Genomic DNA, 144,179 nt, shown 5'->3' on the forward strand with positions numbered 1-144,179 from the left:
CTCTCTCTCTCTCTCTCTCTCTCTCTCTCTCTCTCTCTCTCTCTCTCTCTCTCTCTCTCTCTCTCTCTCTCTCTCTCTCTCTCTCTCTCTCTCTCAAGCTCTCTCTCGCAATCTATTGGAGGGGTATACTCTCTCTCTCCCTCTCTCTTGGAGCCTTTCGGGGTCTCCTTATGCTCTCTTGTGCCTCCCCATGCCTCATATTTATAATGAATTAGAGAGGAGGGGATAAGTTTGAGAACAAGAGTGGAGGGGCTCTTAGAAGACTCAGTGATCTGATGCTCAGATCATAAATCCGATGGCTGCATTGGCTCCAAAAGGAGGATAAAATCCCAAGACACTTAGTTAGAAAGCTCTTAGTTCACTCCTTCTTCTTTTCTGTGTTCGAAGTGCTGTCTACTGCCTGTAGACTGCGATTGCGGCACATGCGATTTCGCAAATCAGTTTTCTTTATTTTTATTTTTATAAATTCTCCAAAACTAACTAAAATATCACTTGTCTTTTCTTTTAAATGACTTTTAGTTCTATCTTTTTAGGATAATATCTAAAATATAATAGTTTTTTTTCCCCCAAGAATCTAATATTTTTGAACCATTCAAACTATACACCTTAATACTAGTGATTACTATGGCTCATAAGTCCCGTTCACATTGTACTTTTCGTGAAGGGTGGCTACGGTCCTTATCAATTCGAGAAAAATGTCAGATTTATGACTCTCGATTTTTTTAAAATATATTTTTAATTGAATGAAAATTATTAGCTATTAATGCTATTCAGTTTTTACCTTAGTTAGTCTTTAGTTAGTAATCTTACTAACTTATTAATTGACTAACTAACTTTCGAACTAACCAACTAACTTTTATTGCATGGGAATATTACACGGGTTTTTTGGTTGTTCACTGCCTTAGCAGGAGTGTGGCTTCCTGGAGCTGGGGTGGCCAGTGATGGTCATGGTGGGACTACGCTTCTAGAATCTCTCTTCTTGGGCACCCATGTCCAGATGTTGCCTTCGTAGTATCCTTGGGCTCGCAACAGATCTTTGGGGATCCGTTGTGGCTTGATTGTGCGCCTACATCGATAGTGTCGAGTTGGTCTCTTAGATTTCGAATGATAGTTGTTAGCCTTGCAAGGCTGTGATTGCTAGCTATGAGTAGGTCATTTTTGGTGCTTTGGCACCCATTTAAGTGTGGGATCTGTGGCTTTGGGGATGGCCTTAGTTGGTGGTGGTTTTGTAGTCTAGGTGGGTTGTGATGACTCACGACCCCTCTCCCTAGGCTGGGTCCTAGATAGCTCTATCGATGGCATGGTAGGCTTGGGTGGAGCCTTGTTGCCCTTGCTGAAAGCTATCACGATTCGAATGTTGCCAATGGCAAGGTGAATATGTTACAGATCATAATCTATGTTGCATTGTGCATGCTTCTTGAAAGTGCATCCTAACAATGACTCTTGACATGCAGCCTTTGTATTTGGCAATACATAGAAGATGACTCTAGGCTCTCCGACTTGATAGAGTCTACGATCTTGCATTTTTCCAAAAGTGTGTAGGGTTGGCCTCCATGAGGAGTGAACTTAGCATTAATGGGTTGCAACTGTGGTTCGCCAATTTGGGTCCAATGGTCATGGGTTAAGACATTAAAATCAACTCCTTCATCGATCAATGTGTTGATGATGCATGTGTGCTTTGCAGTGACCGTCATCATGCTTAGGTAAGCTAGCACTACTGCTTCCTCATCCTCATTGTCCATCTCAGTGATAGTGGCTACTCGTACGTGGATAAGGGGTGCTGGCATTGGGGGCTCATGCAAGGGGTGCGTGGGAGGAAATACCTCTCTATACGGCTGCAATTGAAGAAGCCTATGCTCTCACCCTCTAGGGTTTCAAGTTCTACATTTCCAATTCAGCTTATGGTAGCCCCCGGAACTTCAATTTTTGCTTATGTCCTTTAACTGAGTATAGTAGTACTAAGTCACCCTCCTGTTTGAAGTTGTGCTACTTGACATGCTTGTCAAACCAACTCTTACGTCTTGCCTTCTCGCATATTAACACATGGGTGGCTAGAAGCCGGTGGGTTTTCGATAAGCGTTCGAGTTCAATCAAGCATTCTATCCATGCCTCCTTACAATCCCATCATTCTTGAAGGGCTATCCTGAGGCTTGGTATATGAAGAATTCCAAAGGTAGAATCGAGTCAGTACCATATGTCAATTGAAAGGGTGTGTTCTACAACTATCTTGTAGGCCGTGCGGTAGGCCCAAAAGGCCGCCATCAGCTTGTTATCCCAATCACTGCGTGAAGCAGAGATGACTTTGGTCAGGACGTTGACTAAGATTTTATTTGTGGATTTGTCCTAACCACTTGCCTAGGGGTAATAAGGTGTGGATTTTCGAAGGATGACTGGGAAGGAGGACAGGAGGTGATCTATCACTTCGTTGATGAAGTGTGTGCCTTGGTCGCTAACTAGTTCGATGGAACAACTAAATCATGAGATCACTTGCTCCCATAGGAACTTAGCAATGGTCCGAGCATCATTCTTTCTCATAGCTCGTGCTTCTACCCATTTTGTCATATAATCGGTAGCCACAATTATGTATTTGGCTTGTGAATATTGTGCCATATGACTAATGGGTCCGATGAAGTCCATCCCCTATTTCTCGAAGGGTTGTCATGCAATAATTGTGGTTAGCTCCATGTGATCCTTACGAATCAAAAATTTAGTCCTTTAGCACTCATCACAGTGCTTCACAAATCGTGCCACATCTCGAAAGAGGGTGGGCCACCACAGCTGGGACTACAACACCTTGTGAGCTATCACGTCTTCACTAAAATGTCGTCCTACAATTCCATCGTGTGCCTCTGTCAACACGTCATGCATCTGTGCAGTAACCCGTCTTGCCCCAACCTATAAAGTTGGCTAGCTAACTATCAATTGATAGGGTTGGATTTTCATGATGAGTCGCCTGAGTCAAGCCTTTTCTATCGGTCGTTCCAGTAGTCCATGTTCAAGCACTTAAACTATGTCATCTACCCAATATGGCGTCATGTCAGCTCTAAATAAATCTTTTTTGTTGGATAAGTGAAACAGATGGGCATCTAGTAGTTTGTCCATAATGCCTTGTCCAACCGCTTCTGCCATGGGGATGCAAGACAAATGGTCAATCATGTAATGTTTCTTCCCTTTACACACCATCATGGAGAAGTCATACTCCAAAAGCTGAAGAAGCCATCTAGCAATGCATTCTGTAGCGCTTGGTTTGCTAACCAAATATAACAAGGCTTGATGGTCAACAAAGAAAGTAAAAGGCGTAGCCAGAAGATAATGTTAAAATTTATTTACGACAAACACCATGGCCAAGCTCTCTCTCTCCGTTGTCGAGTAACTCATTTCAATCGTCTTAGTGAATTGTTTGCTAGCAAAGCTCACTTGATAGTCCAGGTTGTGTTCACCAAGTTGGCACAACATAGCTCCTACGATGAATTTCCAAGTCGAAGAATGGCGTTGCCACAGATTTCTTGAAGATCAAGGTCATTGTCTTTGAATATTGTACACATCAATCGTTGGAAAGTGGCTGGCACATTAGTCAATCCAAAAGGCATCAGTATGTAGGCAAAGACTCCCTATTAATGGCGAATGCAGTTTTATACCTATCATTAGGATGTACTTGCCATTGATTATATCCAGAGAAGCCGTCTAAAAAATTGTAGGCCTCTTTGCCAACTACTCTCTCGAGCATGTGCTTAGTGTATGGCAGTGGGTAGTTATCTCTAATTGTAGCTGCGTTTACCTTCTTGTAATTGACACACGCTCTAATCTTTCCATTCTTCTTTAATACAATGACTATGGGAAAAACCTAATCTATGTGTTCAATTTTGTAGATGAATCCTGCTCTCATTAGCTAGTCGATTTCTTCCTTGATAGCGTGGGTGTGCTTTGGATTCATGGGATATGGTCGTTGCTTGATTGGTGTTGCATCAGGTGTCATGGGTATGTTGTGAGTCACCACACTCAGGTCTACCTCTTTGAGCTCTTCTAGGGACCAAGCAAAGACGTCTACATGCTCTCGCAAGAGAGTAATGAGACTTGCTTGATCTTGCTCAGCCAAGTCATCGACTATAAAGACAGGTCATGGGGTCCTCTCCTCTCTAGTTAAATTGACTTCCTTGACCTTAGTGGGTCCCTCAATTGGTTCGCTTACTTTCCCTTTTCGTTTGGCTCCCAACAAGATCACCACCTATCTCCCTTTTTGAACTTTGTGAATCGTTTTGGCAAGTCTTGTGGTTTTCGATGTTCTTCTGTGCATGTTTCTTTGCTCAGCGTTCATCGTTCCTCCCTTAACTATCAATGTCGTAGGTGAATGGGTAGGTCCCCTTTAGTACATCTAGTCTTGGGAAACCAAGATATTTCAGGGTCATTATCTGAGCTGACTTATGATTCAGAATCGAACCCTCCGTCTTTGCTAGAAGAGAGGCTCTCTCTTGGTGGTCGTAGCTCAGAAAGTGAGTCCGTTCATAGTAGTGGTGCGTCACTCAGTTGGGCTAGGCCTGCCTGCTCATAGTCGATCGCACCCGTGTGCTCCAACCAAGTTCATCATCGCAGTCCTTGTGTTTGACTCATTTCTCTACTCTAAGTGCACTCTACTTGCATGGCCTGGGGTCTACTCATATTTGTTTGATTATACATCCCCCATGTTGTACTCTAGGGTATCGATTTCCCTTTCGCTCTCATTACTGAAGGAACAATAGTCCTCATATTCGTCGTCAGAGTTGTCTTTGTCCAGTTGCTCATTATTTTCCAGGTTCTAACATATCTCTTCTTGATGATCAAGGATTAAAGCCCAATTGTATCTCAAGTTTAAATCATGCACTCTTGACCATCGCCACATTCAGGCTCGTCCAAGAGGTCTTGGGGTGGCTTAAGATTTATTGCTGGATTGCCAGTCAACTTGTTGGTCAAGTATCCTAGGATCTCCAAGAGCTCTCATCTATTGTTGGGGATTTGGAATGCAGCAGGGTTGGGCCTTCCATGTAGGCTCCCAGTCATCATGCAGACTGGCACTGAAAGTGTGTTCTTGAGCTTGCCAACTGCCCTGATGGCTTGTTCGTACTCCTCAGTGTCTGAGAACGGTAGGTCGATGGTAGCAAGAACATGTATCCAATCTCACTCCTCCTCACAGGGCACGGAATATACTTGGTAAGGGCCCCATAGGATCCCCTAGTCTACTGTCTGTTGCCCTTCAGCATGGTGGAGATGGCATCTATGTCAACTGACATAGTCTTCCAAGTGTCCATCACTACTCTTACAGCCTCTGTTTGATTGCCTAAGAAGATAAGACCATTGCCCCAGTCTTCTGCGACTCTCGCATTGCGCATCCAAGATCGGCCTAGCAAGATGTTGTAGTCCACTCCCTTCATGACTATGAAGTCAACCAATAATTGGATTTCTGCAATCTTCACTAGCCAATTTTTCAACACTCCGAACGGTTTCACCTTCATTCTATTAGCCAACGTGATGTTGAACCTAGCGGTCTCAACTAGTGGGTTACCCCAGGTCCTGGAGTACTTCATGGCTTAGCACACTCACTCCTACCCCTGTGTCTACAATCCCCTTTCTTGTGACATCCCCCAGAGCTAGGACTAGTAGGATTGCATGCATTTCCGTGCCTTTCCAAAAAGTTTTGACATGCAAGGATTTAGGCACGGAGTGTAGTGTCAAACTCGATATTTGAGTTTTCACGTCATGCTCAAGAAGTCTATTATAATTGGCTCGTTTGGTTCTTCGACCCACTATTTCAACTCTAGCCATAGCATTGGATGATGCTTAAGTAGGCCGCCCAAGCTTAGAGTTATAGGGGTGGTCACCAATGTATTGAGGAGATTGCTAGTCACTTGCCTCTCTCCTAAGTCTGCGGTTCTTGGCCAATGGCTTTGCCTATTTTACTGGCTCAAAGCATTTAGCCTTTGTCTAGGTGTCTCTAGTTGTCATCGCCTCCCTTGATTTTGGTCGTGATAGAGAGATTGGCACACTTATGCTTGAGAGAACATTGATCTTGTCTTCTAGTATGGGCTTAGCATCTTTTAGGTGCTCCTAGGCCTCCTTCACCCATTCTTTCACCTTCTCGATGGCTTCGAGTTAGCGCTTTGAGTTGGGGTACTCCCTGACCTTAGCACTTTCCTTTTCAGCTGTCCGTGGAGCCGACGTTTCTTCCTCTACGTCAAGGACTTTCCTCCCCACAGATAGTGTTGTGGCACTTTCGGTTTTGAGGGTGACCTTAGCGTCTGGTCTTTTCTTCCTTCATCTCCAACTCTTCTTTCCAATTGAGGTTGCATCAAGGTTGCTAGGCCTTGGCAATGATATGCCAACCTGCTTCGTCTACGCATGGGTCATGACATGCAACGAGATTGGCGTGGCCTCCCCATCAAGTGTCTCAATACTGAACAACCCCAATGGAACCGATGGCTCATTTGCTGAACTAGAGGATGGCCCTTTCCTAGGAAAATTGACAAAGAGATGAGTGAGTGATTCCACACTTAGCGCATCTTAGGTCTGCCTTATCACTATTTTCTTGCTCCCCCTCGCGGCAGTGCAAAGAAATGTGTCCTGGGTGACCACAAGTCCATCACACAATTGTTGGCTCTTAGGTTGGTGCTCCTAGGCCTCTACCTCTCCCCTACCTAATGCCATTATATGCATTGGTCGGTAGTCCATAAGGATTGCATTCCCTTCCTCATCATATAACACGTATGGGTTTACTTAAGGCTCGTCATTGCTAGGCTCGTCCACATACTGGATTGGAGCATCACTTGGTGGGTGGGTCACATAGGGTCCAAATGGTCTAGGGATACCTATAGGATTTATTTCCATCCTAGGGATGGGTAGCCTAGCATCATTAGGTGCCAAGAGAGCCAGTGGGGCTCCCCTTCCAATGAAGTTTGGTGGCATGTTCTCAAGGTAGGGTTTACCATAAGGTTGCGGGTATGGGAGTCTCTGAGATAGTCTACAACACATAGTGTCATGGCCGAACCTACCACAATTAGCGCAAGGTCATGACCTAGGGTCCTAACACTCGGCTGGCAAGTGGTTTCACCACAATGCATGCATTGGACATGTGGGCGCATTGGTCATCTTTTCATCTCCTATAGTTTGGTTATGTCCATCCTAATCTTTCCTAGCTCTGGTCCCGATTCAGTACCCTTCCCTTTGTCCTGTGTGCGCTTGGACTTGCTCTCTCACTCGGCATTGAGGCCTTCTTGGAACTCTTGGTATTAGACTCAACCTTTGGAGTTTCTTTCTTTGAGTTGGTCATCCACTCTAATAGCTTCCTCAAAGACCCTTGCCAATGCATCTCGCTGCAAGCTCGAGTTGCCAACCAAGGCTTTGTAGTGCTCTTCACTTTGTGTTCCGCTGATGAATATCGTGGATATCGCTCTTTTGGTTGGTCTCTTGCCCATTGGGATTCTCTTGAAGAGTCTCCTCACATGGGCCATGTAATCTCGAATATCCTCTCTCTCTCTCTGCTTGACGTTCATGAGTCTCACTAGCAGGTTGTCAAAGTACCCAGGTTCAAAAAATCTCTTGATGAAGAGATTTTTCAAGCTATTGAAATCGGCAAGCTTTGCGGCATCCAAACTTGTATACCAAGTCCAGCCTTTGTCACCTGAGCACAGTCTGAAAGCTTGGGAGCATTGAGCAGGATCGGTAAGGCCATTAGCCTCGCAGACCTGCTCAAACTATTCCACAAAGTTGTATGGGTCATTGGTACTTGCCCAGCTGCTTCGCCACCATAGGGATTTTCGATTGGCTCTTAGAGCCTTGGTTAACCCCTAAACTTGCTAGCAATAATGTTGCTAACGCTTCCACGATTTGCTTTTCTACCATGTTATCTAGCAATCGCTTTGTCAGAAGCTCGCCTAGTGTGAGGTCTCCCTCTAGTGCTCTCTCGCCATCCGGTCGATTTCTGCTTGCTAGGGCTAACACTCTTTGGATCTCTTGCATTTCCAAACTCTAGTGTAAGCTCCTAGTTTGTTCATCCTAGTTGTATGCAGCTAGGCCTTGTAGAGCCTTGCGAGCCAACTTCCTCTCTTCCTTGAGGTTTGCTATGACATCCTCTATAGGTCTACCGCAGTATTCTAGCCAGGTTTGATTATCGTATTTGTGCACTAACTATTGGTTGGAAAGCCTCTAGAAAATTGCCTAGGTATGTCTGATTGGAATATGTCTGTCCGATTGGACAGGTCGCTTGGTCCGATTCTGTGGTCCGATTGTGGCAATCAGACGAGTCAAGTGTCCGATTGGATGGGAGAGTGTGTCTAATTTGAAGTTGGTCCGATTCCTTCTCGTCCGATTCTCGGAATCAGATGAAAGTGGTCAGTGTAATTATAGCAATCGGATGAGTCAAGCATCCAATCAGACAGAATGGGCTTGTTTGAGTCTAATTCTGGAAATCAGACTAGTCAGTGGATCCGATTCTAGGAATCAGACACTATGGTGAGCGTCTGATCCTGTCGGACGAAGCACGCGTCGATCACATTTTTGCCAAAAATCTTCTGTTACACGTTGCTAGCAGCTACCAAGACTTCCAAGAATCAAGGAGGAGTGTAGGCCAAAAGCATTCTATACCTGAATCTCACGGAAATCTCCGACCTACTCCGATCAATTGGACATAGTCCTATGCCCTGCAATCAATCTCTCTCTCTCTCTCTCTCTCTCTCTCTCTCTCTCTCTCTCTCATCAGAGCATATCAGAGCAGGGATTCATAGAGATTCCGAGATATATGCAGATCTATATGCCACATCGATTGAGAGTTCTTATTGGACAGCTCAGGGTATCATCACATCAGCTTATGATTGAGAGTGGCAGAGCCAATGGCATCCCACGGGAGGAGAGGATATGCCCCCTTTGCAGATCAGAGGTGGAGAGTGAGGAGCATTTTGTTCTCAGATACCCGGCATACTCAGAGTTGAGATCTAGATACACATTGAGCAGCTCACTTCAGGGATGTATGACTGATATGGATCAGAGATCATTTGGCCGTTTTCTGGGAGAGGCATAGCACATCAGAGAGCAAAGCACACAGCGGGTCCCAGTCAGAGGGGGGCCCACCCAGACGACTATTACACAGTTCTTTCAGACAGACAGAGTGAGAGCTACTGTACCAGCCTCCAACCAGACCTCGGGGCTCACACTACAGCAAGCTAAGGACCAGCGTACCTGACGCCGCACGAGGATCCGTGGGTTTCGGACCCCACAGCCACACCGATAGGAGATCCGGAGGATTCTTGATCTACATCGACAGTAGACTGAGATCCGACGACACTCGACACATTGGATCTCAGATCTCCAATTTGCTCTTTCTCCACCGCCGATGTACCACATCCTGCATTCAGGAGGGATCACCTGCTATTAGCGACTTCGACGACTGCTACTACATCCCAGGATAGTATATCTCCCTGCATCTGTTACATATACACATCGCACCACTTTATCACAGCCGACAGTTGTTCCCCTATCACAACCGACATTTGTTCCCCTTTTGTAGCCATTATCTGGAGTACTAGAGCTACATATGCACATACACATACACGACACTTATCACACTCACAGCATCGTATTTTCAGTTTCCAGTTTTTAGCTTTTCATTCAGCACTTTTATTTTGGATAGCTGGACCTCATCAGTTGTATCACAGTTTGTCTCATAGGCCAGTTTTGGTCTTTAGAAGACGTTAATATAACTTTCTTTCTTTCTTTCTTTCTCTCTCTCTCTCTCTCTCTCAAAACCAGGAGTGCAAATGAGGTTTTCCCTAGTCACCCAGGACCTTAAACCCTAGCTGGTCAGCACCTCAACCCTCCCAATCACTCCACTTGTGACTCCGAGACATATGAGCCCTCTCTTTTCCCATTTGGCATGTTATTGCCCTGTGCACGACTGTTTTACAGTAGTAAACTATAAGCTTTCCACTCTAATTTATCCTTCCTATCCTACTCTAAATGTGACGAAAATCAAAAGCAAGATATTGAATTGAATTCTCCTACTCAACCAATCATCAAAAACCAAAAATAATTACTTATAGCATGGATTAAAACCCAAAACCTCCTATCTACCTCAAACTCTGATGTTCGAGGATGAAACCCTTACTTCGATGCTGGATTTGAAGCGTGCAAGCGCTTAAGCTTGAATCTGTTGGTCCCAACAAACAGAACCAAAATGTAAAGGCGAGCCGACCGCCAAGACCCACGGACCGCTTATTGTTCAAGCATTTCAAGCAAGCACTAATGGCTACCTCTCATATAGCCAACATGCTATCCCTCTCTATGAGTGTAGTGAGCTTACCTTGATGCCCGATCAAGTTGCTTCCTCCCTCAAGCACTCCGGTAGCTCCACGATTCATGATGTAAGCTCAAGCATCCTCAAGCCTCTTCCTCCAAGCTCCATCCTCACGCAAGACGAGAGAAGAGAAAAGAAGAAAAAGAAGAGAGGAGATGGTGGAGAGCTTCACCTCTAAGATCCTTCACTCTCACACACTTACTCCCTCACTCACTCACACTCCCTCCCTCAAGCACTCACAAGCAAACAAGAGAAGAGAAGAAGAGAAGAAGAAGAAGAGTCCATTTTAAAGAAAAGTCCACTTTGCCACACACCAAATAATGAGCTCTCATTCACTTTTTGAACTTTATATACAAAACCCTAAATCCCTTTTGGGCGGTCATCCCCTTATCCCTTTATGGCCTAGGCTATTTTTCCCATTGTCCTCATATCTTCCTAGCTTCCTTCCTATCGCCCATCTACCTTTACAATTTGCACAGATGAGAGCTCGGCGCTCTTAAAATAAATCATGGTGCGCCTTGCACTCTTTTACAAAAGTATTAACTTGTGCTTTTTCTTGTGCGCCTCTCTCCTTGATTTAGGACTTTTTCACACGTGTTTTTTGATTTTTTCTTGACACGCCTTTGTCTTCCATTCCACTTTTGCCTTGGCCTTGTCTTTTGCTTTAGATTTTCTGGATTTTCCACTTTTCCACCTTGTTCGTCTGAGGGTTAATAGTTCGATATACCTAGGGAGCTTATCTTGCCTATGGTTAGATATACCTAGGGAGCTTGTCTCGCCTATGGTTAAACTATCCCTTAGACCTGTCTCGTAGGGAGCTTGTCTCGAGACCTATCACCCTGAACCATTTGCATGATTCTTTTTCACACTCCATCTCAGTGCCATCACAATCAATGGTGGTGAGCAAGGCACGAAAGACCATGGAAAGTACATCGTACTCTTCAAACACTACAAGTAGCCACGAACTACCAAAAGCTAAGGCGTCAATGAGCTCAATTATGCTATATCATGTTGTCAAAATCACAAATGATGTCTCAAGAAGCCTTCAAGTGTACTTCTCCTCAACATCAACAATGTTTTCCACCCCATTGAACCCTCACTTCATCCACACATTGCTATGAGGAACCAAACCAACAGTACTATGTAATATCTAAGTATACACGTGCACTCACATATATATGCACTATAATCTATACACAGTTTGAGTCCTCAAGTGTAGGACAATACTCTTGGCTTGCTTAGAGTTTGACCTATCTCCCAAACTAATCAAACTACGTCTTGTGCACGATAAGAAGACTAGCACTAACCCCTAGGGAGAGACCATATGAGAGGTTTTTCAATTCCAAGTATTGAAGACTCGACCGAAAATACCGTCAGCTCTTCATCAACACTCAACTCTGAACTCTTGCCCTTTATCATCATGCAAGCCCACCAAAGAATCGTCACGCACAGAATCCCCAAAAACCAACACATGTGCCAGCCATGAGTGTAACTCCCAACAAAGAATAACCCTATCACACCAACTACAACAACCCTATCACTAGCCAATCATCACACCAACAAAGTACCACCAACGACCTTCATCCGCACCACCACTAGAACTCTTCCTCCATGGCAAACCACAACAGTGTCTTCCACCCACATCTTTGATGCATGCCAAAGCCCGCTACCTCCGACGAACAAAGAGTACCATGGGATTGGCACTCGTCTAGGAGGGGGGTAATGTTAACCCTCAGATGAACAAGGTGAAAAATCCAAAAAATCTAAAGCAGAAGACAAGGCCAGGACAAAAGTAAAATAGAAGACAAAGGTTCACCAAGAAAAATCTGGAAACACAAGAAGTGCAAAAAGTCTTAAATTAAGGAGAGAGGTGCATAAGAAAAAGCACAAGTCAATACTTTTGTAAAAGAGCACAAGGCGCACCATTATTTATTTTGTAAAAGAGCGTCGAGCTCTCACCCATGCAAATTGTAAAGGTAGATGGGCAGTAGGAAGGAAGCTAGGAAGATAGGAGGACAATGGAAAAAGGGCCTAGGCCACGGCCGGCCATGTAAAAAGGGGATAAGGGGACTATCGCCCAAAAGAGATGTGCAACTTTATTGTTGCAAATCTTCCAAGTATTAAGATGTGTGGCTGTCACCATTGATTGAGGGGAGTGGTGTACTAAAGGGAGAGAGAATGGGGAGGGAGCCACCTAACACCCTATCTCTTTTGACTCCCACCCTGTTCGTAAGGGGAGGAAGAGAAAGGAGATTCAAAGGGTGGAGGGTGGCCAAGTAATGCATTTAGTTACCTAATAATAATTAATATTGCAATATTCCTTGGTTGGTTGTGATGCTTTTAATTATTAGCTTCATCTCTAATCACTACATAGCACACAATGCACTAGTGTATTGTACCATCGTATACCATACATGCACTAGTGCACAAAACCGTGCACTGGCACCTTATACTGCACTATACATTGGATCACACTTGGAAGTCTTGATGGCTCACCTTTCTTAAGAATTTGTCATCAAACAACATCCAAGTTGAGCAACAATTAAAGCTCAAGTGGTTTACCACTATACAAGTGGTCTTTGTCCCTCTACTTTGGATTCTAGTTCTTGTATCTCTCTAGGCTTTTTGGTTAAAATTAGTATGAAAAGATGACATTATGCCATATGCTTAACTATGCCTTTTGAGATGAGCTACAAGAGTTTGTCAATAATTTGTAGGTGATGGGTATAGATACGTTCTTGTTCTTCACATGTCACTAATACTATTTGGGAGATTCTTGAGGCACTTAAACATAGCCAAATTTACTTTTTAAGCCATCTATTTTTCCATTTTTATATGAGATATCTTAATCAATTTAGGATTCAAGCCAAATAGGAGTGATGGTAGAGAAAAGCACATATCATGGACTTTTTGAGTGGATACAATGGTTGTGCTTTTTGAGTTGGGTTACACTTCTAAGTTTGATGAAGTGAGGCTTATTCCTTGGTTGAGTGGCTAGGTGTGATCTCAATTGTTGATGGCTGTGATTATTTGGATTCCACTCTTGATTTGGAAGTAGCATCCATAGGTTCAATAAATTTTTGGTATCAATAGTCAATAACAACTATTGTCTTGGGTTTGCAATTACTTTGGAAGTAGTACTTTGATAGATAGCTTCAATAGTACAGTCACTAGCTATCTAAGACCACTATTAATAAGCTTTGAGTAGTTCAATTGGCTTCCCTTTAGGATCCAATTTGTCAGATTGAGCAACAACACTGGATTCAACTTTTAACTTCTAAAATGGTTTGTCTTTTTTGATACTATCAATTTCTCTAGCTAAGTGGTAATGACCATGGGTGAATGCACTACAATGTTGGTCATGGTGTATTTCTCCTATAGTCAGCCATACTCATTTTGGTCATTGATTTCTTTGGTTTGATCTTTTTTATCTCCACAATGGGCTTTGCCAGTGGTATTAGGCCATGTTTAGGCTTTTTCTTCTTGCACTTCGATTTAGAAGCTTCTATAAAGGTTTGAGTTCAGATTGGCTCTAGCATTAGAGGTATTAGCTTGGATGATCTAGGTAGCCAAATCCATTAATTTCTAGTGTAGTGTCCTTGATTATGTGACAATGCTTTGGAGACCCATCACTGCATCAAACTAACCTTCAATCACTCCCTACAACCCAAGCCTCTTGGGCTTTAGGATTTCTTACACGAGACCATTTGGTCTTTCTCAATGCTAGGATTTGGCATCATCATGGCTTCACTAATGGCCTTATGCTCCCACTTAGTGCCCACCTTTTTCTTGTTAAGTTAGACTTGGCTAAGTGGCTTTTTTTTCTCCATTTGGGCCACTAAAAGAATAAATAGTTAAGTGACAATGATGGGCACATGCAACTTGCAATGTATAGGTGTGCAGGTACAGTGTACAAGTAAAAGTAGGCGGCTAGGCACAAGCAACCTACATTTAACCCCCAACAACCGTCCACCTAAAGGTGAATATGCCTGAGTACAGAGAAAATAAGAAAAAAGTGATAAAGTGTACATAGAAGTACAATAGGATGAGAAATAGATGTCATCTCATCCTATGTCCATCATCTTCCTAAGGAATGCATAACGTTCCATTGGGAGACTTTTAGTGAGCACATCTACAGGATTCATATCGATAGGGATCTTTACAAGCTCAATGGACTTGGCCTCTATCACCTCTCTAACGAAGTGATACGCACCTCAATGTGCTTTGTCTTTACATTGAAGATCAAATGACTCAATGGCACTCACCAAATCCGAATGTAATGTAGAAGTCATAGTTATACCAAGATCTACAACCTAACAACTTAACCATAGGGTCTCCTTGTAAGCCTCAGTGGTGGCTGCAATGTACTCAACTTCAAGTCGCAATGTACTTAGCCTTAGTATTAGTAGTCAAAGGCCATGCATTTCTACACCCTAGATATCCAAGAGATAGCACCTCCAACAAAGGTAAAGACATACCAAAAGGTAGATTTCCTACTGTCTTCAAGTCCTAAATAATATGAGCAATGTAGCCCATGACTCCTATATCCTGGGGCTACCATAGCAAATACACATATCTATAGTACCTTTAAGATATCACATGATATTCTTCACGGCATCCCAATGTCACCTACTAGGTATAGCCATATAAGGTGCCATAACTCCCACTGCAAATGCTATCTCCGTTGAGTGGTTATCATGACATATATCAAACTATCCACTATAGATGCATATGGAATCTTGGCCATCTCGGCTCTCTCATCATTTGACTGGGGACAAGTTGCATGACTAACCTATTAGATATGCTCAATGCCTCACCCTTGTAAGGTACCACCAATGATCCATGGTGCTCTAAGTTGTAAGGCCCCCATTATGAGGACAAACCATGTGTGAGCATGGGGATTCGGTCTTGACTTGTATGTCAGATGAGGTTTATGTGATCGGATGGCAAAAAGGTGACCTTTGTGGATCTAGCCTTTGGGTTAGATAGAGTAGTTATGCTAGTAGCAACTCGAGGCACAATGTATAGAGTTGTGGGATGTGGGAGTTATCAAGGACCCCCAACGGTAAAGGGAATATTCCTTGGCCGAATAGGGAAGGCTCATAATATGGTTAGACAAGCCGACTAGACTACCTTCCTAAGCTATAAAAGAAAGACCCCTCCAAAGCCATCATCAATCTATCTTTCACCCAGTTAGAGTTCTTCTAGCTACCCTTAAGCTCTTCGCCTATCATCTATCTAGATCACCATCTAAGCTTCACAGTGGAAGTGCACGGGTAGACAAAGCCATATTTGTATTAGTTCCTTTGAAATTAAAGTAGTTTATGTTCTTCTCATATTTGTTGTGTGTTCTCTACTCCTTGCTCAGATTCTATATGTTGTGTTGTGTAATTTCTACATGGTATCAAAGCCCAAGGGACTTTGAGGAGTGAAGAGTATGCGAGAGAAAAGGGCTTCAATAGGAAAGAGAAGAAATGTCATTTGCTACATTAGGTAGTAGAGATGTTGTTGCATCATGTGGTGGTGGTGGTGTACCAAGAATTCAAACATTGAGGATTCATCCACCAAACACTAAGGATTCATCCACCAACCATCGGCAAAGGCAAGTTAGATTGCACAAACTACACTTTGTAGAAGTTTAAAATTACAACTATCCTTGATTCTTATGAGCTTTTGGAGTGGTATTGGGGACTAACCCAAAACCACAACCCACCCCTGAACCATTAAATTCGAATGTTATGATTCCTCCAAATGCAGATATTTTGCGAGCTTGGAAATAAAGAAACTTAGTTACAAGCTATTCAATGTTTTGACCCTGACTCAACACATAGCCAAGGCATCAGAGGCTTGGAATGTACTGAGAAGTCAATACAAAACATGAAATTAAACAAGGATTTAGAACTCGGAGAATCAACTAGTAGTAGAGAGTTTTGTAGAAAGAGAGACAGATGAAACATTCATCACTGGCATCAAGAATCTGTGTGACTAGATGGCTCATTCTGGGATACAACAAACTAGTGGAGGAGCTAGCTTGGAGGTGTCTTTGGATTTGTCCACCAAAGTTTCATGGATTGGTAACTATCCAAAACACTTAGGTGAGACCCCAAGCTTTAACATTTGAGGAATTTTGTACACTACTAATGGAGGAGGAGTTATGGCTTAAAGTCCGAGAAGGTAGCAATAGTGGAGGTGTTGCATTCTCTGCCAATGCAAAAGACAAAGGTGGTTCCTCTACCAATGGTAACAAGAAGAAGAAGAAGGGTAGAATAAGTTTCAAGGAGAGTGCTTCTACTATAAGAAGAAAGGACATGCAATTGCAGATTATTGTGTCAAGGAGGTAGATGAAAAGAATGGCACTATGAAGACTAAAGAGAAGGAGACAGCCAATTCGGTTGAAGCAAAGTCAAAGTTATTTATGGTGACCATTGAGGAAGTGTATTCCTCAGTGTAAGAAATATCTACCACTCACTCATGGGTATTGGATAGTGGCACCTCCCATCACATGACCGATAAGAAAGGTCTATATAATTCTATGAAGCCTCTATAAGAATCCATCACTGTGATAGTTTGGAATCATACAAAATGCCCTTGTTGAGGGCATAGATACCATTTCCTTTGTTATTGCAAATAGTGAACTCAAAAATCTTTCAAATGTGTTGTGCATTTCAAAGAGTAAGAGAAATCTGCTATCAATTGCTTCTATAACTGAGCTTGGCCACATGAGAGGTGAGATTCATTAAGACAAGTGCAAAAATCATCGTCAGTGCTGCCAAAGTCATTAGCAAAGGAGAAAGAAGGAACAACCTATATGAGCTAAGTGCTCTTACAGCCACCATTGGTATGGGGGCAAGTAAACTTTGGCATGAAAGATTTGGTCACATTAGTTTTGCAGTGTTAAAGGAGGTACCAAAGCAAGGTATGATTGCTCACCTACCTACAGTTAACTGAAATGAAGGAACTATGTGAAGCTTGTATGATGGGCAAGCAACAGAGAAAGGTATTTCCATAAGAAAGCAAGAACAAAGCAAAGGCTCCTCTAGAGTTGGTGCATGTTATCTTGTTCGGTAAAATACCTACACAAGCCTTGGAAGGATATTCTTATTTTATGTTGATCGTTGATGACTACAGTCGGAAGATATAGGTGTACTTTCCTTCTTGATGAGGCTCAAGCTTTGGTAAGTTTAAAAAATGGCTACATCTTATTGAGAATGAAAAAGGGCAAAGTGTAAAGAAGTTTAGAACAAGTGGTGCTGGTGAGTTTAACTCAAAAGAGTTTGAAGACTTTTACCAGCGCAAAGGGATTAAGCATCAATTGAAAACACCTCATACACCTCAACAAAATGGCATTGTTGAGAATAGCAAAATTGCACCATTATGGAAATGGTAAGGTAAATGCTTAAGGGCAAGGGATTGCTAACCAGTTTTGGGTAGAAGCTATTTACACTGCACTACATTCACAATTGGAGTTAGACAAAGACTCTTAAGGGCAAAACTCCTCATGAGGCCTATTCTAGTAAGCAACCATTTATCTCACACTTTAGAACTTTTGGATGTGAATATTATGCACATTTTTAAAAGGATAAGAGAAACAAGTTAAATCCAAAAGTTACAAAATGTATCTTCTTGGGTTATAGTGATGAGCAAAGGCTTACAAAGTGACCAAGAGGCAAAGAAGATCATAGCGAGCTATGATGTGGTGTTCAAGGAGCAGCCACTTACAATGGAGGAGGAAAATATAAGTTCTTCCACTTTTTCATCCAACAAAGAAGTAGTCCACTATGAACCCATCCCAAGATCTATCCCTACCCTCAAGGAGGAGGAAGCATCATCTTTGGATGATGAGAAAAAAGTTTACAAACCTTGAGTCATACCATTGGAAAAACCATTGCTACAATGGGTGAAGCAGCCCCATGATTGCAGTAATCCTATGCTTATCACACTTGAGGAAAAGGCAAATGGACCCAGGAGCTCTCTGAGAATAGAGGAGCAACAAAAGGCTTTTGCTCACATAGTCAATATGGCTGTGATGGCTAAGATTATGAGAGAAGTAAAGGAGCTAGGAAACTTGGAAGAAGCACTTGTCGATCCAGCATGGAGAGCAGCTATGCAAGTTGAGTATGATAGCATAATGAAGAATGATACTTGGGAGCTAGTGGATCGACCAAAAAAAAAGAGAGGAAGATTATTGGCACCAAGTGAGTTTGGAAGGTAATGTACAAGGCTGATAGTGACTTAGAAAAGCACAAAGCCAGATTAGTTGCACATGATTTTTACAAATTGAAGGATTCGATTTTCAAGATACTTGCAATGGTGGCCAATTTACCAAATGGATGTTAAATCAACGTTCTTGAATGGAGACCTCAAGGAGGAGGTGTATGTGGCTCAACCACCAGGGTTTGAGACCCCCCATTCTGAGAACAAAGTTTGTAAGCTAAAGAAGGCATTATATGGGCTGAAACAAGCCCCTAAAGCATGGTACCAGTGAATAAATAAATTCTTTTTAGATTTGAATTTCAAAAGATGTGCCTTAGATGTTAACTTGTATATTTATAGGGATGATGAAAAGTCTATAGTGATTGTCATATATGTGGACGACCTTCTTATTACAAGTGACTAGATATGGTCCATCAGACTCAAAAGGCTTTGAGCTCTGAGTTTGAAATGATAGACTTGGGCTTGTTACACTACTATTTAGGGATTGAAGTCTTGCAAGAGCATGCTAGTGAGAGCTTGGCAAAATCTTCATCTCTCAAAAGAAGTATGCATGATGGGAGATCTTAAAAGCATTTGGCATGACTGAGAATGTAAGGAGAGAGCTATACCTTTAGAGGTCAATGTAAAGTTATCGATTAAGAATACATCAGCACTAGTAGACATTGGGAGGTATAGGAGGTTGGTTGGCAGCCTCATCTACTTGTATAACACTAGGCCAAATATCAATTTTGTTGTTTGTGTTTTGAGCAAGTTCTCAAACAAATCACGAGAAAGTCATTGAAAGCTAGGATGCGGATGCTCAGATACTTGAAGGAAACTCTTAACTATGGTATCACAAATAGTTTTGAAAGTGCTCTTATGGGAAACAATGACTCAAATTGGGTAGGTGACAATGATTCTAAGAAATTAGTTTTTGGCTATTGTTTCTCTTTAGGTTCAAGAATATTCTCTTGGATTAGTAAGAAGCAACCAACTGTTGCATCTAAAGTAGAGTACAAGGCAACTTGCTTTGCTACATGTGAAATAATATGGTTAACAAGGATTCTATGGCATATGAGAGTATAGGATGAAGATACAACAGTGCTAAGATGTGACAATTAGAGCTGCATCGCCATTATCAAAAATCCAATTTTTCATGCACGCACCAAACACATTGAGATCCAATATCACTATGTGCATGAATTGATTGAGGATTGAATAGTAGAGCTTGTGTACTATGCAATAGAAGAGAATGGAACAAATATCTTCACCAAAACTCTTACAAAATATCTGCTTCGAGTTCATCTTTAGAGACTTGGCATTGGACCAAGGATGTAGTTCACCTGCTGGACATTGAGGGGGGCTATTAGATATGCTCAATGCCCCACCCTCACAAGATGCCACTGATGATCCATAGTACTCTAAGTTGTAAGGCCCCCATTATGAGGAGAATCCATGTGTGAGCATGGACATTGGTTGGATCTTCACTTATATGCTAGATGAGGTCTATGTGATTGGATGGCAAAAAGGTAACCTTTTGGATCTAGCCTTTGGGCTAAATAGAGTACTTATGTTGGTAGCAACTCTAGGCACAATGCATCGAGTTGTAGGAGGGTGTGGGAGTTATTAAGGACCCCTATTTTGGGGTCCAAGGGGCCATCGAATGGTAAAGAAAATATTCCTTGGAATATTCCATGACCGACTAGGGAATGTTCACAATATGGTTGGATTGGCCAACTAGACTACCTCCCCAAGATATAAAATGAAGACCCCTCCAAAGCTATCGTCAATCTATATTTCACCTAGTCAAAGTTCTTTCAGCTACTCTTAAGCTCTTCGTCTATCATGTGTCTAGATCACCATCTAAGCTTCACAGTGGAAGTGCACGGGTGGATAGAGCCATCTTTGTATGAGTTTCTTTGAAATTAAAGCACTTTCTATTCTTCTCATATTTGCTATGTGTTCTCTACTCCTTACTCAGATTCTATCCAATGTGTCGTGTAATTTCTACATAACCTTCACATCAAAAGGTAAAGGATAGCCACCAATAGACTTACTATCTTAAATATGGAATCGCTCAAGTACTTTGTGAATGTACTCCTTTTGGGACAAGTAGAGAAGTCCCTTAGAGTGATTGCAAGTAATGTGCATACCAAGTATGTGTGAGTCATGCCCCATGTCCTTCATCTCAAAGCTCTTCTTAAGCTAAGTCTTTAAAGCATCCAACTCAACACAAGCACTCCCAACAATAAGCATGTCATCAATATAAAGCACCAAGATAATAAGGCTGCCATCACATGTCTTCTTTGTGTATAGATACATATCCATATCATTGCAAGAATATCTCTGTGAATGAATGAAAGCATCAAACTTCTGGTACCATTTCCTAGCTACTACAAATAAATATCCTCATGTAGGTCCCTGTGTAAAAAAGTTATTTTAATATAATAAAGATTCAAATCAACTGACCACAAGGCCAATATCAAGCATAGGGTAGTCATCTTGACCACATGGGAGAATATCCCATCAAATTCAACTTCCTTTTCCTTCTAAAAATCCTTAACAACCAATTTGGCCTCATATGCTAGCTTAGGGCAACTAGGGGTACTCTGTAACTTATGTACCCACTTTCATAGCAATGCATACTTTTCATTATGCAAGGAAACTAAGTCCCATGTATGATTTTTCTACATAGAATCAAACTTAAACTGCATGGCTCTCTCCAAGGATGAGAAACACCTCCACACATAGCCTCCTCATAGATAAGTGGCTCGATAGAGTCTATCACCATGACATAGCCTATAGAGGGCTCATAACGATCAAGATGATGTGAAGCTCTAGTGGAGCATCTCAAGATCGATTGTCGGGCCTATACAACATGTCCTCTCTATCCAACATCATGATCCTACACAATAGGCAGATCTTGGGCCACTACATCATCAACAGCTATAGTAGGCTATCTCATGGGGATTGGTTGTCATTAGGAAAAGTTGAGGTCAAAAATGGCCTTGTAAGGGAGTTTGGCCAAAACATTCCCTCAAAAAATGGGGGCACAATTCAATTTTCAGAAATGAACTCCAAGCTTATCAGAGATTGCATTTTTAGAATCTACTCTTCAAGAGTTTTTTGTTAATATATGGGCTATTAGAGTCCAAAACTAGGACAACAAATTTATACCAAAGATTTCTTTTTACATAGATAATCCTACCATAACATATTCTCTAGGCGAAAAAGAATCTTTTATATAATTTCGTTATCCCACTTCCAAACCCTAACAACTTATATATCAATAGAAAGCTCTTGAAGAGTAGGTTCTAAAAATACAATCTTCGACAAGCTTGGAGTTCATTTGTGAAAATTTTATTGTGCCTCCATTTTTTGAGGAAATATTTTGGTCAAACCCCCTTACAAGGTCATTTTTTAACCTCAAAATTTTCCTAATGACTATGATAGGAGGCTCCTTCTGAAAGATCACCATGTGTATCTCAACCATCTGCTTTAGTAGAAAAAGGGCTAGGACCATCTTCATCACAAGATAAGATTGTTCGTTTTAAGTTTGGTACATATCGTCCTAGATGAATGCCATAGTGGTAAATTTATCCAGGGTTTTCTTTTTAGAGAGGCTATGCCCAATTTGACATCTAAACAATGTTGGCCCACTAGTAAAAGGCTTGGGACTTTGAGGTATAGATCAAATATTGTTAGCCATATTGTACCTTTTTCAATAAATATGTTTGTCATTTTCTAAGCTGGGTTGGGGGTGCAAGCCTTGGGTAGGGGACATCCATACGCCCAAATACATTAGTCTGGTGTGCAGATCGGATGTTGTACGCTCGCATAGTGAATGCCGGAAGGTCCCCAAGAACAATAGAACTCTACTTTTTGCACAAATTACAAGGTAAAAAGCATGAACGACAAGAGCAAGAGACCAATTGGGTGCAATCTCCCCCCGTGCCTTGTGTGAGCACTCCACAAAGCATGTATTTTATGTATTAATCATCTTCAAGCTCAAATAATAGCCCAAATTACAAAATAGCAAGCTTTTAGCTTTTGAGTTTGCTTTAACACAAAATAGGAATAAAGCTAATGGACGGTGCCCAAAGAGTCTGCCGCGCCCAATACAATGTCCAAGTACAAATAACATAATCGTGCGCCCATGCGCATACAAAATAATAATAAATATCCAACGCCTCAATAAATAGGTGCGACAAAATATAGGCGCCACTCCTAAGGTATGCGCCCATCAAAATATAAGTAATAAATCGAATACTCGCTATCCTCCAATGCTTTCCTCCGCCACTGCTGCTATCTCTACACATCAACTGAAGCATTCACAATCGTTAGTAAAATAATACAATTAAACCGACAAAAGTGAATACCTAGCAGTCTTCAGCTACATAAATAAATCAACTGGTTAGAAATAAATCCTAACCTTAATTTATTACGAGCGCGCACTCTAAACTCATAAACGTTTATTAATTTAATATGCATTTTGCGGAATCACCCGCTATGGAATCACCCATGTACACACTAAATTAATGAAACACCCAAAAAGGACAGGCGTCCCCATCAACTTCTCGCACAAAGAATCCACTTTGTGTATGAGCCCCGGTCATCAAAGTTTATGGAATCCACCGTGAAATATGCCTCCTGGCATCATAGTCACACAAAAAATTTCAAGGCCAGTTGTAAATTAGCACATTAGTGCCATGCCCTTGCATTTTGCATGCTAATCTGTCCATCCAAGCTAGTGTGTAGTTGACCTTAAATTATTTATACACTATCCCGACGACCAAGGTAGTGGGAAATTTGTTTGTGGTTTTCTTTACAGAAAGGGCACACACAAAAAATGTTGGCCCATTCATATGAGTCTTGAGGCTTTGAGGTGATTGGACATGGATCAAATCTTTCAGTCGCATTATATCTTTTTGAATAAATAGTCTTTCTCTAAGTTGGGTAGGGGTGGGAGTTTCGGGACAGGGAGATCCCCCACATAAATATGCTTGGCACATGAAGATTTTAGGGCCAATTGTATCTCAAACAGATTGGCACCATAGCCTTGCATTAAAAAGAAAACAATAATGTGGTTAAATATGTTGAACAAAGAGAGAATATGTACGTCAAAAGGGTTGATGTATGAGCATGTCTCAAATTGTGCCTTCCATAACAAGAGTAAAGGATATAATAAATCTACTTAAGAAGTACTAAAAAGTAATTTTCTCTACTGCACCTTCTGTTACCTTTGCCCCAATTGAGCACTGTAAAAAAAACATTAAATCATGCATCCATAAAAATGGCACAACGTAGACATTCACCAAAAGAAAATGAAATAATTGAACAAGTAGTTAAAGAAAGGGTAGAAAAAGGAGTAATACATCCGTTAAAAACCCCCTAGGCAGTCAAACCCCACTTGGTAAAAAAGATAATGGAAAATATCAATTTTGTGTCAATTATTGATCATTAAATAAAATAACATGGCATGATGTCGTGAATTGATGCTTTAATCAATGAACTAGGACAATCAAATTACTTCACTTCTTTAAATTTAGCCTCTGGTTATTGGCATCCCAATAAATAAGGAAGATCGAAAAAGGACTGCTTTTAAAACTTCAAAACGGTTGTATGAATTCAAAGTGTCGGCGGACCCTCGAATGCTCCAAGTTCATTTCAACGACTAGTTGATAAACTATTTGCTTATCTCATTGAAAAGAAAGTGTTAGTTGTTGACTAAGATGATGTTCTTATTCACACAAAGACTTGGGATCACAATCAATATAATCTCAAATTACAATTTAAAAAAAGTAGATGGAGTTAAACTCAATTGAAATTTCTAGGGTTTATAATTCTAAAGAAGGAATTCAAATTGACCCAAAAAATATAGCTATAATTAAAGCATTTCTAGACCCTAAAAATGTTAAGCAATTACAACTTTTTTAGGAATGATGAATTTCTCAAATAGGTTTTTACCTAAATTAGCAAAAATAACAGAATCATTGAGAAAACTATTAAAAATGAAACATAAATTTGTATGGTCTAATAATTGTAAACAAGCCTTTGAAAAACTTAAGGAATCAACCTATGAAGCAATAATGTTAAATTACCCTAATTTTGAAAAACCATTTATTTTAAGAACAGATGCTTCTAATGTAGGACTAGGAGCAGTATCACTATAGATAGGTGATTGTGAGAAATGGAAACCAATTCATTTTATTAGTAAGTCACTTACAAAAATAGAAATTAATTACTGAATAATAGAAAAAGAACTTTTGGCTATTGTTTGAGCACTCCAAAAATTACATCTATGTGTACATGGGTCAAAATTAACTATACAAGCAGACCATCAACCACTAATAACTTTAATGAAAAATCTCATCCTCTAGGATGTCCACTTCGTTGGATTCTTGCAATTCAAGACTATAGTTTTGATATTAAATATTCTAAAGGCTTTAAAGATAATGTTCATGATGCACTCTCTAGAATCACTCATATTCAAATCACTTCAAAAGATGAACTCATAGCCAATACTCAATTAATAGCAGAATTTTAACAACAAGATCCAAATATAAAGATAATTACATTAAACATAAGGAATAGCAAATTACAAAAACATTATTACATCAAAGGCAATGTGTTATATTATATAGACCATTTAAAAGAGCCAAAAATAGTACTCCCCAAAGCTTTGCAAACCCAATATCTAAATTATTTTCATGTTCATCCATTATTGGGACACCTAGGATTCCTTATATGTTTAGAATCAATTATAAGAAAGTTTTATTGGCAAAAATTTCATCAAGCAAACTATCTTAAAAATTGTACAAAATGTCAAACTTTCAAAGAATCGATAGGTAAACTAGTAGGCTTACTCCAACCCATAAAATTTAATAGACCATTTGAATTAGTAGCTTAGGATATAATCGGGTCACTTCCTGAACATGTAAAGGTAATTAAATCTTATAGTACTAACAAAATACCTTACACGATGGTGTGAAGTAAAGGTGCTACCGAATGTGACAACTAATTTAATAGCTAATTTTTTATTAGAAGAAGTAATTATTCAACATTCATGTCTGACAACTATATTATATGATGAAGGACAAAATTTCAAATCAAAAGTTATCAAAATAATATGTAAATGCATGGATGTGAAATGAACATTTGTATCTCCATACCACCCTCAATTAACAGAATGCTTAAATAAACACTAAAACAATTGATTTCCATGTATATGAATCTACTCCAACAAAAGTGGGACGAGGTTCTCCTTATGTACTTCACATGTATAGATGTTCAATCCAAGCTTCTATTAAAGTCACAGTCCCTTCAAAGCTCTATATGGCCATGATCCAATTTTTCCTCAAAAGAAAAACAACCAATGTTAAGACTAGCAATTCATAATAATTTAAAAGTTGCACAAGCATGGCAAAAACAATACTATGATGAAAATAGAATAAATAAGGATATAAAATTGGAGATAATGTATTGCTTTACTACCAAATAGAAAGAAAAGCCTAAATGAATCACTACAACATAAATAAGTGGATGCATATATAATAACCAATAGAATAAGGAAAAATACTTATGCAACAAAATGAATTGGAAAAAACACAAAATCAACAGCACACATAACATGGATCAAGGAGTTTTTTTCAAATAGTAACAATGATATAATGCAAGATATGGAGACGCAAAGAGAAGAACCACAATGGCCAAACTGGCAAGGAAAAGCAACATCATACCATGTGGGCCCAGGGGTGGGGGGCGGGTGAAAGGATAGTCCAAGACCCTCCCGTTCAAGAGTACCTACCCACATGGAGGTCAAGCATAAGGCCCACTCGACTGCCCAATGGATAACTCAACTATCGTTGTAACCAGCTCTCTAATAAACGTTGGTCCAAATTAAGAAGGCCCAACAGCATGGCCAATGTACTATATATATGTGATTCAACAAAAAGAGCAGGTAGCTTTTGCATCCTACTCAACTCTTGGGTTATTTTAATCACACAACAATATTTTGCACTAAGGGACAATTTTAGTCTTGTATGAAACTGGAGGCTGCAAGGAAATAATTGCAGCTTAACTGCGATTGATCGTTTAATTCTTATGCAAGGTGGCAATGACACAATTATGCATCCTTGACACCACACATGGCAACCCACCATGCATGCAGATGCCATTAGGGAAGAGACAAAGAATGTATGAGGAGATGATTGTTGTTCACTCAGCAAGACCACAAGACTATAGGCAAGTGTTAGGTTCGAATGGGCTAGATATGGTGGAGGTCGAAAAATCTATGCGCAGTGACTAGAGCAAGCATAATGAAGAATGCAAAGCTCATACAACACAGGTGTACATTGTCACAAGGCCTTTGTTAGTTTCTCTCTTGACAAGATCGAGGATAGATATGCAAGCTTACTATCTGCAAGGGTATTCTTGTACTTCATGGGCAGTCCTCCATTGAAAGATGAATTTGTTAGGTGGTTTAATGGGACCTATCAAGGAAAAGATACTCTATGCCAGTACAAGTTTGTGGGCAAGGGTTTCTATCTTGTCTTGCTTAGCTCTAAAGCGGAGAAGGATTGGGTACTTGCCTCGACAATTGGCTTTTAGGGAAACCTGGTGTATGCATTACTATGGTGCTCCTCTTTCTCTCTAGATGGAGTGCTTTTGCATGAGTGCTCGGTCTGGATCACTCTTCTTGAACTTCCTCCATGGCTTGATGATGTATCTAATATTGTTGTGTCTTTTGGAAAAGTGCTCTATGTACCCTCCATGGCTACGCCTTGGGGCCAACTCAAGAATGAGTGTTGCACACGAATACTTTGGAACCATAGAAACAAACCTCCCAACATGCTTCACCTCTGTGATCTTGTAGGTTTCGAGGTGTTGCTCCCAATCCAATTCTCACCCTTTCCAAATGCATGCTATCATTGTCGAGTGAGTGGGCATTTTCACTTGAACCTGTCTAACAAAAATGTGGGTGATGATGAGCCTCTTGTGCAAGAGCAAACCCCTCAGTCCATATCTCAACTCGCTGCTAAAGGTGATAAATCCAAATCAACTATTCCTTCCTTCTTTGTAGTGCCTAAGCCACCTAGAGGTAAGGAACCAGAGGCTATTGCCCCTCCTTCATCCTAGCAAGCCCCCACAGAGAGAGCCTAAAAACTCAATCCCCACAAATAGTGACAAGAATGGAGCACAAAAAGGCAAAGCCCCAAAGACACCTTAGGCAACAAAGAAAACCAGCTGCCCAAGATGCACGCACATAGGAAATCGTGCAAAGGTAACAACAAGTTGTCTCTAAGCAATAGGCACATCTCCCGCTAGTGGATAGGAACTACTATGCTCATATTAATAATCATGAACTCATGGATGTGCTGATTGACATGTGTTGAAGGCCCGTTTCTATCAGTCAAGGTCAACATTCTGTCATGGAATGTGAAAGGGATGGGTAGCAAGTTGAGGAAGCAAGTGTGCTATTCAGTCATTGTGAGGTACAAGCCTCATGTCATAGCATTGTAAGCTAAGTTAAGAGGATTGTAGCAGGCTTAAAATCCTAGGGTATGTGTGTTTCTATGATATGACTAGTCAAGGGTGAGGTGGCACGATACTTCTCATCAGGGAGTCACTCAATCAGCCCATCTCTTTATTAGAGAGCCACAGATGGAAGCTATGTAGGTGCTATGATCTATGCTAGTGGGAGGATTCTCACTATGGCATCAGTTCATGTAGGTAACATCTCTGCGGTTAGAATGTCTCAATGGTGGAACTTGAAGGATCAGATGGATGGTCTAGTCTCTCTCCTCATAGGAGACTAGAACATGACATGTGACTCTAGTGACCACTCTCACAATTGTTGATGCCTACTTAATGAAAAACAAGCTTGGGAGGACCTAGTCTAGTCATGTGAATTGAAGGACATTACTTTTCTAATAGCTGACTATGATTGCAGGTTCTTTACCTAGCATAACAAGCTGTGTGGAAGCACATGGTGGGCAAGTAGGCTCGACCAATGCTATTTGTCTCATAGGGCATGGTGGATTGGTGGTTGCCCCAAGCTTCAGGGGTTACATTGGATCATCTGCCAATCATGATGTCTATTAGGGTGGTACTCGTCACCAACATGAACATAGGCCCTCCTCTTTTCGGGTTTAGCACCTCCTTTCTAGATGATCTCTGGTATCTGAACGAAGCTAAAAAGCCCTGGAAAAGTCACTAATACTCTAGTTGCACTCCTGACTTTAACATGAAAATTTGCTCTCATTCTGTAACCTCTTTAACTAAGGATTTTGGCAAAAAAAGGGCCCAAGAGGGAGGACCTTGGATGTTTCTACAGCACATGTCAAACAGTGTATGACCTTGGTGCTATCTAACATGCCTAATGACACCCCGATCCAACATGTGCAACTTGAGGTGGAAGAATACTTGTGGTTCCAAGCAGAACAAAGGGTTGATGATGCTAGAATTCAGCTCAAAGGAAAATGACAGGTGCTAGGGGATGTGCCAAATGCATTCTTTCTCCAATCACTTAGGATGAAGCACAAGAGGGAGACGATCTCTGTAATTGAAGATTCAACTAAAAATCTTGTATGTGAGAGTCATTCAACTAGTAATCTCTTTGTGGAACACCTTGCTGATGTGGTCAACGCAGAACCTCCTTGCCCACCGTAGTATGAAAAGGGAATGGTAGGGTTTATTGGTGAGGTAATTCAGCCTATCCCCCCAAATATAGACTCACTGTTAGATAGACATATTGCCATTGAGGAACTCAAAGAGGCTATGTTTAAGATGAAGCCTAGGAAATCTCTTGGCATGGATGGACTTCTAGTCGGGGTCTTTTAAAAACTTTGGGAAGTCTACTCTGATGATCTCCTGAGGCTGGTCAATCACTTCTGATTATCAGGTTACATCATGGAAGAGTTCAATCAAGGGTTAATCAAGTTAATACCAAAATCCCCCCTCTATACCAAAGTCTCCAATTGGAGACTGCTCAACACTATGCTCAATTTTACCTACAAGGTATTCATTAAGTTTCTGGCTAACAGGATTCACTTTCTGCTCTCTAGGATTGTGCATTAGAGGCAATTTGGTTTTGTCCATGGGAGATGCATTCAGGATGATATTACGAACCTCATCTTCTCTATTGATGATCATGCTATGTCATCCCAAGCTGACTTTGTGTTGGTAATTATTGAACTTGAAAAAGCATACAATCGTGTTAGCTAGTCGTTCATCGTCAGGGTCTTGAGAGCTTTCAGATTTGGCCTGACTTTTATCATTATGGTCTCCTCATTGTTTAGAGGAATTTTAGTAGCAATGAGCATTAATGGGTTGATTTTTGAGCCTTTCAACTTGAGGTGCTCAATTCGGCAAGGGTGTCCCTTGGCACCCCTACTATTTGCTCTGGTAATAGACACGTTTCTACGGCGCATTGACAGGAGTGTGTAAACGGGATCCATCAAAGGTCTCCCTCTTCCTAATGGGGAAAACTTTACAATACAATTTTTGGTGGACAATAGTGCATCCATCATAGCTATAGATAATCTTATGCAAATCTATGATGATTTTGCCAAGCTCTCTAATTCAAATGTCAATGCAACTAAATCAGAGATTATGTTTCCGTCATGGAGGGAGCCTTAGGCATGGTTAGTTGGTTATGGTTTTAAGCACATTAAGCTCGGAGAGGTTATAAGGTACCTTGGTGCCCCAATTGGTGTAAGCTTAACCAACAAACAAAGATTTGATTGGTTTTATCAAAAGTTCAAAGAGAAAGTAGGCAAATGGTGAACAACTCCACTTTCACTTGTTAGGAAAGTGAATGCAACTAGAACAATTCTCACCTCAGCGGTAGTCTTTGCACCTTCTCTATTTGTCTTTTCAAAGTCCTCCTGGATGCAAATGGAGAAAGTTTTTAGGCAGTTCATTTGGACCAACCATGATGTTAGTAAGACACCACAAATTGGCTAGGAGATCTTGACTACTCATAGAGAAGATGGTGGCGCTGGTGTTGAAGCATTAACTGATAAGGCTAAGAAGCTCTCTTTTGGTTTGATTGAGAAAATGTATGCTAATTAGCCCCAGTCTATGCTACTGAAGCATTGGATTGAATCTAGCCATATCTATGGCCAAGTGTGGGGAGGTCTCAACTAGGAGGACATCCTGATGTGCTCGCAGCTAACTGTCAAGATTTCATAATCCTCTACAGCTCAAGCTCTAGTCAAGAAGTGGTAGGAGATCTTGGCTTAGGCATCATGGTTCTCCCCTAGCCCTAGGGTTGGTGACCCTTGCCTACAGCAAAATATATAGTTATGTCCCTATGCATTTGATCCCTCTATGGCTCCTATCCATAAGAACACGAGGCTAGCCAAGAAACTATTCTTGCACGATATTAGGTGTGCTGGTCTAATCTTTGGAATTGAGATTCACAAGAATTCCATTCTCTTGAATGGGTGAGCAATCACTTCTTCCTCGGTGTGGAAGAGGCAAGGTTTTTGGAGGAAGTGCTGGAAAGGATAAATGAGAACTGGCCCTTTTCTATAGTAGGTAAGCAATTGCCCATGACCAAGGTTGAGCCCAGGGGCTAAACCACTCTTTGTGCAAATCTGAGGGACTTCAAAGGCCCTAACCTGGCCATACCAATGAGCTTAGTGTTCAGGTGAAAGAAAGAGTTCCCTAGAGTGTAGACAGCAACGTGGAAGAGAAGGTTGAAGAAAGCCACACCTTCTTACCGATAGAAATTTTCCAAGTGGTGGCTCGCAATCAAGAAGCTTCTAGTCAGAGTACATCTAGCCAAACACATTCCCATTTCACCACTATGTCCCTTTTGTGGAAAGGTTGAAGAGGCCAAGAGGCATGTCCTATGGGATTGTCATTGTGTAGACCCCCTTGTGGAAAGCACCCAAGAAGTGGCTGGACAAAGCAAATTTGAAGTCTCACTTCAATTTTATAGAAGCATTCTATGTTGATGTCGGAGACCTAGATAATGCCAATTGGAAAATTGTTAGTGTGTTAAGTGCCTTAACTTTGAAGTTTGTCTGGAGTAAAAGAAATGATGCGGTCTTCAAAAGGTCTACAGGCTTAGTTCCTGTTGCTGACCAAGTTTATGCCCTTAAGCTTGAAATTTGGGCTACCCTCTTGGGCATCAAATGTAGACACTGGGTTTATAGCTTGTTTTGGAAGAAGTTAGCTACTTTGGAGTAGCCATGTCGCATCCATGATGTTGTAATTACTCTCTGTAATAAAAAAACCGCATTATCAACTCTTGGGTATTATATAACCGAATGAGAAAATAGTAAAATATCATGGGAAGATACCCTTTGCATTTTGCACGTTGATCCGTCCAGCCGTGCCTGACTGTAGGTTGTAATGTTGCAAAACCTACAAATTTTCCAGCGCAAAGTATATGTATCAGCTCTCGAACATGTTTTTTGATTGCGGGCCAGAGAACCATTGAGAGAGAGAGAGCTCGAGAGCTCGAGAGAGAGAGAAGATTATCAGTTCGTGTTTCTCTGCTACTTGTGTCGAATGGAAATGTATGTCAAGAGGTTGGCATTTTCAATTTTCTGGCAACGTTTTGCGTTCGCACCCCGGCGCAAACCACCACCCCACCAGGTAAACATGTTTTGATACTGCAATTTGCTAGCTATGGTAAGTCTCTGAGCACAGCTTTCTGTCTTATTGCTGCTGTTTTTGCTCTACTGATCAGGCCTTTTCTCAAAGTACAAAGCTCTTCAGCCATGAGCACCCCGCTTTCAGTCAAACGCGCTGTTCTTTACATGTCTCCAGGCAAGAACTGGGCTTTTTTCTCCCCGTGTGCACTGTGTTTTCATGTTGTTATTGTACTGACATGAGCTTTTCATGCATGACACGGATGATTTGTTGGCTTTTCTATAATTAAGACACGTGCTTTTATGTCTTCAAAGCAGTTTCGGCAGTGCATATTCTCTGTTTCCTTAGTTGCTTCTGCATTGTTAAAGGTGAAGGGCATTTCCCTACAGGGAAAGACTGACCCGGAAAAGCAGGAGTTTCTAGATTACCATTTACGCAGTCAAGGAGCTTCAGTTTGACATATCTTGGCATTGAAGAGTGCTCTATAGTTGTGAATAAATTTTGCAAAAATACAATAGAGAGAAACTTTGCAGGGTCCTTCCCTATTTCCATTCCAATCATCCATGGTTTCATACATAATTTGGGTGTAGAATAAGTCTCCCCTTGTGTCCCTCGCTTAAAAGGGATAAACCATGGTATTGTGAAATGCTCCCAAACCTAGGTGTGCCTTGGAGAGAACCTGATGTCGATGCTGATCGTACTAGAACCTGAAAATAGAGAAGAAACATAAGGGTTCTCTGTGTTTGTCAATAATGCCTCACTATAGCATACATGACCATCTTGTTAAAAATGCCTATGAGCATATGCGAACATGGATTCCTCACTATTGGCCAAACCAGCAAAGTGTCACCTCATGCGAGCTCGGGCTAGTAGCCAAATCCACTCTTGATCAAGTAACAACCCATCACGAACTTAGAAGTTGATCCTGGCTCCATGATTTGAAGCCTTGCTATACTTTAATTGATGCGAAAGGGAAGATCCTGTTTGGATTCTTTGCACCTGTATACCTATATAGATGAGACTTATCTGCCCTATTTCACCACCCTCTCATACTCCCTCTCTAGCATTGGAGAGTCCCGAGGGATGACAACATCACTTGCACTAGAAAGCAGTAGAAGAAGGGGCAACCAAGCCCTTCCCTCGATTTGAAAAAGATGATCCCTTTTGCGCCTTGGCTGGAGGATATAAGTCGAAGTTGGAGGAGGAGGAAGGCAATAGAGGAGTCCATATCTTGCTGCTGCTGCTTCTTCTCCTTCTTCCTCGAAGTCGCTAACCCTTTGCAATCTTTGTGCAAATATCTCTTCTTGCCATAGTGATAACACTAGCCCTTCAACTTTTCTTCTTGTCATCCATCTCTAAAGTTGCTGCCTCATTGGAGCCACAATGTTGAGATGAAAGCCTCCCATGTAATTGTAAAGAAGCCTCATGCTCAAGCAACATCGAGGACATATATATGAAGCTCGCTGGTGTTGATGATGTCCGAGTTTGCAAAGTATTGGCTACTCCATCAAACTTTGGAGGGAGCTTGTAGAGCATAGGCCCCACAAGATGAGCCTTTGGAAGGGCAAATTGCATGTGTCAAAGCTAATCTCATATGTGTGTAACATGAAGTAAGAATGATTGGATAGTATTCTTTAGCTCAAACTTTATCCGCTGGAGCTGTCCATATAGGGTAACTATACGCATAGTCAAGGGAGCCCTATACAATAACTAAAGCATCTCCCATATCGTTGAAGTTGTCTTGTAGGAGGTGACTGTTAATAGAACCTCTTTAGAGATACATTAAAGAAAAGCAAAATATGCATAGGCATCATGTTGGGAATAAAGGCCCTCGTGCCTTTAAATGTGCTCGGGTGTGAACACACCCTTAGCACTTGTACTTACACATATATATCTATCTAAAAACCTAAAGTGGTACACTCGTCATTGTACCTAAAAACGTGCATACTCTTTGCTCTGCTCTGCTCTCTCTCACTCTCTCTATCTCTTCGGGCCTAAGGAATTCCTATTGTCTCCATCTTCGTGCTTGACCCGTTACTACAAATTGGTATCAGAGCGGGCAAGAGACAACTCAGGTGTTGCAAGAGTCCTAGGTGGACTTGATAAGCAGCAATCGTTAGTGTCCAGTAGGTGTAGGAGAGGTAGTTGATGGACCAGCAGGTGGCGTTTCAGGAGTCTCACGTGTGTGGCAGTGGTGTGACAGGCTGGGTGAGTAGGCATTGGCCTGATACGCAGGGCAACCACTAGCCGAGTGGGTAGCGACGGGCAACAGCTGGCGACTAGCAGATGTGAAGTAGTCGGTTGCAGCAGCACGCAATGGGGCAGCAGTCGGTGGAACAGGTCCAGCGCGTGGTGGCACGGGCGAGCGGGTCAATGGACCCTGTCACATTTTTTTTCAAAAATCGTTTGTTCAAAAAAAAAACCCCTTTTGCCCCCTTTCCTTCACGGGCGTTCGCGCGGATAAGCACAGAAGGCAAATCTTTGTCTTGAAACTTGGGGGTTTTCACAAATTTGTGCCCGACACACATTGCAGTGTTCTCCGGACCAGAAATTGCAGACATTGAATGTGCAGGCCTCATAAATTTTGTTTGGGGATTCTCAAATGCAAGTGAGATTTTTCTTGGATGAGTCAATTTCACTGAAGTCTGTGCAATCTTGGCCCGAAAACTTGGGGTTTTTCTCAGATTTGGGGATTGTGATGCAGGACAAGACAATTTGTCTTAGAAATTGCAGGAATTTTGTGACATCTTGCCTTCGACATTTGGGGCTTTTCATGTACATGCACAAATTGGGTTGAAATTTACCCAATTTCTCGACATTGATGCACATTGGATCCTCGTGCAATTTGGGGCTTTTGCAGTTTGGTCAAAATTTGTGTGCCATTTGGTCATTTTATGTACATGTAGGTTCAATTCCATGTAATTTGGACATCCAACACTTGGAAGATTTGGGGGGTTTTGCTGAAATTGCTCTACTTTGGCAGAATTGGCTTGTTCTATGCATGATAGAGAAAATGCAGATGTGTGGTTGATGCTTTGAGCACAAAAAATTTGGGCCTTTTGACCGTGTGTGTCAAATTTTATGCCCGTGGGTACATGTACAACAGAAATTGCAGCTAAAATTTGGGATTTCTCATGTAATGTGATGTATATGCCCTTGGAACAGCTGTAATCAGTTGTGGAATGCTGTAGCACATGGTTTGGTGCTTCTGAAAATTTAATTACAGATCTGAAATCTGTGCTTCTACGTGGTCATTTATTGCTGGTTGGTACTTGTTTGTACCTTGATCACTTGGGTGACAATTTGGGCTTGCATTTGCTGATTTTTTGGTCACATTTGGGCTGAAAATCATGGCTGGCAACAGTAATCTCATGCACATAAAGAAGCTTGAAGGAGCACATAACTTTGCGGTTTGGCAAAAGCAGTGCTACAATATCCTATTGCAAAAGAAGCAGACAAAGTCGATTAAAACCAAAGGGGCAAAGCCCACAGATATGGAATAGGATGATTGGGATGAGTTAAATGAGCTTGCACGCTCAACCATCGAGCTATCGATTTTTGATGCCTTGTTGTTCATTATTGAAGGTTTGGATTCTGCATATGCTATTTGGACTTGATTGGAAGAACTATATGTACAGAAGAGTGTTGCAAGCAAAGTGTATTGGCTGAAAAAGCTTATGGATTTGCGTATGAAAGAGGGTACAACAATGTCTACTCACTTGAGTGAGTTTAACTCCATTTTCAGCTAGTTGGTTGCCTTGAAGTTCATGATTGATGAGGAATTTAAGGCTACTTTCTTACTTTGCACTCTACTAGAGAGTTGGGATATATTCAGGACTGCTATGAGTAATTCTAATGTGATCCTTTTATATGCTGATGTAGAGAGTGCTCTACTCATGGAAGAAATGAATCGGCAGAACAATGCATCCAGTAAGTCTTCCAGTGCTTTGCATACTAGGGGCAGATCACAGCAGAAAGGCAAATATGATAGCAAGGGACGCAATAAATCACGTGGCAAAGATGTTGAATGCCATCATTGTGGCGAGAAGGGTCACTTTAAACGTGACTACTACAAATGGAAGAAAGAGAAAGGAAAGAGCAAGAAGACAGATGATAGCAAGGAAGAGAAGAAAGATAGTCACCCTAAGAAGAGCAGTGTCAAAATTGAAGAGGTGAATATAGTCACTCATGACAGTGATAGTGGGAGTGATGTACTCTTTGTCTCTTCACACTTTGGTACACATGCTTTACTTGCAGATACAGATGATGATATGCATACTTGGATTCTTGATTCAGGTGCTTTCTTTCATGTCACCCCTCATTGTGAGTGGTTCTCTGACTATACAGGGGGTCGATATGGTGTTGTCCATCTTGGGGACAACTATGCATGTGACATTGCAAGTATTGGCAGTGTGTAGTTGCAGTTTAAGCATGGCTCTACCTTCACACTTCAGCATGTACGGCATGTACCGTAGCTCAAGAAGAGCTTGATTAGCACAGGGCAGCTAGATGATGATGGTTTTCATATCACCTTTGGTCATGGACAATGGAAGATCTGTAAGGGATCTAGAGTGATTACCAGAGGTTGCAAGAGTGATACTTTGTATCCACTTCATGTATCTAGTGTGCGTGACCATGTTGTTGCCGTGACTGAACAACCAAGCGTTTCTTTGTGGCATGGTTGGTTGGGACACATGAGTCAAACATGAATGAAAGTGCTTTCTTGTTTGGGTTACTTGCCTTGTCTTCGTTATGCTGATTTTGAGCATTGTGATCATTGTATTTATGGTAAACATGCACAGACGTCTCACAAAAAGTATCTTTCTTTGAAATATTCTCCTCTAGAGTTAGTATATTCAAATGTACGTCATATGCCAAGATTATCTTTAGGGAAAAGAAATATTTTGTTACCTTTGTTGATGATGCTACACGGAATGTATGAGTTTACCCTATTCGTAGCAAGTATGAAGTGCTTGACAAGTTTAAAAAATTCTTGGCATTGGTTGAAAATCAGACTAATAAGATACTTAAGTGTCTTCGCTCTGACAGTGGTGGAGAATATGTATCCAAGGCCTTTCAGGCATTTTGTGACAACAAAGGGATAAAGAGGGAGCTCACTGCCCCTCATAATCCATCCCAAAATGGAGTTGCAGAGCGTATGAATCGGACCATACAAGATAAGGTCCGTACGATACTATCTCATGCTGCATTACCCCATGGTTTTTGGGCAGAGGCTGTTATGATAGCCGTACACTTGATTAGTCGGTCACCAAATAGGTCTTTTTTTGGGGGGGGGGGGGAGGGAGTTTCCAAAGAAGCGTGGTTGAGCAAGCCACCTCCATATGCTCACCTGAAAGTGTTTGGCTGCGAGGCTTTTGTGCACATTCGTAAAGAAAAACGCAACAAACTTGAGTCAAAGTCCTGTAAATGCATTTTCCGAGGATATGGCGATGAGGGTGAAATGGGGTATAGACTGTGGGATTTCGAGAAAAGGAAAGTAGTACGCAGCAATGACGTTATTTTCCGGGAAGATCGCATGCATAAATAACTCGAAAAGATTAAGGAGGTTCGTAGGGTTGTATTCCGGGAAGAAATACCTTTTGGGCAGCAAAATGTGCCCACTGTGGAGCAGCAAATACCTGCTGTAAATGAACCTGTAAATGCAGAAAATGATCAGCCAGCTATTGCCCATGATAATGAGCCACTACGTGTGCAGGAATAGCTAGGACAGCAAGTTGTTAATACTGATTTGTAGGCTGAAATGCTAGGACAGCATGCTGAAAATGGAAATTTGCAGGAATAGCCAGCAAACAATGATCATTGGGTTAGGAGATCGTCTAGGGCTACTAGACAACCTAACAAATTTGTTCCTGGTGCAAACAATGTGGCTAATTATGTCATGTTGATAGACTGTGGTGAACCATCTTGCTTCAAGGAAGCAATGGAGAGACAGGACAGCAAGAAATGATATAAAGCCATGTTGTCAGAAATGGAATCTCTTGAGAAAAATGACACTTGGGACTTGGTGCAGTTGCCTAAAGGGCAAAAAACACTTACATGCAAATGGGTTTACAAAATGAAGATCACTTTTGGTTCCTCACCAAAGTACAAAGCAAGATTGGTTGCAAAGGGATACAAGCAGGAGCATGGAATTGACTTTGATGAGATTTTCTCTCCTATAGTCAAGATGACTACATTGAGAACCATTTTGGACTTGGTTGCAGGTGAAGATATGGAGCTCATACAGATGGATGTAAAGAGTGTGTTTTTACATGGTGATCTGCATGAAGACATATATATGCAGTAGCCTGAAGGGTTTGTGGAAAAAGGGAAAGAAAAGATGGTATGTAAACTAAAAAGGAGTTTGTATGGACTGAAACAAGCACCAAGAGAATGGTATCATAAGTTTGATACATTCATGCAGTCTCAAGGCTTTCATAGAAGTTAAGTGGATCATTGCTTGTACACCAAGAAGGCAGCGGATGGCAGCCTGATTATCTTGGTTTTATATATAGATGACATGCTGATTGTTGGCAGGGATACTCATGCCTCGGATTCACTGAAGCAAAGTCTTCATGGCAGCTTTGACATGAAGGATCTTGGTGATGCAAATCACATTCTTGGCATGCGAATACTTAGAGATAGGTCAAAAGGATTGCTCTATCTATTTCAACAGGAGTATATCTCCAAGGTTTTGCAGTGTTTCAATATGGAGGGGGGAAAAACAATTGGGGTTCCATTGCCTCCATATGTGAAACTCAGTGTAGAGGATAGCCCTACATTTGATGATGAGAAGGATGAAATGGCCAAGATACCATATGCTTTAGTGGTTGGGAGTTTGATGTATGTGGTTGCTATACGTCCTAACATTGCCTTTGCAGTGGGAGTGGTTAGCAGATACATGGCAAACCCTGGCAAGAAGCATTGGGAAGCAGTGAAAGGTATTATGAGATACCTCAAAGACACAAAGGAGTTGTGCATTTGCTTTGGGAAGTAGAACTTAGAAGGCATCTGTTGTTGGCTTTACGAATGCAGACTATGCTAGTCATGCGGATAGCAGGAAGTCCACTTCCTGGGTATGTGTTTACTTTCACAGGAGGAGCAGTCTCTTGGATTTTCAGGTTACAAAAGTGTGTTGCATTGTCTACCAACAGAGACAGAGTATATGGCTGCCACTGAGGCATGCAAGGAGGCTTTATGGCTTTCACGTCTGGCGGGAGAGCTTGGCATCATAGAGTTACCTGTTCTCAATTGTGATAGTTAGAGTGCTATCATGCTAGCACGGAATCCCGTCTTTTATGCAAAGACGAAGCACATACAAGTGAAGTACCACTTCATTAGAGATGTACTTGACAGCAAGAGCATTGAGCTTGCCAAAGTGCATACAGATGATAATCTTGCAGACCTTCTCACGAAGGGTCTTCCAGCAAAGCAGTTTGCTCATTGCTGACAGATGATGGGAGTTGGATAGATATATGTATTTCAGCTTTGTACATATTTAGACTTAGTTGATTCTTTTCTCCTCTTTAGGTGGAAGGTTGTTGGGAATAAAGGCCCTTGTGCCTTTAAATGTGCTCGGGTGTGAACACACCCTTAGCACTTGTACTTACACATATATATCTATCTAAAAACCTAAAGTGGTACACTCATCATTGTATCTAATAACATGCACTCTCTGCTCTGCTCTGCTCTGCTCTGCTCTCTCTCACTCTCTTTGTCTCTTCGTGCCTAAGGAACTCCTATTGTCTCGATCTTCGTGCTTGATCCGTCACTATACATCATTGGAATGCCATGTAAGCATAGCTTTCTCATGGTTGTCTTGGACCCAATCATTAGGAAGAGTGGGAGATTGAGGATGCTCAATAGCTCAAGAAACCATGTACCATAATTACCTCTGTACAAACCATGCTTTCATAACAACATTCCATCTTAAGTAATCAAGACTGTGAAGTTTGTCATCAGTAGAACAGTGAGGAGGAGCCGTTTGGAAAGGATAGGAAGAGAAGATAAAGAAGAGAGAGAGAGAGAGAGAGAGAGAGAGAGAGAGAGAGAGAGAGAGAGTTATATTAACGTCTACAACAGGCCAAGTTGGCCTATGAGACCAAAATGTTGCATACAAATGTCTGGGAGATTTCAAAAGTCCCAGTGAAGCTAACATTTATGCTATGTTGAACTAAATTGAGTAGGTACAAAATGATATCTGGACTAGATACAATCTAGAGGTAATCCCAGTGCGGTGTGGAACTGCTCTTGGGGTGTTCATCCTAAGATGTCCCACATGGGTCGGTCTAGCATGGAGAGGCTAAAGCGGCGGGGCAGGGCCATCCGATGGCGGCGTAGTATCCCTTGTATCTTCGACCAGTGTCTTCTGCGGGGATGGGGGCCGGCGAGGCGTGGTCCCCGGGCTTTACCTCTCGCTGTGGCTATTTCTAAGGTGGTCCCCGGGGGCCGGGAGGCCGGTTGGGCTGGTGGGGTCTCGGTGGTGGGGAGGGTAGCTGGTATTTGGTAGAAGTCGTTGAGTGTGCGTTGGTTGGTGGCTCCTTATCTTTGCTCCGTGGTTCGTAGGAGGTGGTCTCTGTGGCGTCGTATTTTCAGTAGAAAGAGCCCCAGGCATCTCTAGTCTTTGAATTCCATCACCTTGGAGAGTGGTCCGAATCCTTCGCTGAATAGGCAGTGGAAGCGTCCTCGGATTTCGTAGTACACTGGGCATTTACAGATATAGTGTTCCTCGGTCTCTGGCTCGAGATGGCAGAGCTGACAGATTCGGTCTTCTGGGGGGAGGAGGTTGGCCCCGTATCTGCCCGTTTCGACCCGTAGTTGGTGTGAGGACGTGCGGATCTGTCCGATGGCACTTCTGACCCCGTGAGACAGGTGTGTGTCCATGTAGCTTGGGCGGGTGATGAAGCCGTCCGGGGAGATATGCATGAAGTGTTCTCGGTAGAAAGCCTTCTTGGTTCCTGGTTCCAATGTGGGGGTCACCCATGTCCTGGCGGTGTCTATCTGGATGATATCCATTCTGGTGATGCGATTTACCTCCTCTCGGCTGAGCTCTAGGTGTGGGCAGTCTAGGCTGTATTGTAGTGGGGGGAGGTGGTCCATGTGCAGGCCATGGAGCCGTAGCCAGGTATCTGTTCAGGCATACCAGCACTCAGTGTCCCCTTGTGTTGCTAGCTGTTTGGATGACTTCAGGGCAAGTCTGGAGTACCGGTGCCGGGGCATGTCCCATATTCGGCGCAAGAAGGTCACGGTTTGGAAGAGGGCCTCAGCCACGAGGGGCGGTGCCCCCAGCTCTGCGCGGATGATCTCGTGTGGTACGGAGGGCTTGCTTCGGATCATCCATGAGATCATAAGTATTGGGGGTCTCTCCATCTGGTCCCATCCCTCATAGGTGGCCTCCTCCTCCTTAGGTAGTGGCTGATCCTGTGGGGCCCTCCGCGTGTGGTAGAGATTGGACCCCCATATGGGAGCCCCGTACAGGAGGGCTGGTGTGACCAAGGTGTCAAAAAGCCAGAGCTTTGTCCGGGGTTCCTGGAACTGTATGCGGGCACATTGGTTCTCCATTGACCCGAGGGTTGCATAGCCTCGGGTTAGTCTATCTTCTGCTGCTTTTCTCAGGGTAAATCTCGGTCCAGAGAATGTAATCCCCAGATAGACGTATCTTTGGACCACGTCCACGGTTTCTCCACCGTATGTGAAGGGGGGTACCGACCGTCGGAGCCATTGGGTTGACGTGTTAAACACCATGACCTTGGTTTTCCCCAGGTTCACAGTTAGGTCTTTGTCTTGGCAGAAGGCCTGTAGTGCGTCCAATTGGCGCTGCAGCCCTTCGGGTGTGTTGGAGATGAGGACTATGTCGTCCGCATATAGTAAGATAGGTATTAGTGTCCCTCCCAGGCTCGATCTCTCCTCGCCCAATCTATCTATGTACTCTGAGATCTCATCAATGTAGAGGCCAAATAGGGTGGGCGAGAGTGGGCATCCCTGCTTGACTCCGATGGTGCTGGTGATCTCCTTTGACAGCCCTCCCGGTGCCCGAACTCGGCCCGTTACTGATTTGTATAGTGCCAGTATCCCCCATCATATTTCGGTTGGTACCTCCAGTTCCTGTAGTCTCTGCGCGAGCCTCGCTCGTGAAACTGTGTCAAAGGCCTTGCGGAAGTCCACAAAGCAGTAGTACACCCGTCTTCCATGTGCTCTGCCCTCCTCTATGATGGCTCTAAGTGTGAGGATATGGTCAAGGGTGCAGAACCCCCTCCTAAACCCTGCTTGTCCTGCTGCTCGGTGTTGGTGTTGCTCTGCCCACTTGCTCAGCTCGTGGTCCAGTATGGATCCATAGAGCTTGGCTAGTACATGGCCAACCATGACTGTTCGATAGTTCGTGGGAACTATGGGGTCTCCGACCTTCAGGATAGGTATTATGGTGTTGGCTGACCAATTGGCTGGGAAGCCTTCGCATAGTGAGGATATGGTCAAGGGTGCAGAACCCCCTCCTAAACCCTGCTTGTCCTGCTGCTCGGTGTTGGTGTTGCTCTGCCCACTTGCTCAGCTCGTGGTCCAGTATGGATCCATAGAGCTTGGCTAGTACATGGCCAACCATGACTGTTCGGTAGTTCGTGGGAACCATGGGTCTCCGACCTTCAGGATAGGTATTATGGTGTTGGCTGACCAATTGGCTGGGAAGCCTTCGCATAGGGCTCTGTTGAACATGTGTGCTAGGAGAGGTGCCAGTGTGTCTCTAGCATGGGTCAAATGCTCTGCTACCAAGCCTTCGTGGTCTTGGGCACGGCCATTTTGGAGTCTGTCAATGGCGTCCCGAACCCGCCCCGTGCTGAAGAATGTGGATGATCCGGGTCTGCTCCCTGGGGGCCGGGGTAGCTGGGGCTGCTTGGGTACTTGGTATAGTGAGGTTGCATATGGGTGCCAAGTGTCCGGGGAGGTGATGGGCGTCTGGGCTCGCGGTTCTTGAAACGCCTTCCATGCCTCTTTGCTGTCTTGTCCTAAGAATAGCTGGTAGAATTTGTGTTCCTCTTTGGAGAGGTAGGCTCGTTTCTTCCGTCGCACTAGGCGACGGAATATCAAGCGTGCCTGTTTATGTGTGTGTACTCCTCGTGCTTCGTCCTGTTGAAGACGGAGCCGGGTTTCCCTGCACTCTGCGTCGTACCAGCTGTTCTGTGGGACATTCTTGTTCGGAGGGGTGGGGTGGGGGGAGGGGGATGTGTGGGGGAAGTATTCGGTAGCTGAGGTGTGTAGTGTGCCCGCCAACTGTGCTATGACCTCCTCCAGGGGTGCGTGGGGGTTCATTTCTTGCAGGCTCCAATAGAGGTGGTCGGATTATGCGCTCGCAGTTAGCCTGGTAAAGTGGTACCTGGGGAATCTTGGGGGGTTGCTTGCTGGGGGGGTTAGGTCATACCTGCAGGTTATGTCAAATTGTAGGTATGCATGGTCGGCAGCCACTGCGAGTGGGCGAGGTGATATTTTAAAGGACTGGACGTCGGGGATAAGTGATAGAGGGCCAAGGATATAGTCCACTGTGCTTGCTCCCAGTTTCTGTGTGGGTGCTCCATGCACCCCCCGTCCGATGCAGTTGGCCGCGTGCTTGTGTGGGAAGCATGTGAGGGCATCCGACTCGGGCCATCTGTCGAGGCTGTTGAGGATGGCCAGTCCGTGTGCCCCCCCTAACGCCAGTAGGTGTTCGCCATATTCGGTGCACTCAGCTGTGTCCTGTGACGCTCGGTTGAGTCCTATCTCCTCCGGTGCAATCTCTTTGTACATGTGGTCTTCGCTCTCGAAGAAGGGGGTCTGCCTTTGTGCTGTGCGTGCGTTGAAGTCTCCAGCCAACATGACATCCCCCAAGCTGGAGTAGTGCATGATATCTTCGGACAGTGGTAGGTATGGTGACTCGCCCTTCTGTGGTGCGTATGGGGAGTGTGCTGGTGGGAAATAGCACACCGCCATGTATATGTCTCGGGGGCGGGCGAATATAGTGAAACAAGCACAAGCCGAAGTGGCCGAGAACTCCAAATAGATTGAGGTAGCCAAGAAGTCGCCAACAAAGAAGGAGGAGTTTGTGAATGCAGCACTGGAGGAGAAGAAAAGGAGAAAGCTTAGAGCGCTCCACATCCGGGTGGTCGGATGGAAGGAAGGGGATAGCCCCCTGGCAGATGCCCAACAGATATGTGGAAAGCTGGGAGTAGAGGACCCTCAAATAGTGGAGAATGCATGGCGTGTAGGGAAAGACCTCACCAAGGGAAGGCCTCTTATTCTCAAATTTGCCAACTTAGAATCCAGACGAGCCTTCCTCTCTAAAAGGACAGCTCTAAAAGGGGAAAAAGTCTACCTGGAGGATGACCTCACACCCGCACAGGTGGCACACTGTAAAGAATGCATGCCACAAATCTTGGAGGCTCGCAAAGCGGGAAAATGGGCAGTATACAGAGATGGTCGGGTCATCATCACAGATAAGCGCCAATGACGGGGCGCGGCCTATGAGACCCACCTGAGTTTTGCAGTGTGGAACTGCAACGGAGCTTTGAAGACAGATGCAGGATTATTCCAGGAGACCTTCATCGGCAAGGACATCGTCCTCTACACAGAAACCCACCAAAGCCCAGGCACCTACTTACCAGAAGTGAGGGGATATAGATGGGAGACGGCATGCCGCCCTAGATCCCGAACAAAAGGAGGGACCCGAGGGTCCGGAGGGGTGGCTGTGTTGTATAGGGAGGAGCTACAGCCCATGGTGCAAGTCATGTGGAAAGATGAGGAAGCCCGGTTCATGTGGATCCGGATGTGAGAGAGAGAGAGAGAGAGAGAGAGAGAGAGAGAGAGAGAGAGAGAGAGAGAGAGATGCTAGTAGATTAGTTAGTTCATGTGTGAGTTTGTGCATGCGGTTTAGTAGGCTGGGCATCTTTAATCTTTTAGCCATTAGTATTTACCATTTTTAATGTTATTTATGCCATTTATTACTTGTCGGAAAGCATTTAATGCTAGCCGACCTCACATCATTTTGGCATGGATTTGGCCTATATATTTTGGTCACTCCCTCCTCCACAGATATAGATTGCTTCACCACCTACAAGTTTTGGTGGAGAGGGGAAGTTGGTGTTGGTGCCTTCATAGCCAGTGACTCACGTTGGTTCTATACTATCTCATGTCTTCGAATATGGATTCCATTTCTTGAGCATCTCTTTTCTTTTGCAGTGTTTCTCTTCTCTCTTGTGTTTAGCAATCTATTACAACAATTTTCCATGCTTCCATCACTGCATCCACTTCTAACACGGTATGAGATTTCAGGATCAAGGTTCCTACTACTCTTTTCTGGTGTGGTGTAGGTCTGCATTTTGACTTTTCGTTTGCTGCTTGGACTTGCTCTTCACTGCTGCGACTGATTTACAGCCTGGGCATTGTGTTACAGTTTTTTGGGGCTGTTTCAAGCCTGGGGACTTGTTTTCTGACCCTTTCTCTTCTGCATTTTGGGGACAACAGGCTGAGGCGGCCTGTTTTTATGTAGGTCGACTACATTTATTGCAGTTGCTGACTGTGTTTTGACTTCAGCCACTGCGTTTTAACTGATTGTGCTTGTGTAGGGCCGGGTGACAGTTTCTCAGGCTGATTTTGTTGTGTTTCATCCATTTTTTCACCATGTGATTCATTGCTAAGCTCTAGAGTGGGTTCATGTGCATCCGGTTGTCATGTTCTTCTCACTACACTCGGGTGGTTACTGTTGATCCTTTCTCTATGTGCTTTCTTTACTGCTTTGAACTCGTACAATCCTTGTGAGTTTGTGTTCTTGGCACCCATCTATCCCTCCAGATCCCTTGCTTCTACTTATCTTCTTTGTCTCTTCCTTCTCATGGCTCCTTTGGCTTTTCATATTGATGCTTAGAATGCAAACATTGTTTACTCATCTACAAGTGTTATGTTGGAGACTTGTTATGTTGAGATTTAGGTTTTCGTGAGGATGATGTCTCTTGGTGCTCTAGATGTTCCAATTTTAGAGAGGGGTGACGTATGGAAGAAGAAGAAGTCTGAGTGCTATTATTGTGGCAAGGAGGGATATCTTCGGGATGATTGCAAGTCATTAGTAGCTTTACAGGAGGAGCAGGCATGTACAGTGACAAAGGGTGATGACTCTCTCGATGAGTCTTCCTTATCTCCATGTTCAAGTTTAGGCTCTTTCCATGCGACCCTGACGATGGTTGCCGAGGCCTCCCTTCCTAGTTGCTAGTACAGGTGATGCAGGACATCCCTCGTAACTCTCCAGTGCCAGAGAGGGAGTGTGAGAGGGTGGTGAGGTGGGGCAATTGTGCCTCATCTATACAGGTATACATGTGTATAGGATCTAGAGAGGGATTTTCCTAACACCCCGACCGAAGTCTGGCAAGCTTACAAGTCCTAGAGTTGGGATTGACATCTAGGTTCATGATGAGCTATTTGATAGAGAGTGGGCTTGGCTCCTAGCCCGAGTTAACATGAGGGGACATTTTGGCAGTTTGGCCAAAGGCGGGGAATCCTTGGTCATTTATGCGTTGTGACATTGGTGATAGGATGGTCACATGTGCTATTTCAGAGGCATTGCTGATAGATATTGAGAGCTGATATGACTCTTCTTTGTTTTTAGGAGTTGGTATGATCGACATTGACATCAGATTCTCTTCGAGCTAGATATCCATGCTTCTCTTCTGGTGGTGGTTGTATGGACGATGATGGGTTCTTATCACTGTATCATTATATTGTATCAGATCACCCATGATTTGAGAGAGGGTGCGAGTCTGTGCATGTGGTTTAGTGGGCTGGGCATCTCTGATATTTTAGCCATTAGCATTTGCCATTATTTATGTCATTTATGGCATTTATTGCTTGTCAGCCACTATTTAATGCTGTCTGATCTGACATCATTTATGGCATGGATTTTGCCTATATATTCTGGTCACTCCCTCCTCCACAGCTATAGATTGCTTCACCACCTATAGGTTCTAGTGGATAGAGGGAGCCGGTGCTGGTTGACCAGCAATAAATGCTAAAATCATCATGATCATGACACATAAAAAATGCCTAAAATTTCTGCAATGTCTGGCCTACTAAACCACATGCTGAGATTCACTCATGAGCTAACGAACTTGCTAACATAGGGATGGGTTACGACGACTAACATATGAGACCTCTCTTAAGCTGGGAAAAAGCTAAATGCAAGTGTTGTGAAGAAATGTTCGAATAGAGATAGAGAAACTTAATAGTATGTGACAAACACAAAGTGGAATGTAGGACTCAAGACGATCAATCTCAAATGAACTGATACAAAGATGGCTCTATCCACCCATGCACTTCCACTGTGAAGCTTAGATAGCAATCTAGATATATGATAGGTAAAGGGCTAAAGGGTAGCCAGAAGAACTCTGACTATGTGATAGATAGATTGACGTTGGATTTGGAGGCATCTTTCTTTTATAGCTTGAGAAGGTAGTTTGGTCAGCTTTAACCATATTATGAACCTTTCCTAGTCGAACAGGGAATATTCCAAGAAATATTCCCTTTACTATCAGGGGCAAGGGTTGCCCCTAGATCCCCATCAAGGGGGCAACTGGCCCCCTTGAGACCCCCTAGCTAAGGGCTTTTTTCTCAGAATGGGGAGCCTCAAACCTTGGTGGTTGAGCCAATACACCTCCTCCTTGAGATCTCCATTCAAGACCTCTCGGAGCCTTGCTCCCAACTACCACCTTTACCATACTTGGAAGATGATCCGGATGTTGATGCCCAATCCCAACCTCTAGTCCAACTCGTTCTCTCGACTCCTACAGGCTACCCTAGCTGTTGCTAACCTTTGGTGCCTCAAAAAGAGCCTTGCAGGAGCATATCATGATCATGAATTCCCCTCATTTAGCCACATTGCTAAGTGTTTTGCCCCATACGAGAACAAACTAGGAGTAGGCATTGCCGTTGTCCAAATCTCCCAAAATACATTTGGACAACACCGACTCTTGCAAGTAGTGACCCTCTATGGTCACCTACAGACTACTGGGTTCGAGGTGCGATTGATACTATTCAATCCATGCCTTATGAGCTCAGACATTGGTAATACTTGTCAGCTTTGAGCATTTGTCATCCATGTTGCTTGAGCATGAGGCTTCTTTGTGCGTATAGGGTAGACTTTCATCATGATATGGTGGCTATTAGGAGTCTTATGTAGCTTCAAAGCGGGATGATAAGAAGATGAAAACAAAGGCACAATGTTATCATTGTGGCAAGAGGGGCATCTCAAAAACTCACAATAGAAAAAAAAATTGTATCCATTTTATTAATTTGTATATTTAATTATTTATTTTTGTTTTCTTTGTAATTACTAGATATCTAAAAAGTGCATTAGAGCTGGCCAATGATGATTGCTCATAGGTTATAGTGGACCCATGTAGTGGGTTAAAAGAAAGATAGTACACACTTTCACCTATATGACCTGATTGGGCACTCGGGGATTGAAACTCAAGCATATTGGGATCAGACTTGCACACAGAAAGGATTAATGCCTTGAAGTGTGAGCTTAGCTAGAATAGACAGTTTTTGCACTAACTCTCCACTTTCTCCTAGAAAAGAGTTTATTTCCTCTCATTCTACATCAGTTTTCTTTGTTGTAAACTCATATGCAGCAACTGAAGATAGCCCAAACTTGGTCCCAATCATCTCTATTATCAGCCTCCACTCCATTAACATCAAATAGCTGAATATTCCCTCTTCTTTTGTCATTTTTTTAATAGGATAATAGACCTGTAAATTCCTTGTAGCACCTCTTTCTCGAGCTCTTTTTCTAGTTCAATATTAAAAAGAAAGCCATAACTCCTCTTCCACCCTTGATGGCTCCTTCTATTTCTTCTTCATTGAGACTTTTGCCCATCGTATCCCATTGTATCTCCTTGGAGAAGAAGCTTGACATGCTCTCGGTTAATGACCCTCCTTCAATGAAGGACCACATCAATAAAATGGAGGATATAAGGGATGAGCTTGTGTCCCTTGGATGGACGATATCTTTGGAGGATATGGCAATGGTTATTCTTACCCAACTGCCATCTACTAAGTATGATGTTTTCTATATCATTCTTGTTACATCGAGTGTGTAAGACTCTTCTTTGGGAGGAGTTACCCTCTTGTCTTGGAGGACGATGAGCATTTCAAAGAGAGAGAAGCCAGTGGATCTGGCTCTACCAAAGCTTTTATTGTAGGTGTAGGAGGAGGAAACGAGAAGGGGAACAAGAAGGCAAACAACAACAATAGGAAATAGGATGAGAAGAATCCTAAGCCTAAGTTTCAGCACTGTGGGAAGGGTTCTAATCCCAAGGAGAAGTGTTGGCAAAAGTACCTCATTTGAAGCCAAAGGATGGTTTGAAGGACTCGAAGGCTACCTCGGCTACTACCAAGTCTGTTTTTGTGCATCTTTTTAAGGTTGAGGATACAATCTTTGCTTCCTCCACTAATGAGAAACCATGGCTTGTTGATAGTGGGGCCACTTTCCCTATGACCTATGATAGGATTGACTTTAGGATCTTCATTCTAGAGGGGGTTCGGTTAACATTGGTAACAATTCTTCCGTGCCAGTTCGTGGAGTGGAGACTATTCCCCATTTGTTAGATCATTAGGCCTCAATGGCCAAAATGCTTTATGTACTGGATTTGAGTTTTAACCTTCTTTCTGTCCATGGTTTGATAGAGCTAGGTACTCACGTGGTCTTTACCCAAGGTGCTATGATCTTTGAGGATTCTTCCATAAGTTATATTCTTTGGACAGATACTTAGGAGGGTGGGCTTTATAAGCTCATTGTCCTACAATGTTGCATATTTGCAACAGTTTTCCGACTTCACCATTACAAGATACGACTTCTTATGAGACTTTCTTTGGGAAGAAGCCCTTTGTGTCCCACTTTCACATCTTTGGGTGCGATGTTTATGTCTATGGGAACAAGAATAAATGAGGCAACAAACTTCACTCAAAGTTAAAGAAGCTTATCTTGGTGGGCTATAGTATGGTCATGAAGGGTTATAGGCTCTCCGATGCATAGACATGAAAGATTGATGTGAGCAGGGTTGTGATCTTTGATGAGACTATAGCCTTTGATGACCCGATTGATGGTGCTTCTTGTGCATGTAGTTCTTCATTATCAACTGAAAACCACCCATCACACATCCCCCCCCTAAAAAAAAAAAAACCAAAAAAAAAAGAAAAAAGAAAAAAAGTCATCAGTTCCTTTTCTTTGTTCCAAGTGATTGACATCCCTCTTTTGTCTTTAACTCCTTCCTCCTCTCCTTCCTGCAGAGATGAAGCAGAAGCAAATAGATAAAGAGAGTTGAGAGCAGGCACATTAATCGAGGAGTTCAATGACACAGAGCTGAACAATGTTTGATAGTGATAGAGTGAGAGTGAGTCGTCGGATAGGTGTGTACCATTGTGGTACATACAAAGAATAAAAGAATGCATTTATACTGAGGGTAGGGTACACTTACACCCGTTAGGGTGGGTTCACATGTGTGAAGTAATATATACACAGGAGAACGTGTAAAGGGCCTTTACACCCAACAACCTCCCACTTAAAGGTCCTAAGCGAACCTTTAACCAACTCCCACAAGTTTAATGCAATGCTCATGTTGAGCCTTTGCAAGGCTTTTAGTGAGAATATCTGTGGGGTTATCCTGTGATTTGATCTTAGTCAGGGTGACTAGACCATCATCCAGAACCTGTTTGGTAAAATGATACCGAACATCAATATGCTTGGTACGTGCATGAAACATGGCATTCTTAGCCAGGCATACAACGCTCTAGCTATCACATCTAAGTACAGGTGTCTTGGTGGGCAGCCCAAAATCCTTGACCAGACGACCAAGCCAAACTGCTTCTTTTGAAGCTTCATTGGCTGAAATATATCCAACCTCAGTGGTAGAGAGTGCTACTATTTTTTGCAATCTAGAGCACCAAGAAACTGCCCCACCTATCAAGGTAAAGATACACCCGCTAGTGGACTTGCGAGTATCCAAGTCACCTGCCATGTCTGCATCACAATACCCCTGTAGATTCAAGGTACCCTTGCCATAGCAAGTACATTTTCTTTGTGTGCCCTTAAGGTATCGTAAGATGCATTTCATTGTTTCCCAATGTGCTTTGCTAGGATTTGACATGAACCTGCTTACAACTCCCACTGCATAAGCAATGTCAAGTCTAGTAGCAACCATAGCATGCATGAGTGAACCACAAGCTGAAGCATAAGGAACACCCTTCATAGTACTGGCTACCTTATCATCTTTTGGGCAATCTGCTTTGCTAAGCTTAAGATAGGGTGGAAAAGGTACACCAAGAGGCTTAGCATCAGCCGTAGAAAAACGATCAAGTACTTTGCTGATGTATTTTTCTTGTGAGAGAAATAAGAGTTGTTGCTCTCTATCTTGTGTTACACGCATGCCCAAAATATGTTCAGCTACACCCAAATCCTTCATAGAAAATACTGAATTCGGTTGCCTTTTCAATGTATTAATTTGGCTTTTATGCTTACCAACAATAAGCATATCATCCACATAAAGCACAAGTATAATAAGGCTTCCATCATCAGCCTTCGTAATATATAAGCAGTGATCTGCACTACTCCTTTTAAAACCATGTGAGAGCATGAAGGTATCAAACTTTTTATACCATTGTCTAGGAGCCTCTTTCAAACCATACAAGCTTCTCTTAAGCTTACATACCAAATGCTCCTTTCCATGTATAACAAAGCCTTCGAGCTGTTTCATGTACAACTCTTCTTCCAGATCACCATGCAGAAATGCAGTTCTGACATCCATCTGATCAAGTTCAAGATCCATAGATGCTATAATGGCAAATAACACTCCAAGAATGGTCATTTTGACAACAGGAGAGAACACTTCTTGAAAATCAATACCCTCCTTTTGTGTATAGCCCTTAGCCACAAGTCTGGCTTTGTATTTGGGTTTGCCATCCACACATTTGATTTTATAGACCCATTTGTTAGGAATGGCTTTTCTATCCTTGGGCAATGTAACCAAATCCCAAGTAACATTCTAATACAGTGACTTCATTTCTTCCTGCATAGCTAGCTCCCACTTTTTCTTTAACTCACATGATAAGGCCTCTTTATATGTAAGAGGCTCACATTCATTTGTGAGCAAAATGCAGTCCAAAGAAGGATCAAATCTTTCTATAGGTCTTCTGACACGTGTAGACCTTCTTACCCAATGATTTGTGTTATCAAGTAATGGATCCACATCCAAGGGAATGTCAATGACCTCATCGTTTGGCTGCTGAACTGCATGTTCAGGTTGCTGTAATACAATTTCAGATTGCTGTAATTCATTTTCAGTATGTTGATTTTGGTGCTCAAGCTGATGTTCAGCATCCCCTTGTTGCCCATTTTCATCTGGCTCAATAATGATACGCTGATTGTCGTAATCAGCATCAAAAGGAGGTGAATTTTCAGTGGCTGATGGCTATTCAAGTAATTGATCATGCTGAAATTTAACTTTCTTTTTGTGTGAGTCATTAGATGTGACATTTTTCAGCAGCTTTGACTCATTGAATACCACATCCAAGTTGCATAGAACCTTTTTTATGCTTGGAATCCAAACTCGATAGCCCATTTCACCTTCATCTCCATAACCCATGAAGATGCCTCTATGAGATTTCACGTCAAGTTTGGTTCTGCTATCAACAGGTACATGTACATAGCATTCGCAGCCAAAGACTCTTAAGTGGTCATATGAAGCAGGTTTGCCAAACCAAACCTCTTCAGGGATGCCACTTTCAAGTGCACGATGTGGAGATCGGTTGCAAATATGCACCGCGGTTTTAAGTGTCTCTCCCCAAAACGATTTCGAGAGATTAGCTATAGCATGCACTGAATCTTCTTATATAACGTGCAATTTATTCGCTCAGCCACACCATTAGATGATGGATTGTAAGGAGCTGTAAGCTCTTGTTTAATCCCATTGTCATCACAAAACTTATTGAATTCTTTAGACACATACTCTCCCTCATTATCTCTTATTATGCATTTTAACATTAAGCCTTTTTGAGTATTAACCAATGCATAAAACCTTTTGAAAGCATCCAATGCCTCACTTTTGTGCTTAACCAAGTAGACCCATAGCTTCCTAGAATGGTCATCAATAAAAGACACAAATTAATGAAAACCACTATGAGTTTTTATTGGCATGGTGCAAACATCAGAATGGGCTAAATCAAAGATACATGCCTTTCTAGAGGCTCCATGAGAGTATGGACTCTTTACATGTTTACCAAAAACACAATCATTGCAAAAGTCAAGCTTTGAGCTTTTTCCATCAACTCTTTCAAGTGAAGAGAGTGCTTACAAACCGTTTTGGCTCATATGTCCAAGACGCTTGTGCCATAACTCCATGTGTGATTGTACTTCAGCAACTGCAACAAACTTTCTAGGAAGTGCCTTGCAGTAGAGATAATACAGAGTCCCCTTTTTACCATCTCTAGTGACTAGCATAGATCCTTTTTGTATTTCCACATACCACCACCAAAAGTAATGAAGTAACCTTTGCTGTCTAGCCGCCAACGGAAAGCAAGCTCTTTTTGATGCCAAGAACATACCTAACATCATGAAGAATCAATTCCTGACCATTTTCTAGAGCCAGGTGTATGGTGCCCATTTCTTCAATATCACATGCATGATTGTTGCCAAGGTAGACTTTTCCAAGATTACCTTCTATATAGGTAGAAACACACTCCAGAGATGGAGTTACATGAAAAGAAACACCGCTGTCAACAATCCACAATTGTGACAAACCATCATGAGCTAACAACAAAGCATCTATCACATCTGTTTTAGTGATATACGTATCCTCCACTGTCATAGCAAGCAGATCTGAAAATGCAACCAGCAAATCAGCATCTCTAATCATCTTTTATTTCCTCAATAACAACACTAGATACCACATTTGCTTTTTCTCTCTCTTCAGGGGTAGAACTACCATCCTTGTCATTCTTTTTACCTTTTGTGTTAGTCTGCTTTTTACGTTCTTGTTCCTTTTTAAAGTATCTGCAATCGGGCTTTTTATACCCTTTGCGACCACATTGATAACAAGTTACATCTTGTTGTTTTTCCTTGCTTTTGCTGCGATTTGTGTTTTTATTTGCAGCACTATACATTTTTTCAAGTCTTTCTCTTACATCGTATGCTGATCCACTGTTTTCCCCACTTGCCTTGCGTCTAATCTCTTCATTCAAAATAGATCTACGCACACCATCAAATGTCAAGTTGGGGTTATTGCTCAATGACACAACCAATGCTTCCCATGAATCGGGCAAGGTCATGAGCAAGAAGATAGCTCTCAATTTAGGATCAAAAGTTGGCAAACTTGCATTCTATAACTGACTCAAAATACCCGTGAAAGCATTCAAATGCTCTAAGGCAGATTTGGACTCATCAAGCCCAAACTACATAGGCAGTATCAAGCCCCTTTATATCAACCAAGCTATCATCTGTGACAGCCATTTTAATGTAAGTAATGGCCTTTTTATTCATTTTAGCCCGATCCTCATCTGACAAAGCAACGGGCTTATGTTCTTCTAAAGCATCATCACAATCCTTTAGAAAGAGTATACCTTGCATACGATCTTTTCAAAGATCAAAACCATTTCCGTCAAATTTACAAATCTCAAAGAGATTCTTTGTGTCAGATGTAGATGCACTGCTAGCCATCTTCAGCAATACACAACTGTAATAAAGGGCTGAATGCTTTCAGCCAATAGCAAGGTTTCTGAATTGTAACAACAAGTACACACTCTTGTACTTCCAAGGTGTCTAAGAAGTAGGTGTTTAGCTGCAAATTTCAGTCTCAAGTGCTGATTACAACATATACACGAATCAAATCAGATACATTTGCATTAAGAATAGCTCCCACTTCAGCAATACATCACCAAAATTCCCAAATGCAATGACCCAAATGCTGTATTGACCACTGTTTCAGTGCATAATGAGTATTCAGCAGTACATGTACCAAGAGAAACTGCCCTTTTTCAACATTTGAAGCATCCAGTACTCAAAAGACTCCTATTCAGCAGTGAATTTGCTGCAAATTTCATTGTCCAGTCTCAAAACGACTCAAAAATACATCACCAATGTGAAAAGGCCCAAAATTTCTGCAGTGAATGTGCCCCAATTGCATAAATACATCTTCCTGAGTATCAAGTACATGCTAACGTTGCAGAAATTTCACGATTTTTGCAAAAGCCCCAAATTTTGGGGTCCAAGAGTGCACAATTTCCAAGAAATTGGCTCAACCAAGCAAAAATTTCACTTGCATTTGAGAATGTCCAAAATTTTTGAGGCCCGTGTACTCAATGTCTTCAATTTATCGTTCAGAAGTCACTAGAATTTGTGTTAGGCACCAAATTTGAAAAAAGCCCTAAATTTTAAGGGGGAAACTTGCATAGATTCAGGCTCTGTGCTTGCTCACGTGAACACATGGAAGAGAAGGTAATAAATCAGACTAGAAAAATTTCTGATTTCAAAAAAAAAAAAAAAACAGGGCATTGACTTGCCCGTCATCCGTGCGGGCGCATGACGTTTGCTCGACACATTGTCCCCGTCACATGTGAGCCTTCCGTCGTGTTGCATGCCTCCAGTCTAGCCGCGTAGCAGTCTCCTCCAATCCCGTTAGTTGTTGTTCGTCTGACGCCCATTACGCTTGCACCCGACCAGTTGCTTGGCCGGTTACGCTTGCATTGTTCGATTGTTGACACATGTCCTGTTAGTTGCACCCGACCAGTCACCCGGCCAGTCAATCGCCTGGCCCATTAGTTGCACCCGACCAGTCAATCGCCTGGCCCGTTAGCTGCACCTGACCAGTCAGTCACCTGATACTTGCTCGTCTACTCCTCAACAACCTAATAGACCGATTGCCTGCTTGCGTGAGCCATTGGCTTTGATACCAGTTTGCAGAGACAAAGCGGAAACAGATAGAGAAAGAGAGTTGAGAGCAGGCACGTTAATGGAGGAGTTGAATGACACAGAGCTGAATAATGTTTGACAGTGATAGAGTGAGAGTGAGTCGTCAGATAGGTGTGTACCAGTGTGGTACACACAAAGAATAAAATAATGTATTTATACTTAGGGTACAATACACTTACACCTGTTAGGGTGGGTTCATATGTGTGAAGTAATATATACACAGGAGAGCGCGTAAAGGTCCTTTACACCCAACACTTCCCCCACTTCAACTTGTCTTCCATCCTTGACGGCTCCTTCTATTCCTTATTCATTGAGTATTTCTACTCTTATCCCATCTCCTCATGAGTCTCAGGGGTCTTGAGCCGTGTGAGGAGGAGCCCCCTTTTTATGAATGAGGGGGATGCACCTTTATGTAGTCAGGGGAAGTGCATATCTCAAATAGTTGCATTGTAGGTATTGGGGGCCTCATGGCCTTCCTCACAATAGGATGAGCCTATCACCATTCCTCGGTGGTATTGGCGGCTCATGGAGGATGCATGAGTGAATTACTTTCCTGTGATTCCTTTAGGCCTATGAAGATTAGCTAGGATACAAGTCCAATGGGGTAGTTCACTTTGTGTGACCTATGACTATTTATAGCCAATTAGTTTGGGGCAGGTTATCATCTTTTGTCTTTTGCAGGTTGCACACTCTATCTCTATGTCTTTGTCTCTGTTTCTGACTCTTGACTCTGTTTGCTATGTAGCCATGATCATCTTCAACATGATCTGATGCCCTCATTGATGCTTTAGGCTGCACGTAGGGATTGGTCAGTCCACCATTGTATTCAGCATTTGTCCTAGATTTCTCTTCCATTCCTGGTGTCTTTCTCTTCTTCTTTTCTCTCCTTGTTTGTGTTCCTCTTCCATTGTGCACTCTATGTGCAGTCTATTATAACTGTTTCTTAGGCTTCCATTGGCCCCCCCACTTTGACAGAGTTAGTTGGACAACACCACGAATTGAGATATGTGCTAGTAGGGGTATGGACAATAGTGGGATGTAGGCACTAGTTGATGGATGATCATAGAGCGATAAGGGATGCAAATGACCATGCAACCCATCTATTTATAGATGAGGGAAGATCAAAGTGTGGGTTTTCTTATGGGACATAGAAACTTTGTAGTGTTTTGAACATAGTAACATGTGTCAAAATAGTGTGAGGGAATAGTATGCACTCATACCATATGAGAGAGACAGTAGGGTTTGTAGGGAGAAACACGGAATGTACGGCAAACATTAAGAGAAGAAGAAACTCAGAGAAAATATAGAAGAAGAAGAATGATGATGAATCATTGAATCATGCTAAGTGAATCAAGCTGATACAATGGAGCCAAAGCTCTAAAGATGATTGCATTGTCGTGTTTGATTAGGCGGTAACACATGTAGAAAATTTTAACTGTAGAGGTAGCGAAACACAGTCCTCTAGGTAGTAGGGTATAGAAAGTAATGTTGAAGATGGACAACTGTCGAGGAAGCGAATCACAATCCTCTAAGGTCGTTGGAGTCGAGGAAGAAGATGATGCATACTGCAGAGGGTGAAGAAGGATAGGCTTGCTTGCTAGATGCTCAAACATAGCCTCAAAAGGGCTAGATGTTGCAATTGAAACTGTCGTCCATGGTGAGAAGGATGCCAGACTGCTAAACGCAGCTAGATAGTTGACACTTGATGGAGAGAGGTTGGCGGATGAAGGAGGAGTCACCAGATTGCCAAATGCAGCATTGACGATGACGCCAATTGTTGGGAAATTGATGCAAGCTTCATGATGATGCTAGGTGAGAAGGGCTGATAGCAGATGATGCAGGCTGCAGAACGCCAGGTGGAGATGGACGTAGAAGCCATGAAATGTAGTGTCCTTCTTGCGGGGTGTGAAAGGCAGTGGAGAGGATGGAGAAAGGAGGGAAGAATATGGAAGAGAGTGACAAAGTGTTAGAAGGAATGAATGTGTGGGATAACAAATGGGTGGAGTCGGTGCTATATTTTTAGGCATAGACCCTCTCGAGTGGTGCTCCAATTCTCTCTTGTGGTGCTTATTGAAGTCTCTCAGGTGGTGCTTGGACACTAACTAATGGTCTAGTCATGTTTGTCATGCCTTGTTATATTTTGCCCATGAGCCTTAGTCTGAGTCAAAGGAGGACTTTAGGAGCTTTGACCTATCTGTCACTTGTCTTGATGGAGGAGAGAGCTCATTCTAGAGCAGTTAGTTTATTGTCTTTTAGTGCATTTTCTCCTCCAGTCGGGATTTTGTGTGCATTTCCGGAATAGTTTTTGCATACATCAATTTGCCTCACCTGTTAGACATTGTCCATGGACCCTTTCTTGGATTTTTTGGAGTGTTTTTGGTATTTTTATCAGCATTAAATGCTGGCCGGCCATATTTTTGGCCCTAGATTGGAGTTGGCCAGAGTTGGGGTTAGTTGGCTATGTATAGCTTGCCCCTCCTGCACTTGGCATTCATCTTCCTCCTTCCTTGGTAGGTGCACACTCCGAATCTGTCATCTTCCTCTGTCTCTAGTGCTGCCGTCATCATCAAGAAGCTGACAACTGAAGAAAATGCACCTAAATTGCCAGAGCTCCTATGTATCTATTAGACTTTGATAGGAGCTCACAACTAGGAGATGATAGACCGACATGACTAACATAGGCAGGCTAACATTCATGACCAGGCAGCAGTTAAAAACATGGGGTTACCACACTTGTTGCAGCAGGACAACAAGTTGCCTGCTCAAAAAATGGGTTGCCGAGCTGAGAGAGAGGTTGTCTAGTGTCAAATGAAGGGCCAGTAGTGAAAATGCAAGGCAGGACAGCACGACAACAATTAAAAAACAATTGCAGACCTGTAGCAGTCAGTAAACAGCAGCAAACAGCACCAGATCTGAAGATTCTAGCCATTTGATGCTGGGTGAGAATGTGTAAATGAATAGAAGTGTGAAAAGGCAAAGCATAACCATTGACACAAAGAGATGAACATAAGCACTCGAATTGAATGGGCAAGGGAATCCAGAAAGAGAAGCATGCGATGTACAACACAAAACCACCAGGGTATGGGCACAATGATGATGTGCAATACTCTTTAGTCTCCCTCTTTTCAAGGATGCAGTGATGTGAGATACAACTGAGAGTGGATGAGTGTGAATAAACAGGCCTCAAGAAAGCCTGCCCTAAAACCCATGAAAACATTGGTTCCAACCCCAAACCCAATTGGTAGTTGCACTTGATAACTCAATAGCTGATGTAAAGTATCTTGGGTGTGTACTCTACCTTCATTAACTCTTTCACACTTGACCCAATGGTCAAGTCCACATAGGCCACCACGTAACCGTCTAGTCCACAAGATTAGACCCCTTTCAATTAGGGTAAACATGAAATGTATTTCTTTGGTGCTAAAAGCAGGAAATGCTTGACATGTTTCACTGAAATGTGACATGCCCTAGTGAAGTGGACGTTTGACACATGATTTTTAAATGAAAATTTTTGGTTTTTTCTTACTTTTCTGAGGGTCTTTGTACTCATTCTGTATGTATGAAACTATGCTGTTTAATATATAAGGATACACTATTGCTCTGTATTAAAGCTTTTTCAAGCATCATTAGCAATAGTATGGTACCAGCTCAAACCAGAACCTTTGAGATAAATTCAAGATAAAAGCCCAACCTCACCCTAATAGACTCATTACCATAAAATCTAAAACATCTCTACTTTTGAGGGGTGAAACGTTTTGCAGTTTCCCTACTTCCGGTGTCTGAACTTACAACCCTACTAATGTTCATTGCTCATCATGGTCCTCCTCATATGGGGGCCTTACAACATTTAGCACTTGGAGCATATGTGAGTAATCAAGAGGTATATTTTTGAGTGACCTCCAACAAAAGTATCATGATTGGGTAACTTAATGATGGTGCTAGTAACATTTGTCTCCTCCAACATGGACTGGTGGGGCATGTGTGCTGTGAATCTCTTTGTGGCTCATCGAATGGGACTTCCTGTGGTGAGGCCCGAGGTCTATTTGATGTGTGCTCCATAGTATCCTAGGTGGCTGCATCTCTGAAACAGTGTGTAAGAGACAGTTGTGGTTAAGAGTTTAGTTTGTGATCATGGGCTGTTGAGAGGGAAAATATTTTTTCAAAGAAAAGTTTGGATAAAAGCTTACTTTAGAAAAAGAAAATAAAACTGTAGGGTTAAGTAGAAATGCTTTGGGAAAAAAGAAAAGAGAAACACTGCTAAGAAAACCAAAATTGTGGTGAAAATCTCAGCAATATGCTGGATGAAGTGTAGCTGTTTGCATGAGATGCAAATGGCAGAATGTGGGCAGCTGAGCTCAACTGCAGCAATCCTTCTGCATTGCCCTTGCATTTTAAAGTTTCGAAGACTTATATACTGCATTCTATGCATTATGTCATGAGATGAAATAGAATGCATTTCAACTTGGAGTTAGTTGACAAGCAACTAATGAAATCACTTTTTAGCTTTAAGTTGTTCTTTTTTAAGTCTTTGTCGTTATCCTTGTCGTTTTCTAAACTGCATATAAGTCAATATTTTCATATCTATCCATTCAGCATGGATTTACAGGTGCTTGCATCTGAGAAAACAACTTCTCAAAAGACGACTAAGGATCCAAGCTTTAAAAAATTGAAGAAACTGAAAAAAGAAAGCAAAAATCGTGTAACTCGAAAGAGAGAGAAAGATCCACGGTATGGGTCTAGTCCAAAGGCAGTGGAGCTTATTGAAAAGGTAGGTTTAATGATCATGGAATTTGACTATTGTGATGCTTTTTCATCTCATTGGTTCTAGGAAGCAATAGCAAGAGAGCAAAACATGTAGGCTTAAAAGGTTCTACATACAAGTTACAAAGTCTTTAAACTTGTAGCTGGAACCAAACAGTTGGGCTATGCTATTTATGGGGTAGGGGTTGATATGTTCATGGGTGCACCTTGCCTTTTGCTCATTGATATTGTTGTTGGTCTTTAGAGTGTAAGGATGCCATCAATGGGTTGTAGAGCTGATGGATGTATGTATACCGTACACACACGGGCGTGCATACACACAGACACAAAATGCTGTAAGCAAGTTGTAGCAAGATCTAGATGATTGTGACCTTTGAGACCTCCACAATACTTCAACTCAAGATTCCAAAAAATGTAAGCCCAATTATGTGTGAGTGTGCAACAAAAAGGAAAGAGAAAGTAAACATGGAGAGAAGTAAACTGAATGAACTCAAGAGAGAAGGAACAAATTGACTACAACAGCTGAAAGATACAAGGCTGCAATGGTCAGCCCCAATAGGCAGCACTAAGCATCAGTGTGGGCGCTAGATGGTAGCCAGGGGATAAAAGAGAATGAGGAGGGCTGGCTGAATGATCACAATGATGTGATGAATGAGGGTAGGCCGCCTATAAATAGGTAAATTGGGGTCACAATTGGTGATAAAGTGGCTAGGCCTCCATTTAAAGTGCCTAAAGCACATAAAATCATAGACAATGAAAATGATAGAAATCCTAATGTTTTCGTTTGACTCACATTGAGGCTCACAAGCAAGAGGCGATGATACAAGGCATACATGCCTGCTAACACCCCCTCCCAAATCGTAGATGTGGCTGAATGCCAAAGGAGATGCGGATCCGAGGATGGCAACAAGAGTACCAATGTAGTTTGTCTCAACGAAGAATGCCAACCAAGGAGTAAGCCCCTTCTCTAGATGAAATAATGATCCAATGGGAAGCCATCATAGGCCAAGGGATATGGAGAGGCCTCCAACAAATCATTCTTGAAATCTCTAGTCAGGGATGGGTGAGTTGAGCCTTTGACCCAATTGTGAGATGATAGCAAGGAACTATAACATGCAAGGAAACAAGAGGGACCAAGGGCCAAGCAGTAGGGGATGGTGGCTCAATGATGAAGGAAAGAGGTCCCCACATGAAAGAAAGGCCGAAAATAGACTATAATCTTTGAAGAAGCTCCTTAAGTTCCTAGAAACACAAAGGGCCAGGGAATCCACAACCACATCACCAATATCGTCTCCCTTTGAAAGGGATGGGAGGTATGAGGGAACCACTGGAGGAGATGGTGGGAGATGGGATGGAACTTGTGGGATAGATGGTGTACAATCAAGAACGGATGCGGCAATGGAAAATTGTCTCGGAGGACCCTTCTTAATGGAAGGGGAATGGAGCACACATGCCAACGTGTCACAATAAGGGCTCCCGTAGAAGAATCCTCAAAAACACAGCCTATTCGGTGAAGATTGTTAGCAGTTTTGTCAGATCATGAGTGAGTTTGGGCATGTACTTTAGTGGGTTGGGTATTATAGGTTTTTTAGGCATTTTTAAATTGTCACTATTTTATGTGATTTTGGCATTCATGGCTGGCTGACCTGATGCATTGATGGCATTATTTATCGCCTATATATTTGTCTCGCTCCTCCTCAGTCTGTATCATTCATCACTTATAGATTCCAGTGGAGGTCTCGTTGGAGAGAGGGAGCTGGTGCTAGTGCCCACACAGTTAGTGATTCATTGTTGTAGGCGAGTGTCTCATGTTTGGTATATGGATTTCATTTCCCGAGCATATCTTTGAGTCCTTCCTTTTCATCCTTCTTCTGTTTTCTCTGTTCTCTTGTGTTGTGCAGTCTATTACAGCAGTTTTCTACACTTCCATCGCTTCACCCACTTGTTCGGGCTCTAGGTGCTACTTTCTGCTGTGACCAGTCTGCCCTCATAGTCTTTTGGTGCTGATCTACCTTCATTTGTTTGCTGCAGCCTCAATGACTAGTTTTTGGGTGTTTTTTGTCTATTTTCAGCCTTCAATCTTCTGTGTTTCATGCCGAGTCTGCGTTTTGATTTTCTGCAATATTCAAATACTACATGACTGCATTTAATGCTACTGCTACCTGTTTTTTCCATCTGAATTGGCTTTTTCAGAATTTCGTGCTCTTGTAGGCTGGGTGACAGTGTCTTTAGCCTCTGTTAGTGTTTGTTGGCTGTCTCACTTTGATTCTCCCGGATTTTGCAGATATTTTTGTGATCAGCTCCCCTTGACACTACATGTGAACTCGCACTTCGTGCATGCCCCCCATCGTCGGCACTTGCTTTGCCCTCACCTGGCCATGATCTACCCCACCCCGCCTTGACCCGACCTCTCCATCCTTGTCTTTGCTTTGACTTGATCTGAACTAACCTGTCTTGCTCTCACCTAGCCTGCCCTCGATTGTCTTGCGCTTTGTAAAACCCTACTAGAGACAGCCCAATGGGGGGAGAGGGGATCCCCTTGGAGGCATGATTTGCCAACTTCCCCTCTAAGTTGAGGAGCAGCAATAGGGACAAGTAGAAGTCTATTACCATTGCTATCAACAATCAGTCACCCTTAGTCCCTCCCTCCATTGGTAAACCATCAGCATGGGAGTCCTATTTGTTACAAGGCGTGAGGAAACTACAAGGAGAGATAGCAGCCATGAAGCGAGAAATGATTAAAGAAAATGAGAAGATTATGGCATTATAGAAACAAGTGAAGGCATGCAAGTTGAACAACAGAAAGTAAAGGAGGAACCCATGCAAGAGAAACTCCAAACGAACCTGAAGGTAAATTCAAATTGAGCACATTTTCTCATAGAACTGGTCTCAAAAACGAAAACAAATGGCAAGATGGAGAGCAACAAAAAGGAGATTAGAATTGGAGGGCACCCCCAAGGATGGGGCAACCACAATATTGCACTAGAATTAGAGGGGGATTTCATCCTTGAAATAGATGTATTGAAGAAGAGTTGAGTAAAGCAGTCCCATTTGTGGATGTAGGGGAGCCCATGGGTATAATATCCAAAGGCACGCAAGCAAGAGTAATGTATATGGACATGATAGAGAAAATAGTAGTTATGAAGCAAATAAAGTCTCTCCAAGGGACGAAGGTATGGATGGTGGACGAACTTGACTCCACTCCAACCAAAGAATTGACCAATAGAATTAGCTAAAGTCAGAGAGGCAAGGAAGTGGGCAGTGTATAGAGAAAGGAAAGAATCATTAGAGAATTCAATATCCCACCTCCCAAGAAATAAATCTATGAAAAATTATAGCTATTTTCTAAACACATGTAACAATGTTTGTTATAGTAACACTCTTATGAGTCATAAGAGTAGAGTACTACTATTTCATCCCATTTTTTATTTTCCTTTTGCCTATATGGCAAGATGCTCAAAGTGGATTCTAATGATGGATATATCCGACTAGTTTGATAGGCCAATTTTGGCCTCACAAGGACGTTAATACAATCTTTCTTTCTTTCTTTCTTTTCTCTCTATTTTGATCACTAAACTTACAGTGTTGTTATGAAAGCATGGTTTGTGTAGAAGCGATTGTGGTACATGGTTGTTGGAGTTATTGAGCGTCCTCAACGTCCCATTCCTCTTCCAGATGATTGGGACCATGACAACCATAAGAAAGTTGTGCTTACATGGGATTTTGATCACATCCAACTAATGCACATGCCAATCATAATGAGCAACCAAAGCGATGACACTGCAAATGGTGGCCATACATGAAGTGGGTGCAAATGTCTCATTATAGTCAATCCCATGCTGTTGAGCATACCCTTTGGCAATAAGACGTGCCTTGTGACAATCAATGTTACCATCGGATATGCGTCTTAATTTCTAAACCCACTTTGTACCTATAGCACAACATGCAAGACACATAACTCCCATGTGCCATTTTTATGAATAGAGTGTATCTCTGATTGCATAATTGCCACCCAATGTTCATTTTGTAAAGCATCATGTAAAGAAATAGGTTCCTCATTGCATGTAGTAGCTACTCGTGCTTGTGCAACCAAGTTACCTTGTGTATGGCGAGTGGCTGGTCTAGTTCTATCAGGAAGTGGAACAGACTGTTTGTTGTCTTGTAATGTATCTAACAACTATCTAGGGACTGGTTTAGCTTTGTGAATAGCATCCCTCTCATCAGCCACTTCATAATTAGCAATGCCTTGATCAATGGACCGCAAATCAGGTTGTTGTTCAGCATATGTTTGCTATTGATTTTGCCACTTTAAACCCTCAATAAGTTGCTAGAATTGATCAAAATCAGGTGCACTTTGCTAAAATAATGGCAACAAACTGTGAAACATGACCAGAGGCTCCACATTGGGCTGATTTTTGCAGTTCATGAAGGGCTGACTAGCATGTTCAGCAAATACCACATCTCTACTAATAAAATCTTTTTGGTAGAGAGTTGGTACAAGCAATACCCTTTATTGTCTGCACTATAACCAATAAAAATGCATTTGACATCCTTGTCTTGTAGTTTATGTCTTCGTGGCTGTGGCACCAAAGCACATGCCAAACAAGCAAAAATATGAGTATGTGATACCACTAGTTTCTGGCCATTCCAAGCCTCATAAGGCATACATTCAGCCAATGCTTTAGTTGGGTTGTGATTCAACACATACACTACACTCATGATAGCATCAAGCCAAAACTTTGGGGACAGCTTATTGTGTGATAGCATATGACGTGCCATTTTCGTCAAAGTGCGATTTTTTCTTTCAGCCACACGGTTTTGTTGAAGTGTGTAAGGGATAGTACAGTGATGGATAATGCCCCTTTTAATGAAAAAAGAGAAAAACTTCCGTGACATATATTTCCTCCCTCGATCGGTACGTAGTGTAATCAGCTTACATCCACTGCTATTTTTAGCCAAGGCTAAGAAGGTTTTAAAGTATGCAAATACTTTTAATTTGTGCCTCAAAGCATATGCCCAACAATGACGACTCATGTTTCTTCGATGCGCATGGGTCCACAAACTTCGCTATGCAGAAGTTGTAATTTATGATCAAGACGCATAGATCCACCTTTGGGAAATGGAGCACAATGCATTTTGCCAAGTACACAACTTTCACATACATTGTGAGTAGGTGCTTTTAAGGAGTGAGATCAAGCACCATATTTTTACTTTTTAGGCAAAGCAAACTACTATAATTAAGATGACCAAACCGAGTATGCTATAACTCAATGTCATCCACAATGGTGGCATCAACCCGTAATGCATCATCCGATGCTCTCCCCTCATATAAATTAAGCTGATAGAGTCCATTGTACAATGTACCGGTGATGCTAAGGGCATCCCCATCACTATAGTCATAGACATTGCATCGATCCATGTGGAATTTAACCATAAAACTAGCATATGCAATGGCTGAAGCGTCCTTGATATGATTAATGTACGCATCCACATAATATCCCTTTGTTATGTACCCATCTCAAGCTACTTATGCGAATAGGGTATGTAAGTCTCATTGCATACTTAATAGAACAAAGCAAGCTTATCCCAAGCATCCTTGGCCGTTGTGTATGACTAAATATGTGGAATAACTTGTCTCTTGCACGAAAGTGCAATCAAAGCATGAGCTTGGACACTCATCCCATCTCATTTGATTTGCTATGGGAGATGCAAGAGGAGGTGGAGTGGAAGATCCACTGGTGATAGCGGATGAGCTAGAAAAGTCCGTAGCATTTTGTGTAACCGAGCTTGGAGGCCCAACTTCTGAACCACATACATAATCCCAAAGTTGCTTGGCAACAAGTACATGCTTCATCATGTATGCCCACATGGGATAATTAGTGCCATCCAATTTGTCAGAGTCCCCAAACATGTTGAGCAAATCATTTTGCCTTGCCATTGCTTGTTGAAACTGCTAGTATTTGAACCAGTGGTTGGCCAAAGTACAAATGGGAGGTAGTACAAAAATAAAGCAAAGAAGAGACAAAAAACTTACAGTATTTTGAAACATTGATGGCGTCGATGAAGAATTTGTAGCTAAAAGGGCTTTGATGTGCGCGAATGTTGATGTTGAAGGTGTAATTGGCCTCAATGTTGATGAATTTGGAAAAATTTTACAAAAGCCCTAAATTTATTTGGTGAAATTTGAGCTCGAATGTCAAAAGTCCTAAATTTTGGTGCAAAATCAAGCAATTTTTTAGCACCGAATGCAAAATCTCCAAAATTTTCATGAGATTTGGGATTTTCTAGTAAAAGCCCTAAAATTCTTGATGAAAATTGGGGAAAATTGAGGCTTGTTGTAAAATCCCCAAAATTTGTGTTTATTAGGTATTGCGTGCAAATAGGAGCTATTTTATGTGATTTAATTCTGATTAAGGCCGGAGAATAATAATATTTTAATATTTTTGTCGAAGACAATTGACGAGTAATGTGTGAGGTGTAAGTGCGAACTATAGGGCTTGTTTGGAGCAATTGACATGGCGAATATTGACAATTTGTCAGGAAGCGGTAGACTGTCGGGCAGGTTGCGACAGGCTTGTTAGTGCAGATAGGTGAAAGTTGTCGCATCAACTGTCATGTGTGTCAGCTTAGGGGAAAACAATCATGGAGGCAGCTTGAGATGATGTGGGCTGAGTGCGCTTGCTAGAGGTGAACGTGACAAGGTAGACAACATGGCACAAATTGTTAGGACAATCAGCATAGAATATGGGATAGATGAACACTAGTCCACATGTCAAGGAACACAATAGGCAATCCGGTTCAAATTGAAGGTGTCACACAAATTGAGGAGAGTAGTTGAGCTCAAGGCTCAACGACAGCTATGGTGGTGTGTGAGGAAAGTGGCGGCTGAGAAGAGGTATGCTTTGATACCATTGTTAGAGGTCAAGGTTTAACAGCACATGCACACTCACAAATTGAGGAGAGTAGTTGAGCTCGAGGCTCAACGACAGCTATGGTGGTGTGTGAGGAAAGTGGCAGCTGAGAAGAGGTATGCTTTGATACCACTGTTAGAGGTCAAGGTTCAACAACACATGCACACTCACAAATTGAGGAGAGTAGTTGAGCTCGAGGCTCAACGACAGCTATGGTGGTGTGTGAGGAAAGTGGCGGTTGAGAAGAGGTATGCTTTGATACCACTGTTAGAGGTCAAGGTTCAACAGCACATGCACACTCACACACACTCATAGTGAACCGGTGAACAACGAGAGGAGAGTGCTAGAAGGTCACATCCACTCTGTGAGAATGATATGTTGGGTGTAAAGGCCCTTTACATGCTCTCCCGCTCTCTCCTGTGTATATATTACTTCATACATGTGAATCCACCCTAATGGGTGTAAGTGTACCGTACCCTAAGTATAAATACATTCTTTTATTCTTTGTGTATACCACACTGGTATACACCTATTGGTTGACTCACTCTCACTCTATCACTATCAAACACTGCTTAGTTCTGAGTCATTGAGCTCCTCGATTAATGTGCATGCTCTCAACTCTCTTTCTCTATTTGCTTCCGCTTCAACTCTACAAACTAGTATCAGAGCCAATGGCTCACGCAAGCAGGCAATCGTGACCGGAAGCCACTGCTAATAGTGTAGTCATCACCATTGGGACCAATAGGTGTAACAGTCTGTCGGGCCGTTGAGAGGCGAGCAGGTACAGGCGTCAACAATCGAACAGTGCAGCTAACGGGCCAGGCGACTGACTGGTCGGGTGCAGGCGTAATGGGTGATTGCTACACGACTATTGCATTGACTGGAGGCGTGCAATTGCGATGGATTGCTGGACTGTTGCGCGACGGGGTTGGAGGCATGCATCAAATGCTCACGTGTGACGGGGATAGGGTGTCGGGCTGTATGGACGACGAACGTCACGCAGCCGCACAGATGATGCATAGGTTAGTGCCCCATTTTTTAAAAATTGAAATTAGGAAAATTTGAGTCTGATTTATTCCCCCTCTCTTCTAGGTGTTCATGTGAGCAAGCACGGAGCCCGAATCTGCGCAAATTTTCCCCTTAAAATTTGGTGGTTGACACATATTTCAGTGACTTCTGAACCATAAATTGCAGACATTGAGTGCACATGCCTTAGAAATTTTGGGGATTCTCAAAGGCAAGTGAAATTTTTGCTTTGTTGAGCCAATTTCTTGGAAATTGTGCACTCTTGGACCCCGAAATTTGGGGCTTTTGCAAAAATCGTGAAATTTCTGTAACGTTAGCCCGTACTTGATGCTCCAAAAGATGTATTTATGCAATTGGAGTAGATACAATGCAGAAATTTTGGGGCTTTTTACATTGGTGATGTATTTTCGAGTCGTTTTGAGATTGGACAGTGAAATTTGCAGCAGATTCATTGCTGAGTGGGAGTTTTTAGAGTTTTGGATGCTTCAAATGTTGAAAAAGGGCAGTTTCTCTTGGTACATGTACTGCTGAATACTCATTATGCACTGAAACAGTGGTCAATACAGCATTTGGATCATTGCATTTGGGAATTTTGGTAATGTATTACTGAAGTGGGAGCTATCCTTAATGCAAATGTATCAGATTTGATTCATGCATTTGCTGTAATCAGTACTTGAGACTGAAATTTGCAGCTAAACATCTGCTTCTTGGACACCTTGGAAGTACAAGAGTGTGTACTTGCTGCCCTTTATTGCAATTGTGTATTGTTGAAGATGGCTGGTAGTGCATCTACATCTGACACAAAGAATCTCTTTGAGATTTGTAAATTCGACGGAAATGGTTTTGATCTTTGGAAAGATCGTATGCAGGGTATACTCTTTCTAAAGGATTGTGATGATGCTTTAGAAGAACATAAGCCTGTTTCTTTGTCAGATGAGGATCGGGCTAAAATGAATAAAAAGGCCATTACTTATATTAAAATGGCCGTCACAAATGATAGTTGATATAAAGCGGCTTGATATTGCCTATGTAGTTTGGGAGAAACTCAAGGCTACTTTTGAGAATACAACTCCTGTCAATGAGGTATATCTCATGCGGTAAGTTGGTCAACTCGAAGCTTGATGAGTCCAAGCCTGCCTCGGAGCATTTGAATGCTTTCACTGGTATTTTGAGTCAGTTAGGATGCAGGTTTGCGAGCTTTTGATCCTAAATTGAGGGCTATCTTCTTGCTAATGACCTTGCCCGATTCATGGGAAGCATTGGTTGTGTCATTAAGCAATAACCCCCTAAATGAAGAGATTAGACGCAAGGCAAGTGTGGAAAACAGTGGATCAGTATACAATGTAAGAGGAAGAATTGAAAAAAGATATAATGCTGCAAATAAAAACAAAAATCGCAGTAAAAGCAAGGAAAAACAGCAAGATGTCAAGGAAAAACAACAAGATGTAACTTATTATCAATGTGGTTACAAAGGACATAAAAAGCTTGATTGCAAGTACTTTTAAAAGGAACAAGAATGTAAGAAGTAGGCTAATGCAATATGCAAAAAGAATGACAAGGATGGTAGTTCTACCCCTGAAGAGAGAGAAAAAGCAAATGTGGTATCTAGTGTTGTTATTGAGAAAATAGAAGATGATTAGAGATGCTGATTTGCTGGTTGCATTTTCAGATCTGCTTGCTATGACAGTGGAGGATACGTATATCACTAAAACAGATGTGATAGATGCTTTGTTGTTAGCTCATGATGGTTTGTTACAATCGTGGATTCTTGACATCGGTGCTTCTTTTCATGTAACTCCATCTTTGGAGTGTTTTTCTACTTATGCAGAAGGTAATCTTGGAAAAGTCTACCTTGGCAACAATCATGCATGTGATATTGAAGGAATGGGCACCATACACTTGGTTCTAGAAAATGGTAAGGAATTGATTCTTCATGATGTTAGGTATGTTCATGGCATCAAGAAGAGCTTGCTTTCGGTTGGGCAACTAGACAACAAAGGTTACTTCACTACTTTTGGTGGTGGTATGTGGAAAATACAGAAAGGATCCTTTCTATGCTAGTCACTAGAGGTGGTAAAAAGGGGACTTTGAATTCTCTCTCTTGCAAGGCACTTCTTGGAAAGTTTGTTGCAGTTGCTGAAGTACAGTCACACATGGAATTATGACACAAGTATCTTGGACATATGAGCCGAAAGGGTTTGCAGGCACTCTCTTCACTTAGAAGAGTTGATGTGAAAAACTCAAAGCTTGACTTTTGTGATGATTGTGTTCTTGGTAAAGAGTCTATACTCTCATGGAGCCTCTAGGAAGGCATATATCTTGGATTTAGTCCATTTTGATGTTTGCACCATGCCAATAAAAACTCATAGTGGTTTCCGTTATTTTGTGTCTTTTATTGATGACCATTCTAGGAAGCAATGGGTCTACTTGCTCAAGTAAAAAAGTGAGACATTGGATGCTTTTAAAAGGTTTTATGCATTGGTTAATACTAAAAAAGGCTTAAAGTTAAAATGCATAAGAACAGATAATGGGGGAGAGTATGTATCTAAAGAATTCAATAAGATTTGTGATGACAATGGGATTAAATGAGAGCTTACAGCTCCTTTCAATCCATCATCTAATGGTGTGGCTGAGCGAATGAATCGCACGTTGTGTGAGAAGATTCAGTGCATGCTGTCCATAGCTAATCTCTTGCAATCGTTTTGGGGAGAGGCACTTAAAACCGCAGTGCACATTTGCAACCGATCTCCACATCGTGCACTTGAAAGTAGCATCCTTGAAGAGGTTTGGTCTGGCAATCCTGCTTCATATGATCACTTAAGAGTCTTTGGTTGCGAATGCTATGTACATGTACCTGTTGATAGCAGAACCAAACTTGACATGAAATCTCATAGAGGCATCTTCATGGGTTATGGAGATGAAGGTGAATGGGCTATTGAGTTAGGGTTCCAAGCATGAAAAAGGTGTTACGTAATCGGGATGTGGTATTCAATGAGTCAAAGCTGTTGAAAAATGTCACATCTAATGACTCAGACAAAAAGAAAGTTAAATTTCAGCATGATCAGTTACTTGGGCAACCATCATCAACTGAAAATTCAGCTCCTTTTGATGTTGATTACGACAATTAGCGTATCATTATTGAGCAAGATGAAAATGGGTAGCTAGGCGATGCTAAACATCAGCTTGAGCACCAAAATCAACATGCTAAAAATGAATTACAGCAGCTTGATATTGTATTACAGCAACCTGAATATGCAGTTCAGCAGCCAAACAATGAGGTCATTGACATTCCCTTGGATGTGGATCCATTACTTGATAACACAGATCATTGGGTAAGAAGGTCTACACGTGTCAGAAGACCTACAGAGAGATTTGATCATTCTTTGGACTGCATTTTGCTCACAGATGAAGGTGAGCTTCTTACATATAAAGAGGCCTTATCATGTGAGTTAAATAATAAGTGGGAGCTAGCTATGCAGGACGAAATGAAGTCATTGTATCAGAATGATACTTGGGATTTGGTTACATTGCCCAAGGAAGCCATTCCTAACAAATGGGTCTATAAAATCAAATGTGTGGATGGCAAACCCAAACACAAAGCCAGACTTGTGGCTAAGGGCTATACACACAAGGAGGGTATTGATTTTCAGAAAGTGTTTGTCAAGATTGTGGGAGAGAAGGAAGGAGTCTCACTTGTAGCTTTCTTGCTTGCACAATGCGGGAATACACACAAAGATGGAGGTTGAAAACAGTTTTCCTATTCTTAGTTTTGTAAGCCAAAAGAACTCTAGTACAAAGAAATAGAAGAACCCTATATATGGGTCTCAAACCAAACTCAACTAACTAAGGTGGCATACTAACTGAGCCACTAACTAGAGTAGATAAGGATAGCTGTCATCTAGCTATTATTCATGGGCGGTGTACCAACCGCATCTATAGCTAACAAGTCGGTGACATAAATGCACAACGGTCACCCTGGCATATTATGAGTAGAGCTCGATATCTCAACACTCCCCCTCGAGCTCAATCCTAATTCCTGCATACCAAGCAGGTCTCTGAACTTGCGCAGCTTCTCTGCGCCCAATGCCTTCGTAAATATGTCAGCTACCTGATCCTCTGTGCTGACATAAACTAGATCAATAAGACCTAGTAAAACCCTCTCCCGCACATAGTGATAATGCATCTCAATGTGCTTTGTTTTAGCATGATAGACTGGGTTATTTGCCAAGTGTATACTACTCATGTTGTCACAATAAATGACAACTGGTCCATCTGTAGACTGATGCATATTATAAAGTAGCTTATGTAACCAAGCTACCTCACATGCAGCCATTGCTGCACCCCTGTACTCAGCCTCTGTGCTCGACAAGGCAACTATAGGTTGTTTCTTGCTGCTCCAAGTGACTGCAACACTCCCAAAAGAGAACACATATCCACTGGTAGATCGTTTATCAAAAATACTACCAGTCCAATCAGCATCAGTGTATCCATGCAACTGTATCTGAACCCCAGTCTCATAAAATAGTCCATACTGCAATGTGGATTTCACATACCTGAGTATGCGTCTAGCCGCATCCAAATGCGGTTTCCTTGGAGCCTGCATAAACAGACTTACCAATCCAACAACATAGCTCAAATCTGGCCTGGTAATAGTCATATGAATCAAACTTTCTACTATGCGTCTGTACATAGTAGGGTCTTCGAGAAGCTCACCTGCATCTGCGCTCAAGTTCACATTCTGCTCCAAAGGAATTGAAATAGGCTTACAGCCTGCCATCCCATATTTGGAGAGCATGTCCAATTCATACTGCCTCTGCAAGAGCCATATTCCACTTGGTGATCTAATCACCTCAATGCCCAAGAAATAACGTAGCTCTTCCAAATCCTTCATCTCAAACTTCTGCTTCAATAGCATTTTTACATGAAGGATATCTTCATCACTATCACCTGTGATAATCAAATCATCAACATAAATGACAAGCAGCATAATACATTTCTCTGTTTTTCTCACATAAAGTGAGAAATCTGCCTTGGAAATCTGAAAGCCAATAGTGACAAGATACTGTCCTATCTTGTCAGACCATGCTCTAGGTGCTTGCTTCAAGCCATGCAAGGCTTTCTTCAACCTGCAAACAAACTCAAGATAAACAACATGCACATAACCTGGTGGCTGCTCCATATGGACCTCTTCTTGCAAATCACCATGCAAGAAGGCATTCTTTACATCCATCTGATGTAAAGACCATCCCTTTGATGCAGCCATAGCAATGACTGCTCTTACGGTTGCCATCCTTGCAACCGGACTGAATGTTTCTTCATAATCAATGCCATATGTTTATGCATACCCCTTGACTACTAATCTTGCCTTGTATCTGTTCACAGAACCATCTGTATTGTGCTTCATCTTATAAACCCACTTACAACCAATTGCATTCTTATCTTTAGGCAAAGGTACCAATTTCCATGTAGCATTTGCTTCCAAGGCATCCATTTCTTCATCCATGACTTTCTCCCATTTTTCTTTTCCCATGGCTTGCTCAAAAGAAGTGGGTTCTGGTTCCTGTATCACTTTGACTATATAGACATAGTGAATGGCTGTAAATCCATCATATTTCAGCCTATCCACAGGATACCTAGCTCTGGTAGACCTGCGCAAAGTAGGTTCACTCCCAGGTGCTCTCAAAACATCCCTGGTCTTCCTTACTCCAGGTGTAACAATAGAAGGAATATCCAACTCATCATCAATGCTCTGTTCTGAGCCACTGGATTCACCATCCATATAAGAGTGACCTGCATTCACATCAAACATGGACTGATTTATCTTCTCTTTTCCTTTTCGTGATACCTGCATACCACTACCTGCATTGCTTTGAGAAGATTCTCATGATCTCAATCTGCCTGTCCATCGCGAAGAATGTGAACCACTGCTAGAGGACTCTTCAGGTCCACTAATATCTTGTGATTGCTGTTGTGAATTCTGTGCAGCATTACCATTTTGTGTATCTACATTATCAATCATATTTACTGGTTTATACCAGCTACTCATCTCATAAAAAACATCTCTGCTCACTGTAAACTTACGAGTAAAAGGGTTATAGCATCTATACTCTTTTTGCTGCAGAGAGTAACCAATAAAGATGCACTTCTCAGCTTTTGGATCCAACTTGGATCTCAACTCATCTGGCACATGAACATAGGCAATGCAACAAAAAATTTTCAAATGAGAAATATCTGGTTTCCTACCAGTATACCTCTCCTCTGGAGTCATGCCATGTATTGTTGCAGTGGGAGTCCTGTTCATTATGTAGACTGCTGTAGCAAGTGCCTCAGCCCAGTAAAAATCTGACAGGTCTTTTTCATTGAGCATGGCACGAGATACCTCTCCAATATGCCTGTTTTTCCTTTCTGCAATTTCATTTTGTTGTGGGGTATGACTACATGAATATTGCTGCTTTATGCCATGCTCCTGCAAGAACCTTGCAAACTCATTTGAGAGGTACTCTCCCCCTCCATCTGACCTTAGGCATTTTATTTGCAGGCCTGTTTCTTTTTCAACCATAGCTTTAAGTGTTTTGAAATGCCCAAAAACTTCACTTTTCTTTTTCATAAAATACACCCAAACTTTTCTGCTATAGTCATAAATAAAAGTGACAAAATAATGACAGCCTCCAAGAGATGCAGCTTTAGTAGTCCACACATCAGAGTGGATTAATTCCAATGGCTTCTTACTCTCTTGAACATGTCTAGGAAATGGTTTCCTTGCCTGTTTTCCAAATTGACAGGCTTCACATACCTTATGCATTTCTGCAACCTTGAATTTAGGCAATCATACAACAATATTTTGGGCTTGCATTGATTTAAGTCGCTGTACATTAACATGACCAATGCGTTTATGCCAGATATCAATATCTGCAACTACACCGGTTCCATGTGCAAATATTGCTGCACTCAATTCAGGCATTTCTGCATTCAACGTAAACATTCTGCCCTTTTTCTTTCCTTTTGCTATCAAGCAACCTTTATTTTTCATATCCTCAACAAAGCTCCATGAGAATTAAATTTGACTTGCAAGCCCTGCTCAACCATTTGACCAACAAAAACTAGATTCTTGGTGATATTCGGAACATGAAATACATCCGACAGGTATTTCTTTTTCCCATCGTGGATAGACAAAGGAATATTTCCAATCTGCACAATAGGATGTGCAGTATCATCACCAGTCTCCACAAATCCTGGTTTTTCCATTTTCCTTGCATCCTGCATCCATTGTGCATGACCTGTCATGTGGTTTGATGCACCCGAGTCAACATATCACACATCATTGCTTTCTTCTGCACTTGTCACAGAATTGATCATGTGCTGCACCATAAACAAATGCTCATTTTTGTCATTACCCTGTCTACTAGAAGATGCATAATTCCCTTGTTGCAGTTTTCCATTCATGATGTCATTCTGCTTTTTATAGCAGTCTTTAGCCATATGACCCATTTTACCACAGTAGTAGCATTCAACATTGCTGTTTGCATTTTGGCCTCTTTGCCATCCACCACGACCTCTTTGGCTTTCCCTGCCTCTAGAGTTACCACGTCCTCCTCTATAGGACTGGTTTTCTTGAGTTTGCTGCATATTCTGATTTCTACCACGGCCTCGAGATCGGCCTCCTCTACCTCTGCCTCTACCTCTTCCAGCATTTGAGTAGAAGACAGCTTCTTTTGAAGTTCCTCTTGAAGAAGATGCACCACCATTTCTCTGCTCCTAAAAAATTAGAAGAGCAATCAACTCCTCAAAATCAGGAAATCTTTCACGGACGGAAATGGATGTTCGGAACTGTGCATAATCCTTTCCTAGACCATTCAAGGTCACAGAAACTAAATCATCATCTTCCACTGGCGACCCAATGGAAGCAAGTGCATCTGCAATCTTCTTCACCTTCATGTGGTAGTCATTGATGCTCATACGTTCTCTTTGCACATTGTGCAACTCTTGCTTGAGGTGCATTTTCTTGGTTTGCGTATTTGTGCTATACATTTTTGACAAAGTATCCCATGCCTCCTTTGGCATACTTGCATCTTGAATATGCACAATCATAGAGTCTAAAATGCTGATAGATAGCCAGTACTTCTTTCCTGGCTCTCTCATGCCATGCTTTAAATGCCTGCATTTGCTGTTGATTGGAAACATAAGGAAGAACTGGTTTTTCTTCATTTCTTGCAACGAATTTCCAATATCCTTTTCCCATAAGTAAATTCGTCGTTCTGAACTTCCATGCTTGGAAGTTGTTCTTGTCAAGCTTTTCAGTGACAATCTGTGAAAGAGAATCAGACGCCATTACAGAACACTGCAAAAAATTCTGTCACTGCAAAGAACACAGCTTCAGCCTCATAAGAGCAAATCTGCAAAACTGATGAAAGTGGTATTTGACCACACAGTCACTTCCTAGTGACGATTTTGCATCAATAGGCAACAGGGATGATTCTGTAACTCCCAATGTCTCTGTGCACAGGCATACGATGCAATTTCTACAGTAACTTTTCACCGATCTGTAGAACAGTGGTCGTACAGCATAAAACAGAGCCTTTTCCTGAGTGCGTGCAGAAAACTTCCGCCTCCAAAACAGGCCCCGAAATGGCCTCAAATAAAAAAAACAGAGCAACTAAGGGCTAAAGCTCACTCCCGCAGCATATACTGCCCTCTTGCTACACCGCAAAGGGCGTCTCAATCTGAGACAATACACTCTTGCACTTTCCGGCTGTGCTACTTGCTGAGACTTACTCCCAAAACAGGAAAATGAAAGCAACACTGGTCCTCTTACTAGAACACCGTGAACTTGGCTTGCTTTCTTGAGCTCCTTACCACAAACAAGGCTCTGATACCATGTCAAGATTGTGGGAGAGAAGAAAAAAGTCTCACTTGTAGCTTTCTTGCTTGCACAATGGGGGAATACACACAAAGATGGAGGTTGAAAACAGTTTTCCTCTTCTTAGTTGTGTAAGCCAAAAGAACTCTAGTACAAAGAAATAGAAGAACCCTATATAGTTGTCAAAATGACCACTCTTCGAGTGTTATTTGCCATTGTAGCATCTATGGATCTTGAACTTGATAAGATGAATGTTAGAACTGCATTTCTGCATGGGACCTTGCATTTCTATCTCTGTTAGACCTTGCATTTCTAGATGGGAACTTGATAAGATAAATGTTAGACCTTGCATTTCTGCACGTGTTGAGCTTGTTATCTCAACACTCCCCCTCAAGCTCAATTCTATCTCTGCAACTCCAAGTAAGCTTCGAAACTTTTGAAGCTTCTCTGCACCCAGTGCCTTTGTGAAAATATCAGCTATCTGATCTTGTGTGCTGGCATATACCAAGTCAATGTCTCCTGCAAGTACATTCTCTTTCACAAAGTGGTAGTGCACCTCAATGTGTTTTGTCCTAGCATGGAACACTGGATTCCTAGCTAGCTGTATGTTGCTCATGTTGTCACTATGAATGACAATTGGACCATCTCCCTGCACATCCAAATCACCTAATAACTTTTGCAGCCATACCACCTCACATGTTGCCATAGCAGTACGTCTATACTCAGCCTCTGTACTCGATAAAGCAACTGTAGGTTGCTTTTTGCTACTCCATGTAACTGCTATACTACCAAGGGAAAACATGAATCCACTTGTAGATCTTCTGTTTGACATGCTACCAGCCTAATGTGCATTTGTGTATCTAAAGACTTGTACGTCCTTACATGCCTCATAAAAAAGTCCATGATGTAAAGTTGACTTCACATACCTCAATATGTGTCTAACTGCATCCAAATGAGGCTTTTTAGGCATCTGCACAAATTGACTGACAAGGCCAACAACATAGCTTAAGTCTGGCCTTGTGATAGTCATGTAAATCAAACTCCCTACTATCCTTCTAAACATAGTAGGGTCTTCTATCTCATCTCCAACGTCAATACTGTACTTCACATTTTTCTCCAATGATACTGAAAGAGGCTTACATGTTGTTATACCATACTTGGATAACATATCCAAGCCATACTGCCTTTGGGATAGCCATATACCATCATCACATTTGATCACCTCAATACCAAGAAAGTATCTCAGCTCACCCAAATCTTTCATCTCAAACTTCTTCTTCAAGAAGTCCTTAACTTCAGCAATTTCATTGTCACTGTTACCTGTAATAATCAAGTCATCCACATAGATGACTATGATGACCAAACCTGCATCTCCCTTTCTCACATAAAGTGAGTGATCAACATCAAAAATACAAAATCCAATATTGACAAGATACTCTCCAATCTTTTCAGACCATGCTCTAGGTGCTTGCTTCAGTCCATAGAGCGCATTCTTTAACGTGCACACATATGTGGGATGCTCTAAATCCTCATAACCTACTGGCTTCTCCATATACACTTCTTGTTGCAATTCACCATACAAGAAGACATTTTTAATGTTACGGGGACGTGAAATTTTGAGATGCTTTAATCTTGCTAGTAACATTTGATTAAGTTATTAATCAAATGTGCAAGGTTGTTTAGCACATGTGATACACATGGCAATTATTTCATGGGAACGGGCCAAGGACCCCGAGGATGCAATGGGTGTTAAAGGCAAAAGTTGTGTTAAGTTATGCCAACTGGGTTTTGGTGGTCAATTGGTGCCAGGTTGGACCCTAGGACAATTGTTTGGCCATTCAGTGTCAGTGGTGACACTAGGGACTAGCATTAATTAATTAATTAATGCTAGTCTAAGGGTCAAGAGAGGTTGGGAACTACTCCAAGTTGCAAATGGCCTAGCCAATTTCATTACAGATGGGCATGCTTAATTTTGGGCAGGGTCAAAAGGATTGGAATTAATTTTCAGAATTAATTAATTCTGAAAAATGAATTTAATCGCTGAAAATGCATTAGAAAGGCTACCACTTGGCAAAACTAAAGGCTACCACTTGGCAAAACTTTCCCATGCAACTAGGGAGAAGGCTGTTGGAGGGTGGTGGAAGCTGATTTGCAGTCATTTTGAGCTTGGTGGAGGGAGAGGTGATCAGATTTGGCTCTGAGAGGCGGCGATGACTGATCGCGCGCCGTGACAGGACAGGGGGCAGCAGGTTTTCTCTTCCGCCTCAAGAGAGGCGGCGGTAGGAGAGGAGGGCTCGTCAACTTAGCTGGTGTTTTACCCCCCTTTTGAAGCTATTGGTGCCATGAGATTTGTCATCAGAGCTACGAATCAAAAGATACATTTCAGCTGATTTTCTGTCTCTCTCTACAGCATTCTCTCATCTCCTCTAGTCTATGCTTAAGCATTCTCAGTAATTCTCAGCCATTGGTAGCAGAGTACAGCCAAATTTGGTGGATAGCAGAGAGTTTACTGCTGTAAACCCTAAATTACAGCAGTAATTAGGGTTTAGCAGCCACCTTGGCACCCGTGCCATCAGTCAAAGTCATTGTACACTGAAATCAGCACCGGAAATTCGTGGGATTGTGAGGATTTCAGATGCCAATCTATCTATTGTGAATTTGGGGCAGCATTTGACCAGTTGGGGTTCCATTAGAGCAAGTCTTGGGTGAAATCAAGGGGCAATTTGCCCGAATGCTTTGCTGATTATTGGAACAGCAAGGGGCTTTTGAATCTGCCAAGGAGATTGTGAAATCTCGGCTTGTAATTTATCCATCAGCAAGTGAAATTAAAGAAATACTGAAAGGGGCGGCAGTTTTGGAGCCAACAGGATGTCCACTATCCAAGTTTATGAAGGTAAAGTGAGCATTTTAGTTTATGTTCATTTGTTAATTGCTGTAATTAAGTGCTTAATTAGGTTAAACCACCCTATCCGAGAAGAAAGGCTGGTTACACTTAATATCCATTTGCTGTAAACTCCAACCTTTGGCTGTTGCCAAGACAATCACATATCTAACAGTTGCCATCCTAGCAACTGGACTGAATGTCTCTTCATAATCTATGCCATATGTTTGAGCATAGCCTTTTGCAACCAACCTAGCTTTATACTTGCTAATTGAACCATCTGCATTATGCTTGACTTCGTAAACCCACTTATAGCCAATAGCTTTCTTACCCTTAGGTAAGGGTACTGAATCCCAAGTCCTATTGGCTTCTAATGCAGTCATCTCCTCATCCATTGCTGCATCCCAATGAGCATAACCAACAGTATCCTCAAAACAAGTGGGCTCAACATTCTCAACTAGTTTCACCATATAAGCATAATGGTAAGTTGTATAACTTTCAAAACCAAATCTTTTAACAGGGTATCTGACGCTGCTAGATCTGCGTACCACCGGATCACTCAATGGAGCCTTTACATTACTATGAGCTCTCTATACACCTGGTGTCCTGATTGAAGGAATACCAAGCTCATTATCCAAACTCTCTGAACCACTGGAATCTTCGTAAAATCCCAAATGACTGGTAGATGCATCATTACCATCCAACACTTTCTTCTTTCCTTTGTTTTTCCCTCCAACACTTATAGATCCACCTGAAGATGTGGGGCTACTCCTTAGTCTCCCAGACCAAGGGCTCACTGTAGGTATAGTATCAGATGATGTTTCTGGTCCACTAATACTCTGTGATTCTTGTTTTTCTTTGTGCACATAACTGTCCTGATCATTATCATCATCCAATACATCACAAGCAGGTGCATACCGGCTGTCCATCTCATCGAAGATAACATCCCTGCTCACTTTGAACTCACCTGTGACAGGGTTATAACAACGATATCCTTTCTGCTCTAAAGAGTACCGAATAAAAATACATTTTTCAGCCTTTGGATCAAGCTTCTTCCGTAGCTCATTTGGTACATGAACATATGTAACACATCCAAATACCTTCAAGTGCGATACATCAGGCTTCTTACCAGTAAAGCACTCTTCAAGAGTCATCCCATGAACTGCAGCTGTGGGAGTTCTGTTCATAATGTAGATAGCAGTATGGATAGCCTCAGACAAAAAATATTTGGGCATATTCTTTTCAGCCATTAATGCCCTTGCGACTTCTACAATATGCCTATTTTTTTCTTTCTGCAATCCCATTTTGCTGTGGGGTATACTTGCAAGTAAATTGCCTCTTTATCCCATGAGTCCTCAAGAAGCCAGTAAACTCATTAGAGAGATACTCACCCCCTTCATTTGATCTCAAGCACTTCACTTTTAAGCTTGTTTCTATTTCAACAGCTACCTTAAAAGATTTAAAGTGCTCAAACACATCACTCTTTTCCTTCATGAAGTATATCTATAACTTCCTTGAACAATCATCAATAAATGTGACAAAGTATTTGTTGCCACCAAGAGATACATTCTGTGCATGCCCCCAAACATCTGTATGCACTACATCAAGTATTTTTCTACTCACTTCTCTGTCATGCGAGAAGGGTTGTCTTGCCTGCTTACCAAACTAGCATGCTTCATAGACTTTATGCAATTCTGCAACTCTAAAAGAAGGCAACCCTGTAACCAATCCTCTAGACTGCATTAATTTTAGCCTTTGCACATTTGCATGTCCAATACGTTTATGTCATATTTCAATATCTACAACTACTCCTTTTTCTTTAGCATATATAGCAGCATCCATTGTAGGAATTTCAGCATCTAAAGTGAACATTCAGTCAACTCTACTTCCTTTTGCGACCAACCTGCACTTATCATTAAAGTCTTCTACAAAACAACCTTTTGTATTGAATCGGACCTGCAACCCCTGCTCTACCATTTGGCCGACAGACACTAGATTCTTCGTAATTGATGGCACATGTAATACATCTGTCAGACTCTTTGTCTGGCCATCATACAAGGACAAGGGAACCTTTTCAATGTGTGAAATTGGGTGGCGTGAATCATCACCTGTCTGTACATAACTTGGATTTTGTAAGTCCTGCATCTCTCCAAACCATTCAACATGATTGGTCATATGATTAGATGCACTTGAATCGACATACCATATATCATCATGTGTTCCCTTTCCTGTAACTGCGTTCATCATATGCTGCATAACAAACAGAAGCTCATTTTTGTCTTCATTCTGTCGTGAAGACGATGCATAGTTTCCTTACTGCAATTTACCACTGCGAACATCATCATTCTTTGCATAGCAATGGGCTACAATATGGCTTGTTTTGCCACAATAATGGCAAACAATAGCAGAATTTCCAGAACCTCTATTCTGCCATACACCTCTTCCTCTAGAGCTCCCCGTGCCTCTAAAGTTTGAGGCGCCCTCTTGAAACCTGCATTTCACCAAATTGCTGATTGAACTTGTTTTGCTGGTTATCGCCAGCACGTCCCATACCACGGCCTCTTGAAGAGGATCTACCACGTCCCCTTCCTGAACTTGAGTAAAATGCTTGAACCCGTTTACCATTTTTTTCAGATGAGTCACCCTGCATATTGATCTCTTCGGTAATCATGAGAGAGATCAACTCATCAAAATCTGGAAATGGCTTTCGTACATATACTGAAGTAACAAATGATTTCCATGCCTTCTCATTGTTAAGGCCACTCAAAGTGGATGAAACCAAATCATCATCATCGGACATTGCATCAATCGTTGCTAAAGCTTCTGCAATGCTCCTCACCTTCAACACATACTCATTGACAAACATTTTCCCTTTCTTCAAGGTATTTAACTCTTGCTTGAGTTGAATCTTTCGTGCCTTTGTATTTATTGAAAACATGTTTAAAAAAATTGTCCAAGCTGCATGTAAAGTTTCTGCATTCCTGATATGTTCCAAGATCGTATTATCAATGACTGCAGATAACCAGTACATCACCTTTTTGTTTTTCGCATTTCAGTCTTTCCATGCTTTTAATTTATCTGCAGTTGGAGGGATACCCAGTTGTGGCTCCTTTTCTTCACCTGAAATAAACTCATAAAGGCCCTTTCCAATGAGGAAGTTCGTCATACGAAACTTCCATGAAGGGTAGTTGTTCTTGTCGAGCTTCTCAATAATGGGATTTTCACTGTTCTCTGTCATTATCACAAACAAGGATATAACACAGCAAGCTAGTCTTCTACACTCTTTCACAACACATGTACAACACTATACCAAGCAACCTTTTTCACTGACTGCTCAATAGTACATGTAATTTGTAACTTGTTTGCAGATAAACCTTATGTTTGCTTCCCGCAAACACCTCAAAAATTACAGATTCGCAATCTGTAACCTGTGCATCCACATTTGGTCAATACAGCCGAAATTACAGCGTACCTTGAAACTGCTGTCCGTAACCTTGCGGCTCTAAAACGGGGCCTGAAACGGCCTCAGACGCTCAAAATAACCGCGGAAAAGCCTTGAAGGGATAATCAACAAAATATACAGTGCTCTGCTTGCACACCAAATCTCACAGCAATCTGAGATTTTCGCTCTACCCTACTTCCGGTGCCTCCACAGGTACTATCTAAGAGAGAGAGTGGAAGAATGGGAGAGCTTCTTACCCGTTGCTTGCTTGCTCGAACCTTGGTTCTTCTCCTTCACTTCAGCCTTCAAAATCAGCCTCTCTCAGTGACGCGGCTCTGATACCATGTCAAGAATCGCGTGATGGAAGGATTTGCTTGAGCGGCTGCGCCAAACACACTGTATACACAAGAGGAAGCTCACTCAAGAACACAAGAAGAGAGATGGAGGCCAAAATGTTTTCTTGCTGATTTTTCTTCTTCTTTCACACACTATACAATGTACACAAAGTATAGATAAGATACAACATAGAGAAAAGTGGCCTTCTAAGTCAAACAGTACATAATTGACTATACTAATCGACTAGTGCTATATCTTTGTCAGCTGTAGGTAGGTGTAACAAACTAAATATATAAGTGATAAGTCAGTGGCTATGTGAGTGTCATAATGATCACCAACATGCTAAGTGTAGACGTGTGGACCCATCTAGCAATGCGGTCCATCATCAATGTCCGCACGTGTTGAGCTTGTCATCTCAACAATCTTAAGCTTAGCAAAGTAGATTGCCTAAAAGATGATAAGGCAGGGAGTACTATGAAGGGTGTTCCTTATGCTTCAGCTTGTGGTTCACTCATGTATGCTATGGTTGCCACTAGACCTAACATTACTTATGCAATGGGAGTTGTTAGCAGGTTCATGTCAAATCCTAGCAAAGCACATTGGGAGGCAGTGAAATATATCTTACGGTATCTTAAGGGCACACAAAGGAAATGTATTTGCTATGGCAAGGGTACGTTAGATCTGCAAGGGTATTGTGATGCAGATATGGCAAGTGACTTGGATACTTGCAAGTCTACTAGCGGATATATCTTTACCTTGACGGGTGGGGCGGTTTCTTGGTGCTCTAGATTGCAAAAAATAGTAGCACTCTCTACCATTGAGGCTGAATATATTTCAGCCACTGAAGCTTCAAAAGAAGCAGGTTGGCTTGGTTGTTTGGTCAAGGATTTTGGGCTGCCTACCAAAACACCTGTATTTAGATGTGATAGCCAGAGTGTTGTATGTCTGACTAAGAATGCCATTGGTTTCATGCACGTACCAAACATATTGATTTTCGGTATCATTTTATCAGACAGGTTCTGGATGATGGTCTAGTCACCTTGACTAAGATCAAATCACAGGACAACCCTACAGATGTTTTCACTAAAAGTCTTACAAAGGCTCAACATGAGCATTGTATTAGACTTGTGGGAATTGGTTAAAGGTTCGCTTAGGACCTTTAAGTGGGAGGTTGTTGGGTGTAAAGGCCCTTTACACGCTCTCCTGCGCTCTCCTGTGTATATATTACTTCACACATGTGAACCCACCCTAATGGGCGTAAGTGTACCATACCCTAAATATAAATACATTCTTTTATTCTTTGTGTGTATCACACTGGTACACACCTATCGGTCAACTCACTCTCACTCTATCACTATCAAACACTGTTGAGTTTTGAGTCATTGAGCTCCTTGATTAATGTGCCTGCTCTCAGCTCTCTTTCTCTTTTTGCTTCCGCTTCAACTCTACATGATATGAAAGTACAATCCCTAAGATACTAAGTACCACACCCATTGATATTGGGTGTTCATATGGGAAAAAACCCCTTCTCCAACGATAAGGTAAAAAGTGCCCTTGGATAAGGAAGCATTCACACCAATTATTAGGAGGAATACAATAAGTGTAACAATCCAAAGCCTTGTCCAATGATGGAGGGTAGATGAAGCCATAAAAATCTGTGGGGTCAAGCTTAAGAGCAATAGCTCTGTGGTTAGCCTTTTTTAGAAAAGATTCTCTATGATGCTTGTCTAACATGTGACTAAGGTGAAAGTGTTGAAAGGCATGTCCTGATACTTGGAAATCTCTCAACTAGACGGGTACAATTATTTGTCTCAAAGCCTATTAGTACAAGTGGGCAAATCGATCATGCCATAAAAGACCCTTGTTTGAGGTGTTAGAGATTGTCATCCCTTGGACATGCATTTTTCTCAGTTAGGCTGTGTACATATGCAGTTTTCCAGCCAGGTGACTTCGAGAGTGGTTTGGTGTGCAAAGTAACGTTTCGATTTGTTAGTGCCACGTCAGCAGCCAAACACACAAGTTGCAGTCGGACTGCTGCGTGGAGTAGCCAAAGCAACCTCATTGGCATTGTAAAGATGAACAAGTACCAATTCAGTAGTTGTCCACACCATTGAAGGGCTTTCATATGCAGCGGGCTGCGGTATCATACTTCTTCAATAGATGAAGAAGATGGGGTTATTTTTGCCAACACGGATCATGTTAGTGTACTCATGGGTTAGGCAATGTTCTTAGTGGGTACATTAGGTGGCACATTAGTGAGTTGGGCAGCTAGGTCAGGCCATTTTTTGATTGCAGACCATAGTGCCTTTGTTCAGATGTCTATGACATTGATTGAGATGCAGCCCAGCACATGCCTCCATAGATACATCATAGCAGATCATCACCGAGCTATCATCATTCTCACTCATCTTCTTGCAGCTAGATTCCCGTCTTTTGCCATCAGTCCAGTGCCTTGATTGATGCACCTCCATAGCATGTAAGGGCTACTGTGTGCAGCCTTGTATCAGTGTTCAAATCAGTGTTTTCCCTCTATTTCTTTTATGTTTCATGCTTCCGTTGCGCACACTCACATGGTATCATTGCCAAAGAAGAGTGTGAGAGAGCCCTTCTTTTGCAGTATTTTCCATATGATGGACTGATCAGTCCTTGCACATAGCCCAAAACATTAGTGAGGGCAGTGGATCATGCAGGAAAATGATGACAGCACCGGAGATGGAGATGGAATGCCAAACTCCAAGTGTGCACCTTTAGAAGAGGAAGAAGAATGAATGATCTACCCCAAAGTGGGACCAGCTATGTATAGCTGAAATGCCCCTAAACTGGCTGACCAGCCAGTTGAGCCACTAACTGTGGCAGCCAGCCAGCTAAATCTGGCTGACCGGCAGCATAAAATACTGATGTGGCAGGGGGAAAATGCTGATGCTGATTTGCACTGGCCGACAGGGTCAGACAGTGCAAATCGCAGTCCACAAGGGTTGCACAAGCTAACTGGTGCTTAGAAATGCACACTAATCTGTCTAAGAAAAGAAATGCATGCTTTGAATTGAGCTGCCTCTGTCAAAAGATGATGTACTAGCGAGACAGTAGGGTTTGCAGGGAGGAACACAGAGTGAACTCGGCAAACATGGAGAGGAGAAGAGAAGAGAAGAGAGAAGAAACTTTGATGAATGGAATGATGAAGATTTGAATCATGGAGTGAATGTGATACAAGGGAACAAGGGTGCCGTAGCACAAGGAAGATGATGAAGAGAGCCATGAACCACGAACTGCAATGTCCTCCTGAAGGGGTGTGAGGGCGGTGGAGAGGCTGGAGAGAAGAGGTGACAGACTGAATGAATCAGCCATGAGGAATGAATGAGAGAGTGGCCTATAAATAGGCACAGTCAATCTAGGGTGGTGCCCCTTTTTGGGGCTGCAAACCCCAAACGCAAAACACAGAAATGTAAAAACGCAAACTGCGGGTGAAGGGTTTCTCAACAGCCTTCTCTGTCCAAGCACATGATAGACATGTTAGAGATTCTAATGTCCCTCTTCTTCAGAGCTGCTGTGCAGCAAATCAAGCATGCACGGCAGCGAGGTAGATGAGAGATTGACACTGTATGTAAACTTAGGGATTGAGATAGAAGATGGTAGAGGTGGCTGAGGTATAGTCAAAACATGCTCTGATACCACTGTTGGAGCCCCAAATGGAGAGCAATAGTGAGGGCGGATGGGACTCCATGGAGAGAGAGAGAGAGAGAGAGAGAGAGAGAGAGAGAGAGAGAGCGCTTTGGCAAGTGCACAAACTAGAGTAATAAACTGATAATGATAAGTGAGATGAAAGCACAGCTGATAGGGCCTGAATATACAGGCTAAGGTGTATACCTAACCCTTGACCATTATTTAATGTTAAGTGGTGTAAAATGTGTTCACACCTGAACACATTTTTATACACAATAATGTGTCTTTGATATTCATTGTCTCATTATTTTCAGGACTCAACAAACAATTGTATATCATCAAATATGTCATGCAACTTTTGGTTGCATTGGTCATTTTGGCCTTTTGTAGTGTTAACATGACATGTCATTCCATAATTCCATTCATTTCACCTTTTTAGCTGTACGACTGTCACAAGGCTTTTGTATGAGTTTACAATGTTCCCTTCTATGTGGCAGATTCAGGCAATGCCCCATAAAATTGAAGAGGTTTACAAACAGCTGGACAAGTGGGCAGATCTGGAGAAAAAATTTCCAATAGCATACGTTAAACAAGCATTGCAGGTTTTCGAACAGGAGAAAAATTGGATTCGAATTGTTCAGGTTAGGATGTAACTTGTAGCCAGCAGCATTGATTTATTTCCATTTTATAGTGTTTCATTTGTGTGTTTTTAAACTTGTGTGGTACTTCTGAAACACTTCATTTGATTCGCTTGTAGAAACTTTAGTGGTTAGATGTGCCAGCCATTACATGTGACAGAGATATCATGGGGACATTCAGTTCAAAGCAATCCATTTTGAAAACGAGTTGAATGTACTTCAACACTCATGATTCGTGTTTTGATGTGGTTGCTGATGTGTTCACCAAGGCCTTGAACTTGGGGCCCACAATATGATGCAATCTTTGACACCTTATCAACCCATGTTGGCCTCTGTACATAGATGAACCTGTAGTTATATGCATGTATGATGGCATTGGTTTATTGACACAATGCAATCCTCATTTTGGCTTGTCATGAACATTGCATGAGCATCTATTAAACATTTTTCTAAGTTAATGCAATTCGAGCATATTGAAATGCCAAGCTGTACATTTAAATACTGAAGGCACTCCTCTCAATGTCTTAGGTCTCTCCTACATCTTATGATCCAAACCTCAAAGTGTTTTCTAGAGGGCACATGCATTGCAGCAAGTTTCACAGATTTGTCAATCCTTCACTGCAATCCTTGTTTTGGTTTTTTAAATTGTTGGGGCACTCATTTATCACATCTTGTCCCATTGCATTTGAAGCAATATCCTTCCACTTGTGGCTCCTGTTTCTTTGCATGATGAAGCTTAGTTACCTCCCACTAGCACCAAATTTTTTTCCATTGGTCCCGAGTTTTGCATTTATATGGGGAGATTGTAAAATGAAGCTTGTATTGTTTTCTGGTTTTTAATGGGGTGAGTTTCTTTTTCGGATACAACTGGCCTGTTAACTGTTCAGCTAGCAATTGACATTGAAGAATAGGCTGTAAATTCTGTCAACTTCATCAGTCAAAATTTTGATGTCTTAACAACTGCCAATAGTTATAATGGATGGCAAGTGCATGCATCACTAAACATTTCTTCATCTGGTTAAAAGAAATGGACTTCTAGTGAATTGTAAGTGTATATGAATTGACCAATGACAATGTATTAAAACATGAGCATGAAAGTACAAATTTATTTGTTATTATTTTATAATATTTAATTCTATGGTAATAGATTCTATTTTTGGCAAATTGAATCTCCAGATCTGACATACAAACAGGAAAGTTGTTTGCAATAATGGCCAACAGTCCTCTACAATAGCCAATAGTTAGTTATCTGGAATGGCCATGTTTTATCCCCCTCCATTCTTTAAAAGGGGAAAGGTTCATGTTTTGAATTGCAGTAATGAATGTAGTTGAAAAGTATCAAATAGCTATACAATGCTAAACCTGTTTATTTTAGATATGGACTGAATATCCAGAGCATTGATTTTGTGGTCATAGGTCTCAAGATGGATGCTAAGCAAGCAACACGGGATGACACTAGCAACTTACTCAGTTTTACTGGAAGCCTTGGACATGCTGCGACTGAATGAAGAAGCTGAAAAAATTTGGAAGAATGACATCATGAACAGTTCATCTTCCATTCCAACCAAACTTTTCTCCTACGCACTGGGCATGTACGAGCGCCACAATAAGCCAACAGAAGTGATAAAAGTAAGAATTGCAGTCGTAAGGCTCAATTTCACTTGTCTTCAGCAATCTTCCTGAGCAGTTTGTCATTTTTATAGATGCACTTACTGTTATATATGCATATGTGGTGACAAAGTGTTCTGTTTTTGAACAATTTTCCATTGCTGAACTCTTGAGTATGAGCATTGTGTCATGTTGGCTAGATGCTGCTTCTACAACATGTGCATTTTCCTGAGTCTTATTTCTTGCAGATGGATACATCATGTACCCTTTCTTTGATTACCTTTTGTGCCCTGCGGAGGGGTTGGTGAGCATTTTTTTGTAACCAATAGAAGCCTACATGATGCCTATTTTGAGCAAGGCTTTTTGGATATCTATGAAGAGAATTAACATACTATCTCAACAGCAATCATACAGCAAGTTAGTTTCTATTGTTTCGCAACATTGTGTCATCTAATCAATGTAAGTTACTTCTTTCTGGCAGCTGTTCATAAAGATGGAGCAAAGTGGGAGAAGTATTGATGCTGAATGTGTTAGGAGGGTTTCTCAAGCTTATGAAAAAGCAGGGTTCTTGGAAATGAAGAAGCAAGTTCTACGCAAGTACAATTTACAACCAGGAGACAGTGGGGTACCTCTGGAGAGCTCTGTAGCTGGAAAGCAGGGTTAAAAGCAATGTCCAATCAGAAGACGCTTTGGAAACTTAGGTGCTCAGGTTGAAAGCAAAGGATTCAAGATATCGAGGGGATTTACTTATTTTGGTGTGCAAGTATTGGTCTGTGCATCATGAAGCAAAGCATCACATCAGAAAAATCTAGACCTGGAGCTATGACTCTCGGTTGTCTCTGGCTGTGACAATTAAACTTGAGGCTCTCATTTGTGACGACTCAAAGATTACACATTGGAGAGGTGTGCTAGTGGGAATCCATGCACAGATGAAGAGTAGAATGCTGGCAAAGTTCTTATAATGATTTATTACAAGCTTGTAGGCAATTTCAAAAAAGCCATTTTATGGTTGAAAGAGGAAATCATTGGCTTGTCATGTAAAAAACAACTGTTTTAATGATAATGATATCTATATTTATATGCTGTCAAAAGAGCATTTGTTGCTTGCCTTTACTTGCTTATTACCCTCCTAGCTGACGCATGCGAGGGCAAGAAGAATAGGGAAAGTGAATTCTGAAAGAAGACTCCTCAAGGTTTAAACAAATGCTTTTCCAGAGAGCAAATCTGTATTCATCCAGTATATTCTCTGTTGAGTGGGAATTGTACTTAATTCTTTTATATCCAACATTATAAAATAGGGATGCTTGAGCTCTGAAGAATATATCAACAACTAAAGGTTGCCATTGGAATCACATGTGCAAATTAGAATTGAATCAGGATTTACTCAATCTCACAAGCCTAATCTTAGGTTAAAACTTGGTGTTTAATAGCTTATATAAGTCAGGTAACAATATGCTTTCTGATCAGATATAGGAGAATAATTAGAGCATTTGAAGCTCGTCCTCACTCTTTTTGAGCTCAGTAGCAGCAAGAAAACAAATAAGGATTCCAAAAAAGGGCGTTACAAGTTGGACCATTTCTCTCACCTGAGGGGTAAGAATTTATCCAATGAACTCTTCATATGAAATGGTTTGTGTGCATCATTCTCTTATAGATCACTGTCTAAGCTGGGCATGCTTGGGCCACATTAAAGTGACCAATAAACATGAGTTTGACAAGAATAGGCTGACCAAATTTCTGCATGCTAGGACAAGGAACAAAAATCTTATGATTAGAACAATTGGGATGGCATTATTGAGTTCATACTTCACAATTGTTTCTTCAGAGGCAACCATTCCTTAACATTGGCATTCAAATCATCAAAGCTGACACACACAAGGAATATGATGCATGGTGCATTTTGGCTCTCAAGTTTTTTGATGCAGATGTACTCAAGGTTTGTTTTCTTCACGTGTGAATTAGAATGTACAAAGCTATTATGTGAGTAATTGCACTTGATTCAAGGCCGCTTCATCAGAGACAAAATGCTAGTGGTGGAATTGCATTGTATTAATTTACTTTGCTAAGGCTTCATCTTGTGCGCCAATGGGTGTAGCCATTGTAATAATATTTGACAGCTCTCTTCTAGTTTAAGATTGATTTGCATTTGAAGGTGATGTTTCCAAGTGTGGAACTTGTAAAATGGAAATAATTAAGTTGGACAATACACCCTTGTCTTTGAGTGACATCCACAATATTGTACTCGATACTTGGGCTTCGGTGGCACATTTCAAAATTGCTAATTCTTTCAGAGGTATGGAGGGGATTATTATCAATAGAAACAGCATTGTTGAAGTTGGAATAGCAAAGTTTTAGTCCTTGGGCTTTGATAGAGTGGTGTATGATGGAATATATATTAATGATTAAATTGAGGTTGTGAAGATAAACAATGTAGCAAAGGTTTACCATACAAAAGCATTGAAAGCAAATGTGTCATTGTATAGGAAGATGCCTTTTACATATGTTGAGATGGGGTAGTGTAGTGCCATATACATAGTACATTCCATTAATTGATTTGTAATTCTCTTACAAAACTTTTGCACCAAATGATCTCCTTTGTAGATGTTTTCCAAACATGCCTTGTCAATTCCAAGATGAGGTCAAACTGGATGAGCAAGCTCTTTACGTAATCTTTTGAAGAAGTGTATGAATAACCCCTACTTCCATTGAACTCTAACAATGCTTAGATGATTAGAAGTGTGAAAGAGAGCATGAATATTGATAGAAAGAAAGAACACATGAATACATGAAAATCAAAATGAATGGGTGATTGAATCTATAAGATGAAGCATGAGATGCGTGGTGCAACATGAGCAGGGCATCAACACAATCATGTCCAATAGGATTGCCTCCATTCTTCCTCTCAAGTGGAGTGGAGCATATATGGAAGCCTAAGGAGGATGAGACATGAGACAACTAGAAGAAACCCAGTAGCCTTTGTTTGGTGAGGCTAAACCTAAAGACAATGATACACCTCTCGGATCATGGGTGACAAGTATAATGAAATATACCGTGATGGGGAACATACAAACCCCTAAGGACCAGCATCATGTACCATACAACTATAGTGATATGTGAAAAGTTGCAACATTATAATTCATTAGAACAATGATAATTAGTTGGGAGCATGTATACCCAAGTAGTGATTGGTCAACGTAGCACCAAGGTGCCTTAGAAAGACACTGATAATGTTACTGATACTCTCCTTAGAAAGTGGAAATAGTTGAATCTTGATGCTTGTCACTAATGCCCTATAGAAGCACATCATGACCATGAATTCACCTCCTTTAACCAGGCTGTTGGAATGTTTCCCCATGTGAGAATAGACTAGGAGTAGGCACCACTTGCTTTATGGACTTGGACCACACCGACTCCAGGAATTTGAGTTGCTAGGCTAATCTAATGCATGTGGCAAGCCTCCCTCAAGGTCCACCACATCAAGAAATCAGTGAGGCTAGCAAGCCCCACCACTACCCTTTCATAGTTCCTTTTTGGCATGGGAACTCATGAGGGATGACGACACCACTAGGGTTAGAAAGGAATTCCTCATTTATCGCACCCTTAGCTACATCATTGGAATCAAAGTGAGTCTGAGAATGATAAAGAGCATGAGTTTTCCTTGTTCTCCTTCCTTTTTCCAAAAAGTTGCTAGCTTCTTGTAATCCTCCGAAGGTGCCCCTTTTGTGCCACATAAAAGCACTTCATCTTCTTCTTGCCACCCCTCTTTGTAGCTACAAAAACTTGAATTAGTAGCACCAACAAGAAAATGGTAACCCCTTGCAACTGGTTACACCAAGCTTCTTGAACAACACCAAGGTGAGTAGTCAGAGCCTTCAAGCTTATCATCAATAAAAGAACATGGAGGTTCCATGAGAATGAATGAAGATATGAGGTTAGGGAGATACTTGAGGCACTTTGTGGTCAAAATCAACCTAGTCATGAACAAGAGTTTAACAACAATAGTTCGTACACAAGCAGGCAAGAGTAGACACAAAATAAAGAATCATAGAAGCAAATGTTGTGAAGAATCACAACAATAGGCACATGAGACCCCCTCTAGAATTGAAAGTACAAAACACAACATACATCCATATTTTACCAACCATCAGGAGCAAGCAACACATAAATGCAAAGTCTTGGAGTATAGAGCATAATATGCAATAGGCGGATAATCCTTGGGGTAGTAGTCCCGACCCTAAACGAGGTCATAGTAGCACAAAATGCATTACATTAGGTTCTAGAGGTAGAAAACAATTCACTTGCTATTGTTAATGGGTCTCCTAGCTGTTAGATATAGATCGCTAGCTAGAGAGGAAGGGGTAGGGAGTATTAAGACAAGGGTGGAATACTAATGGTAGAAAACTAAGCGGTTTTAGACCTAAAATCGTTAGTATGATGCATCACAACTAGCAAGAAAGCAACTTTGGTCGTTTGATACCATGTGAGAATGCATAGATGATCAAAAGTGTGAAAGAGAAAGCATAAACATTGATAGAAAGAAAGAATACATGAGCATAAGAAAATTAGAATGAATGGGAAATAATATCCATAAGATTAAGCATGAGATGTGTAGTACAATATTGGTAGTGCACTAGATAATGATGACCAACATTAGTGTCTTCGGTTTCCGTCTCTCTAAGAATGCAAGATGATGTGATAAAATAACTACCACTGAAGTGGAGCATCTATAGAAGCCTTGGGACAAAACATGAGACAACTGGAAGAAATCCTAAAAGCCTTGGGATGAGACATGAGACAATTGAAGAAACCATAATATGGGCCTCCTAAGCTACATTTGTCCAATGCTTGTTAGATATGCTCAATGCTTCACCCTCATAAGGTGCCATGCCGATGATCAATGGTGCACAAAGTTGTATGGCCCCCATTAAGATGAGAAGGCATGTGTGAGCCTTGACATTGGTTGGGTCCTAAATTGTATGTTAGATGAGGTTTATGTGGCTAGATGGCAAAAAGGTGACCTTTGTGGGTCTAGGCTTCGGATTAGAGTACTTAAACTGGTAGCAACTCAAGGCACATTGCATTGAGTTGTGGGGTGGGGAAGTTATCAATGGCCCCTATTGTGGGATTTGGAGGCCACAAAAGTGGCCCCTTGTCTTAGCAGCATATCCCTTTCCAGCCTATAGTGGATAGTTGGTTCCATCCAACTTGTCCTCAACATGCAATGTATGGAATACATAATTATTTTTAGCCATGGCCATTGATTCTACTTGATGCAAACTTACACACACACACACACACGCACGCACGCGTGCGCGCGCGCGCGCGCGCGCACACACACACACACACACACACACACACACACACACACACACACACACACACACACACACACACACACACACACACACACACAAAAGTAATATGTGCTATGTATCACAATATAAAAGAAAAGGGCTCTTACATGTGGAAATGACAAATGTCAAAAATTTTGCACAAAAGGATGAATTACCATATGCAATGTTGGTAGTAGTGCAGATAGGGGCCAAAATGAGCCTGAATAAAAGATCTGACGATGACTATATCTTAGGGGCTATCTTATAGTATTTGCCAACTTGCAAACACTTGTCAAATCTTATCCCAATCAAAGAAAATCAAGTAGAGGGGGTTCATGACTCTATTCAAGATATCAAAGGCCGCTCTAATACCAATTGTTGGATTTAGGATTGGGGGAATATATGTATATAGATTTTTGAAGGAGAAGCTTGAGAGAGCACAACTCAATGTGTATTGAGAGGTACAAATAGGGAAAATTTACAAGACTAAGTATGCACTAAAAGTGAATAGGCATATATACAAGACCAGGGGAAAAAACCTCCTAAAGAGGGAAAAAAATACATTGACAACCCTAAGTGTGCTCACACATATCACTACCAAAATATAGCAACAGAATTTTCATTGTGGTTGTGAGTGGCATACATATGCTAGATAGTCATATTTTAGAGTTAGCAGCAGTGACTTCTAAATCCAATGTGATTCTTCAACAGAATGATTTCAATATTTGAATAAATACCTATGATACTTAGTATTGATACTGGTTAGGGCTAATTATAACTTTGGATACTAGAATTTTAGTGTCTTATTCTAACAATGGAGGATTATCTACAACTAGCTACATGTGGACTTCCTTTGAATGGTTTTAATAAACTAATATAGAATGATTTATGAATCTATTAATGAGAAAGAATGCCAAATTTGAATATATTATCATTGATCTTATCTATAGTAGAAAGTGATAGATAATCTCTTGGAGATATATTTATCTTTTTGGATGCTTTTCAATGTTTAGCCTCCTATTTTTCAACATGAAATCCTTCTAAATCATCTAAAAAGTTGTGTGGGGTTGTTGGATTTTAACATTTACGTTCTAAATTTTAGCTAAGAGAAAAGATGTGGTATTTCCTCAATGAGGTTGTCTAGCACAAAAAATTCCAAAGGGATTGTCGTATAGTGGCCTAAGAAGGTGCAGGTCTTCAATAAGCTAAAGTAGTATAAAATATCTAAGGGGACTACTCCATAATGATGCTAAACTGAAGTATAAAAATGTGAATAAATTATTTAAATAAGCTTGATATCATACGAAAGGATATTGTAAATACTAATATATTTTTGATACTTAAGAGATGTAAATCTATACATATGCAAATTTATGCATGCATATTAGAAGTCTAATAAAAGAAGCTATGTCATTCTTTCTTTTTTTTATAGATATTATAAAATTTTTATCTAATAATTAAAAAATTCTAATTAACCTTAGGTTTAAACCAAGTAGATTTACAAGGTTATTTCTAAATAAGTTTTGTTAATATTATTTATTATACTAGATGAATGTAAAGTTAATTTAGAGTGCAAAAAACTATATAGATACATACACACACATATATCTATATATTTAATAGGATTATTATACAAATTTTAAAGAAAAATTTACTAGACTAACTCAATTAATTAACTTATATGCAACATGTTTATCAATTTAAAGACTTATTATTTATTTCAAAACTACACTTGCTTGTGCTAATATAATGTTTATGTTTCATTCTTCTTAGCTATATTAGCTCAAAGAAATTGATCCCATGACACTTTAGATACTTAAGTCACGGTGATTGAGGTAGTTTGTTTGGTGGAGGAGGCTTTTCCATGGACCATGCACACAAGCCAACTATATCTCATAGTATATTTGGTAGGTGAGATGGCTATATGCGGCATAGTTCATGCTAGATGGATGTTCTGTCTTAAGTGCTTTACAAAAACCTTGAAGGATTTTGTGATGCAAAATGCAAGGCGTGAAGGTAGCAGGGCTAAAGGTTGGTTGGTGTAGGATTCACTTGTGTACATCTTTGAATTTCTTGCCCAGATGCATTCCTTCCTCTCACGATTATGGAGTAATAAGGAAGACTAATGACAATATCTATTACGCCTCAATGAAGAGCATCCTCCACGGCACAATATGAACCTTGAACCGGCCAAGAGAGGCTGAAAATGGCTTGCTGGCCATGAAAACCTACAAGAAAAGTCTCCTTCTCACCAAGAATCCATGTCCTCACAACACACAAGAATATAGAAGGCACACAAGAAATCAGTCTCACTAATGCCATCCTCACCCTCTTCCTCTTCTTCACTCTCCATGAGCTCTTGCAAAGGAGCACAAGAGAGAAAGAAACAAGAATGAGAAATGAGAGTTATGCCAAAATGGGAGAGAGGGAAATGAAGCACGAGAGGAGAAGATGAAGGAAGAGAGAGGTTGTAAGCACCTCAACCTCCCACCTCCCCAAATCACCCGATAAGCCTCCTCCTTTTCGTTTCTTGATATTATAAGATTGGGTTGCATACATTTTGGCTAAGGTCTAAAAGACCCTTCAATTTCTAGAATGGGACAAAAGGTGTTTGACCATCCTTTTCCTTTCATATTTTAAATTGTGAGCCACGGGACCCACACTTTTACATTGCTTCATATTTGATTTTTTACAAGATGGTACAAAAGCAAAATGTTATTTTACAAAGAATGTTTTCATGTTAAGTACATTTTTGTGTCTATATTTGCACAAATTTCCTGGATATTATTTCTCCCGCACTTAAGTGTGAAGCGTCCCCATGAACAAATTGAAGAGAACCATGATGAGCACTTGAGAAATCTTCATCTTTATCTTTAGTCTTCATTTTCTTCTTGAATCTCGAAATTTCCATGGGAGAGGAAAGGAAAAAACACACAATAGAAAAAAACACAACTAGGATGGGGAGCCTAGGTTGAAAATCACACCACAAAAAATTCACTTAGCACACAAAATATAGGGATCTTAATGCAACTTGCACGCAAAGATAACACCACACCCAAGATAGGTTGAAACACAACCACACCGTAATGCACAAGGATAAAATCCGAGAAAGATATCACATGGAAGCACACCCTCGCAAGAGATATGGAAATGAGGTACTCAACCCGGTTGATATATTTTGAAAGGGAAAGGAAGGTAGATTTTATTAAAGATAAAACTAAAAGAAATAGAAAAAGAGATAGAGCAACTAAGATATAGTCATCATCAGACTTATTATGCACTGCATCTATCTCTTCAATCTTTATGTTGATATAGGGATAATGCTACGATCATCAGACTTTGCATTATTTTGCACATTCCTCTTTTCTTTCTCATTGATCCTATCATTGTGCATTTTATAGCACTATAGCCAAATATGATCCCACTTCACAAATAATGACATATCAAAGACGACTTACATCCATGGGACCTACTACAAGATTGCCCACAAGACTAAGACTTACCATTGTTGGGTGGGCTAGGAGTCTCTACCATGGATTTTATTGTTATTATCAGTATTTCTATCTCTAATAGAAATATCAAAGAGGACTTACATCCATGGGACCTACTACAAGATTGCCCACAAGACTAAGACTTACCATTGTTGGGTGGGCTAGGAGTATCTACCATGGATTTTATTGTTATTACCAGTCAATGCATGAGAAGTGTAGGCTACATCAATATTCTTCTAGTTGACCTATTTGGTCAGTAGAGCACTCTCAAGCAGATGAGCACTCATATTAGTATGAAAGGTGTCCCATGACTCAAACAATGTAACATGCAAGAACAAAGACTTGATATTATCTTCAAACTAAATACCCTACAATACAAGTTGGTTGAAAATGAAATGAAACTCATTCAAATGAGTAGGCATAGGTGTACCCTCCTTCATGCGCAGGTCCATAAGCTTCTTCATCCCAACAACTAAGATATAGAACTTTGCTTGTCATCAAGGTTACAAATCTTTTTTCATAATGCGCTATCCTTGCAAATCACAGATGCATCAACACCACTGCTCAACCTTTTCAAACACCTCTTCAGATTTTTGAGACAATTTCTTGTCCTTTGCATCCTTACTGCCATGAAATATGCGATGTATGACGAGTAGAGGTGCTCCATGGATATGGTAGGGGAGCGGTATGGAAGGACAAATTGGAGGCACGAGAGGAGGAAGAGGGAAGATAAGTCAACTGGTATGAGAAAGGACAAGAGCACACTAGTGTTGTTCTATTTTTGACAAAGAACTTAGAAACCAAATATAAACTTTCACCTCTTATGGAGGAACTAAAGGTTTCTTGTAGAATGTTCTCAGCGGGGACACCAGTTAATGAGGAAGAGAATGAGCACTTGTGGCCTCTATACAAATGAGATCAATCTTCTCACATTAAGGAATGCAAAAGGGATACCATCTAGCCAAATTGGAAGTGGACTAGGGTACTTTTTATACACTTAATTAGAGAGATAATGATGTAAAAGAGAAAGAGAGGAGAAGGTGTGGTAGAATATGAAGCAAATAATTGAAGATGCTAATATTTACAGTTACATCCCAATCTAAAATGGTGGGAGGGGATAGGCACACATAAGTGGATGAACGATGGTGCTGATGATTATGGTGGTAGAGTGGAGTATGTGTGTCTCCCCCTTGAAGGCTCAAAGGGGTCTCCTTCTATAGGCATTTGGTTGGACTATATTATTTGCTAATCCTAATTAATCAAGTATAATCTTGATTGATTGGAGTCCCAAATTGGATGCTACACTAGGTGATGTAAGGCAATACACATGAAGTCTCCCTTCATAATACATTTTGTTGTCTTATGTGCATAAGTGTTCATGGTGAAGCTTCCTAAAATAATAAGAAAAGGGAAGGCAAGCTACAAAGGTTGGAAAATGTGAATGAGAGTCATGCATGTGCATTACTAGTACAATGTGAGGTTTTACAACATGGGATGGGTAGTTTTACAAGGATTTGCGTAGTGAGAATATGAAAATGTATGTACACTTCTTACAATATGTTCCATCCTCCAAAAGGAGAGGAAGCTTCCCTTGGAGAGATATTCATGGAGAAAAAGACTTTAAATAATAATTGAGAAGAGTCTCAAATCTCCACCATTATAGATATGACCTTTGTCACGAATACCTTTGTGTACAAATATATTATTACATTTTCTTTCTGTGGTGGCCCAAAGCTTTTTCCATGCATGTATCATTTATAAAGCTCCAAATATTAAAGAGGAGTGTTATAGTTAATTTGAAAAAAACCTAGGGAAAGTGAGATGTATGAAAATGAAGAAACATAAGAGAGAAGAAAAAAAGAATTGGATATAAGCACCACATGGGAGAGTTATTGGAGTATTTCCTTAAAATACTCAAAGACTTGTGTCCACCAAGCTTGATCCCACCTCCTCCTTTCATTTTCAAAGATCTTAGCTCCAAGTGACTAACAACTTTGAATTTTTTGTAGAAGGTGTCCCCTTGTCCTCATGTTGACTTTCTTGTATGCTTGGCATTGTTTTCTTAAAAGAGGAGACTCTTATGCACCACTCCAAGGTTTTTCTAATGTCATGTGGCTCATCTTTGAATCCATCCAAGCCACCCAATATTAGAATTACCGTAGATAAATATTTTCAAAGAGGATTACTTCTAGAAAGGATTTTTCTAAGGGGAAAATAGATTATAAGGTTAAACTATGCACCTAAAAGCTATGTACACCTTGTGTGATTCTAAAAGGAGGTTCACAATGATGGAAAAATAAAAGGTTGTGAAATGCACCCATCATCATCACTTTTTCCCTAATAAAGTTGGTTGATAAAATAATATTCACGCTAAGTCAAAGTTGGCAGAATGTCGATGCATAAAGCAATGTTGGTTGAGATCCTTAATGTAGATTCCTTAACACTAGTCTTGTAATTTGCCACAAAAATGACTGCAAGTCACTTTAGCTGCTTAGGTTCTATTTTATTGTTATTTGAAATAACATGATATAATTGGATGAGACTTTAGCAATATTTTAAGATAGTAGAATAAATTTTTTCCAACAAGTTTCAAGTGGTTGCATGCACAACATGCGGTACAACAATATATATCATACATGGATCATAGATCATAGGTAGGGTTTAAGAGTGGATACAATGATTTGAAAAAGAGAGAGACCTAGAATGAGGCATCACTTTCATCATCATCATTAGGACCACTTGAGTGCTCATCAATAGAGTTTGAAGATGACTCTTAGCACTAAATGGTGAGATAGTCTCATACTCATCCTCAATGATGATGAGATTACTATCATCAACATCAAATGATGACTCCATAGGCAAGGGATGTCAATCAATTTAGGTTTGTTTTTCTTCCATTGAGGAGGCACTCGTATTATGTGGTGTGATGGAGGTGGCCTTGCACGTAGTTTGGGCAACCACAATCAATGATTTTCTATATAGTATCCTTGAGTGAGTAGTAGGAGAGATCATGAAACCCATCATTGCATACTAGCTCTCTGTCGATGTCTTTGCCAATGAGACTTGGGTCTTTTTTTGTGTGGTTTCTTATGAGTTTTGTAACTCCACCTTGTATTCTTGGTATCACTTTCTAAAATTTTTGATTGGAGAATGGATGTGTTGACACGTTCTCTTTCTTCATTGTGAGATTGAAGCAACTCCTCAAGGTTCTCCTCGATTCTCTCACTAGTTCGGATCTCTCTTAAGTTAGAGGATTTCTTCTTACCCTTCTCTTGAGGATCAGTAAGATTACCCTTGCTAAAAGATGTAATTATCCTCACATTAGGGAGTGTTAGATGTACCTAATGCACCGCGTAATCAACCTCACATTTTGTTGCTTGCTCGAAAGCTTTATCGAGAAGTGTTTCCTTTCTTATGTCCTCATGTTTTGGGAGTACATGGAATAAGGTAGGTAGACTTTCAATTTCTATAATTGTGAGGATTTTGCACTTCCCTAGGAGAGAATATCATTTTCCCCCATAGGGATTGAGGATTTTGTTGGTTGGTGTAAGCTCTAGTTGGCCTATTTCAGTCCTCCATGTCTCATAGCTCAAAATATCAAAGTTCGCTCCCTCATTGATAAGAGCATCAACAACATGTTCTCTTTTTGCTGTAAGTCTGGCCCTAAGACATGAAGGAGGCTCCTGAGTCTACGTTTATAACCCCAACCTTCTGAATTCTACCTGCACTATTGGATACAGTTTGTAAATTAGAATTATGACTCATTTGTGCAATGTTACTCGTAGTGCAGCCAAGTTCAGGTTTGTTGAATCTGTTCACCTTTGTGTTGGTCTTTCAATGGTATTGCAGTCTATTCATATTGAGTGCAATATAAATGCAATGTATAGGTGTTCTTTTATGGTCTAGTTGTCTTGATGGCCAGTATGGCTCCCTTGAGTTATATGGTCTCTATTTTTAGTTGTTATGTGTGGGAGTCCCTCAAATTTTCCATGTGTTTTTTGGTCAATACCTATTGCTAGGTGCATTCACTTTCTAGTTTACACATTTGGAAGCTCTCTTGCTTGGCCTATGTTTGCTCAAGTGCTCTTGGTGGCATGCAAGTCCTTGTTGTGTCTATGGTCATTTCACCATGGTCTGTTGTTTCTTGGTTACTATTTTGCTAGTATGATTCTCATTTCTTTTTCGAGTATTTTGGTCATGTAGCCACCATTGTTTCTTTGTTTCACTTCTTTGCAATGTTTTGATAGTTTGTATTCCTTTGCAAGATTAATGGAGTTTGTAGTTTATTACCAGAGTCCTATGGCAATGAGAGTATACACAACTGAGATTTTTCTTTTCATAACAAATATGCTTAATTGTAGTTCAAGTGACCTAAGTGCAACCTACAAGCAACTAGACTTTTCACTCTTCAATTAACAATGTTTTGTGTCCAAAAAACTTTTTAGCATAGTGCATTGTGGTTTGTTTCATAGTTTTAGACGTGATGTTACCTTGATTTAGCATGGTCCATGTGGTTCGTTCATTTGTAGCTAGGTGAGTATTAAGTGCCATGCAAGTTTACTAAGGTGTAATGCAACTACTCAAGGAGATGGGCATGATCAAGTGCAATGTCGAAGATGGAAAATCAGTCTAGGGTTTTTTGGGTGTGCATTGGTCTCATGCCATGATGTGCAACTCTTGAGTACAAGTGAAAGACTCCAAATGAGTGTATCCAATGCATTGTAGTTCCAAGTGTAGCACTTTCGGCAAGGTCCTAGACAAGTATGTGAGTACAAGGCTATGGACTTTGTATTAGAGGACCTTGTAAAGCAAGTTTTACTTCCATCTTGGAAGAATTTTTCAAAATGATAGGTCAAGGGTTCTGCTCTTGTTGTGTGGTGCTCATGTGGGATATAGTGCTAGAGAGGCGGTTTGTGTTTGGGTGTGACAACATTTGAGGTCAAGAGGTTTTGAATTTCTAGGGCAAGGGTCCTAACACAATGCTTAGTGGGTGCCTTTGCTAGTTAGAGGATTTTGTTATAAGCATATAAGCTTAAGCTTCTCCCATAAGGACTTCAGAGTTTGGTTTGTTAGCGTGCACCAAACTTGTCTTGCCTTTTGCTCTTAATGATGCTTGTTTGTCTCAATGCTTGGCCTTCTCTACTTTGGGTATTGTATATTAATGATCCTTAGGGTTCCTTTCAATGCCAATTCTCATTGCAATTTTAATTGTAGAATTCTTAATACCCCTGTTTGTTATCCTATGAAGCTTGTGATTCCACAAGAGCTTGGCTCGGAAAGCGCTAGTGTGATATTGTTGTGGTCAATGTGCATGAGGGACCTCACATAGTTGGAGGGACATTAGGACACCTTAAAAGTGTTGATACTTCAAGGTGTTTGCATTATAACTTGCATGTTATTCGCCTTTTGGGTTCTAACTTCTCTATGGGCTTTCTCAAGCATAAGGATATTTTTCTTGCGATAGCAGTATAGAGCTCTTTCAAAATTTCAAAGTATACCTAGTTAATAGTCAAAATGCTTCACTTCCAAGAGTGTAGAAGCTAGTGGTGATGCTTTCTAGGTCTAGTGCAAGAGTGTAGCTAGGGCAAGTAGGGAGTCAAAATAAAGAGAGAAATAGATAGAGAGGGGAGAGAAAAGTAGGGGGAGGGAGGGGGAGGAAAGAGAAACAAAGAGGGAGAGAGAGGGAGGAGGAGAGAGAAATAGAGAGATGGAGGGAGGGAAAGAAACAATGAGGGAGAGAGAGGGGAAGAGAGAAACAAAGGGAGGGAAAGAGAGAGAGAGAGAAATAGAGAAACAAAGAGAATGAGAGAGGGGGAGAGAGAAAAGTAGAGAGATAGAGATAAAGAGAGGGAGGGAGGAGAGAGGGAAATAGAGAGAGTGAAGAGAGAGATAGAGAGGAAGGAGAGTGAAAAATAGAGAGAGGGAGGGAGAGAGAAATAGTGAGATGGAAGGAGAGAGAAAAAAAGAGCAAGGGATGGAGGGAGATATAGAGAGAAAAGTAGAGGGAGGGAGAGATAAGGATGGGAAAGAGAAATAGAAAGGAAGAAGAGAGAAAAATAGAGAGGGAGAGGGAAATAGAGGAGGGAGGGAGATGCATTGAGAGAGAGAGAGGGAGGGGGAGAGGGAGACATTTCCTCCCCTAGACATGACTACAAGGGTATGTGTAGTCTTTGATGGAAAAAGATATATTGTTGCCCGAAAAGGATAGAGAGAAATAGAGCCTACAATAAGCAATGTCTATCATTGAAGATGCTATGCATGCTATATAGGTACAAAATATGGAGTTATAGTCTAAAATTGAGTTGGAGAAGGAGAATAGAAACTTAAAGAGAAAGCTCATAAAAACTTTGGAAATTAGGCCCACTTTAAAAACCAAAGAAGCACATTAGCATATCCAATTAGTTAAACCAATTCACAAATTAACCAAAGGAAGTGAACAATATCATAGACGAATATATGCTCAATCTCCTACAATGAGGAATATGTTTCCTCATGCAAAGAATGACATTATTGCCAAAGTCCTTAGCAAAAGACATGGTAAAAAATGCACTAGAAAATTGTAAATTCAAGGATATTGTGGATGGTGTCACAAGTGAATGTCTTAGGGATGTAAGAAACTTGTTTACTGCTACAGATGCTTAGGGATTATGTGACAAGGTGGGAATGAGTTGTGAGCCTTATGCTATGCTCTATCAACAATTGGATACAGGTTTTAAGTAGGTCTTCAAAACTAAGCGAGTAGTGCCTTTAACAAAACCATTTCACATAAAGAAGACTCGAAAACAACTAAATGAAAAATTTTTAGAATTGATCGGTGAGCCTACACATCTGGAACACATACATATACTAAAGTATAATTCCAAAGAAGTTATCTTTGTATTGAATGCATCCAATAACTTTGTATTGGATATATGTAGGGTGAGGGTGGCTATGGTCAAGTTCTACAATATGTCTATGGAAGAATGTAGAGGCAAGCTTAAGTTTTTCCTTAAACTTGACAAGAGTGAGATTATCAAGGGGAAAAATATTGAATGTGTAAGCATAACACTTATGAATTGAGCATTGAATCCTCATATCAATGAAAACCATCATTTATACTTCAGTTTGCAATTAGAGAATGAAATATGGTGGTGGCTTGCACCATTTGAAGTACCAAAGGAGGACCATGAAGTACTTAAAGTTTGTTTAAACCTCACTAATATAGCCAATGTTATTCAATAGCAAAATAATGGAGAAACTTTACATATTGAAGGATTTGGGGACCATCAAGTTGAATGGCATCTTGCAAAAGTGATTTGAAAACAATGAAGTGTATGCTTAGTTTATCGAATACAACAAATGCAAAATTTTCATGCATATACTGTCTGCAGACTAGGAAGAAAGGGAAGATGGAAATAAAGAATGGCTTGCCAAGACAGGACAACAAGATACTCAAACATGTGATCAGAAAGTCATGAGAAATGGAGTGCTAGTTCTAGTGGATCCAAACTGGTGCCCTATTTTGGAAATACCATTGTGACAAGGGTTCACTTTTGCACATTGCATTGTTTGGTTAGAATAATTGAGAAGCTAGTATATAAATATGTATGCTTTGCATATAAGATGCATCATGTGTGTCAGAAGCTAATGCTACATGCAAGAAGGTAGAACAAGTCCTCTCTGAAGTTGGATTGCATGGGGCCAAGTAGAAATAAAAAAGGATGAGAAAAAATTGGGCAAGAGTGGAAATATCCCTTGCAAATCATGGGGCCAAGTAGAAATAAAAAAGGCCAAGGAAAAATTGGGCAAGAGTGGAAATATCCCTTGCAAACCATGCTTTGATGGACCCAAGGGCCTAAAGTTTATATCTCCACCTTGAGGTGAGAAAGCAATATACATGTGAAACAACTGAAGGAGTATGAAGCATGGAAAAAGTTGCACCTTGCTGTTCCAGAGTGGAGCAATGGGGGAGGAGCAAGGATTTCACAGGTAGAAGTGTGGATATATCCAGATAGATTAGCAGCTCTCTTACAAAAGTTGAGGTTTAGGGATGTGATGCAAGTACATTTAAAGAGACAGTTGCTAAATTTCGCAACTCTATGGTGGAGACATGGACTTCAAACAACATAACACACTACATGGTCAATATTGTCACCATTACAAAAATATATCATCATTGCAAAATAATTTTTGTTTCTAATCTCTCTTTCTTATGCAGCATATACTTGAGGCACATGATCCATAATTTCTAGATCAAGGGAGTTTAGTAGTATGTTGAACTCAAGGCACGGAACGATCTCACTGGCACACTCACTGTGCTTTTCAAAAGGCAATTGATCATGGAGGTGGCATCAATGATTCCAATTCTATGAGGCAATTATTCCAATGGTGTTATAGGAGATTAGAGATATGATACGATGAAAAAAAGAAGTCCAAAACCTCTCAAGTAGAATTTGTAAGTAGGGCAATATATATATGAAGTGAGAAAAGCAAGATATGAAACCAACACAGCTAGACAACATCATGTAGAATGTTAACAATCCAAGACAGAGATATCAAGAAATGGAGACCTAGATAAAGAGTACAATTTTGATGCATTTGGAGTCTATGAGAGAGTACAAGTACTAAGGATATGACTCATCAATCTTATCTTAAACATGAGATGTCTTAAACACTCCTATCTTAAGCTTTAGATACTTTGTCTATTTGAATTTGGCTAAAAGAGCATTTTGTAAATTTTATTTAAAATATCAAAGGTTTGAACTATTTTTTAAAATTTTGATATCAATTGCTCTATCTTTTGGGTCTATTAATCTTAAATCACACTTATTGGGAGAAGGGACAATGTAACAATGCTTATCTTAGAGAATGAAGTTTAAGGTTATCTCTACTTGCGTTCTTTAGTTCACTTTAGATACAAGATATTGTTAGAACTTTCAAAAAATTAAATTTAAATGATGAAAATTTAATTTCAAAATCCTAAGACAAAGATTTGAAAATTCCAAACCTTGGAACATTCACTAGCCTAGAGAGAGGAGGGCATGAGGGAGGTGGCAGGAGACAGAGAGAGAGAGAGAGAGAGAGAGAGAGAGAGAGAGAGAGAGAGAGAGAGAGAGAGAGAGAGAGAGAGAGAGAGAGAGAGAGAGAGAGAGAGAGAGAGAGAGAGAGAGAGAAGGAGAAGTTCATTTATACTACAACAAGTTTGAAAGTTCATTTATACTAAAGTAATTTTAAAGTTTATACTATAGTAAGTTTACAAGTTTTGTATTTAAGTCAAGCCTTTCCTTCCATTTTTTTCCATTACTCTTTACTCTACCCTCCACTTTTCTATCCTACATCATTACAACCATGGCACATTCCAAGCTTTCTATCAAGGGAGTGCACATGCAAGAGCAAGATCTCAACACTCTTCCAAATCTATGGTGAGCATAGTATGAGTGATAATGGTCCCTTGGTGGCCAACAACAGTGGCCCTACTACATCTTATGCTAGTGGCGCTACTGTGGCTAAAATGGTCACCTGTGTAGTCAGTAATGATAGCATATCTATTGAGAATTATAGTCCACCATTGTCCAAAAATGGTGATCCACATGCTCTACTTGCTCCAGCTCCCACTACTGTTCTAGTTGGTAATACACATCCTCCAACATATAAGAAGCAAAGATGGAGACTAGACACAGTTGCTCTACATGAGATAAGGAAATTCTAGTATTGATTATTCCTAAGGCACCATTCTCTAGGTTGGTGCGAGAAATACCACAAGATTTACAGTTAGGGCATCATCACAAGTTCTTTTTAATGAACTAGGCAAGGAATGTGGGGCGATGGTCAAGCCAAGCCTTACTTGCTCTCCAAGAGGTAGTTGAAAGCTATTTGATTGATGTCATGAGTGATGGTCAACCTCTAGCCATTCATGCTCTGAGGTGCCTCCTCCAACACACTTGGAGGAGTCCTCTTAGTAGTCGGCCAAAATTCATATCCATGCACATTACCATCCAGTCTCCCAATGGAAAACCTAGGACTTAGTTGAACACGGGAATCTCAGTTCTACTTCACATGAGAAGAGTGGACAAGTCACCCCTAACAACAATCTAACACCCCTGTGGGAGAGAAGGAAGGAGTCTCACTTGTAGCTTTCTTGCTTGCACAATGGGGGAATACACACAAGGGTGGAGGCTGAAAACAGTTTTCCTCTTCTTAGTTGTGTAAGCCAAAAAGAACTCTCGTACATAGAAATAGAAAAACCCTATATATGGGTCTCAAACCAAACTCAACTAACTAAGGTGGCATACTAACTGAGCCACGAACTAGAGTAGATAAGGATAGCTGTCATCTAGCTATTATTCATGGGTGGTGTACCAACTGCATCTGCACAATTGACAAATCGGTGACATAAATGCACAACGGTCACCCTGGCATATCACGAGTGGAGCTCGATATCTCAACACTCCCCCTCGAGCTCAATCCCAATTCCTACACACCAAGCAGGTCTCTGAACTTGCGCAGCTTCTCTACGCCCAATGCCTTCGTAAATATGTCAGCTACCTGATCCTCTGTGCCGACATAAACTAGATCAATAAGACCTAGTAAAACCCTCTCCCGCACATAGTGATAATGCACCTCAATGTGCTTTGTTCTAGCATGATAGACTGGGTTATTTGCTAAGTGTATACTACTCATGTTGTCACAATAAATGACAACTGGCCCATCTGTAGGCTGATGCATATCATAAAGTAAATTATGCAACCAAGCTACCTCACATGCAGCCATTGCTGCACCCCTGTACTCAGCCTCTGTGCTCAACAAGGCAACTGTAGGCTGTTTCTTGCTGCTCCAAGTAACTGCAGCACTCCCAAAAGAGAACACATATCCACTGGTAGATCATCTATCAGAAATACTACCAGCCCAATCACATTCTGCTCCAAAGGAACTGAAATAGGCTTACAGCCTGTCATCCCATATTTGGATAGCATGTCCAATCCATACTGCCTCTGTAAGAGCCATATCCCACTTGGTGATCTAATCACCTCAATGCCCAAGAAATAACGCAGCTCTCCCAAATCGTTCATCTCAAACTTTTGCTTCAATAGCATTTTCACATGAAGGATATCTTCATCATTATCAGCTGTGATAATCAAATCATCAACATAAATGACAAGCAGCATAATACCTTTCTATGTTTTTCTCACATAAAGTGAGAAATCTGCCTTGGAAATCTCAAAGCCAATAGTGACAAGATATTGTCCTATCTTGTCAGACCATACTCTAGGTGCTTGCTTTAAGTCATACAAGGCTTTCTTCAACCTGCAAACAAACTCAGGATGAACAACATGCACATAACCTGGTGGCTGCTCCATATAGACCTCTTCTTGCAAATCACCATGCAAGAAGGCATTCTTTACATCCATCTTATGTAAAGACCATCCCTTTGATGCAACCATAGCAATGACTGCTCTTACGGTTGCCATCCTTGCAACCGGACTGAATGTTTCTTCATAGTCAATGCCATATGTTTTGCATACCCCTTGACTACTAATCTTGCCTTGTATCTGTTCACAGAACCATCTGCGTTGTGCTTCACCTTATAAACCCACTTACAGCCAATTGCATTCTTACCTTTAGGCAAAGGTACCAACTCCCATGTAGCATTTGCTTCCAAGGCATCCATTTCTTCATCCATGGTTTTCTCCCATTTTTCTTTTCCCATGGCTTGCTCAAAAGAAGTGGGTTCTGGTTCTTGTATCACTTTGACCATATATGCATAGTGAATGGCTGTAAATCCATCATATTTCAGTCTATCCACAGGATACCTAGCTCTGGTAGACCTGCGCAAAGTAGGTTGACTCCCAGGTGCTCTCAAAACATCCCTGGTCTTCTTTACTCCAGGTGTAACAATAGAAGGAATACCCAACTCATCATCAATGCTCTGTTCTGAGCCACTGGATTCACCATCCACATAAGAGTGACCTGCATTCACACAAACATGGGCTAATCTACCTTCTCTTTTCCTTTTCGTGATACCTACATACCATTATCTGCATTGCTTTGAGAAGATTCTCCTGATCTCAATCTGCCTGTCCATGGCGAAGAATGTGAACCACTGCTAGAGGATGCTCCAGGTCCACTAATATCTTATGATGACTGCTGCTGTGAATACTGTGCAGCATTACCATTTTGTGCATCTACATTATCAATCACATTTACTGGTTTATACCAGCTACTCATGTCATAAAAAACAACATCTCTGCTCACTGTAAACTTACGAGTAGAAGGGTTATAGCATCTATACCCTTTCTGCTGCAAAGAGTAACCAATAAAGATGCACTTCTCAGCTTTTGGATCCAACTTGGATCTCAACTCATCTGGCACATGAACATAGGCAATACAACAAAAAATTTTCAAATGAGAAATATCTGGTTTCCTACTAGTATACCTCTCCTCTGGAGTCATCCCATGTATTGCTGCAGTGGGAGTTCTGTTCATTATGTAGACTGCTGTAGCAACTGCCTCAGCCCAATAAAAATTTGGCAAGTCTTTTTCATTGAGCATGGCACGAGATACCTCTCCAATATGTCTGTTTTTCCTTTCTGCAATTCCATTTTGTTGTGGGGTATGAATGCATGAATATTGTTGCTTTATGCCATGCTCCTGCAGGAACCTTGCAAACTCATTTGAGAGGTACTCTCCCCCTCCATCTAACCTTAGGCATTTTATTTGCAGGCCTGTTACTTTTTCAACCATAGCTTTAAGAGTTTTGAAATGCCCAAAAACTTTACTTTACTTTTTCATAAAATACACCCAAACTTTTCTGCTATAGTCATCAATAAAAGTAACAAAATAATGACAGCCTCCAAGAGATGCAGCTTTAGTAGTCCACACATCAGAGTGGATTAATTCCAATGGCTTCTTACTCTCTTGAACATGTCTAGGAAATGGTTTCCTTGCCTGTTTTCCAAACTGACAGGCTTCACATACCTTATGCATTTCTGCAACCTTGAATTTAGGCAATCCTGCAACAATATTTTGGGCCTGCATTGATTTAAGTCGCTGTACATTAACATGACCAATGCGTTTATGCCAGATATCAATATCTGCAACTACACCGGTCCCATGTGCAAACATTGCTGCACTCAATTCAGGCATGTCTGCATCCAATGTAAACATTCTGCCCTTCTTCTTTCCTTTTGCTATCAAGCGACGTTTATTTTTCATATCCTCAACAAAGCATCCATGAGTATTAAATCTGACCTGCAAGCCCTGCTCAACCATTTGACCAACAAAAACTAGATTCTTGGTGATATTCGGGACATGAAATACATTTGACAGGTATTTCTTTTTCCCATCTTGGATAGACAAACGAATTTTTCCAATCTGCACAATAGGATGTGCAGTATCATCACCAGTCTCCACAAATCCTGGTTTTTCCATTTTTCTTGCATCCTGCATCCATTCTGCATGACCTGTCATGTGGTTTGATGCACCTGAGTCAACATACTACACTTCGTTGCTTTCTTCTGCACTTGTGACAGAATTGTTCATGTGCTGCACCATAAACAAATGCTCATTTTTGTCATCACCCTATCTACTAGAAGATGCATAATTTCCTTGTTGCAATTTTTCATTCATGATGTCATTCTGGTTTTTATAGTAGTCTTTAGCCATATGACCCATTTTACCACAGTAGTAGCATTCAACATTGCTGTTTGCATTTTGGCCTCTTTGCCATCCACCACGACCTCTTTGGCTCCCCCTGCCTCTAGAGTTACCACGTCCTCCTCCATAGGACTGGTTTTCTTGAGTCTGTTGCATATTCTGATTTCTACCACGGCCTCCAAATCGGCCTCCTCTACCTCTGCCTCTACCTCTTCCAGCATTTGAGTAGAAGACAGTTTCTTTTGAAGTTCCTCCTGAAGAAGATGCACCAACATTTCTTTGCTTCTCAGAAATTAGAAGAGCAATCAACTCCTGAAAATCAGGAAATCTTTCACGAACTGAAATGGATGTCCGAAACTGTGCATAATCCTTTCCTAGACCATTCAAGGTCACTGAAACTAAATCATCATCTTCCACTGGCGACCCAATGAAAGCAAGTGCATCTGCAATCTTCTTCACCTTCATGTGGTAGTCATTGATGCTCATACTTTCTCTTTGCATATTATGCAACTCTTGCTTGAGCTGCATTTTCCTGGCTTGCGTATTTGTGCTATACATTTTTGACAAAGTATCCCATGCCTCCTTTGGCGTACTTGCATCCTGAATATGCACAATCATAGAGTTTGAAATACTGATAGACAGCCAGTACATAACTTTTCTGGCTCTCTCATGCCATGCTTTGAATGCATGCATTTGCTGTTGATTGGGAACATTAGGAAGAACTAGTTCTTCTTCATTTTCTTCAACAAATTTCCAATATCCTTTTCCCATAAGAAAATTCGTCATTCTAAACTTCCATGCTTGGAAGTTGTTCTTGTCAAGCTTTTCAATTACAATCTGTGAAAGAGAATCAGATGCCATTACAGAATACTGCAAAAAATTCTGTCACTACAAAAAACACAGCTTCACCCTCACAAGGGCAAATCTGCAAAACTGGCGAAAGTGGTATTTGACTACACAGTCACTTCCTAGTGACGATTTTGTATAAACAGAAAACAAGGATGATTCTGTAACTCCCAATGTCTCTGCACACAAGCATATGATGCAATTTCTGTGGTAACTTTTCATCGACCTGTAGAACAGTGGTCGCACAGCATAAAACAGGGCCTTTTCCTAAGTGTGTGCAGAAAACTTCCGCCTCCAAAACACGCCCCGAAATGGCCTCAAATCAAAAAAACTGAGCAACCAAGGGCTAAAGCCCTTATCCACAGCATATACTGCCCTCTTGCTACACCGCGAAGGGCGTCTCAATCTGAGACAATGCACTCTTGCATTTTTCAGCTGTGCTACCTGCAGAGACTTGCTCCCAAAATAGAAGAATGAAAGCAACACTGGTCCTCTTACCAGAACACCGCGAACTTGGCTTGCTTTCTTGAGCTTCTTACCACGAACAAGGCTCTGATACCATGTCAAGATTGTGGGAGAGAAGGAAGGAGTCTCACTTGTAGCTTTTTTGCTTGCACAATGGGGGAATACACACAAGGGTGGAGGCTGAAAACAATTTTCCTCTTCTTAGTTGTGTAAGCCAAAAAGAACTCTCGTACATAGAAATAGAAGAACCCTATATATGGGTCTCAAACCAAACTCAACTAACTAAGGTGGCATACTAACTGATCCACGAACTAGAGTAGATAAGGATAGCTGTCATCTAGCTATTATTCATGGGCGATGTACCAACAACATCTGCACAACTGACAAGTCAGTGACATAAATGCACAACGGTCACCCTGGCATATCACGAGTGGAGCTCGATGTCTCAACACCTAAGAAAGATGACTTTGTAATCAATCAAAGGCAGGAGTGAGGTTAACACTGCACTTGGTTTAAAGAGACTGAGAGACGAGGGAGAGTGTAAATCGATCCTCCTACCCATAAGGTAAAATCTCAGCTTTGGGCCCCTCTAAAATGGTGTCAAACTTGCTAACTAATCCTATCGATATTGGGACGGTCACGATTTAATCAGCTCTATCTAGTGTTGGAAAGTTACTCTACTTATCGGGTCCACCCAGCCATAGGCATTCAATCATTAAGATCGAAACCTCCCACTTTCCTCGATTGGGTTTGCTTTAGTTTTCTAATTAGCAAAGCTTACTACTATGCTATTTGGACATATTAAAAAAAACTTCATTTTATTACTCAGTTAAACTGGGTTCGTTAAACTCAATCTTTAGCACATAAAAAACAATTCGGAAATCAAATACTTTATTTGATAATAACAAGCAGAATCATCACTTCGCAGAGGGGTACAAAATCATCTTTCCGCAAAAAGACATTGTCCATAGCTTAGGATAGGACCTTCCAATCTCATAGGATTGGGTTGTATGTGATTGCACTCCATCTGTGGTCATGTTTGCAATCAACAGGGAATTTACTGGCTCAGAGCCCCTCTAAGCTTCCCTGAGCCTCAAGAGCCGTCCTACATAGCAGGGGCACTTATCACTCGACCCTTTTCCCTCTTAGGTGCTCGAGTGATCAAAAACAAAAAACACCTACCTCCCTTGGGAGCATAGGACCCCCACCCACAGGTGAGTTTTTCCACACTCACAGAGTGTTAGGGAGTATTGGGTTGGGGACCCCAACGTCCCAAACCACCACAATCCACAACTCACCTGGCTGTTACAAGCATGGAATCATAATAGACATAATTCATCATTCACAAATTCAAAACCAGATACAACCATAAAACATTTTTAACACACTTGTCAATGTATGGGATCCATAGAATCTATTCCCCTCATCAATTCCCATGTTCTTTCCTAAAAAGAAATTGATAATACTAACATGTTTTTGTAAGTTTAAGTACGTTCTAACTAATCGTAATCTATGTAACAGACTTGTCCTATGGACTTTTCTAACATTACTAACTTATCTCTCATTTTATTGTAAGATGCAAAAAAGCAATAACTTAAAATAGAAAAATTAGGAAGTTGTAGAGCTAATAGCTTAAAAGTAATCATTTTCTTATATACTAAATCTGATTATCTCCGTTCGGCCATCCATCATGATTACGGGTTATGATTGCAACTTCGGTTTGTTGTGGAATAACCAGTCATTTGAGTTGAATGGATTTGGGGGGTAACTTGCGCTTGCACTTCAGCTTCGTGTTGAGTTTCCTTAGCACCAACTACTTCCTGGGGAGCTCGTCTAGCATGACCTCCCTCAACATCTCGACGTCTCTTGGGAGCCATGGAAGAAGCTTGATGGATTTGAGTAGCGTTTCTGCGTAGGTGCAAAGAGAGAGAGGCTCAGCTGATTGCAGCAGAGTTTCGTCACATCAACAACAAAGAGACTTCTGCAAAGGGTTTTTTTTTGACGTGACGCTCTATCCCTATTTATATAGTAGTTGAGGGAGGGGGGGGGGGGGGGGTAAAAGAGAGAATGCTTACTTTTAGCATTTTCAATGACATCATTGATGATGTCAGAGGAGCTTCGTTTTTGAAACGTAGTGTGGAGATAAAGATAAGAATTTACGAATATAGGACGAGCACCATGCATTGCGTCATCGAGCAAGCATCACTCCAAGGTGGCGACCAATGCATAAATCTTGGCATCTTGGCCTTAGCATACTTGGCAATGGCTATAGAAGGCTTCATTGTCGGTGCCGTTAGCTACGCGCGAGAAGCTCCCACTAGCTTGTAAGAAAAGCTTCTTGGGAGGTCACCCATCCCGATAGTGTCATCACGCAAGTGCACTTAACTGCCAAGTGACTATCCACTAGGCTAGTTCTTTTTGTTGTTCTATACTACAAACATAATTTTAATAAGCTTGTCTTGGGAGGGTTTCCCAAGCCTTCCTTCCATGAACTAGCATATAATACCTCATCAATTATCTTCATAATTAGAGCTAGTTTTAAAAATGTGCAATCTTTACCATTTTGTTTTTAACATAAATCAATTTTTAGAATGTATACACAAATTATTTATTAAAATAAACTAAGTAATTGGAACATTACACATGCCCAATGTATCAATATTAAGCCCATAGATTTGGTTCTCGTTTTCATATGATTCCAAACAACAAGGATACATTTAATCTCAATATCAACAACATACTTTGAGAAGCTACCTTGTAAATGGATCTATGTTTAGCTCAAGTCTGATTGTAGATTTTATGAAGCTTAGTTTTTGGTTATCCTTCTAGTAGACCTTTAAGTATTTAATAGCAATGGCCTTCAAAATGGAGCTAAATTTTGCCCAGCTCTAGTTATACTTAGTGCGATGTACTCTATATCATGTATTTTGTGGTTTCATAATGCTAGATTAGATATGTGATATTCTATTTTGCCCATGATTTGCATTGTGTAAAATTTTAAGTTTCCAAATTTGTAAGTAGTTTTGTTGAGTATAAATTTAATGTGTAATCACGCACATGTCAATGAACAGTTATAATACTATTTTTGTGGTTTGGAAATATTATATTTGATATATAATATTTCATTTTGCCCATGATTTGTATTTTGTGATTTTTAAAATTTCCAATATTGCACATAGTTTGGTTGAGAATACATTTTATATGCAATTACACACACTCGATGATTTTTTTATGTTCCCATTGAAGTATAATCCAATTAATGTATTTTTCATAAAAAAGATTCAATGGTCAATTTTATAAATTGAAATTTGGTGAAACTTCACCTATATGTTGGGCATCATAAGAACTCATGAAAAATAAAAATTTGGTCCCATCAGAAGCCTCTATGAAGATAGGCTTCTGATGGGGCCAATTTTTTTTGAGTGGTTGATGTATCCTAGAAGAGTCCATAGGTAAAGTTTCAAGTAAATCTAATCACTGGTCATATCTTTTCAAAATTTGGATACATTAATTCAAGTTTATGGATTTTTAAAAAGTTTGGCTATAAGTTGAAAAGTTCACCTCATTTTACACATTTGAGTTATGTGTTTCAAGTTCTTACTCCTGGAAGACATGGCATGCACCAAGCAAGTGGCCCAGAGATTTACCCCCCAAACTTTCATGCAAAGGCAACCCCCCTTGCTCTACCACCACCATCACCATGCCACCATCACAAAAGTGTCGATGAAAGCTAGGCATAGTGGCCCTCCAAGATCGGAATTATTATCAGAAGACCACGCATCTCTTGATACCAAGGGCTACATTCTAAAAGGTGGTGTAGGAGACAATGCAAAACATATTGATTAGAAACAGTAGGAGGCAGTTCCCTGATAGTTCAAGTATGGATCGACCTGATCCATGGATTGCACAGGCCCTTCTGCACTATAGGAAGCTATTGAAGCCTTCCTCATTGACTTGTTTGGAGACTCAGTCTATGAAATAGTGCATGCATGCAAGGAGGGTCATCGTCATTGACTACACGGATCTACGGATGGTGAGATTCTTTTAGTAGTGATGGAGGGATAGTCCTAGTGGAGAGCAGCAACAATAAGGATCTACTAATGAAACATATATGGAATCTAGCTTCTGAAAGCGATTTTATAAAACCTTGCTTGTGTTGGATCCTCTGTAAATTGTTATAAATATGAATACAATTTTTTTGGCTCATCTTATTTTGTTTAGTCACTTGTTATTTGTTTTATTTATTTATTTAAGTTATCTTTACATGCATGTTACATACAAATTTGATAAAGCGTTGTGTATTACATTTAAATAACAAATCATGTTACATATAAATTAGATAAATAAGTGTTACATTCAAATAAAACATAATAATAAATGCCACTCATCACAAACTACATTGCATGCAAATCCAACAATATCAGTTTTCATTAATACAAGAGAAGATTATAGATTGCATTATATTGCAAAAGAGATATCATTAGGTAGTAAGGACATCTAATCTATCCTAGGCTTCTCGGAGCTAGGCTCCCATGGTCAAAGCTGCTCTTTATCATAGTTAACAATACATTTTTCCCCAAAAGTTCCTGCATGATGATAGTGGGGTCTTCAACTCCAGCAATACCACAGGCCACCAAGGAGAAAAGTGGGCTAGACCTAGTATTTGTAAACAAATAGAGCAGCTTTGAGACATCAAAGTAACACTACTTTCTCCAAGCTAGAGTTGGTCAGGATGGTCTTGAAGGGGCCAACCTTCATCAATGACCTTAGCTTCAGGAAGTTCTCAACAAAAGTAGAAGAACATGTCTTATGAAACACTATTATGTCATTGGCAAGCTGGTCAATGTACTCCTTTAATGCCGAGTCCAGACCCTTTCTTGGCCACCAGATCACCCACCTTGCCTAGATGAAAACTCATCTATATAGATAATGTCATGTGCCACACAAGTTTACTATCAGACTCACTATGCATGGAGAGTGCTACACATTATTTTTGTGTGCAAATTTACCCATAGGGTCTCCAGGGCATGTGGATCCACCATATGAATTTTGATTGAGGATCAAGCCCCTATAAGAGCCCTGGCTAGAGGATTGCATCATATGGGGACCTAAATCCCAAATTTCAGGCCCTAGATGCCAGCCTTTGACTAGGGCTCCTGCAGGGGGTCTAGGTGAAAATTCATATGGTGGGTCCACATGCTCTAGAGGCCCTATCGATGAAGTTATGCTAAAAACCAAAAACATTACCTTCTTTGCATCATCTATCTACTGTCGTTGTAATGGAGCATCCAGGTTTGCTACTGCAATAATTGAGCCACCCTCATCTCTCTTCTAGGAAGATACCATACAGTCAGGTCGAGGACCAAAAAGGCTGTCCTGCAAGCTCAAAGTCCTCGTTGGAGATGTCATACTTTGGCATCACATCCTCAATTTTCTTACGATGATCACAATGGAAAAGATGTCATTAATGCTCATGCCATCATATCGAGTTACCTCATCCACATGTGGTGGGGCATCCTATACATCAAAATCTATAAAATCATCCAGTGCATCATGCATCATGATACATTATAGTTCTTCTTCTCTTATCTCCAAAATCTCCAATACATCTTGCATGAATAGGTATTCAATCCCCTCGATGGCTCTTCGACAACATGGAGAGAACCAAGGGATAGCTCATTGCTCAACATCTCAGAGCAGGGCACGGAGATGGGTGTACAATAGCTAAGCTTTGTGGTGCCTCTTCCCTTGGATTGAGAGTGATATTTGCAAGCCCCCTCATAGCATGTGGAGCTAATCCATGTGGTGAAGGCGGGAGTAGTAGCCATGGCATAGAGAGAGAGAAGGAGAGCACAAGTATAGAGAAGTAGAAAATGAAAGTGAAAATGAGTTTGGAGATCTAACTTTTATATATCAAGGGTTTTAAATAAAGGTTCTTATAAAAATTTTTAATATTAAGGTTTCAAATTAAAACCCTAACCATAAATACTTTATTTCAATAATTTAAAGCCACCATCAAAATTACTCAAATAGACAAACACTTTATTACACTTCATTATATTTTAAAGAAAATTTTCTAAAAGACCTTCAAAATCCCTTTAGCTCAAATTCTTACAAGAGCCATGATTTACTTACTTTGTTTTATGTGTTTTAACTTACTTTTCCTAGCAGAAATATTAATGAGCTTATTGAAAAAACTTCATAAGAAGTTTGACTCTTTGAGATGGCAGACATATTACATCAAGTGATCATATATATTTTGATAGAAATCATGCACGAAAGAATAATAAATCTAAAATTGTGATGCATAGTTTTTCCATACGCCAACCATATTGCAAATGCCTTATCAACACATGAACTCAAGCAACATTATTACAAATTACTGTTGTCACGCAATAGACCAGTGTAGGTTTGTTAAATAGTAAACTAAAACAAAAGCATTGACTCCATTTAACAACAACTAGAAATCTAAATGCTTCCATAACTTATTTTCATTTCTTCCAACAACAAAGCGAGTGCTCAAAGAAATGAGTAGAAGAGATGAGCTGCAATAGATCATTGTGCAGAGACAATATTACAAAGGCTATAGAACTCTAGTGTGTAATAATTTAATCATGATTTTAACCAATGCAATTGACTAATTACAATATATATACTCACATGCTTGAATCATTGTAAGCCAAAATTATCAAAATTAAAAGTACACAGAAGTTTAAAAAAGTTTGTATTCGTTTTTTATAATAATTTTTACAAGGATTCCACTATCTCAAGGATATGTGCCGAAGCACATTGCTTACATGTCAAGGATTGTTCACTACTTCGAGTCCTGACTTTTCTATTATCTAGCTTGAAATAGAAGTTGCACAAGGGCTTATTGGACATTAATTGGATTTCTTGTCTTAGAAAAGAAATGGGCCAACGACTCTCTACATTGATTATAAAAGGATTATGCCTATTCCACAAGATAACCACATCTATGAGAGCTGTATGTGTCTCATCTCCGGTATCTTGATCCAAGCTGATCCACTCCCCTCGCAAAAGTCAACATCTTCTATATTGAAAGCGAATGCACAGAGTTTGTCTAGCAACGAAATACCTATAATTAAAATAAAAAATATGGTAAGTAAAAGTGACAAACACAAGAATTCATCTAAGCAATATCAATTAAATCAAGGCATACAAAGTAGTATTTTTTTTTTACTTGAATGTAAGATCTGATTGGTAGATCCTACACTCGATTGTCTCATCAAAATGTGTTCTTTTGACTTGCCATGACTTGCCCAATAGAGCTGATTCATCCATTCCTCGAATACGATGGATACTTGCATTGATAAGTAATCTTCATTTTCTTCAGAACCTCACATGAACCAAACAAATGTGCAAACAATGAAAATGGAATAAACCAACTAAGGTGCACATATTTGGAGCTTGTTGTAGGTTTCATAGCACTATTGATGTTAGATTTTATGTTGAAATTACATGCTCATGACAACTCCAAGCTATCAGTCAACCATTCACAACTAGATAGTGCTGCTAATGGGACATGCTGCAATCTCTGACTTTCTACTACGTAAATGAATTATAAAAAAAGATATTTTGAGTTCCAAGTTGACTTGGAGGGTTATTATTATAGTTCAAAGAACCTATGTCTTCATGCCAAACATGTATCTTGCCACTCAAACATTCCGCATTCTATCATTCGTGTAGAGTCGATGGATATAGAGTTGTTAGTAAAACAAACTTGAATTAGAATAGTGCAAATATTATAAAAAATAACTCTGATGCAAAGGAAAAAACAATGATAAAATTTACAAACTTACTATTTTGTATATGTTTTGCAATGTAGTTCTCGTCATGTACACATTTGTTTATGCATATAAACATGTTGGATCAACACTTCTGTTACTGTACTTGTCCCATTAAACACTTTTCTGAACTCTCAAATTCTACATTTCGAATGTTTGTTAGGGTTTACAACATTCTTACATGTTGAGATATCGAGCTCCACTCGTGATATGCCAGGGTGACCGTTGTGCATTTATATCACCGACTTGTCAGTTGTAGATGCGGTTGGTACACCGCCCATGAATAATAGCTACATGATAGCTATCCTTATCTACTCCAGTTCGTGGCTCAGTTAGTATGCCACCTTAGTTAGTTGAGTTTGGTTTGAGACCCATATATAGGGTTCTTCTATTTCTTTGTACTTGAGTTCTTTTGGCTTACACAACTAAGAAGAGGAAAACTGTTTTCTGCCTCCACCCTTGTGTGTATTCCCCCATTGTGCAAGCAAGAAAGCTTCAAGTGAGACTCCTTCCTTCTCTCCCACAATCTTGACATGGTATCAGAGCCTTGTTCGTGGTAAGGAGCTCAAGAAAGCAAGCCAAGCTCGCGGTGTTCTGGTAAGAGGAGTAGTGTTGCTTTCATTTTCTGTTTTGGGAGCAGATCTCTGCAGGTAGCACAGCCGGAAATTGCAAGAGTGTAGTGTCTCAGGTTGAGATGCCCTTTGCGGTGAAGCAAGAGGGTAGTATATGCTGCGGGTAAGGGCTTTAGCCCTTAGCGACCCTGTTTTTTTGATTTGAGGCCATTTCGGGGCCTGTTTTGGAGGCGGAAGTTTTCTGCATGCACTCAGGAAAAGGCCCAGTTTTATGCTGTGCAGCCACTGTTCTACAGGTCAGTGAAAAGTTACTGTAGAAATTGCATCGTACGCTTGTGTGCAGAGACATTGGGAGTTATAGAATCATCCTTGGTTCCTGTTTATGCAAAATCGTCACTAGGAAGTGACTGTGTGGTCAAATACCACTTTCGCCAGTTTTGCAGATTTGCCCTTGTGAGGGTGAAGCTGTGTTTTTTGCAGTGACAGAATTTTTTTCAGTATTCTATAATGGCGTCTGATTCTCTTTCACAGATTGTAACTGAAAAGCTTGACAAGAACAACTTCCAAGCATGGAAGTTTAGAATGACGAATTTCCTTATGGGAAAAGGATATTGGGAATTTGTTGCAGGAAATGAAGAAGAACCAGTTCTTCCTGATGTTCCCAATCAACAGCAAATGCAGGCATTCAAAGCATGGCATGAGAGAGCCAGGAAAGTTATGTACTGGCTATCTATCAGTATTTCAGACTCTATGATTGTGCATATTCAGGATGCAAGTACGCCAAAGGAGGCATGGGATACTTTGTCAAAAATGTATAGCGCAAATACGCAAGCCAGGAAAATGCAGCTCAAGCAAGAGTTGCATAATGTACAAAGAGAAAATATGAGCATCAATGACTACCACATGAAGGTGAAGAAGATTGCAGATGCACTTGCTTCCATTGGGTTGCCAGTGGAAGATGATGACTTAGTTTCTGTGACCTTGAATGGTCTAGGAAGGGATTATGTGCAGTTTCGGACATCCATTTCAGTTCGTGAAAGATTTCCTGATTTTGAGGAGTTGATTGCTCTTCTAATTTTTGAGGAGCAGAGAAATGGTGGTGCATCTTCTTCAGGAGGAATTTCAAAGGAAGCTGTCTTCTACTCAAATGCTGGAAGAGGTAGAGGTAGAGGAGGCCGATTTGGAGGCCATGGTAGAAATCAGAATATGCAGCAAACTCAAGAAAACCAGTCCTATGGAGGAGGACGTGGTAACTCTAGAGGCAGGGGGAGCCAAAGAGGTCGTGGTGGATGGCAAAGAGGCCAAAATGCAAACAGTAATGTTGAATGCTACTACTGTGGTAAAATGGGTCATATGGCTAAAGACTGCTATAAAAAGCAGAATGACATCATGAATGAAAAACTGCAACAAGGGAATTATGCATCTTCTAGTAGACAGGGTGATGATGGAAATGAGCATTTGTTTATGGTGCAGCACATGAATAATTCTGTGACAAGTGTAGAAGAAAGCAACGATGTATAGTATGTTGACTCAGGTGCATCAAACCACATGACAGGTCATGCAGAATGGATGGAGGATGCAAGGAAAATGGAAAAACCAGGATTTGTGGAGACTGGTGATGATACTGCACATCCTATTGTGCAGATTGGAAAAATTCGTTTGTCTATGCAGGATGGGAAAAAGAAATACCTGTCTGATGTATTTCATGTCCCGAATATCACCAAGAATCTGGTTTCTGTTGGTCAAATGGTTGAGCAGGGCTTGCAAGTCAGATTTAATCCTCATGGATGCTTTGTTGAGGATATGAAAAATAAAGGTCGCTTATAGCAAAAGGAAAGAAGAAGGGCAGAATGTTTACGTTGGATGCAGATATGTCTGAATTGAGTGCAGCAATGTTTGCACATGGGACCGGTGTAGTTGCAGATATTGATATCTGGCATAAATGCATTGGTCATGTTAATGTACAGCGACTTAAATCAATGCAGGCCCAAAATATTGTTGCAAGATTGCCTAAATTCAAGGTTGCAGAAATGCATAAGGTATGTGAAGCCTCTCAGTTTGAAAAACATGCAAGGAAACCATTTCCTAGACATGTTCAAGAGAGTAAGAAGCCATTGGAATTAATCCACTTTGATGTGTGGACTACTAAAGCTGCATCTCTTGGAGGCTGTCATTATTTTGTCAGTTTTATTGATAACTATAGCAGAAAAGTTTGGGTGTATTTTATGAAAAAGAAAAGTGAAGTTTTTGGGCATTTCAAAACTCTTAAAGCTATGGTTGAAAAAGAAACAGGCCTGCAAATAAAATGCCTAAGGTCAGATGGAGGGGGAGAGTACCTCTCAAATGAGTTTGCAAGGTTCCTGCAGGAGCATGGCATAAAGCAGCAATATTCATGCAGTCATACCCCACAGCAAAATGGAGTTGCAGAAAGGAAAAATAGGCATATTGGAGAGGTGTCTCGTGCCATGCTCAATGAAAAAGACCTGCCAGATTTTTATTGGGCTGAAGCAGTTGCTACAGCAGTCTATATAATGAACAGGACTCCCACTGCAGCAATACATGGAATGACTCCAGAGGAGAGGTATACTGGTAGGACAGATATTTCTCATTTGAAAATTTTTGGTTGCATTGCCTATGTACATGTGCCAGATGAGTTGAGATCCAAGTTGGATCCAAAAGCTGAGAAGTGCATCTTTATTGGTTACTCTCTGCAGCAAAAAGGGTATAGATGCTATAACCCTTCTACTCATAAGTTTACAGTGAGCAGAGATGTTGTTTTTGATGAGATGAGTAGCTGGTATGAACTAGTAAATGTGATTGATGATGTAGATGCACAAAATGGTAATGCTGCACAGAATTCACAGCAGCAGTCACAAAATATTAGTGGACCTGGAGCGTCCGCTAGCAGTGGTTCACATTCTTCGCCATGGACAGGCAGATTGAGATAAGGAGAATCTTCTCAAAGTAATGCAGATAGTGGTATGCAGGTATCACGAAAAGGAAAAGAGAAGGTTGATCAGCCCATGCTTGATGTGAATGCAGGTCACTCTTATGTGGATGGTGAATCCAGTGGCTCAGAACAGAGCATTGATGATGAGTTGGGTATTCCTTCTATTGTTACACCTGGAGTAAGGAAGACCAGGGATGTTTTGAGAGCACCTGGGAGTGAACCTACTTTGCGCAGGTCTACGAGAGCTAGGTATCCTGTGGATAGGCTGAAATATGATGGATTTACAGCCATTCACTATGCATATATGGTCAAAGTGATACTGGAACCAGAACCCACTTCTTTTGAGCAAGCCATGGGAAAAGAAAAATGGGAGAAAGCCATGGATGAAGAAATGGATGCCTTGGAAGCAAATGCTACATGGGAGTTAGTACCTTTGCCTAAAGGTAAGAATGCAATTGGTTGTAAGTGGGTTTATAAGGTGAAGCACAATGCAGATGGTTCTGTGAACAGATACAAGGCAAGATTAGTAGTCAAGGAGTATGCACAAACATATTGCATTGACTATGAAGAAACATTCAGTCTGGTTGCAAGGATGGCAACCGTAAGAGTAGTAATTGCTATGGCTGCATCAAAGGGATGGTCTTTACATCAGATGGATGTAAAGAATGCCTTCTTGCATGGTGATTTGCAAGAAGAGGTCTATATGGAGCAACCACCATGTTATGTGCATGCTGTTCATCCTGAGTTTGTTTGCAGGTTGAAGAAAGCCTTGTATGGCTTGAAGCAAGCACCTAGAGCATGGTCTGACAAGATAGGACAGTATCTTGTCACTATTGGCTTTCAGATTTCCAAGGCAGATTTCTCACTTTATGTGAGAAAAACAGAGAAAGGTATGATGCTACTTGTTATTTATGTTGATGATTTGATTATGACAGGTGACAGTGATGAAGATATCCTTCATGTGAAAATGCTATTGAAGCAGAAGTTTGAGATGAAGGATTTGGGAGAGCTGCGTTATTTCTTGGGCATTGAGGTGATTAGATCACCAAGTGGGATACAGCTCTTGCAGATGCAGTATAGATTGGACATGCTGTCCAAATATGGGATGACAGGCTGTAAGCCTATTTCAGTTCCTTTGGAGTAGAATGTGAAGCTGAGCACAGATGCAGGTGAGCTTCTAGAAGACCCTACTATGTGCAGACGCATAGTAGGAAGTTTGATTTATATGACTATTACCAGGCCAGATTTGAGCTATGCTGTTGGATTGGTAAGTTAGTTTATGCAGGCTCCAAGGAAACCACATTTGGATGCGGCTAGACGCATACTCAGGTATGTGAAGTCCTTATTGCAGTATGGACTATTTTATGAGACTGGGGTTCAGATACAGTTGCATGGATACACTGATGCTGATTGGGCTGGTAGTATTTCTGATAGACGATCTACCAGTGGATATGTGTTCTCTTTTGAGAATGCTGCAGTCACTTGGAGCAGCAAGAAACAGCCTACAGTTGCCTTGTCCAGCACAGAGGCTGAGTACAGGGGTGCAGCAATGGCTGCATGTGAGGTAGCTTGGTTGCATAAGCTACTTTATGATATGTATCAGTCTACATATGGGCCAGTTGTCATTTATTGTGACAACATGAGTAGTATACACTTGGTAAATAACCCAGTCTATCATGCTAGAACAAAGCACATTGAGGTGCATTATCACTATGTGCGAGATAGGGTTTTACTAGGTCTTATTGATCTAGTTTATGTCAGCACAGAGGATCAGGTAGCTGACATATTCACGAAGGCATTGGGCGCAGAGAAGCTGCGCAAGTTCAGAGACCTGCTTGGTGTGCAGGAATTGGGATTGAGCTCGAGGGGGAGTGTTGAGATATCGAGCTCCACTCGTGATATGCCAGGGTGACCGTTGTGCATTTATGTCACCGACTTGTCAGTTGTAGATGCGGTTGGTACACCGCCCATGAATAATAGCTACATGATAGCTATCCTTATCTACTCTTGTTCGTGGCTCAGTTAGTATGCCACCTTAGTTAGTTGAGTTTGGTTTGAGACCCATATATAGGGTTCTTCTATTTCTTTGTACTTGAGTTCTTTTGGCTTACACAACTAAGAAGAGGAAAACTGTTTTCTGCCTCCACCCTTGTGTGTATTCCCCCATTGTGCAAGCAAGAAAGCTTCAAGTGAGACTCCTTCCTTCTCTCCCACAATCTTGACATTACACTTGACCTTGAAACTCCATGGAGTACCTGGATGCATCAAAATCCAAACCAACTTATAGTATTTATCACAAATCCAATTACCGCTACTATCTTTCCTGTTAAAGACCTCCATTGCAAGTATGTTATTGATAATTTTTCTCCGTGAAGACATCTATATTAGCCAAATACAAAATTTACCTATCAACAAGTTTTTATGGGATTTTATTATTATATGTAAGTGAATTTGTCCATATATAGAATCATTAGTATAACAATAATTTTATGCACAAGCATTCCTTTGTCATTTCACATATGCAATTCTAATATTATGCAATGCTATGAGATTGCAACACTGATACTATCTCATGCTATTCCATGGTTTTAGAATCTAAATAAAATTATCCTAACGAGATAAAAAACTAACAAAATCTTTTATTATTCGTACTAGTATTTTCATTATGGATTTCTAAATACAAGAATATTAATGTTCAAATCTATACAAGATAATTCTTTCGATTGATCCTAACTAGATGCCAACAATAATAATTTATAAAAAATACTTACAATTGAAACAAAATTTTACATTTAATCACTGTAGAGAGCAATGTACTTGAGAAACTTTGTAGTCCTCAACCTTAAGGTTGTTAGAAAATAAGTTGATTTTTGGACAATAGGTGTATCTCGTTGACATGGAGACCTAGGATATAATAGAAAAAGTTAGTTCAACTTAGAATATACATAATTTGCAAATGTTTTCTCCAAATGAAATGAAATTTAACCATGGAGTAGTTTTAAGAAAAGGACATTGTACCTGTAAATTCACAAAGAAGCCTAGAGATGTTGAACCTTGCTAGAATACTTGGGTGCATTGAAATCCAATCCAACTTATAGTATTTATCACAAATCCAATTACTACTACTATCTTTCCTACTGAAGACCTCCATTGCAAGTATGCTACTGATGTTTTTTCTCTGTGAAGACATCTATATTAACCAAATACGAAAGTTACCTATCAACAAGTTTTTATGTGCTTTTATTATTGCATGTAAGTGAATTTGTCTATATATGGAATCGTTAGTATAAAAATATTTTCATGCGCAAGCATCCAATCCAACTTTGAAATTCACAAAGAAGTCCAGAGATGTTGAACAAGAAGTTGAGTTAGTATAAGATCATTGTTCCTTCATTGTGAGATTCCTAGAGTACAAAAATAAAAGAAATATTAGGTCAAAGCATGCATATAGCTTACATAGGCTTTGTCCAAATGAGTTAAAATTTAACCATTGAGTGACAAAAAAAAAGACAATATACTTGTGGATCTCTTTGCAGAGAAGCCCAAAGATATTGAAGAAGTGGAGTTTTTAGAAAATCATCGCTCTTCATTGTGGGGGATTCTTGGAGTACAAAACAAAGAAAAGCTCAGTATGCATATAACTTCATAGATTTTTTCCAAACGAGACACAATTTAACTATGGAGCAACAAAAAAACAAGACAACATACTTGTAACTTTGTTTACAGAGAAACCCAAATACATTGAAGAAGAAGTTGAATGTTTAAAAGATTATTGTTCTTAAGTGTGAGAGACTCCTAGAGTATTAAAAAAAAGAATGTTTATATCAGAGCATGCACATAACTTACACATGTATTTTCCAAACGTGATAAAACTTTGCCATAGAGCATCCATGGAAAAGAACAGTATACCTGTAAATTTTTGTTAAGAAAATCCCAAGGCTTTTGTAGAATAAGCTCCGCTCTCATAAAATATGTGAAACTCACTTTGTGTTTGTGTAGACTCAATGAAATTTCAAGGGTTATAACGGCAAGCAACAATGAGGCTATAAAATTTCATCAGGAAAGAAGAAGCGGGGAAAGAGAAATGTTAAACTTGAGTTTCACCTAAGAAAGAGGGAAAAACTAATAAGGGGAGATATGAGAAGTCAAACATAAAAAAATAAGAAAAGAAAAATTTGAGTCACAAACTTTAAGGAAGTGATAGCGAAATTGTTGAGGGAAGATTTGGGCCAAGCTATGGCTAAATGATTAATGTTACATGAATTTAGAATCCCAACCTATTTTTGTTTATTTACTCCTTAGGGGCCAAAAAAGAGAGTGCATCATCAACAAAAAGTGTATTCTTAGACGAGCGACTCAACAAGGGTTTCTACTCCAAAATGGCTTCAATTAAACTTATATTCTCCAATAAGCTTTATCATAATACTAATGTGCCCCTAAACTTGCTATATACAATTGCTATGCTAATATTCATGTGCTAGTCTACCTTCAAAGGTTTTAGCCGGACGCACTACATGTTACCCTTAGTGCCTTTCCTCTTGAAGACCTAAACTTCACATATCGATTAAAGGGGCTATCAGCCCTGGGCTCTTTTAGTTCACCTCCACCAAACACATCTTTTTCCTTCATGACAAAAAACTCATCATGACCTTATCAAACTCAACTATGTGCATCAGCCTTGTGTCATTCATAACATGTTGGTAATATTCTTTGTTGCACCTACACCACCTTAATTCAAACTAGCACCTCTATCATCACCACAACCATCCAAACCATCCTCCTATTCCTAGCTTTTAAAGTACTCTTCATTGGCCACTTCCTCTTTCACAATGGTTGCCTTGCCTATCATCTGATTCATGTAGAAGAAAATAATTTTAAACCATACACAAAACTTTAATATGATTGTATACAAAACTCATCCATATACCAAGTTGTATGTAGAACTTTAGCATGCATATATACAAAACTAATAACAAACCATATACAGAACTGAAAGAGAGCCAACATCCCGGACACTCATCCAATGGGGTCGCAAGACTACATGTGGCCTTAGGGGAGCGGAAGACTGCCATATGGCTGGTTGTCCAGCCTGCAAAACTACAAGAAAACGGCTCTCATGAGCTTGCAAGGGGTCTTGCAACTGACCACCAACATCCTGAACCTGACTACTATGCATAGCTAGGTCATCTGGGCCAATAAGTGCCTCATTTTTAGGATAAAAAGCTTGATGTAATGGCATTGTAGCTGCTGTAAAATCAGCCATAAAGCATAGTGAACGCTCATCAAGAGGCTTGAGAGGTGTTTCATCTCATAGAAGACAACATGACGGCTACGTATGACCTGATGGGCATCCAAATCCCATAATCTGTAGGCCTTAAAGTCACCATCTCCATAACCAAGGAGGATACATCTACGTGACATAGGCTCATGTGGCATAAGTACAGATGCATGGCAACCAAACATCCTCAAGTAAACATAAGAGAGCTACATACCACTCCATGCCTTATGGGGTGTAATACGATCCAAGGTCAAGCATGACGTCTTGTTAACCAAATAGGATGCCGTCATAAGGGCCTCAGCCCAAAAGCCATAAGACAATCCAACTGTGGTAAGCATAGAAGCAACCTTTGCATGTAAGGTCAGGCACATGCCATGAGCAATCCCATACTACCGTGGGCACAAGAAATCAATGCCATATTGTTGACAAGAGGTTTGAAAGCTGGGAGAGAGAGCATGACTCTCATAATCCATCTGCAAGCACCTAGGCCTGCTACCATCAGAATCCATAATTCTGTCAAGCATAACTACAACATCCTCAATTTGCACCAAGGGAAAAGCCCAAACACGGTGGGTCGCATGATCAACAAAGGTCACAAAGTACGACGCTCCACCAAGTGACTGGGAAGGCATAGGTCCATATACTGCACAATGCACAATATCTAGAGGAGCATGCCTCATACGATCGCCATAAGCCAAGGGAGCTTTGCAAAGACCAAGAGTACAATCAAGGAAAGCATCAAGATCTGTAAGTGACATAGGAGGCATCAATGAGTCTAACAATGAGTCTAAACGAGACAAGATCTCCATCTCTCTGTGGTACATATGGCCTAGGCGATAATGCCATAGCAATGCATGTGGTATTCGGATAATTGCAACCATAGAATCTCCCACATGAGAGACATGCACTGGGTAATGAGAACCAACTCTAGAACCTTTGGCCAAAACCAAGCAACCACGACAGATCCTCCATGACCTATCCTGAAGAGAAATAGTATATCTTGCATTATGCAACTGACAGACAGAAATCAAGCTCTTACTGAGCATGGGAACATGTAAAACATCCCTAAGAATAAGAGAAGTCCCATTAGGCAAAGCTAGGTGTATGTCCCCTATACCAAGAATAGCATAAGTCTGCTCAAGTCCCAAAGAAATGCATCCATCAAACTCCCTGTAAGTAGAGAACCATGCTCTATGTGGAGTAACATGACAAGATGCCATGGAATCCAATAGCCAATTTGAGGCATAGGCCATATCACTGAGCAAGAAAGTTGTAGGGAAACTAGATGACAGGAGTACATGCTCAACTGCATCATCATGGGTAACAACATGTACCTCACCACTAGTAAGAGTGGTAACACTTGCTACATCTACTGTATCTCTAACTCTCTGCTCATGTCAAGTCCGTCTCTGTCTCTGGTGCTCTCTAATCCATCTACTAAAGCATTTTCTTTGAACATGCCCAAGCTTCCCACAATGGAAGCAAACAATATCTGAAGTAGAAGAACCTGTAGAAGACGACAAGGAATCCAAGTCATCATGAATAGGGCTATCCCTAGCATCCATGGAGCTCAAGCAGTCGAGGGATGTTCCAACATAGGGAACCTGCTCATAAAGACAATCATCTGCTAGTACATCCGTGGTAGAAGCATGCTGCAAATGCTCATGAAACCTCAATGGATGGGAGGACATAAAAGGCATCAATCAAGGATGCAAAAGCTCCTCCCACATGAAGAAGAGTCATAGCCAACTGCATGACATAACCAACCATAGTACAGTAAAGCATAAGACATCTGTCATAAGAGCGTATGATATTCAGCCATGAAATCATCCCATAACCATATGCATACGCATAGCTTTGCAGTACATCATGCCACAAAGGAACATCCAAGTCAAGTAAAGACCGACAAGTGGCAAAGCATCCTGCAAGAGTCAAGCTCCAAGTGAAGCCCAAACATCTATACAACAACATTCAAATAAGTGGTTCTGTAAGTTATACAACAGTAGACCATGTGCATAGAAGGGTAAGCATACATAGCATCTGCTCTCTGGCATGGATGGGCAACAGTAGCCCAACTAGCACAGAAGCTAGACAACAGAGGAGCAAGAAAGTCATAACTGTTTGCCAATCCCAAGCACTGTAAAGTCCATTGATCAACCAGGTAATCAACCAACTGCTAAAGAGTAGAGCAATCACTTCTCATACATGTAGAAGCATCCACCAAACAAAAACCCATATCATCCCGAATAGTCAAGAGCACCCCATAGACCATAGTCAGAGCTAGGCAAAGCATTAAATACCTTCAGTCCCTGTAATTTCCAGCACGTAAAAGACTGTTCAATCTGAGCAAATCAGTGCTCAATGCAAGCTCAACTTCATGTCCAAATAAAAGACATACATTTCCAAGTCATATAGCATCAATAGGCACCCAGTAGGCATTAGATAGCCATGAGTCATAAGCATTACACACTCAAGAACTATGTGCTGCCCTACTACTAGCATGTAAAAACCTTGTTAAACTGAGCAAAATGGTCCTCAATCCAAGATCAAATTGATGTCTAACCAAGAATCATATATCCCCATATGTATAGGTAGCCACTAAGCACAAATGAGCATCATCTGACCACCTCTACTGATTCCAGACAAGAGGAGCAGAGGGCTGCCCTATATGACAGCATGTGTGCTATAGGTACTATCAATAATTTGAAGTGGGGAGTGCTTATGTTGGTGGTAAGTCCAAGAGCCAATGCTTAGGACACAATGGAGACATTGAAGTCCATTGCTCATGGAATAAGAGAGCTTCCCAATGAGAAAAAAGGGGGGGGGGGCTGGAAAAACTCGTGTGCTGCTGGAAAAACAGGCGCAGATTCTGCGCGGACCTGCCTGGGGGTATTCAGCACATGGCTAATCATCAAGGAGCCCAAGGAGGGCACCAATAGGGGCCAAAGATGGCCTACACAAGCCTCAACCAAAGATGGCCAAAGATGGCCTACACAAGCCTCAACCAAGCCATGGTAGGCAGCAAGTGAGATAAGAGGGGAGGAGCTGCTAATGGAGTCTGAGATCAAGCTGAAATAGACCTGCAAGTCATCACGTGATGAGGCCTAATGTAGATCCTTGTCCTGGGGCTGCTGTAGGTGTTTTTCAAGGTTGGGGAGTGTTGCCAAGAATCCAAAGAAGGCTCCAGATCAAGCTACATAAGCAACCAAGCTCTCCAATGGCTGCCACAAGCTCAAACCCTGCTATGAACGTGTGAGCTGAAAACCGAGTGAGAGAAGAACTCCCATACCTGGTGTCGATGCAGGAAAGAGGCTGGGAAGCGCTCGCAAAAGCACCCGCTGTGATACCAGTTGAAGGCGATGCAATGGCAGTGGAGAAGGAGAAGAGGAAGATGCGGGAGAGAAGAGCACACAAAATGTAGGTGTTGTCCAACTGAACTGACAGCCTTATTGCACTATCATATTATATATGAATAAAGAATGGGTGGTCACAGTGTATACGGGCAAGCCCAGAGGCCTTTTACCCCAACATGAATATGATAGCTCCAATTCTAAGTACCCTCCCAATGTTAAATGTCTTCCCACACTACCTATCCTTTCTTCACACTACCAACCTTAAACATCTCCCCACACTACCTAATAATCCTTTCTTCAAATCTTTATCTGACATTACCATTTCTCACATATTTAAAAAAAAGCCAAATTTCTACATTACCCTACATATGAGTAAAAACCCTACTATAAGGGAAGGATCTTGATAGCTATCCTCAATCAAGGTTAATAACTCAATTATCACTAAGAGAGGTGCTTGATATGTGTCATGAGTCATGGTTAAATGATTGTTGCTTAATCATATAGCTTGTAACCATAGTTAATTTCTTGTCATATACTCACAAATTTTTCTTGTAATGTAATCATAAAGCTATGCTAAGAGTAAAAAGCATACTACAAACCCTTTGGCTTCACCCAACTTAGCACTATGACTCATAGCATTTGCAGAAATGTTTGCAATATATTTACTTTCGTGTGCTTTACTAGAGTACACCCTCTTTCCATTCTTAATTGATCTCTCCACTTCGCCCAAATTAACACTATGGCTCATGGTGTAAGATTGTTACAAGATATTTAGCTTAACATGTCTGTAGCAACTCAACTATACATAGTTCATAACAAGTATGCAAGTCAATATACATGGTATGCTAGTTGAATGGTATACTGGTTAGAATTCCTTGTATGATGCCAAGCTTCAAAGAGCACAAAAGGTATGTTGCTAAGCATACATGCATGGTTGTTACCCTTGTAGCATAACTACCAAACTTAGATTAGATGAGGTATGCTCATTATCATGCCTTTGTGTGATACAGGGCATAGTTTATGTAATCTAAAAAGAGGTATGATCACTCTAAGCATAATAGATGGCACACCAAATATGCTATAAGTATGCTTGTTAGCATGTAGGATAATATAATGTTATTTCCAAGCATGCTCACAAACATATAACTTGGTATGCTAGATAGCTTACTAACATTTTTAGTATGGTAACATACGTAATATGATTGCTAATATACATGGTATGCTTGCTAACATTCCAAGTATGCTTGCTATCATACCTGCTATGCTACTTAGTTAACTACTAACATACCTAGCTTGCTAACTAACATTCCTAGCATGGTAACTAGTAGTAGATCAGATTTGCTACTAGCACACAATGAATGCTAGTTATCATTACTAATTAACTACTTTGTATATTAGTAAGCAAAACTTCACAACAAGCATTGCAAACCTACTAGCAAGCATTGAATGCTAATTGATAGAGCTAATTAGCCATCTTGTATGGTAGTAAGCATTCCAGACATGCAAGCAAGCATTCTAGACTTGTTAGAGAGCATTGCAGCCGGGGTATACAAGTTACCACTGAAATGTATGCTAGCTAGCATACTCACTATGCAAGTTGGCATACCTAGCATGCTAACTACCCACTATACATGTTGACATAACTAGCATGCTAACTATTATACTTGGAGCTAATTAAGTATAGTAAATAGGATCTATTCTTGTGTATATGGTTTCGAACTTCTTCTCCAACAACTTTGGACAACAAGTTTGTTGCAAATATTTGTTGGCAATTGAAAGCCTTGCAAGTTGACCCAAGTTCATGTGTAGTAACAAAGCACAATAGGTGATATACATGTCCACGAGGAAGCTTGACCATTTCCATAACTTCCATTGAATCAAGAACAAGCCCACAACCACTACAATTTTTCATTGGTAAAACTGCTATTGCAACTCTCTTGCAACTCCACATCTTATTAGTCTGCAATGGCTAAATTACACAAAGATATTGTAAAGAAATATGTATGAAGGTAGTTCTCTAAATACGTCAAGAGCTACAAATGTTATTCATAACTCTAAACTTTTGTTTCTAGAGTCCCTACTTGAACCTAAAAATAAAAGGAATATTCCATGCCAATAAGTAGCTAAATTGGAAAAAACATAGGTGAATTGCATGAAAGCTGCATGCTAGAAACTTACCAGACAGTAGGTAACATTGATGCCAATGCTGTCTTCATCAAGGACTACATCTTTAGTTTGTAAAAACCCAACATTTGCAGATTTTCCTTATACAATTCAATCTACTCAACCTCCACTTGTTTCTTTATCTCTGTAGTGCTGCTATGTGCCAAAGACAACAATTCTTCCTTAGCTTCCTTCAACTTCTTCCTCACAGAATTGATGGCTGGGCTAACGTTTTCATTGCTAGCTTTCCATATCCTCATTGTTTTTAAATCCCACCACTTTGCTTTGAGGTCATGTTGGGTCTTCATCAATTCCCTCCTCATATTGAGAGAGCAAGTGCCTTGACTGACTCCAATTCATTATTGTTAGTGCTAGTTTCCATGCCTCTTTGGAAACAGATTGCTGATTTGGTGAGATAGGGGAGTGACCTTGCAAGTTGATGTGCCACCCATGTCTTGCTCATCACCCATATCTGTGCTTCCTTCCTCTTTTGAAGCTTGAGACTATTGGTTCTGAATACTCCACTTGTTGAGGTGGCCATCAAAGCACCTCTTCTCTCAAATCTTGCAAATCCTAAGATGCAAATTGTGCCCAATTAAACTTCATGGTAGTCCCATTTGAAAGCAATTTGTGTAGGGCTCAACACCTTGACAAAGCCTTTAGCAAATGCTAATGTAATCTCCATATTGGTGGGTGTTTTTTGGTAGACACTATAGTGAAATAACATGATCTACTTGTAGACTTTAGCGCAGATGTTGTTGTACTTAATGTGATAGTGGCTTCTCTCCTATGACTACTTAAAAACATTGAGCCACTTGTTGTCAAAAGCATCATCCCACTTCACCAATATTGGGTTGGCATCTTCCATGGAAAGACCATAAGCCTCATGAAATTCTGTAACAACATGACAAAATATTTCCTATTTTGGGTACAAAATTTTGCAAATGATCAAGTTTTTCATTCTTTAGAGGTTGAGAGTGCAATCAAATAGCTAGTGTAGGTTGGCACTTCTTTGGATTGGTTGGCACAAGGTGCCCTCTTAGAGCCTTCTTGTGACCCTGTTTCTCCTCATCATGATTGCACCACTCCAAGCCCACTTCCTCATCGCCTTCAATTGCACCACCACCCTTGAAGTTGATCTATACTATCCTTGTGAGAAGAGTCATTCTCTCTCCAAGCATCACTTTGAGGGGAAATAAGAAATGACTAAAGTACTACTCTTTCCCACATGTTAACTAGCCTCCTTTTAGCTCAAAGATTTCTATAAACCATTGTGAGTAAAAACTCACCCCATAAAAGGAATGTAAAAGGGTTTGTAACAATATTATGATTTTTTTTTTCCTCTCTCTGATTATGATTTCAACCTTCCCTCTTATTCTTTGCATGTTAATAAGATATACTATTTGCCATATGCTAAGTAGCAAAAAAAGTGTACCACATTAACATTCTTACACCTATAACTACTTTTATTGTGGATAATGAGGGCTAATCTAGGAGTTTGTATATGTTTCATAGTGGCATTTTTTGAAATGCCTAACTCACTAATGCCACAAAAGGATTAAGAGTAATTTCTATGAACTAAGCTAGTAACACTATGGGTTCATTAGCATGCTTGCTTCTACCTATTAGATATAAATAGCAAAATTTGGGGCACGTAATGAAGGAAAGTGTAGCATAAGGAAGAATGTGATTTATTAGACCATGGGTATGGTGAAATTCAAGATAAGCATAACCGCTAGTGATTTTACTAAGTGAGATAAATTTTCTACAAGGTTAGGTGCCTAGTTGGTGTCTCAAATAAGTATTATTTTTCCATTGGATAATTCTATAGTAGCATTTCCGATGCCAATCGCTTTAAGCACATAGTCGGTACCAGATTGAATGTTGACAAGTGTGTGAAGTCCTTGGGAATCACATAGATAATGTTGTTTTGTTGTTCAATGGCAAGTAGCCCTTGTGTCAAGGATCCATGAAAGCGGAGAAATGACTTGTGCATCACTTAATGTCATAGAGACTCATAAAGAATGATCATTAGCGTTCTAACAAAGATGTGCTTGATGAATCTTGACCGTATGTTTCATGACAAGACGATTCACCATGGAGTAATCTTACATAGGCTCTCACGTGAAATTGAAGCAGATACATGCAATAAATGTGTCATTTGTATTATCAAAAGATGTTTTTATTAGAATCAAAAGGGGTCCCGCTTGGGCTGCCGAATAGCATTTGCTATTCCAATTTTGTTATTACCAAGTATGTTTTCGTATGCGCCATCTAAATTGGGATGTGATGTAATGTATTAGGAGGGCCAGCCATCCTGTCTTGTGGAGGCCAGGCCCCCCTGAATAGCAGGCTCCTGCATAGTCGGCGGTCACATGACGGAGATCATGTCATGGGAGGCAACTATCTCTGTGCTGACTGATCTTTCGTCAGTAAGACCGTCAAAGGTGACGGCCAGCGTCTTGCTCGTTTTTACTACGCGCGTCTGATTACTAGCTCTCACACATGAGCTGCGGAGAGAGAGAGAGAGAGAGAGAGAGAGAGAGGCGGCATTGTCACGTCCCTCATGCCGAAAACGTCGATGGGCTTCCGCCTTAGAACCGGTCAAGCGTCTCTCCCGACCATGCAGTAGAAGTCAGCCACGAGCCTTTTGTCAATTGCTGCTCGCGCTTCATCCCTGCACTCTCTCTCTAACACAGTCCCTCCGGCTACATAAGAGTCAAGACCTCGCCCCCTCTACTTCTCTCTCCTTGTAGTGGTAGTAGCAGTAGCGTTTACGTCAACTATGGCGCGCTCTTCAAAACTAATGCTGGCTTTCTCATTTCTTGCCATCATGCTTGCCCTCGGCCTGGATTTGTCAGAAACAGTAGTGCATACGAGAGCACAAAGCGCTAGTAATGTTCGAGCGACTTATCATCTCTACAACCCGGAGAGCATCGGGTGGGATCTCTTCACTGCAAGCGTCTTCTGTGCTACGTGGGATGGCAACCGGCCATTAGAATGGAGACGACAATACGGCTGGACTGCTTTTTGTGGCCCGGCCGGTGAGCATGGCCAAGCTTCTTGTGGAAAATGCTTACAGGTTATAGCCGCCACCCACCAACACCTCCCCCCCCCTCTCTCTCTTTCTCTCTCTCATCTGTGTGTAGCCATTGCACTTAATTTCGATTTTGCATGAATTGCAGGTCACAAATAGAGAGACACAAGCTAGAGTGACGGTGAGAATCGTGGATCAGTGCAGCATGGGGGGCTTGGATCTCGATACCACCCCTTTCCACCAAATTGACACAAACGGAAACGGCGAGGCGGCTGGCCACCTCATGGTGGACTACGAATTCGTAAGTTGCTAGTCGACGTGGGGTTTTCAAAGCAGGCATACATGTTAGTTAAGGACAGAAGAGGTGCTCACATTGGAATAAGCAGGGCGCATACATGTAACAAGATACAAGAAGCCTCTCATATTGCAATAATCAGACAATAATAAGACTCTTGAGTTTCGTTGTTACTCCATCCAGAGAGAGAGAGAGAGAGAGAGAGCTTCTTAGATATTGTGGGCTATATCAACAACTTATATCGTATATACTAGCTGCCCCGGAGCAAAGGGAAGCAATAGAATAGTGCTATTGTAGACAAAGAACAAAGGAGGCCTTAACTCGAAATAGATGGTTTGTATGTCCTATTAATAGAAAGTGGCTAAACAACTTGAAGTAGATGGTTTGTATGTTCTATCGGTACAGAGTGTAATATGAATTTTCTTAGTTTGATCTATTAGCACAAATGGTTATATATTGACTTTTGTTAGTGCATAAAACCATCTTTCAAGGTAATATGTGCATGCCTCCTCTATGGATTGCCTTAAGATCAATGCTGAAAGCAAAGATGGGTAGAATTTCAGCTTAATGTAGTGTCAAGTGAATGGAAATCTCTCTCTCTCTCTCGATGATCCAAATTAAGTCAAAATTTATAATTAAAAAAACACCCAAAACACTCGAAACCCATAGAAACTTTTACCTCAATCATAAGTATCAATAGGAAATACGTGGTCATGCATTGCTTGTGCTTGAGAATCATTATGAAGTTCGTATACATCTACTCTTAATGGCATCAAAATCAGTAGAAAAGATGCTTTTAGTGATTTGTGACTTCGAAAATTACATTGGGTATCATCAGAAGTTAAAAGTGTGTGATCAATAGTAAAACTAGGTCCAAGACTATTTCAAAATTATAACTAGAACCACACCAATAGCATCTCATCACACAAAGGTTATACCTAGCAAAGTAGGAGATTGAGGGAGGGCATAAAACTTACAATTTTCTACTTCTAAAGTCATTCTTATCATGCATTAGTCATTGGGCTCATCCTATATATCTCAAATACACGGTCGGCTACTTGACATCATTGAGAATACTTAAGAGAGGTTTACAAATGAGCATGTTTACCTCTACATACTCACTCCAAAGGTCTTCAAGTGATTTTGATGTGCTTTTTCCAAAGGTCTTCAAGTGATTTTGATGTGCTTTTTATTGATATTTTGATTGATTAGAGTACTCAAACTACCACTATGAACATTGTCTTGACACGTGTTTTTGTGTAGCATACTCACTTTGTCATTGGAATCAACTCCAAAACTTATATTTTTCTTGCAAGTATTGCTGATGAAAACTGAGTTAGTCAATTTTGGACCTTACTCATACAACATGGTAGGAGAACTTACCTCAACCAGAACTTGGAACTGCTTACTATTTTGGCATCTTAATTAGAAATATAACATCCTAGAGTTTTGACTTAGAGACATATCTTAAAGTTGCAAGATTTACATATTTCCCTTGAGGACACGTCAATGGGGCAAAAAGCTTGTAGAGTAGAAGACTGACTAACAATGATCATGATCCAGACTATCGAAACTTTAGATTGCAAATTGGTCCAAATGCTCCTTAATCAATTCTCGGGGAAGTTACTGAATGTAAATCTTGTACATCACATGCGTTCAAGGCCTATTTATAAATATCCTTACCTGTGAATTTTTCTTGAATAAAACATAACCCATTTCTATTCAATCTATAAATAATCCCTTTATATTATATCGTTATATATGTAAAAAATATATAAAAATGGTATTTTAAAAATGCCATATTTTTAACCCACGTGATGCACACGCATATTCATGAGTAACTTACGCGAGAGTCAATCTAGCCGTGGAGTTTCTTAAGGAGAACGCATAGGCATTTGAGTAGCAAAATGTGGAGATACAGGAGCAATTTAAAGTCCTGAAGAAAGATCTTCTTGACTACCATAAGGAGGCCAATGTGGAGTTTTGGTCCCTCCTCGAGCAAATCCCAAAGCTAAATTGAAGAAAGATCTTCTTGACTACCATAAGGAGGCCAATGTGGAGTTTTGGTCCCTCCTTGAGCAAATCCCAAAGCTAAATTGACTCTTTTTACACCAACTTGACCCCCTCTTACTCCTACATTGGTAATCATGGCTCACGCGGCTTCCTTGAAGGAGGACTTTGGATATATCGAAGATGGAGATGACAAACTAGCATTATGGGTTCAAGATCTCCATGTGTACGATGTTGGGTATCAAACATGTTATGGAGGGGAGCTACGGAGCTCTAACCCGAGACCTATGGACCGCTTATTGATCAAGCGTTTCAAGCCGAGCAGCCATGGCTACCTCTCACATAGCCGATGCGCAATGCCTACCTTACGGGTGTAGTGAGCTTACCTCCATGCCGATCAAGTTACCTCCTCTCCCGCGCACTCCGGTAGCTCCACGATTCAAGTGCAAGCTTCAAGCAAGCTCCATCCTCAAGCTCCACGCTCCAAGCTCCATCTCCACGAGCAAGACGAGAGAAGAGAAGAAGAGAGGAGAAGATGGAGAGCTTCTCCTCCCCGGTCCCTCAACCTCACACACTCACTCCCTCACACTCTCATACTCCCTCTCTCAAGCACAAGCTCAAGCAAGAAGAAGCAGAAGAAGAAGAAGAAGAAGAAGAGGAGAGCCACTTTTGGCCACACACAAGAATGAGCTTCTCATTCACTTTTCAACTTTATATACGAAACCCTAAATCCCTTTTGGCGGTCATCTCTTTATCCCATTTTTTACATGGCCGGCCGTGGCCTAGGCCCTTTTTCCCATTGTCCCCCTATCTTCCTAGCTTCCTTCCTACCGCCCATCTACCTTTACAAATTGCACAGGTGAGAGCCGGCGCTCCTTAAATTAAATTATAATGCGCTTGCGCTCTTTTACAAAAGTATTGACTTGCGCTTTTCCTTGTGCGCCTTTTTCCCTTATTTAGGACTTTTCTGCGCTTCTTGTGTTTCTAGATTTTTCTTAGTGCGCCTTTGTCTTCCGTTTCACTTTGCCTTGGTTCTCCAGATTTTCCAGCTTGTTCATCTAACGATTAACATGTTAGAATTACAATTCTAAATGTGATGGATCATGAGTTGTGTGAGTTGTGTTGTTTTGAATCAATGCCACTTTTGCTGTTTGATGGTCTATCTTGTATTTAATATTATTTTAATACAATGATCAATCATTTTATTTCAAGTGCAAATTGTTTTGTACTTTGTATTTTGTATTCCATGCTTTCTTTCTTGAAATTCATATACGGATTCATCATGTGCACTTCATTTCCACTATAATGAGCATTAATCCCTTAAGTATGATGAAGTTACATCCATTTTGCACTCTATGTCGGGTTTAAATGTGTTGTTCATTCATACATGATTAGACAGATCCAACTCGCACTTTGTGTCTAGGCTTGAAGGAGGCTGAGGATATTGAAGAGGGGTCATACCTTGAGGTTACTGAAACAAGCCCAGATTTTTAACATGTATTAATAAAAAAAGTTTCTAAATCTTTGAACTACCTAATAACATTGTTGCAAACCTTTTGGGTAAGTTATATGTTTCTCCTAAGGAGATTCCCTTAGATTCTCTCAAAAAACTTAAGAAAGTAACTCCTTTTGAAAATTAAATGGGCCAAAAATAACATATAGATTTTTAAAATGTTTAATTTTATGTATTTTTAAATAAAAACTACTATGATGAAATGACTGTTTTAAAAAGTAGATCATTTTCAAGGATTTTTTAAATAGGAAAGCTAATATCTTGATATCATAAAGCTGTTTACATAGAATAAATTTATTTTTTGAAACTTTAATTAATTAAACATGGTACATGATAGTTATGTTAAAACTGAAAAATTTAATTAGTGAAACTTTGATGCTTGCTTGACAAGAAAGATATTTTTATAGTTAGTTTACCAAAGTGTACAATCATCAGAAATATATTGTCAACTTGCTTTTGCATAAGTAAAGCCTTAGAAAAATTATTATTTGCACAATAATCTTCTATGACAAAATATGAAAACTAAACTTTTCAAATTCTATTAGAGTTAGTAAATCTATAAGTATTATTTAGTATGCTACACAATTAAAGAGATTTATATTTTTATAACATTTTATATTTAAAAAATAGAAATTATAATATCCAAACATAAACTATTGAGTATACTAAGTGAGCTAGTATATTTTGGTGAATATTTAATTGCAATATACAAAACAATATAACAAATTGAGAGATCTCACTTCAAGAAAAGTGAAAATTAGTTTCATCTACAAAACCTATAGTGATCTAATATATAAATAGCTTGTCTTATACATCCACAACTTGTTCGTCTTCAAGGTATTGCTCTTGTTCTTTGGCCTTTTTTCCATCATCACTATTATTATTATTATCATTATCATTATCTTCTTCTTCTTCATTCTTCTCAATTATTTCAACAATTTTAATATCAACAAGCACTGCAAGTTCGCTTGGTTCATTAGATAGAGGAGGCATGGGCCCCTTAGATGCAAGCACAACCTTCTTAATGTATGCTATGACCTTTGCACCTACTTCTTGATACTCATCTGGCAATTCAAGGACACCACGAAGTCGCATCTTAATAACTACAAGATACATGCCACATACTGATGTTTAAAGCGATGCAAATATTCATTAAAAAATATTGCCTCTGTCGTCACTAAAAGCATTGATATATATGTCTCTACAAATCTATCACAATTAGCATTGCTATT

At 40.7% G+C, this 144,179-nt stretch overlaps 2 protein-coding genes across 2 annotated transcripts; both read left to right on the forward strand.

The window, feature by feature from the left end:
* The first annotated feature begins 31,840 nt into the window (after positions 1–31,840).
* LOC148033103 (pentatricopeptide repeat-containing protein At4g18975, chloroplastic-like) lies at positions 31,841–91,503 on the forward strand. Its single transcript, XM_087683832.1, has 6 exons — positions 31,841–32,119; positions 32,214–32,293; positions 60,678–60,852; positions 88,456–88,599; positions 90,013–90,225; positions 90,686–91,503. The coding sequence occupies exons 1-6, from the start codon at positions 32,033–32,035 to the stop codon at positions 90,866–90,868; spliced, it is 882 nt and encodes a 293-aa protein (XP_087539958.1). The 5' UTR covers positions 31,841–32,032; the 3' UTR covers positions 90,869–91,503.
* A 47,300-nt stretch (positions 91,504–138,803) lies between these two features.
* LOC148033104 (pathogenesis-related protein PR-4-like) lies at positions 138,804–139,560 on the forward strand. Its single transcript, XM_087684234.1, has 2 exons — positions 138,804–139,174; positions 139,278–139,560. The coding sequence occupies exons 1-2, from the start codon at positions 138,878–138,880 to the stop codon at positions 139,440–139,442; spliced, it is 462 nt and encodes a 153-aa protein (XP_087540360.1). The 5' UTR covers positions 138,804–138,877; the 3' UTR covers positions 139,443–139,560.
* The last annotated feature ends 4,619 nt before the right edge of the window (positions 139,561–144,179 follow it).

This window comes from Lygodium microphyllum, chromosome 8 (genome assembly GCF_053477565.2).
Source record: "Lygodium microphyllum isolate KBCC chromosome 8, Lygodium_microphyllum_v1.1.10, whole genome shotgun sequence".
Lineage (NCBI taxonomy): Eukaryota > Viridiplantae > Streptophyta > Polypodiopsida > Schizaeales > Lygodiaceae > Lygodium > Lygodium microphyllum.

What these genes read in the sequence shown, in the direction of transcription:
- LOC148033104 (XM_087684234.1), top strand. Translation starts at nt 138,878, where the DNA reads ATGGCGCGCTCTTCAAAACTAATGCTGGCTTTCTCATTTCTTGCCATC. An exon ending in CTTGTGGAAAATGCTTACAG is followed by an intron (nt 139,175 to 139,277) that starts GTTATAGCCGCC and finishes CATGAATTGCAG; the next exon opens with GTCACAAATAGAGAGACACA.
- LOC148033103 (XM_087683832.1), top strand. Translation starts at nt 32,033, where the DNA reads ATGGAAATGTATGTCAAGAGGTTGGCATTTTCAATTTTCTGGCAACGT. An exon ending in CAGTGGAGCTTATTGAAAAG is followed by an intron (nt 60,853 to 88,455) that starts GTAGGTTTAATG and finishes TCTATGTGGCAG; the next exon opens with ATTCAGGCAATGCCCCATAA. An exon ending in ATTGGATTCGAATTGTTCAG is followed by an intron (nt 88,600 to 90,012) that starts GTTAGGATGTAA and finishes TTGTGGTCATAG; the next exon opens with GTCTCAAGATGGATGCTAAG.